Source organism: Wolffia australiana, chromosome 5 (genome assembly GCF_029677425.1).
Source record: "Wolffia australiana isolate 7733 chromosome 5, ASM2967742v1".
In the NCBI taxonomy this organism is placed as follows: Eukaryota; Viridiplantae; Streptophyta; class Magnoliopsida; order Alismatales; family Araceae; genus Wolffia; species Wolffia australiana.
In genome coordinates, this window is record NC_135839.1 from 3,980,595 (window position 1) to 4,124,773 (window position 144,179).

The 144,179-nt window shown below is 41.1% G+C and overlaps 4 protein-coding genes and 1 pseudogene across 7 annotated transcripts in view; 4 read left to right on the forward strand and 1 right to left on the reverse strand.

The window, feature by feature from the left end:
- Positions 1–22,280: 22,280 nt before the first annotated feature.
- Positions 22,281–22,378, forward strand: LOC144703975 (small nucleolar RNA R71; annotated as a pseudogene).
- Positions 22,379–30,203: 7,825 nt separating this feature from the next.
- LOC144703075 (casein kinase 1-like protein HD16) lies at positions 30,204–33,949 on the forward strand. Its single transcript, XM_078575156.1, has 6 exons — positions 30,204–30,838; positions 30,976–31,042; positions 31,148–31,639; positions 31,898–32,072; positions 33,038–33,286; positions 33,453–33,949. Exons 1-6 carry the CDS (start codon positions 30,316–30,318, stop codon positions 33,702–33,704), a joined length of 1,758 nt encoding a protein of 585 aa, XP_078431282.1. The 5' UTR covers positions 30,204–30,315; the 3' UTR covers positions 33,705–33,949.
- Positions 33,950–65,474: 31,525 nt separating this feature from the next.
- Positions 65,475–88,010, forward strand: LOC144703575 (uncharacterized). 3 transcript variants are annotated; one of them, XM_078575770.1, is made up of 11 exons: positions 65,475–65,591; positions 66,324–66,419; positions 66,492–66,566; positions 66,671–66,757; positions 66,904–66,960; positions 68,978–69,070; positions 74,096–74,168; positions 86,714–86,789; positions 86,889–86,973; positions 87,083–87,223; positions 87,767–88,010. In XM_078575770.1, exons 2-10 carry the CDS (start codon positions 66,348–66,350, stop codon positions 87,206–87,208), a joined length of 744 nt encoding a protein of 247 aa, XP_078431896.1. In that variant the 5' UTR covers positions 65,475–65,591; positions 66,324–66,347; the 3' UTR covers positions 87,209–87,223; positions 87,767–88,010. The 3 variants fall into 3 exon arrangements, with proteins under 3 accessions (XP_078431896.1, XP_078431895.1, XP_078431897.1); XM_078575769.1 differs by lacking the exon at positions 87,767–88,010 and having other exon boundaries at positions 87,083–87,314; XM_078575771.1 differs by lacking the exon at positions 87,767–88,010 and having other exon boundaries at positions 65,533–65,595; positions 87,083–87,314.
- Positions 88,011–108,729: 20,719 nt separating this feature from the next.
- Positions 108,730–111,110, forward strand: LOC144703018 (uncharacterized). Its single transcript, XM_078575090.1, has 3 exons — positions 108,730–108,913; positions 108,985–109,060; positions 110,325–111,110. The coding sequence occupies exons 1-3, from the start codon at positions 108,875–108,877 to the stop codon at positions 110,954–110,956; spliced, it is 747 nt and encodes a 248-aa protein (XP_078431216.1). The 5' UTR covers positions 108,730–108,874; the 3' UTR covers positions 110,957–111,110.
- Positions 111,111–113,487: 2,377 nt separating this feature from the next.
- Positions 113,488–144,179, reverse strand: part of LOC144703016 (AAR2 protein family) — a 36,182-nt gene continuing 5,490 nt past the window's right edge. The window contains exons 3-14 of one of the 2 annotated variants that reach the window (XM_078575089.1): positions 139,950–140,007; positions 129,633–129,692; positions 126,716–126,845; positions 117,699–117,922; positions 117,118–117,210; positions 116,973–117,044; positions 116,857–116,889; positions 115,573–115,707; positions 114,767–114,823; positions 114,609–114,686; positions 113,991–114,052; positions 113,488–113,891 (exon numbers count right to left, since the gene is read on the reverse strand). In XM_078575089.1, the coding sequence (XP_078431215.1) occupies positions 114,008–114,052; positions 114,609–114,686; positions 114,767–114,823; positions 115,573–115,707; positions 116,857–116,889; positions 116,973–117,044; positions 117,118–117,210; positions 117,699–117,922; positions 126,716–126,845; positions 129,633–129,692; positions 139,950–140,007 (985 nt within the window). In that variant the 3' untranslated portion in view covers positions 113,488–113,891; positions 113,991–114,007. Of the gene's footprint in view, positions 113,895–113,990; positions 114,053–114,608; positions 114,687–114,766; positions 114,824–115,572; positions 115,708–116,856; positions 116,890–116,972; positions 117,045–117,117; positions 117,211–117,698; positions 117,923–126,715; positions 126,846–129,632; positions 129,693–139,949; positions 140,008–144,179 lie in introns of both variants that reach the window. The other variant, XM_078575088.1, reaches the window with a different exon arrangement.

Sequence of the window (144,179 nt, forward strand, 5' to 3'; positions counted from 1 at the left end):
TCCTTCTCATTTAACCCATTCAACACAACTTGTGCAATATCTATATTCTCCTCTTAATTTAACACAACTGTCTCTTATTTTTATGAACCAGTGCAGTCTTTATAGCTATCTCTCTTTCTTTCATGAGGTTTCCCTTTATCTCTTTCTCTCTCTCTTCGTGTCTCTTGGTCTCTCTTTGTATGTCTATCAGCGCCTGTCTATCTATCTCTCTCTCTCCCCATTGTGTCATCTTCTATTGTGCGACGAGACTGCTGGAATGGATCATGGTGCAGTGAGCGAAGAACTTGTTCATCACCTCTGTTGGGGGAGCCCCCAATGGGAGTAGTGATGTCAAAGGGCACCCCTTACACGCAGCAGTCGTACAAGGTGGACGACTCATTCCCATACAAGTGGGTTACCAAGAACTGGCAGGCCGGTCTCCACATCACCTCCATAACCATCTCCTGCACTCGCTGGCCCATCATCATGTCCTGCAACACTGGCCTCACCAATGAGGTAACACCTACATCCAAAACCCGACCGATGAAAATGATGATGATGAATATGGTGATGATAATCATGGTCATCGTCAAGATCAGCATTATCATGATTATGTCTAGTACTATGAAGCATTTTTTTATGTGGATGGTGGATGGTGAATGGTGGATGGTCGATGACGAAGGTGATTGAATTGAAATTTATGTACCCGAGCAAGAGGATCCACATAGATGAAACAAGGGTTACATAATTACGTCCATGGCGACGACAAGTGACTCAACAGCGCTCATCATGAGCATGCCAAAGAACAAGAAGACGGCGGATGCCACAGAGGGGACCCTTTGAATGAATAGCGTCCCCACGTCTCGTATTAAGGACAGTTGGGCCAACCATCCATACCTGAGGGCAATCTGCTACACATGAACTATCACTTGATTCCACCTGTTGTCCTTGGTTCTCATTCCATTAGCTCCATCACTTTCTCGGGTTGCCTTTGCCTCTTTGTCTGTCTCTATCCCTCCCTCTATATCTATTATCCTCTCCCTCTTCCGATCTATTGTTTAGTGTCTCTCTCCTTCCTGAGGTGTCTCTTTGTCCCTTTCAACTGATCTCCCACACACCTGATCTCTTTCTCTCACGAAATCTCACTCTGTTGAGGATTTGTGAGCCCACCCACCACGTTAGTGCCAAAGAGGGGGGGGGGGTTGACCAAACAAATCCCCCTCGAAAAGAGGGCATGGGAATCGAGGGCGCCTGATGTCAAATGTCATCAAAGGCACCGTCAGATGGGTAATTCACTAAGGTGAATGTAACTATGTGATGATGTGAACCCTAAGTGGATGTATGTGTAGGCCGTGACTCGTGGGGATATGTTGAATTTCTGAGCTTTGTGGTGGGTGACAGGTGATGGTGATGGTAACGGTGACCTTTTGACCCTCGTTGGAGTGACGTCGGACGGAATAATCCTGTTCATGCTCGCACATAACGGGCATGGTCGACGCGTACCTAAGAAATCACTGGACTCTTAGTTTTCTCTATAATTTCTCTCACCTAAACTGACCCGAGCATGGTGCAGTGCAGCAAAAAATCTACTGTTGAAAGTAAAATAATACACAAGCAAGGAGACGTGTACCTCATCCATGAGGTTGGTCATCGTCCTCGTCTTTGTTGGTCCGATACCAGTGCGAGGAGTTAGTAGATGCATGACGATGTGGGCCACTACTTGGCTCGATCGGCGGCAATGTTCTGGTGCGGGACCTTGATATCAGAAGTTGGAGATGGGAACAAGGAGAAATTGAGGGGTCAAGTGGCAGTGACGCGTGGGCGTTGCGGTGGTAGTCGGTGCTATCGCAATTGTCAAGTATAAAACGGGTGCTGGAAGCATTGGAAGTGGCAGACTTTCACGGTTTTGTGTGCTGGTTGACGATCAGTCGATGGGACAGACAGTTATGGACACTGGAGATGTCGATGGGATTCCACGTCAGTAACACGAATTCACGCGGATTGTGTGAATGGCAGATGCAACAACACATCCAGCACACTAGAAGCCTGGTTGGTATGGGTTGACGCAGAGGTAACGGCGATGGTGAGTTGTCCTTGATGCACAGATTGTAGGGTGTTTTCTACGCGTCCCGCGATAGGCCCTATTGATGTCCACGCGAGACATTATGTCCATGGCGCACACGCAGACCGTTGTGGCAGTACGTGGTCTTGTAGAGTTTGGAGGGCATGAAGTTGAGCAAGCGTTGTCTCTATTCGCCGACCGATGCAACACTCAAGTGGAAATGGATGAGTCACGCATGTATAGGGAAGGAAACGTTCAGGTCGCGTCCGGTTCTACCGAAAACCTAAACCTAGACCTAAAGTTCGGTCCGGTCTCAATCTCGGTCTGGGCTCATTTCGGCCCGGTCTTCGGTCAGGCATGTTGACTAGTCCCTGTTAAGTTGACTTGGTCATTTCAGCATCTAATGTCACCTCTAGTGCTGAAGGAGCGTTGCGTAATGAGAGAGTGAGAGGATGATAGTGAAAGCGGGTGAGAATGAAAGCAGGAGAGAGTGACACTGAGATAGTGCAAAGGCAGATAGAATACCATAGAAAGAGGGTGAGAGAGCCAGAGAGAGCGAGAGATAGAGAGGGACCAGGTAAGAAGGAGAGTACAAGAGAGAAAGAGAAAGAAAGTGAGAGATGGAAAGAGGGCGAACGAGAGGGGAGAGCCGGAGAGGGAAGTGAGGGGGAGAGAGGGAGAGGGAGCAGGCGAGAGGGAGGGAGTTCACTTGAGAGAGATTGCATGAGGGAGAGAGTGTGTGAGAGAGAATAAGAGAGGGAGAACAAAAGAGAGGGTGAGCGAGAGAGAGGACTAGAGGGAGAGATGCAGAGAGTAAGAGCAGGAGAGAGGGTGACAGAGAGAGCGAGAGCAAAAGAGAGGGCGAGCGAGAGAGAGGACTAGAGGGAGAGACGCGGAGAGTAAGAGCAGGAGAGAGGGAGAGAAAGGGGGTGAAAGAGAGCGGGAGAGAGAACGAGAGGGTTTGAGAGAAAGGGAGAGAAGAGGAGAAGGAGAGCGGGAGAGAGTGGGCCTTGATAAAGAGGATGAGAGGGAGGGAAGGAGAAAGGGTGAGAGATAGACGGAGAGAGGAAGAGAGGGCGTGAGAGAGATGACCTTGAGAGAGAGGGAGAGAGATGAACAGAGGGCGTGATTGAGAGAGAGAGGAGGAGAGGGAGAGCGGGAGAGAGGGACTTGCGAGAGGGAGACAGGAGAGGGAGAGTGGGAGAGATGAGGAGAGGGAGAGAGGGGTGAGAGATTGAGTGAGAGAGGAGAGAGAGAGCGGGAGAGAGAGAGGGAGAGAACGAGATAGAGAGAGGTGATGAGGGAGATCGGGAGAGAGAGTGAGAGAGAGGGAGAGCGGGAGAGATTGTGAGCGGGAGAGGGAGCGAACGAGATAAAGAAAGGAGGAGAGGGAGATCGGGAGAGAAGGTAAGAGAGAGGAGAGAACGAGATGGAAAAAGGGATAGAGGGAAAGAAAATGAGTCGAAGAGAATGAGAAGGTGAGGACTGGAAAGAGGGAGCGAGGGATGGAGAGCGAACGAGAGAGAAAGACCGGAAGGGAGAGGGAGGGAGGGAGGGAGAGAGAGAGGAAGAGCGGGTGAAAGAGTGCAGAAGAGAGGAAGGAGAGCGGGAGAGGGGGGAGAGAAATAGAGGTAAAGAATGCGATAGGGAGGCGGATAAAGGGAAAGAAAATGCGAGGGAGAGAGTGAGAACGGGACAGAGGGCCAAAGAGGGGGAGGGAGGGAGGGAGAGCGAACAAGAGGTAGAGTGAGACAGGAACAGAGAGAGAGAAAGAGAGGGAGAGGGAACGAACAGGAGAGAGTGAGAGAGAACGAGCGGGAGAGAGGGAGAACCAACGAGAGAACGATAGAGAGAGATAGAGGGAGAGAGAAGGCGCAGACGAGAGGGAAAGAGGACGACAGAGAGCGAGAGAACGAGCGGGAGAGAGGGAGAGAGAAGGCGCAGACGAGAGGGAAAGAGGACGACAGAGAGCGAGAGAACGAGCGGGAGAGAGGGAGAGAGAAGGCGCAGACGAGAGGGAAAGAGGACGACAGAGAGCGAGAGAACGAGCGGGAGAGAGGGAGAGAGGACGAAAGATAGAGAGGGAGAGAGACTGGGATAAAGAACAGAGGGAGAGAGGGGGGAGCAGGTAAGAGAGAGAGAGAGTAACGGTTGGTCTTCGGTCTGGTTCGATGTGGGAACCGGACCCGGACCGGAAGGTTCGGTCAGCCCTAAAAATGCTGACCGGCGGTCACTGCTAATGTCACGAGGGTTGGAGAGGCTTGTGATTGAGACATCTACTCTGCCTTGGTCACAGCTGAAGAATTAGTAGACTCGTAGATTCCGGATTTGGGATGTTCTTAACATTTATGTCTGGGCACTGACTGGTTTCACTTCCCTTACAAGTGCTTCACGAGTCATTTCTATGGGGAACAATGCTCCTTGTAAGGTTGTTGGCATTGGAACGGTGAAGATTCAGATGTTTGATGGAGAAATCAGAGTATTGGGAAACGTGTGGCATGTGTTAGAGCTACGGCAAAATTTGTTTTCCTTGGTTATTTGGAGGCAGATGGATGCACATTCAAGGCCCTAGACAGAGTATTTGAAAGTGTGTAAAGGAGCGCTCGTTGTGATGAAGGTTGCACGTCTACGAGTCAATATTTACAATCTTGAAGGGAGCATGGTTATCGGGGGGATTGTAGTTTTTTACAGCGTAAGCATGCCAGAGAATAAGAAGCCAGCCGATGCAACACACGGAATACTACGAACGAATGGCTTTCTCGCGTCTCGTATCAATGATAATTGGGCCAACCATCTGTATCTGACTTGTATCTGCTAAGTATGGACTATTGCTTGATTTCGCCGAGTGTCTGTGGTTCTCATTTGATTAGCTCCATCACTCACTCGTGTTGGCTTTCTCCTCTATCTCCGTCTCTATATCTCTCTCTCCCTCTTCCGATCCATCCTTTAGTCTCTCACTTCTGGTCACTCTCTTTCTCTGTTGCAACTGATCTCTTATTCGCTCCTCACCACTCTCTCTCCCACCCCTGATTTCTAGTTTGCTCTGTGTTCTGATATATCGCTCTTTCTCTCCCTCCGTCTCTCTCCCTCTTTTGATCTAGTATTCTCTCTCTCCCTTTCGTTCCCTCTTCTGATCTAGCGCTCTCTCTCTTCCTCTCTCCCTGTTCTGATCTAACGATCTCTCTCTTCATCTCTCCCTATTATGATCTAGCGCTCTCTCCCTTTCTTTATCTCCATCTTCTGATAAATTGCGCTTTCGCTCCCTCTCTATCTTTTTTGATCTAATTCACTCTCCTCTCTAGCTCTTTTCTGATCTATCTCTCTCTCCTCCTCTATATCCCTATTCTGATATATCGCTCTCTCTTTCTCTCTCCCTCTCTATCCCTCTTCTGATCTATCACTCTCTCTCTCTCTATCTATCCTTCTTCTGATCTATCTCTCCATCTCTATCCATCTCTAGTCCAGATAGAGTGCTTGATTCTTGATAATCCATTTGTATAGGAAGGAGTCCTCGACCTTGTATGAATGCTGTGTGTAAGGGGTGCCCTTTGACATCACCAAGATCGAGCTCCCATCGGTGGCTCCCGCGACATAGGTGACGAGCAAGTTGTTTGCCCACTGCGATTATCCATTCCTGCAATCCCCTCGCATAGAGGAATATCACACATTGGGAGAGAGATAGAAAGAGAGAGATCAAGAGAGAGTGAGAGCAAGAGAGAGAGAGAGGAAGAGATAGCGAGCGAGAGAGAGAGCGAGTGAGAGAGAGAGAGCAAGACAGAGAGAGAGAGTAAGAGAGAGCGAGCGAGAGAGGGAGGGAGAGAGAGAGATAGAGAGTAAGAGGAAGGGAGACAGAGAGAGAGAGGTCGTTTTGATCGCCGCATAGTTCATCCCTGTCCTTGACTGTATGCATTCGAAAGAGTTTCTGCACGGTGACATCATGCCACATAACTTTCTGTTCAGCCCTTGCATACTGCAAGCCAATCCATTGTTTTTGGTAGATGTTGTTTGAGTAAGTAGGTATGGTTTACAAAAATTTATCATTTAGTATTTTTTGAAACTTTTTATCTTAATCATGAACAGTTTGCGGAGTTCAGATAAAAAATGAAAAACTATCTGTGAATCATTCTCCCAATAAAGCGACGTGATGGAGAGACAACTTTATAGCACATCACGTAGAAGAGAATCAACGCCCCATTTTTTTCAGGTTAGTAATTGGTAGATAGTTTATTTTACATATATTTAGTTAGCCTTTATACTAGTTATATTAATAGTGCTGTGCTAGATTTCAGGTTCAAGCCCACCTCGCGAGAACATCTAGCAGATGGTGTTGGTGGATTGAATTGGTGCGCGTTGGCGCGGTCATACGCAGAAGGTCGCTGAAGAAGAATGGCCAGGTTGTCGGATCCACGGGCGGCAAGCCGTCACCAAATTGCAGTTGCAGTGGCGAAAACAACATAGTCACTGGACATCAATGTTCACCGTGGCAGGCACCAAGGATGTATGATGACTAGGTAAGTCAAAAGTTAGAGCGTCCAAACTCAGGGGCGCCACGACGGGGCGTGGATAATCTCTGAGCAGAAGACAAGGGCAGGGCCCGGTCACGATGGGCAAAATAAAGGGGAGGCCGTTAGGTGCTGAAAGAGACCAGCACATGAAAGTATCGCATAAGGCAAGGCGCAGAGCGAGAACGCTGGGCCTCAGGCTCTTGAACATAGGAAGGATGGCAGCGGTGGGCAAAGGTGTCGGCACCGGCCACACGATGACAGGATGCTTGACCTACTGGACACGCGTGTATCGGTTGTAGACGATAACGATGGCTATTCTTCTGGCAGTGATAATGTCTTTATGGTGATGAATGGACAGGAGGGACAGTTGATCAACAATCAACGTCCTCTGGTTCCCTCTTGCTATTATGAGATAATTCCCTCACAGAGAGGGTGGAACTTCACCTAAATAAACTCCAACTTTCATTCAAAAAAGTCCAAAGATGGTTTAGGGCACACCATCCCTTGTATAGGTAAGGGTGGTTGCCCTTATGGGCCACTTAGGAGAAATAACCAAAGATAGACATTCCCCTAATGGCCCAAGTACAACAAAGAAAACATAGAAAATAAAATGAAGGAGCCCAAAAACATGGAGGCCTCGTAGCAAATCCATAAAGACATAGAGCGAAAGTAAACGACTATTCGGACTGGTCGTCACGCCGTGTAAGTCAAGCTTGGGTCCTTAACATCAGCTTGGGCTCCACGACGCGGCTTCTGGCGAGCTTGAGCTGGAACTTGCCGATGGTGGTCCATCAATTATGCTTTAGCAGTAGTAGAAGATGTTGATATAAAAAATCGGCCAATTAGCTTTTACACTGATGTAAAGTAGTGTGAATTAAACAAGAGGGTCCCTTGTAGAAAGAAGAAATGGAGTCCATAAAGGAAAATTGATAAAGCGTGCCCGCTCCACTAGAGAGGTTTCTCAGACCCACCGCCATCATCATCGTCGACGGCCCACCAGTGTGCATTCAGCCTAGCCGGCATGCCAAGTAAAACACCCCGGTTTAAATACCCCAGGTAAAACACATCCGCCTATCCGATCATTTTTATTTTCGCTAAATTGTGCTTCTTATGTTCGGTGTTTATCGCATTTATGTGTTCATGTTTGTCACATCCGCCTTCATCATGTCATGTCCGTATCCTCATCAGTTGTATCATTTCATGTTGTCACGTTCATGTCGTCGAACACAATTTCATTTTGTATTAATGGGGGTCCTATGTATAAGACCTCCCTGCTAGTAATGGCTCGTGAGCCCTTACTAAGGGCTCATTTGCCCTTAGTAAGGGCTATCTTGCCTGTATAAAGGGGGAAGGATGGTGTTCTAGAACGGCATACAAGACTATGACAATTTGAGGCTCCTTGTTCATAGTTTGGTCTCACCCAAAGAGAGAAGGAGAAGAGGAAGAAGAGAAGGGGACGAGAGAAAGAAGAATAGAGGAAAGAAAGAGAGAAGGGAATAGGAGTGAAACCGGAACAGTGCTGCTGCCCTTGGTTATCGTCTCCTCTGGATACCTGCTGCACCAGCCGGCTGGAAATTTGGCCACGAATGCACTATTACACCGCGCACCTTCCATGTCATCGGTGTTACTTGGGCGGTACCGTATTGTTCTCCTAGAATCTGTCGGTTTTTCACATGTTAAATGTGGGCGTCGATCGTGTTGCGCACTATCCGCAATACTCCTCTAGGTCAATGCCGCCAACGAAAATTGATCCTTGCGCTGTAGGAGCCCTCTGTGCTACTGAATCCAGCTCAGAACCCAGTCGGCTAGTCGCCCTTGCCCACGGTACGCCTGCCCGTTGTGCACTCTGCGCAAATCCACATCGCAGTGATTGATTGGTACACGCCACCTTATTGCAATCCTTGGCATTTAACCATCGTCCGCACGTAATGGATGAGAGGTCAGTGTTGCACCAGGCCCCGCCACTAGTGCAGCGTACGTGTTTGGTCACCGTGATGCCAGAGACGTCATCCGGTTGGGTATTGAGATGATGCTCTGACACCTAGATGGTCTCGGACGTCCTCAATGGCGTCATCCAATGGGTAATTCCCTAAATAGATGAAACTAGATGATGTGCGTGCAGGCTGCTACTAGTGGGGTTCGCCAAGCTCTGGGCTATGAGGCGGGCCGCCGGGGACGGTAATAGTGACATCCTGACCCTTGTTAGAGCCACGATGGTATCTACTGTGCCGAACGGACTGAGTCCGTGGGTGCTCTCATGTAACGGTGCTCTCATGGGGCGGACTGAGTATGTCGTGGTACTTCTCCATATAGGAGTCGGTGGGCGAGTCCGTGGAGCTGTGCCGAAAACGGGTACAATGTCATTCGACTGGCAGCATTGATGTGACTAATGAATCATGATGCAGGAGCGGAGGAGGCGTGGTCAACGCTTGGGGCGCGACGACAATGGCACAAGTGGTAGTAGAGGAGAAGGGGCGACAGCGCAGGCAGCGGCACAATCGGCGCAGACAGCGTGCAACAATACCAGCGGACGATGCAACTGACGTACATGAACACGATGACGCGGTGCGAGCGCAAATGTGGGTGGAAAAGTGCGAGCATGGCCACGGGCAGTTAATGTAGTGTGGTCGCGGGTCGCGTTGTGCGGGCAACAGTTAGCAGGCGCGGGTAATGCGCTGGACATGGTCCGCACAGTGCTTGGACCCTAGGGTGGCGGACGTCGGCAAGGTGGCTCGCACCGTGCGGCCACAGGGCATGCTGCGTGGGCGGCCATGAGCGAACATCCGTGTTGCAATGGCGGTGATCACCGTGGGCCACAATCCCAGGGTGCCTGGTGCGGCGGACATTGACGCGGTTCAAACTCTGTAGCTTGGCTCGGATCGGTTGAGGGGCACCGCTAGAGGTAGCAGCTGTGATGGGCCGTTGTCGAAGCCTGCGGAAGAGGGAAGCACCAACGGGAGGGGGGTGGAGAAGAAAAGAAATGGTAGCAGGCGTCGCTCGCGTGGCAACCTTGTGATAGAAAGAAAAGATGGAAAAGGATAGGGAGAAGGGAGGGAATTGTTGCACGCCATTTCCTCTTCCTTCCTTTTTTCTGTCTTCTTTCTCCTTCTCCCTTCTTTTATGCGAATAGGAGAGCGGCGACAGTGGCAAGGGGCTCGGGGGGATGAGAAGTGGCGGGAGATGGATGGGAGGGGAGAGAGACCTGCGGGTCACTTCCTCTCCTATTTTTTCTTCTTCCTCCTTTCTTCTTCTTCTTCATTTCTCTCCCTTCTTTTCTCTTTTTCTTCCTTTTCCTTCTTCTCCTTCTTCCCTACTCTTCTTCTCATAAGAGGCCATCGAAGTTTTATCGGTTCCAAAAATGAAATGCTTCTTCCCACTCCATTCCCTATATAGGAAATATAATGGGCTCCTAGAACAGGGTCCACGCGAGGGTATCAATTGGAGAGGAATGCCCCCTAAGACAAGAAACATATAAGAATATGAAGATACAGGTTTGAAAAGAAAAGGGGCTGTGCGCGTGGATGATAAGCAAAAAATAGGGTTAAATTATATGCAATTTTCAACCCTTGTCGCTGTCAATTTTAGCATATACAATAAAATTTATAAAACCTCACTTAATATGCACAATAATCAGTAGAGGTATTGTCCCAGGGAGGCTAGTAACGAGTTCAAATCAATGATTTTTTGGTGAGTAGGATTAATTTGATCTTCAATGAGGATCAAATCAACCTAATTAGACAAAGAATTTAGTGAGGGAGGTAGAAGAGATGAGGACAGTAGAAGAAACAAGGAAGCTCTAAGTTGAATTAATTGATTCAAACGAAAGGATCAAGGAATTCAATTAGAGGGAGTTAGAAGAAAATTTTGATTTGATTGGTTGGTTTTTGTAAGTTTGATAAATTAGAACTAACTAGAATTTTAGATAACAAAAAAAAGAGAAATTTTAATACCCTTTATATCAAAGTTTTTTTTAGAGTTTTCTTATGAAATGCACTTGAATTCCCAGTTAAATCTCTCAATTTCTCCACTCAGTCCTAATTAGCGCTTGGACATGCTGCTCAAGCCAAGTGTTTTAGAGGTTTAGAACAGAATGAAGAACAATCAGGAAATTGAACTAATTTCATTCAAAATGCATCAAATATTCAAATACAATGAAGGGAAAGGTACCAAACAGATTGATCCAGGCTGGGCTCCTCTCTGTTTTGCAGCTATGATAGCGAATAATCAAGAATCAGCTCCCCTCTAAAAAATTAGCTTTTCATGCATAGGTTACATGGTAAAAATCCCCCTTTACCCCCATTTAGTAATTAACTTTTATCTATCAATCTAGGCTTGATCTTAATGATCTAACCATACTGATAAAAAGAGTGATTCAAGACGAGCAATTCCATAAAAAAAATCATCTTATTCGGACTTGAGGATCCAAAGGTATTAATAAATGAACTTAAACCAATGTTAGCCATTGGATTTAAATTCATTTATTTAATTATTTAATCTTATAACACACAATGATGTGTCTCTTCGTTATTGGCTGGCGCCCTTTCAATTTCTAAGTGTGTGTGCGTTCTGATTGCACCACGTACCCCTTGGCGAAATTGAAAAAGAAAGAGAAATGGTGAGAAAAATAGATGCCGTAAGTATCCCCAAGCACCAAATTTGCATTTTTTTCACCGCCATACCCACTTGCAGGCCGTCACGTCATCGCCCGTGCATGCGCACTGCATGCTCCACACCGGTAGTAAACTTACCGCCAAGTGGCCTCTATCACTACCCGTCGTCGGATTCTCATCCGACGGCTGTGACGAGGCCACGTCGCCACCAACGAAGGTTGCCTAACAATTTAAACATAATCCTTTGTAAAGTGTAAAATTGGCACCCAACGCCGCCCAAAAATAATGGTGTATATACCCTTTGCGTATTCTCTCTCCTCTGTTTTTTTCGTAAAACATTAAAGCAAAATATGAAATAATTTCAATAAAACCCTAGAACATTTTAAATCATATCTTTACGCCTGCAACCACGACCGAGAGCTATTTTGAGGGTATCATTGCAAAGAAACTTTTTAAAATGGCCCTTTAAACTTCGAACATATTGATAATACTCAATTTTTTCTTATAAATATAATTTTTTTATTAAAAAATGCATTTCTTCTTCAAATAAATCCCAGAAAATCCTAGAAAATCCTAAAAAAATCCCTGATTCATCCCCCCTACAAATAGATCTCAAAATTAAATATTAAACTTGCCATTTTCATTCAAAAACAATTATTTCAAGCTGAAAAATCCCTTAAAATTGATAGAATAAACAGAAAAGTAGGGAAAATGAGAAATCACTTGAAAACAGTATTTTCATGTAAATCAATGATAACAACCCCATTTTAAGCTCTTTATCTGCATCAAATTTGGCTAATAGCATGAAATAAAGACCAAATTTAGGGTGTTATCATATACCCCCCTACATAGACATTGATAGTCCCTTAGCAACATTTAAGTAGTTTGCCAAATTATCATTTTTTCCTATCCTGTAGGTCAATGAAAGAGTGTTGGAAAAGTTAAATATATCAATCACAAGCTAAGACAAAACACTAAATGACAATTTGAGCTTCAACCGTTTCAGGAATGTGGGGTTCCTTTCACCTTGAGCTGGATGCCTAAGTAGATGAAAAGGGAGTGTAATTTTTGCTAGGTATGACACTTTACTCCTAAGATAACTCGCTGCACTCATTTGAAGCTAGCCTCACACCTCTCGCAAGCAAGATCACTCGCTCCCGGGGGTGGCGGCCACCTAGTACTTGTCTCTCCATTAGCTTTCCTCCTACCCAAAAATAGTAGAAGCCAGCTTCCTCCTCATGTTGAACCAGAATATGGAAGATAACAACAAGAATAGATGGCAAAATGTTTGGAATTGTGATAGGAAAAATGGAATTCTTCTGAAGGAAATGGGGTAGGTGTTAACAATGGGGTGAATGTATGGTCAAGGAGATGTGGTGCTACCTAAGATAACCTACTCCCAAGATTTTAGATGAAATGGGGGAGATAAAAAGGATGAACCAATGTGATGATACAAAGATGTAGAACAATATGACCATGAAGGGAAATTTAACATAGGAAACTCATACATGCTTAAACTCCTTCCTCTTCTATTTCTTCTATTTCTTCTATTTCTTCTATTTCTTCTATTTCTTCTATTTCTTCTATTTCTTCTATTTCTTCTATTTCTTCTTCTTTTTCCTAATTTTTTTTTTCAATGTAAAATTTATTCTTCATTTTTTTTTATTTGAAATAGAAGAGTGATTTCTGATCATCTTAACACACTAGCATGAGTGGCATGTCAATCACATTGGCCAAGATAGAGAGGACAGAAGAATAAGATTGAGATAATGCAGAGCGAGGCATGGACAGAAAAAATGGCAAAGGGGCGATATCAACTTGATATCGTGGAAAGGAAGATAGATGTACTTGGGAGATAGGTGTATCCTCTACACTGGGATCAAATTGATGATAGATAAGATGTGAAGAGTGTGAAGCAGTGATGTGGTTGAAGGAGATGTATTCTGTGCGTAGAACTTGGAGAATGACTCACCACTATTTTGAAATGAGAGTAGGCTAATGGTGAGACAAAATACATAAGTGGGATCAGCTATTGTGAGCTGATGGAATGGGGGATCTCAATTCACTCTTCACCGCACCTTTGGAGCATAGAGCTACTACCCTTAGTCTTTCCATCATCTAATCACCTATTAGACACCCTTGCAAAATTGAAATTGAACCCACACTGCTCAAAATTACACAATGTTCCACCTCTAGGATGCTCTTGATCCGCTCTAGGATCTTACTTCTCTACACATATTAACAAACCTATCGGATGAAAATTTTTCTATCATGTAAATTGTTCTAAACTTCAATGAATAAATAGAAATTTTCCATATAAACTATAAGATTCCCTCCCCCCTACTAAAACGTGCATGGTCCGCAATGCATAACTAAAAATAAAAATAACCAAAAGGAAACTTGAGGGGGAGAATAGCAAACAGTGAGGATGGCGACATCGTGATGAATAACACGAGAAGTGAAAGATCCTGAAGACACTACTGCTTCATAGGATATCATAAGGCTTTCAACCTGGTCAACGGTACCAAAGAAGACACAAGCAAAAATAAGTTACCCAAATAGTGCAGAATAACAAATCCTAAGACAAATGGCACAAAATAAACAATTTAATTGAGAACTCTAATCGAGCGATGATGTCGCCGCTGCGAGAGATATATCCTCGTTTGGAGGTTGAGGCTCATGATCGAGGTAAGGTTTCAAACGTTGCCCGTTGACTTTGAATTTCGCTCCACATTTTGGGTCTCGAATAAGGACAGACTCGTTGTCAGAAGGTTGGCATACAATATACGGTCCATCCCATCTTGAGTTAAGCTACCCTGGAAAAATTTTAAGTCAAGAATGTTAAGGGACAAAAACCTTCCGGTAAATGTGTTGATCGTGGAATGCCTTCATTCTGGCTTTGTAGATGCGAGAGTTCTCATACGCTTCATTTCACAACTCCTCCAACTCATGTAGCAGCAATAAATGGTGTTCATCTGAATCATCAAAAGAAATACTAAGCTTTTTAATAGCCCATAAGGCTCGATGTTCGATTTCTAAGGGAACATACCAAGTTTTTCCAAAAACTAACCTGTATGGCAACATTCCTAATGGAGTTTAATATGCAGTCCGATATTCCCATATTGCATCCGGCAACTTGTTCGACTAGTCTTTCCCATTAGGTTTGATAATTGTTTTCAACATATTTTTAATCTCTCTATTTGAGATTTCCACTTGGCCATTAGCTTGAGGATGATAGAGAGTGGTAAGTCGATGATGGACTCCATATGGTTTTAACAAGTCCTTAAAGGATTTGTTATTGAAATAAGTTCTACCACCACTAATAATAGCTCGTGGGCACCCAAATCTGGAAAATATATAATCTTTGACAAACCTTAAAACTACTTTGTGATCACTGTTTCGTGTTGGTATGGCTTCTACCAATTTTGAGACATAATCCACACCTACCAAAATGTATTCACATCCAAAAGATGGGGGAAAAGGTCCCATAAAATCAATTCCCCGAAGATCAAACAATTCGACTTCAAGAATAGGTTGTAGAGGCATTTTATTGTTGCAACCTACATTCACCGCTGCTTGGCAACGAATGCATCTCTTACAAAATTGATGGGGGACCATCCGCAAGTCGAAGCACAAGGTCAACCCCCGCTGACATGTCAGCAACCACGCTGTGACGCCCGAGCTGACAAGAAGGACCCAGAGTTAAAATACACGACGTGACGAGGAGGCTTCCCCAATTTATTTCCCTCGCGTTTTCCTGAACTTTCTCGTTGTGTTTTTGTTTGGGGAGGGCCTCCGTGTTTTGGCCCTTCCGTCGTACTTTGAACTGCATTTTATCGCTCGATTAGGGGTTTTCCCTAATAACGAGCCACCCCTAGGGTTCCCTCTCTCCAACTATAAAAGGAGAAGAGATTCCCTAGAGGAGATTAGAGAATGTTTGAATTGTGTTTTTGCAGCTTGCTACGGGGAGAGACCTCCCCCCCCCCCTTGAAGGAGAAGAAGAGGAAGCAGCCGCCACGCCGCCACCACCGCCCGTCGTTGGTCTGAAGATAGACGTGTTGCGTTGGAACGTGCCGCCACCCCTGTCGCCCCGCGTCCATCTCTCTGAGGAGTGAGACCGCCTGAATCCACTTTCTGCCGCTGCTAAGACGAGCTTCCCCTGTTTGCCGCTCGCGTGGACCCGGTGCTTGCCCTCGGACAATTGCGACGTCTGTCCTGAACGCCGCCAGCTCGAATGGTGCCTGAATACAGCCATTCCGATCAGCCAAACGCGCTCGAGCCCAAGCGCCCCGCCAGCTTAGCGGCCTTCGGTGCCCCAAGCAGGGTGCCCGCCGTTTGCGAGCCACGCCCACTCAAGCGTCCGACCACAGGCCGCTGGGCGCCTGTTTTCCCCTCCTTTCCCCCCCCCCCCCCCTCAATTGCTGCCACTGCCGTTGGACAACCTAGACGCGGGGAAAGGTCGACCGGGTCAGCAGTCAAGTTGACTCAGCGTGACTGGTCGATTCCGGTGCTGAGTCAACTAAGCGCGACTCGGTATTACGTATCGCCAGGTCACTACTGAGTCAACTCAGTGTGACCCCGATTTAAGCAGTGGCATTCACAGGTAAAAGTCATCAACTAGAGTGGCATTTTTGCCAAGACATAAAAAAAGAGACAAGAGGAGAAGCGTTTGGGCTTCCGTGGGCTACCGCCGTCGCCACTGTTGTTGCTCGCCGCTGCTGTCACTGTCGCATCCTTTGGCTGCCGGTACCCCCGCTCATCGTCGCCGCTCGCTGCTGGCCGCCGATTGCCGCTCGCCACTGCCGAGCACCGCAGCTCGCCATAGCAGCAGCCGCTTGTCAATCGCCGTAGCCCACACGTTGCTGGCGCCTATCCCCAGGCCTTGTCCCGCCAGCGGCCAACGCCCAATCCGGCCACCGCCAACCAGCAGGGATGCCTATCCGAGGGCCCTTCCGCCGCCGTCGACCACGGATGCTCCAGCAAGGACGCCCATCCGAGGGCCCCGTCCACCGCCTTCGACCGCGGACACTTCACGTGCGGCAGTCGCCCACCCCGGGGACCCGCTGCCCACCATCTGCCAGCACAAGATCCGCACGCCTCCAACCAGTGGTGACGTCCACTTCCAGGCATCTCTGGCGGCCAGCATCCACAGGCTCCCCACGCATCCGCCGAATGACAGCGGGCGCCGCCTCTGGGCCTCCGCGCCGCCTCCTACCGCCCCTTGTTGTCCGGACATCCTTGGCCGACTGTCTCAGCTCGCCCTCCGTCTTGCCGGACCAGCCCGCCACACCAATTACGACTCGGCTTCAACCATCGCGACTACCGGACTCTAGTCCGCAGGTCACAACGCTAATCCCTTTCTTGCGTGTTATTATCTCTTGCAATATTCTCTCACGTGCTCTACCTTCGGACCTCACCCTTTGCTGACTCTCATACATTGGGGTTTGGGTAGTTATCTCCACTCGTTATCCTGCCCGTCATCTTGTTTCTAGAATAGATAGTTGGATCAAGGACACCCACCTCTACGGCATCCTTTGCTTGATCTAACGGGTCATTGGGAGTCAGATCGTACGTGGGACGTACGGGAACTCTTGCAGGGTGCTCGTCTTATCTCAGCTGTTCTGTTGTACTTCTCGTTGTTTTCCTACAAACATTGCATCATTACATTAATCATCAAATTATACTCGCTGTCCGTTTCCCGCCCTGTGTTGCAATGCGCATCATCGATGGTGGTCGTACGTGTTGCATCAAAAATTCATATGCATCCCGATGAAGATGTAGCCAATAAAAGCCACATTGTAAGACCTTAGAGGAGTAATGTGATGGCGAGGATGCCAACACATCACCATCAGACGCGTCGATATGGTCAACCAAAGTAAGAACTCCCGCTACGGACTCAACGGTGAAGTCAACTAAAGTCAACGCCTCCGCCACGGACACGCTGCAACCGTTGTCACGCACGTCTCCACCCACACACATCCCAACGTGCGTCATGACACGTCACTAGAGGCAGATCAACAACTGTCCTTTGGCATGACATGAAGCACGTCTTTAATTTCTCGGCTCTAATTTCTCGTCATTTTCTCTTTCCTCCAAGGCCTGTATATATAGGCCATTGTTTTCAAGAAACACTTAGGCAGTCATATTTCAAGAATTGAGTTTTGTTTAACTCTTCTTGGAGGACTGCCCGAGGACTCCCTATCCCTCTCCAACCCTAGCCCCGCCACCGCCGTTGCTGCCACCGCTGCCTCGCATCGCCGACCTTGTCCTTCTCCTCCTCTCCATTCCATCCCCTTCCCTCTTCTCTCTCTTTCTCTCCCCTTCTTGTCCTTCGCCCTTGGCAGCCCTAGGCCGTCGCCTAGGCCGCCCTAGGCTACCGCCCAAAGCAACCCAAGGCCGCCGCCCAAGGCTACCCGAGGCTGCCGCCCATGGCAGCCCAAGGCCGCAGCCCCAGGCCACCCCAAGCTGCCGCCCAAGGCAGCCCTAGGCCGCCGCCCAGGCCGCCCCAGGCTGCCGCCCAACGCAGCCCAAGGCCACCGCCCAGGCAGCCCCAGGCTGCCGCCCAAGGCAGCCCTAGGCCTCCGCCCCAGGCTGCCGCCCAAGGCAGCCCAAGGCCGCCGTTCCCGGCCGCCCAAGGCCGCCGCCCCCGGCCGCCCCAGGCTGTTGCTCGAGGCAGCTCAAGGCCGCCGCCCCAGGCTGCCAGTCAGCGCCGTGCACGCTTGTGCCACCGACGTCGGTTGTCGTCGACGCCGTCCGACGCTTCGAGCCACGCGCGCTACGCGTGCTTCGAGTGCACTGCACGCTCTCTGCGCACTCCGCGCACGCACTGCTCTGCGCGCTTTGTGCGCTCCGCACACCCTACGCGCACGCGGGTATTCGCCTACGCCTAACTCTACAACAATGACATCTACTCACTACCAGGGCCGTTCAACGTCCGGAACACCCAGAATCTTCCTCATCTAATGGACCTCTCAACGCCCGGATTCGCCCAGCCTCGTCAGGATCTGAAATCCCCACAACCTCTTCACGCACTACGGTGCTGAGGTACGCTTGAACTCCTTGGTGTAGAAACCCGTCTATCACCCTTTACCCGTCGTCAACCCATCCATCTCGAGAAGTTTACACCGCCGTCAGAAATTAGATTTGGTTTGGATTTTCCATTTCCTCTCTCTCTTTCTCAAATGTTTCCCTGCGATGCGAATTTGGGTATTGATTTCGGTGCTTAGGCATCGTCGCGGTGGGGGAAGACAGTACTCCCCCCCTCGATAAGGGTCGGAGCTGCACCACTAGATTTTTATCAGTTTTAAAGTCCGAATCTGACCGTGTGAATTTCTGTGGACTGTTTTATCCTTCCCTACAAACCCGTCTATCACCCTTTATCCATCGTCAACCCATCCATCTCCTCAATCGCCCTTTTCCTTAGTCGTCCTACGTCATAATGTCCACCACACAAGGATGAGTGATAAGATTTCAAACTCTCCATTGTTCTTCCTCTAGTATACACCTAAAATTTGATGAATTCCCAATCTAAATAATTCACGCTCATCCCAGTAATAATACTTAATGTCCTTAAAAAACATTTTTCGATCATCATAATCCCAACCATCCGGTAATTGACCAGTTACAAAGTAATTAACTATATGAGCATACCAAGGTAATTTCCTTGTAGAAATTCCTAGAATATGCTCATCAGGAAAAGAATCTACGAGGTGATCGGCTGGCCCATTATCCACTCCCCGCCTCTCCCAAATTTTAATGTCAAACTCATGCATTAACAAAATCCATCTCATTAGTCTTGGTTTTGTTTCTTTCTTGCTTAGCAAATGTTTAAGGGCAGCATGATCTGAAAATATTATAATCTTATTGGCTGTAAGGTATGATCAAAATTTATCTAAAGCAAAGACAATTGCAAGTAACTCCTTTTCCGTGGTAGAGTAATTTACCTGAGCGACATCGAGAGTATTATTTGCATAATAAAGAGCCGTAGGTTTCTTGTCTTTGCGTTGACCCAAAACTGCTCCGACTGCATAATCTGAAGCATCACAAAAAATCTCAAAGGGAACACTCCAATTTGGAGCTTGTAAGATAGGAGCCGTAACTAATGCTTCTTTAATCAAATTAAAAGTCAACTTGCATTCGTCATTCAAAATGAGTTCTTTGTCTTTAGAAAGAAGCAAAGTGAGGGGTTTAGCCACTTTGGCCAAATCTTTAATAAAGCGACGATAAAATCCAGCATGGCCCAAAAGCATCTACATTGCTTTAGGGTCGATGCGAGTGGAAGCTCCTTGATGATCTCGATCTTTGCCTTGTCCACTGTCAGCCCCTGCTTGCTGACATGGTGGCCTAGAAAGATCCTCTGTCCACCGAAAAAAGGGATTTCTCCCAACTGAGCACTAACTTGTTTTCCTTTGCAAATCTGTAACACCTTATTCAAGTTAGCAAGCAACACTCTAAAGATTCGCCAAACACAAAAAATTCATCAATGAAAACCTCATCACATGTACCAATAAGATCAAAACATATAGCACTCATGCACCTTTGAAAGGTTGCTAGCGCATTACAAAGTCCAAATGGCATTTTTCTAAAAGCAAATGTTCCTAAAAGGCATGTGAATGTAGTCTTATCTTTATGACTTTCATGAATTCCAGTTTGATTGTATCCTGAATAACCATCTAAGAAACAATAAAAACTTTGGCCAGCTAAATTTTCAAGGATTTGATCAATAAAGGGTAAGGGGTAGTCATCTTTTTTGGTTGCTAAATTTAACTTCCTATAATCTATGCACACCCTCCAACTTGACGCTACCCTAGTTTGGATCTCTTCTCCATCCTGATCTTTTTGAACAGTAATTCCTGTTTTTTTAGGTACTACATGAATTGGATTCAACCATTTACTTTCTGAAATAGCATAAATGAACCCTCCTTTCAGCCACTTGGTAATTTCTTTGGACACTACGTCATATAGATAAGGGTTTAGGTGACGTTGATGTTGTACTGATAGCTCTGACCCCTCTTCGATAAAAGTTCTATGCTGGCAGACATCAGGGCTGATTCCCTTGATGTCTTCTATGCTCCATCCAGTGGAATTTTTATGTTTTAGTAATACTTTTAAAAGATTAGCTTCCTGACCATGGTGAGTGTAGAGGAGATAATCACTGGGTACATTTTTCCTGGACCTAGGAAATCATATGTAAGATGATAAGGAGGAGGTTTCAACTCTAATTCATCAGTAGGCATAGATATATGATTATGCATGCTCTCACACTTCATTTCTTTTCCGTCAGCCTCCTCCCCTTCATAAACACTCCCATTCACATCCATGACGTCGTACGTCATTTTCTCCATAGCATTGCATTCATCATCTTCATCATCTAAGGAGCACGTATAAATATCTTCTTGACTACTATTGGGACATCTCATCATTTGAGAAATTGGTAATTCAATCTCCTCCTTTCCCATTCTCAATTTAATCTTCCCTTTATTCCAATCAGTGTTTACTCTTGCGATAGGAGATTAATGGATGCATGACTAATTTTCCCTGAAATTTTCACATCCACTAGTATAAAATCCACAGGAAATGAACACTTTTCCACTTTCATAACTACATCCACCAGCTGACCACATCGTCTTCTAATTGATCCATCCCCTAACTGCAATTCTAAATTCACTTGTTGGAATTCTCCAAATTAAAAAGTTTCAAATGAAGCCTCAGGCATAATATTCACGCTTGCTCCTGAATCAAGTAAGGCTTTGCTAAATAATTCACCCCTAATTTTACATTTGATTACTGGTGCTCCTGGATCTTTGCGCTTTTGAGGTAATTCATGCAAAAAGATTGAGCTATTATTTTCTGAAAGTTGAATCTTCTTTTGCTTCCTAGGAGGTGTGCAGAGATTTTTCACAAATTTTGAGTAATCAGGGATGTATTGTATTGCATCTAAAACAGGAATTTCAACGGTGATTTCCTTTAAATACTCAAGAAGTGGACTCTCTTTTGATTTTTCTTTCTTTGATTGTAGAGCACTAGGGAAAGGGATAGGTGAACAGTAGGCTTTAGGATCGGGTTCCTTTTCCTGATTTTCATCTCCTACAATTTCCGCATCTTTTTCTTATTTATCTAAAGTTTCCTCGGCCACTTTTTTTTTCTAGAGATGCAAATGGATTAGATAGTTCTCTCCCACTTCTAAGTTTCGACACAGAATTTAACTCTCTTTCTTACTTATTTTCGACTATGGCATGCACATTATGGGTGTGCTCACTAGCTATGCTCTACATATCATCAACATAAAGCAAATTATTAGGATTAATGCAAGCTTTGATAGGGATGTTACCTGATTTTGGGCCCATCTTGTGGGGTCTTCACAAGTACCTTGTGGTGCTCCACCGTGCAAGAATTGTTGACCGATGTGAAGTCCCACCTCCGCCTTGAGCTTATCCATCTCCCGCCGATGCCGCTCCTCCATTTCTTCAAAAAGCTTGATCATCCTCTTCTTGTCCCCTTGAAGCTCTTCAATTACCTTGGTGAGAGTTGCATTAGTGGGATCTGAAAAATTCCGGTAAGGTTGATAATGTTGTTGTTGATGTGGATAGTTTGCCTTCGGTTGGAATAGTTGTTGAGATGGCCGATTAGTACTGTTCCATCCCTGTGCGCCTAAGTTTCCTCTAGGGGCCCACTGACCATCGTTCATCTCCTGTCTGCCTATGGCACTCACATCTAAAATCATTGGGCTCTTCTCCCATGTGGCCATCACTTGAGCACATCTCACATCGACTGATTTGGTTCTGTGCTCCTCCACTACTCTGCCCTTGCCAGAAAGAAATCATTTTTTCATTCCTCTTCTCAATGGCGCTTCCCATCATGACACCGATCTGTTTTTCATTTCAACCCATAGTGATCTGAGGTTCTGCCCCCCTAACATCCAATAATCCACCCTTTAGAGGATTGACCCTCACATGATCGGAGGCATCTTGGTCGTAGGCTAGATTGTCTGACATTTTTTGTAGGAGGGCCATGGCTTCATCCTCATACATGTCTGCTATTGCTCCTCCACTTGGAATATCAACTCTTCCTTATTCAACATCATTCAATCCTTCATAAAATATTTGAACTAACTCCCATTTGAGAATGCCATGGTGGGGGCATTTTCTTATGAGCCCCATCAATCTTTCCCAAGCTTCACTAAAGGTGTCGCTTCCCTACTGAAAGTTCCTAATTTCTCGTCTAAAGGAGTTCATCCTTGTTACTGTACAATATCTCTTTAAAAAACTTTCTCCATCTCATTCCAGGATTCAAAGTTTGTCCTCAACGTTCTAGACCAATCTTTTGCTCTATCCTTAAGGACATGAGGGAACAATTTCATTCTCACTGCTTCCTTCGAAATTCTGGGGTAGGTACAACTATCACAGGCTTCATAAAATTTTTCTAAAAAATCATATGGCTCTTCATTTGCCTTCCCTAAAAAGGCTGGTAGTAACTGAAATTGGTGTGGGTCAATTCTAAACATCACATCATCTCCGATTGGGACAGATATCCTGGTTTAAATGGGAGTTTCAGCTGGTGTTGAATATTCTCTAATCCTCCTTCATCCTTCATTAACTACTTCAGGGTTTCCTACTCCATTCCCTATAGGACACATTGGTGGGATTCTAATTAACGTCTCTTCTATGAATGTAGGGTTAGTGAAGGGTGATTTGGGTGTGGGGGGCTCTACTACTGGGGAAAATGTGTTACTACTCTCTGATTCAAATTCAGACCAAAGCTTCATACAAAACCACTAATTCAAACACAAACACCCGTTAGTCGTTAGCCCCTCAAATCACCTTTCAATTGAAAACTCGTAATGAAGATACTTATCAGCAATTCAAGTAACACTTGCCAAAATTTCTTTTATATTTGAAAGTCAGTAAAATTCCTTAGCCTTGCCTCCCTGCAACATCGCCAATTAATATGCCAAAAATAGGGGTAAATTTTATGCAATTTTGAACCCTTGTCGCTGTCAATTTTAGCTTATACAATAACGTTTATAAAACATCACTTAAGATGCACAATGATGAGTAGAGCTATCGTCCAAGGGAGGTTAGTAAGGAGTTCCATTCAATGATTTTTCGATAAGTAGGATTAATTTGATCTTCAATGAGGATCAAATCAACCTAATAGGCAAAGAATTCTGAGAGGGAGGTAGAAGAGATGAGAAGAGTAGAAGAAAAAAGAAGCTCTCAGTTGAATTAATTGATTCAAATGAAAGGATCAAGGAATTCAATTAGAGGGATTAAGAATAAAATTTTGGTTTGGTTGGTTGGTTTTTTTAAGTTTGATAATTCAGAACTAACTACACTGTTAGATAACAAAAATAAAAAATAAATTTTAATACCCTAGAAATTAAAGTTTTTTTTAGAGTTTTCTTATGAAATGCACTTGAATTCCCAGTTAAATCTCTCGATGTCTCCACTCAATCCTACTCAGGGATTGTACATGCCGCTCAAGCCAAGCGATTTAGAGGTTCAGAACAGAATCAAGAAGAACAATCAAGAAATTGAACTAATTTGATTTTAAATGCCCCAAAAATTCAAATACAATGAAGGGAAAGGTACCCAACAGGTTGATCCAGTCTGGGCTCCTCTCTGTCTTGCAGTTGTGATAGAGAACCATCAAGAATCAGCCCCCCCCCTCTCGAAATGTAGCTTTTATACATAGGTTACATGGTAAAAATCCCCATTTACCGCCACTTAGTAATTAACTTGTATCTATTAATGTAGTCTTGATCTTAATGATCCAACCATACGGATAAAAAGAGTGAATCAAGACGAGCAATTCCACAAAAAAAATCATCTTAATCGAACTTCGGGATCAATAGTTATAAATAAATGAATTTAAACCAATGTAAACCATTGCATTGAAATTCATTTATGTAATCATTTAATCTTATAACACACAATAATGTGTCACTTCGTTATTGGCTAGCACCCTTTCAATTTCTAAGTGCGGGTGTATTCTTATGCGCCACGTACCCCTTGGCGAAAATAGAAAAAGATAGAGAATAGGTGAGAAAAATAGATGCCGTAAGTATCGCCAAGCACCTAACCTGCATTGTTTTCACTACCAGACCCACTTGCAGGCCGCCACATCACCGCCTGTGCGTGCGCACTGCATGCGTCGCAAGGTGATGACTCTCAATAAGTCATCAAATATTTAGACTTTTAAGTATCAAAGCATCAAGAATATTTAGTTAATTCATGTGAGTTGTCATGCATATGCATTATTTTATAAAATTACTAACCCCACTTGATTCTTCGAATCAAGTGGATTATACTTGACATTTTTTTGGTTAGTAGGTTCAGAAACAGGTTAAGACAACCAAAGGAGGACGACAAGAATCAAGAGGAGTTGGCAAAAATTCAAGAAGAAGAAAATTCCGAAAATGCCCCCGGGGCATGTGTTAAGAGAAACCTATAAATACTCTCTTGAGAGTTCATTTTGAGGTTGTCCAGAATTTCTCTCAAGGAAGCTAGGGCTCGGAGAGGAAGGATTTCTGCAGACCCTCCAAGAGCTGCTGAGCATTGGAGCTGGGAGAGAGGCAAACTGAGGCATAACCAGGCCAAGAAGATCATCTCCTTGCCGGAAGGGCGTGACCCAAGGAGGTGTGATTGTTTTGGTTTCAGTGTTCTTCCTCTTCTCCCTTCTAAGACAATCAGAGTTGGGCTGGAGATCACAATCTGTGTCTTCAGCATTTTCCAACCTCTGTTGTTCCTCTGTCCACGTTTGATTTTTTGAGTTTGCAGTCGTTCGAATCGTTTGTCATGTTCGTCCACCTTTCAATTCCCCAATTCCCTCTACAATCTGTTTACAATCAAAATTTCAAACCATCTAAGTTGTACACCTGCACAGAGTTCAGCCACTGCTGCAGTCAAGGTTGCCCACGACCTTGACCACCAGGAAGCTGCCTGTGCACAGGAAGCTGCCTGCGCACAGGAAGCATTCCGGCGTGCAGGCAGCCGCCTGCGCACAAGAGGCAGCCGCACGCAGGCTGCCTCGCGCCGCAAGCGCTGCGCGCAAGTCTTGGCCGCGCACCGCAAGTGCAGTGCGCAGGCAAAGCCTGCGCGCAGCAAGCACTTCAGGCGCGCTCGCGCAACCTACAGGCACACCGGCAATCACCTCTGCAGGCTGCCAAGCTGCGGGCAGAGGTGACCATAGATGCGCCTACCAGGTGTTTGATATCTTGCCAAATCCACAGGAATAGGTCTGTGGATAAAGGCGTTTCTTAAAATAAGTGCTCAATCTTGAGGTTTAACCTTGAGTAGTAATTTGCTATTCCTAAGAGGATTATTCCACACATCTTTTCTGAGTGAAAAAGAACTTTACTGAAGATTATTTCTTTGACTGTTAAAATTGAATGTTCAGAACTGATAATTTAAAGAAAACTGAAAAGAACTAATATTTTTTTCCGTGCTCCCTGCGGATCGACCCTTACTCGCCTTAAGGCTGTGAGGTTATAAATTGTGTTGCATAAGCTCAATCCTCACACAACCAACTAATAAATAACCAGTAAAAACACCCCAAATTTGAGCTTATCACAAGGGTAGTAAACTTACCATCAAGTGGCCTCTATCACTACCCGTTTTCGGATTCTTATCCGACGGTTGTGACGAGGCAACGTCGCCGCCAAAGAAGGTCGCCTGACAAGTTATACATAATCCTGTGTAAAACGTAAAATTTCCTACCGACGCCGCCCGAAAATAATTGTGTATATACCCCTTGCGCATTCTCTCTCCTCTGGTTTTTTTCCTAAAACTTTAAAATAATTGCAATAAAACCCTAGAACATTTTAAATCAAATCTTTACGCCTACATCCACGACCGAGAGCTGTTTTGAGGGTATCATTGCAATGAAACTTTTTAAAATGGGCCTTCAAACTTTGAAAATAATGTTAATACTTAATTTTTTCTTATAAATATATCTTTTTTCTTAAAAAAATGCATTACTTCTTCAAATAAATCTCAGAAAATCATAGATAATCCTAAAAAATCTTAGAAAATTCTAAAAAATTCTCTGATTCGCCCCCCTACAAATAGATCTCAAAATTAAATATTAAAATTGCCATTTTCATTCAAAAATAATTATTTCAAGCTGAAACAAAATCCCATTAAAATTCACAAAATTAATAGAAAATCATGGAAAAATCAGAAATCACTTGAAAACGGTATGTTTATGTAAATTGATGATAACAACCCCATTTTAAGCTCTTTAACTGCATAAAATTTTGCTAATAGCATGAAATAAAGACCAAATTTAGGTTGTTATTAGCGGATATGGCCCAAACGTAAGAGCGTGGGTGTGACTTCGTCTTTGCCTTAGTGTGTTGATCTGGCTGGGAGCAAACCGGTGGCGGTCAGTGGTAGTGGTGCTGAACCTCCTCAAGGTCGTGCCCCCTGATGTAGCCTGATCGCTTGAGTTGCCTCACCACCGCACGCCCCTCCTCCTCATCCCCTAGTGTCTCCTACACCCGGTTCCATTGCCGCTTCATCGCCGCCTATGGAGTGACATCATGCCCATCTCTAGCACCACTCAACTATACCTGCTCGTACCAGTTCGCAGTGACGAAGACGGCAATGATGAGCGATAGTGCCAATGAGGTACGCCTTTCCCGTTGCGCGTGAGTTATATTACCTCTTTCACTATATTTCGGCTGCACTCCGCCGCCCGTGGGTTAGAATTAGGTGAGAATTAATATTCGAAACTATGATTTCAGCGGATTCCCAGGTACGGGTCGAGCTTGTCTGTTATGTGCAAGCACCAATGGTATTATTTTGTCACAAAGTCACCCTCACCATCACCAGTTATCACTGTGGAGCTCTAAGGTCGGCGTTTGCCCACAAGTCGAGGCCCGCCACGTGTTACCGTTTGATTTGTCGATTGGCAACAAATTAGGTTAGTTTAGGATGATTGATGCCAGCCAATCATTAGTTTAGTTAATGATTGGTGGCAGCCTATCATTAATGAGGCAATCATCGCTTTGCGATTGGAAATACAATGATTGCCATCTTTATTAAAATATTTTCTTATTTTTTTAGCGCAGGGGTGACGTGGCCGCACTACACTTAAAAAATCTCATATCATATGAAATATAATTTAAAAGGCCTATCTAAGCATCAAACCAATATATATCAACCGAAAATGATAAATTTCCGTTACGTGCAAGAGCTGCTCACTTCTTCGTTGGCCTAGTGGGCTGAGCTTTCTGTGATAATGGCGTATGCCCTTAACTGCTTGCCCACCAGTGCTTGTTGTGTGTGATTTCTTAACAGGTAACATGGGTATTTGCTTAAGAACCACACCCATATCACAGTTGTGGGTTCTCTCTATCTGCTGGCCACAAGCTGTAGTGGCAGCTAGCAGCTAAAGAACATGTCACCTTTTTAATTATTAATATACAACTATTTTGATTATTTTTTGTTTAAATTTATAGAATGATGAATACAAATCAATGAAAGTTAATGAATAATGATCCTCCTTAGTGTTATCTGGATGCATGAATTTTAGCTGGCCAGCGCCCTATTTTGGCAAGATAATTGAACCAAGTACATTAGTGTCTCATATTCAGGGGATTGATGAGAATATGAGATTGAAAAACAGAATACGGTTTATTTGGAAGAAATGAGGTGGGCCCATCAGACAAACCATCAGCATACCACAATATTTAGTTTAAAATGTTCTCAACTGACAAAAAAAGAGGAAAAAGGTTGTCAAGACATAATTTGTGGATTAAATGATGAAAGTCCCAAAAGAGCATCACACAATGATTGCTATTTTTGAATTTATTTGCTATGTCGTGACACTACACATGCCAGCAAGAGAAATGGGTGATCAAAGAATATTTGGGAGAATGAGTCAATCTTAGATTCTTATTTTGGATCATCTATTACTAGGTCAGATAGGCAGAAAATGTCTGACAATGTCATTACAAAATCAGAGTATCTGATGATACACATCCAATTGAACCCCATAATGATAACAAGGCATAATCCAACCTTCAAATGTAGTATCGATGATCCAAGGGGAGTGTTGAGCTGAAAAGAGTATTACTAGGTCACAAAAGATCTAGATCCTAGCAGAATATAAGGAGCCTAGCAGAATATAAAGATCTACATTTGGCCATTGAGTTAAAGAAGTGGGTGAGTCAATACAAGGGTTCATTGCATTTGCATTGTCTTTCATCATGTCAGCATGCATCTATTCATAATCTTATATATAGCCATACATACATATCAATTCAACATCTATCATCATCCATCATGCCATAAATTCCAAATACAAAAGTCTTAATTACTACATACAGGATACCTACATATCCTATTTATTCCCTTTATAGTTATGCCGTTTATCTTTTATGTATATTATCACTAAAATACAAACATTCATATATATTCAAGTATTTATCGAGTACTCATCTCATCATATGTTTCATATCTATGTATCCCTAGTCATGCCTCATAACCATTCATTTTGGAGACTTCTTGTTTATCTCTATATAATCACATGTTTTGAGTTAATCTCGAAAACCAATTTACATGACAAACTAAATTATGATTGATCAATTATTCCGAGAATTTGTTTTTATAACTTTCGTGCATCAATATATTAGGAATTTTTGAAATGATTTCATACACTTATTTGTGTGAGAGTATGTCAATCAAGAAAGAGAGGGAAAACCTAAGAAAGAGCTATAATATTATCCACTTTTTAGTCACCCTTGGATTTATCTTGATAAGACCCTAGATTAATATATTATTTAAATCATGAAACTATTTATTAATACATCGGAAATTATTTAACAAAAATAGAATTTCTAGAGCCATAAATTCACATTTCTGTATAATAATTAGAGAGGAAATCCGTCTTTTATTATTTATAAAAATCCTATAAGAGTAACAAAAATTCAAGATCCAATCTAATACTCATTCGTTAATGAGTATAAAATTTAAATCAAAAGGAAATAAAATCAGAATGAGATATTAAATTTTAATAATGTTACGATTTACAAAGTAAATGTTAACACATGCAACTGAAATCAGGTGTACCCATAAAGTGAGGACGCAGAAGATGTATGTGTTTCGTATACTTGCCCATTATCATTGGGCCTCGTCAGGGATGGAGCCACCATTCTATTATCCGGTCCAGCACAGTAGAACTAGTGTGTTTCCCTTCCCTCAACATGCTAATACCTAAACATTCTTCATTTCAAATGCTAGAATTACGAGGAATCCCAAACGCAAACATCAAAATCGCAACAATTTCCACGAGTTTTTCAAGTAAGATAAAAACATCATTCCACTTGTTCTGGCCCTGAGGGGTATTGCGTTTTTACATGTTAGAAGATGATATTTGCCCTCCTTAAAAAATTAAAACACAGTTGGATTAATGAAACTATTACATATAAGATGTTGAAGAAGAGGAAAACCCTTGGGGCCCTTCGGATCACATAAAATTTTGCGAGAATGTATTTTACTTGATTCTTAGGATATTGGGGCTATAATAGTCTAGAGAATATGTATAACATGAATGACGACATCACATATTTTGCTAATTCACGTAATACATATATGAAAGGTAATATTCCTGACCCAACTATATCATGGCTTAACACATATTGTAGAAAGTACTAAGCTGGCACATAAAAGATTCCGTTTGTTCCAGCGCTATTTATAAATACATGATATACCTCTAACGATCACAAACGGTCACTGGCCCCTATTTAGGAGGGACAAGGCTCCACCTACGGAACAATTCCATCAAAGGTTGCATGAGCGAAAGAGTGCAAGAACTGCGGAAGCCAAGAACAGTGCGTGGAAGAAGACGCGCTCCAGAGCTGCCGCCGCATCCTATGTCGTCAGAACCTTAGACGAGGAAGAAGATCGCCACCAGCCAAGAAAACGAAGAGAAGAGCTATCTCGCGGCAGGCGAGATCGCCTTCGTCTGCAATTTCTTCATCCAATAAGGAACGGCAAAGAGAAAACAAATACCGTTTCTTGATCCCATTCGAAGATTTATAGAGAAAAGAAAGGAAGAAGGAACACGAAAGACAAAAGAAAGAAGCAAAGAAAACGAAAAAGCAAAGAACAAAGGAAAACAAAAAAAAAAGAACAAAGAAAGAAGCAAAAAGGCCATGGCCGTGGGAGATGGCGGCGGCGATCTGAGCGAAAACAAGCCCGCGGGAGAGGGGGAAGAGAAATTCAGCGGCTCGGTGCCGGACCAAGTTCAAGTGGGAGGATCCCCCCTGTACAAGATTGTGAGGAAATTGGCCGGGGGAGGGTTCGGCCAGGTCGCTTTGAAGTTTGAGCGCAAACGCAGTCGAAGGCGTAACCTGGGCGCTCCGAGCGAATGGCAAGCGTACCGCGCTCTCGGAGAGAGCTACGGCCTGCCCAGAGTGTACTACAGCGGAACATGCCGAGATTACTACGTCACGGCGATGGACTTGCTGGGGCCCTGTCTGTGGGAGGCGTGGGTTTCTTCAGGCCGGCGGATGTCCTCGCAGATGGTCGCTTGCATTGCCGCGGAGTCCATCGCGATCTTCGCCGAGATGCATTCGAAAGGGTTTGTGCACGGCGACGTCAAGCCGGATAACTTTCTGTTCGGCCGGCCTTGCACACCGCAGGCCAATAAGTTGTTTCTAATCGATCTTGGCTTGGGTAAGTAGGTCTCGTCTACCAAAACATATCATTTACTATTGTTTCCAACTGTTTGTCTTAATTATTTAGTAACAGTTGTGGAGTTTATATTAACAAAAAATGAAAAACTAACCGTGAATCGTCCTCTCTCTGTGAAGCGACGCGATGGAGAGACAGCTCCAGCGGGCAGCATGTAGAATACGATCAACGCCCGGATTTTTTCAGGTTAGTTATTTCTGAATTTTTTATTTACACATATACAGATAAAACAAGAAGTCTGGGGTAGGCCAGCGGTTTTCATGTTTTTTCCCTATATTTATTTTCTTGTAGGGGGACTTCGCGGTACGCCAGCGTTCATGCCCACCTCGGGAGAACCTCCAGCAGAAGAGATGACTTGGAATCTCTTGCCTACACGCTCATTTTCCTTCACACCGGGAGCCTACCGTGGAGCTCAATCGACGGCGAAAAGAATGATAAATCCTTTCTCGTCTGTCAGAAGAAGATGGAGACCTCGCCGGAAATGCTTTGCTTGACGTGTCCGTCGCCGTTTAAAGAGTTTCTCGAAGCCGTCGTTAACTTGAAGTTTGACGAGGAGCCCGACTACGCTAAATTGATTTCTCTCTTTGACGGGCTTGTGGGGACGAACCCAGCTCTTCGCCCGGTCCTCACCGACGGGGCTCAGAAGATGGTATCTCAAGTCAGTCGCAAGCGTGGCAGACTCACGATAGAGGACGACGGTCAACCTCCTAAGAGAGTGCGAGTCGGCGTTCCTTCTACTCAGTGGATATCGGTTTACGACAAGAGAAAGCCTATGAAGCAGAGGTTTGGAAACGTTTCCCATCTATCTTCTTCCTAAAAACCGTATTTAGTTTATTTTTTTCTTAAAGACAATCTCAATTGCTCCTTTGAAAGGTCCCCCCCCCCTTATAGTTCGAATAGAGAAAACTGAGAGCGAGAGTGAGAGAGAGAAATAGAGGTTTTACAAAATCTTTAGTTTGTCTCGTTCTCGGTTTTGAGGCGATTCCTCCGGTTGATTAATCGATAAAATTGTATTTTTTCTATTTGGTCACGCGCAAACAGGTACCACTACAGTGTGGACGGAGACCAACTACCGCATCAGGTGTCCAGAGGTCTCAGAGATGGCCTGTTCATCAGCTGCGTCTCTTCATGCGACAATCTTTGGGCTTTGGTCATGGACGCCGGCGCGGGCTTCACTTCTCAAGTCTACGAGCTCTCCCCCTACTTCCTTCACAAGGTTACCTCCCTCATTCCTCTCCCCCTCTCTCTATATATCTCTCTCTGTCTCTCTACTGAATGTTTTATTTCTCACTCTAGCCAAGTTTCTTTAATCTCAATATAGTCCTCCTCGTACAATTTTTTTTCTCCATCTACTTCTCGTTACATCCGCCTCTTTCATTCTCAATATCCTCCGCACGTTATTATAGAAACTCTATAAGTTTCCTTGTCACCCAATGAGCGTTTGAAATCTCGCTACTTCTCACCTGATTCAACTCTTTAATGGCTCGCTCTCTCACTCCACTCATATTTTATCAATTACTATATCAGTCTTGCGAACCTTCAAACATCTCCCTCTCATTCAACTCGATTTTATTTGGCTCTATCCTTCCCATTCAAGCCAAGTTCTGCAACATCTCTTTCCTCGTTTTACTTCTGACCCAGTATTTATACCTCTTTCTCTCTCCCGCTCTCTCTCGCTCTCTCTCTCTCCCCCTCTCCCTCTCACTCTTTCTCTCTCTCTCTCTCTTTCCCTCTCTCTCTCTCTCCCTCTCTCTCTGTGTCTCTCTCTCTCTCTCTGTGTCTCTCTGTGTCTCTCTCTCTCTTTGTCTCTCTCTCTCTCTCTTTCTCTCTCTCTCTCTCTTTGTCTCTATCTCTCTCTCTCTCTCTCTCTCTCTCTCTCTCTCTCTCTCTCTCCCTCTCTCTCTCTCTCTCTCTCTCTCTCTCTCTCTCTCTCTCTCTCTCTCTCTCTCTCTCTCTCTCTCTCTCTCTCTCTCTCTCTCTCTCTCTCTCTCTCTCTCTCTCTCTCTCTCTCTCTCTCTATATATATATATATATATATCTCTCTCTCTCTCTCTCTATATATATATATATCTCTCTCTCTCTCTCTCTCTCTCTCTCTCTATATATATATATATATATATATTTTCTGTCGGATCAATGCGCTTTCTACGTCTAAAATTCTCTTGTGCGAGGGGATTGCAGGAATGGATCATGGCGCAATGGGCGAAGAACTTGTTCATCACCTCTGTCGCGGGAGCCACCAACGGGAGTTCGCTCGTGGTGATGTCAAAGGGCACCCCTTACGCGCAGCAGTCGTACAAGGTCGCCGACTCCTTCCCGTACGAATGGATAATCAAGAACTGGCGGGCCGGCCTCCACGTCACCTCCATGGCTACTTCCGGCACCTGTTGGGCCGTCGTCATGTCCCGCAACGCCGGCTTCACCGATCAGGTAACACCCACGCCCCAAACCCAACCCTTTATAATGATGATGATGAATATGGTGATGATAATCGTGGTCATGGTCAAGATCAACATTATCATCATGATGTCCAGTACTGTGAAGCGTTTTTTATTGATGTGGATTGTGGATGGATGGTGGATGTTGGATGGTGAAGGTGATGGAATTAGACTTTATGTACCCGAGCGAGGGGATCCACATGAGATGGAACAAGAGTTACATAATTACGTCCATGGCGGCGACAAGTGTCCAAACAGCGCTCATCTTGAGCATGCAAAAGAATAAGAAGCCGGCGGATGCCACGCAGGGGACCCTTCGAACGAATGGCTTCCCCACGTCTCGTATCAAGGATAATTGGGCCAACCATCTCTACCTGAGGGCTATCTGCTACGGACGGACTATCATTTGATTCCGCCGTGTGTCCGTGGTTCTCATTCCATTAGCTCCATCACTCACTCGTGTTGGCGTTGTCTCTCAGACTCTGTCTCTGTCTCTCTGTCTCTCTCTGTCTCTCTCTGTCTCTGTCTCTGTCTCTCTGTCTCTCTCTCTCTCTCTGTCTCTCTCTCTCTCTCTCTCTCTCTCTCTCTCTCTCTCTCTCTCTCTCTCTCTCTCTCTCTCTCTCTCTCTCTCTCTCTCTCTCTCTCTCTCTCTCTCTCTCTCTCTCTCTCTCTCTCTCTCTCTCTCTCTCCCCCTGTATGGATATATGGTAGTAGAAGATGAACATCTAATTTGTCTCGAACACATGCATTAACAGCGGAAGAGTTTTACTCGCCATGTCAGCCCAGCTCCGACCAGTAGAACTTAACAGAAGATTAGAGTGGTAATAATCGGAAACGTATTCTATACTTGCTAAAGAGGTGCAGCAGTTGGGATTAAATAAACGAAACTAAGAAGCTAGGATTCAACATGTGTAGGAAACATAGGCAATTAGGCAACATATAGATAGGCCTGGTATACTTAGTAAACGGGAAATATTACATTTGGGAAAGTCAACAAGTCTAGTATCACTACAAAACTATATATACCAACCCATGTAAGGATCTATAGATGTGGAATAACAACGATCATAAGCCTTCTCTGGTCTCATCCCCTCTCTTCCTCCTTGATCTTCTTTGTGCAATCTATAATTCTCAACAGATCCCGATCAAGACAGAAATAATTTATTGGAATAACCAATATCTCTGTCACATAGCAAGTAAACTTCTCGTCTAAGAGGAAAATGACAGAAGCGGAAAGTTAGACGCTAGAAGTATTGTTAAAGTCTCACACAAAATGGCAGAAGTGGGTGAGAAGTTCTCGTCGTCCCAGTTATTTCAAGGAGAAACGCTACTCCGCGGCCAACGCTACCTCTGGCCTGTACATCTTCAGTATGTTCTCGCTCCAAATTGTGTTGTCAAAAGGGAACCCTAAAAAGTATTGCAACGGATGGGCTGGGCTAAATAGTCAAACTCTTAACAAACCTCTACCTTGATAATTCAGCACTCAAAAAGAAAATTAAAACCTGCGTATAAACCAAACTAAGGGATAAAGACAATTCAGACGGAGAGACCACTCAAATTGAATTCTTGAGAGTGTCTTTGTTATCATGTCTGCAGGATTTTCCAGTGTCGAAGTTCACTTGATAGGGTTAACCCCGTATGCAACCACGTTATGTTCAAAATGATAGCGCATATCAACGTTATTTGTACGTTAAAGGAGCATCTGGTGCTTAGATAGAAATCTGGCTATTACAGAATACGTGAAGGAGAAGTTTTCTTGAACACAATCACCAAAAAATTCTTCTCCCAAGTAGACTCTTTGACCGCTTAATTCATCACCATATATTCAGTCTCCATTGTGGATAAAACTGGTGTTGGTTGTACAGTGGCCTTCCAAGACATGGTACACCCACCAATAGTGAAAATAAATTATGTCAGTGATCTCCGGTTATCCAGATCTTAGAAGTCCCACGAAGATAATTTATGATTTCTACACCAGACTTTCCAAACTGGAGAGAGATATCAAAGTTCCACAAAGATACCTGAAAATCCTATGAATGGGCTTCCAGTGTTCTTTTTCCAGGATTTGCATATATCATCTCACCACACTAGCTGAATTTGAAATATATGGCTGTGAGCAAATCATAGCATACATTAATGAGCCAACGACAGAAGAATATGTAACTTTATACATGTGTGTGTTATTATATTAGTATATGTTTACAATAATTGATAAGAATCAAAGGAATGTTAAAATTTTGGAGCTAAGGTATGCTTACTGGACTTGTATTGTTCATGTATGTTTAATACGCGTAAGATCTTTTCAATATATCCCTTTTGAGTGAGAGATATATTGCTTGCCCCCTATCTCTTTCAACTACAATGCCAAAAATTATTAAACTGCACCAAGATCTTTCATCGCAAACTCCAAATTGAATTAATGGTTGACCTTTTGAATATCATATGGATCCACATCTGCAATTAAAATATCTTCAACATAAAGCAATAGATAGATGAATGAGCCTGACACAGTCTTAAACTAAACACAAAAGACATACTTGCTTCTACTGAATCTTGACGATTATGCTTTAAGGGCATTTTAGTAAAATGCTTTAATATGTGTTTTGTTGAATGTTCAAAGTAATGCATGCCGCGGTAGGTATTTAATCAAAGCACTAGGTTCTCATTAAACTAGTTGACTCATTGTAAGTGAAGATAAAATGGCATGCTTAGCTATATAAAGAGGTAACTTAGTTTGAGCATATGGTGAACATGTCAAATCATTTATTTAGGACTTTATGACATGAAGATAAAAATATTCTCTATCACTATTTAAATATTTTTTGAATTGGCCTTTATTTGATTGACTTAATAACTTCTTCAAATTCTTAACTAATACCTACAGGTATTTAAGGTTGAATCATTGATGATGTAATAAAAAGTAATTACATGAAGATACTACTACCCAATGGTAGTATATTGATTAAAATATGGAGTAATTATACCTGAAAGTTTAGATTATTTTAGTGCTAAAATTATAGGCATAATGGTTAGTTTTCACTCGTAATCCTTGATAGGTATTTTGAAGTTACGCAAAAACAGTTAATATAAATATTTGAAATTCAAATGATTATTTTTTGATATCTTCTAATCATAATCAATACATATGACTACCGGACTGTTGAAAATTGTCATTATGCCCTTTCATATTTCTATGTTTATAAATGCAATTTCGAGCCCTTATCGGAAACTCCCCGTTCTCCTTGCCTTTTGAAAATCACAGTCCAAAAGCTAGAAAGATATTTCAATCCTTGAAGCAGTTTTTTAGCATTCTTTTCATAGCATATTTGTTGCTACCATTAATCCAAGTCAATAGAATTTATAATAGTGTTATTCAAGATTCAAAGGAAAGAAGGCTGGCCACATTCTCGACCTTGTGATAAGTTTGACATTTTTACATAATTTTATAATAATTTTGAGCTTTTGTTAAACTTAAGAATAGTTTATAACATCCATAAAATCCATAGAACTTAGAATTGCATCATTTGATTGAGTTTTGAAAGATTTACTAGCGTTTGAACTTAAACGTAGAGGAATCGGGCGGTCAATTAAAAATGTGGAAATATTGACCTTTGGAGATTTATTTAATTTGATTTTGAACATTTTGTGTGAGGTAAAAGTTGTGAAAAATTGTGTTACAAAACATTTCAGGTGGAATTGTCTCATTTTTGCTTTAATGAAAAATATGTTTGAGTTTTAAGCATCAAAGGTCATAAACAAATCAAGGAATTTCATGAAAAGAGAAACGTGGAGGAGAAGATGAGTTGAGAAAAATAGACCACAAACAGGGAGGTATTACTGTAGGGAATTCATAATTACTTTTATGATTTTTATCTCTGAAATGATAAATCCCTGATCTAAATATTTTTCTACTGAAATACATGAAATTACGCCTTGTCTTGAATACTAATTAATGAGTTGTTATACTAAGTGTTGTAGAGGAAAATAAATTATTGAGAAATATATTATTCTTGCTAGATCTTTGTGGCCAGTCAGGTTAAGGCTTCGAGTGTCATCATTCAGTGGAAGACTCTTGGGTTGTGGATGACAGAGCTTCATCGGCTTTTTTCCTTTTTTTGAATACTTGTTCGCCCCTATTTTAAGTAATTTCTTGGGGGGAATTCACACAAACACATATAGGGTACATCATCACCTCAAGACAGACACCCAAGAATAGCATTAATCATTAGCCTAAGCTATCTAAAAAAATAACTGTGCCATTTCCTCTACCTCATTTCCTACGTACAAAAATCCTAGGTTAATTAAAAAAATTAAAAAAACTATATTGATAGAGAACCTAATTCCCCCCCCCCCCCTCTTGGAGTATTCCTTAGCCACCTAAACTAACAAATCTCAACATGGTAATACATGAGGTGGATCATTTATACCACTATCAAGGAGCTTGCTTCAACCCATATATGACCACCTTACTCGACAAACAAGATCTTCTGGTTGTGCTGCATATATATCCTCTCATAGATCTGAGTGAAGAAAAATTATCTTCAGATATATATGTTCAAGTTCATAATCTTGATGGGCAACCAGACCAAGAATAGCTAATATAAAACTATGGTTGACCACTAGAGAACATACGTCAGTATAATTGACCGCATTGATTTCACTAAAGCCCTTTGCTATGAGATGTGCTTTAAACATGTAATATTCAGTTACAGGAATACCTTCTTTGCGATCGAACACCCATTTGCAGCGTATTGGCCTTTTATGCATTGGTGGTGCCACCAAGACTCACTATGATTTTTGATGTCGGACGTTGTCAATGGCGTCATACGATAGATAAATCCCTAAGAGTATCAAACTAGTGGAGTGAGGGTCAGGGATGCGGGGCGAACAGCGGCAGCTACGCAGGGTGAGCCGGATGGCTACCAATGGAGATGCAGCAGGCAATGTCCCTTAGTGCGACTAGAGTATACAAACGATGTCGAAGTAAGCATCCAGATGAGATCGCGACTTTCAATCACCAACCGCAGTCGGTGGGTGCATTTGTGGCCATGTGATAGTTAGCCGAGTTAAGAAGAGTGAGAAACCACGCACAACAGTCGGAGGAGCCCGATGGGCATTGCAGACACAATAGTGACCAGGCACGTACGGTGCACCAACGACGGGGTGCATTGCAATATAGACCTCTCGTCCATTACATTGGGCTATGGTCAATTGCATGCGGATGATGTTGAAATGTCAAGGCTAGCAATGAGGTGGGGGCCTGTACCAATTGCACCGATGCAGATTCGTGTAGAGTGCACCGAGGGCAGGCATGCCGGGGCCAAGGGCGACTAGCTGACTGGTGTTGAGCTGGAGTCGATAGCACGAAGGGCTCCCATGGGGTGAGGACCCATTTTCATGGGTGGTGTTGACCCAGAGGAGTATCGCGAATTGGCAAAACGCGAACAGCTCCCACGTTTGACGTGCGAAGACCCAATGGATTCCAAGAGAATGATATGGTGCCGCTCGAGTTGCACCGATGGCGCAGAAAGTCCGCGGTGTAATGGTGAGTGCATGGTCAATTTGCTCAACAGCTGGTGCAACAGGTATCCAGAGGCAACGCTAGCAAAGGGCAGTGGCGCCATCCCGGTTTCCCTCCTCTTACCTTCTCTCTTTCTTTCCTCTCTTCCCCCTTATCTTCTTCCTCTTCGCCTTCTCTCTTTGGGCGAGACCAAACTCTAAATGAGGAACTTCAAAATTTGATAGTCTGGTCTCCCATTCTAGGGCACCATTGTGCCCCCTTTATAGGAGCATGATGGCGCTTACTAAGGGTAGAGGAGCCCTTAGTAAGGGATCACATACCCATACTAAGGGTGGGGGGATCTTATACATAGGAACCACCTTAATACAAAATTAAAATATGTTCGATAACACGAACATGAAAACACGAAATGACACAACTGGCGATGATATGGGCATGAATGTGATAAAAGACCAAACATAAGAAGCACTTGCCAACGAAAATCAAAGAGGTCAGATACGCGGACGTGCTTTACCCGAGGTATTCGAACACGGGTGTTTCACCTTCACCTTGGCGTGTCGGTTGGGCTGAATGCAAACTGGTGGGTTGTCGATGAAGATGATGACGTTGGGTCTGAAAATGTCTCTGGTGCAGCGGTCTGGCATGCTCCATCAATTTTCCTTTATGGACTCCATTTCTTCTTCCATACATGCAACCAACTTGTTTAATTCACATTAAGTTACATCACCATAAAAGTTATTGGCCCAATATCTTCATCTTCAACATCTTCTGCTACTGCTAAAGCATAATTGATGGAGGACCATCGGGACGTTCCAGCTCAAGCTCGCCAGAAGCCGTGTCGTGAAGCCCCAGCTCATGCGAAGGACCTGAGCTTCAAGTACACACTGTGACAGCCAGTCCCAATAGTCACTTACTTTCGCTTTACGTCTTATGGATTTTCTACTGTGCCTTTGTGTTTTTGGGCTTCGACATTTTATTTTCTATGTTTTGTTTGTTGTACTTGGGCCACTAGGGGAATGTCTATCTTTGGATATTTCCCAAGTGGCCCATTAGGGCAACCACCCTTAACTATATGAGGGATGGTGTGCCCTAAACCATCTTTGGACTTTGTTGAATGAAATTTGGAGTTTTTTCATGTGAAGTTTGACCCTCTCTCTAAAGGAATTATCTCATAGCAGCAAGAGGAAACCAGAGGATGTTGATTGCTAATCAACTGCCGCCGCCGCCAATTCACCACCGTAAAGATGTTGGCGCCACCGGAAGAATGGTCGTCATCGCTGCCGTCGAGAACCTATATGTATGTGTCCAGTAGCAGAACCCCTAGGGTCAAGCGCCCTGGCACCGTGTGGCCGGCGCCGATGCCTTTGGCGGCCGCCGCCATCCTTCCAGCTTAGCGCGGCCACCACATCTTACCCCTCTGTTCAAGAGCCTAACACCCAGCATTCTCGCGCTGTGCCTTACCATCTAGGATACTTTCATCCTTTGCTATCATACCAGCCTGTCATTGTTGGTCTCCTGCAGCTCCCAACCACTGCCTAACCAGCCCTCCTTGGTTTCACCCATCGTGACTGGGCCCTGCCCTTGTCGTTGGCTCAGAGATGATCCGCGATGCCATCATGGCGCCTACGAGTGTGGAAGCTCTGACCATTGACCTCCACTGGTCATCACGCATGTTGGTGACTACCGTGGTGAACGATGATCTCCAGGGATGTTGTCATTTCCGCCCATCGCGACCATGATTTGGTGATGGCTTGTCGCCTGCGGATTCGACACGATGGTCGTTCGTCTTCAGCGACCTCCTGCATTTGACCCAGTCCACACCGACCAATTCAGCCGGGCACCGAGGCTTATTCTAGTGCCCCCCGAACCAGCCCGAGCATCTGCGCTCGCCGAGACCCACACGGTCATCCAACTGACTCCCCATCGGGCTTCTTTTGCTTGGCCAGTCATGTTGACTGCTGATTCCAGCGTACCGTGCGACCATTAGACTTTATGGACGTCCCCACCCCCTTCTCACTTGACCAACACCCTCGTCAATCATTACTGGACTGCCGCTCTTGGTCTCAGCCACGTGTTGGCCTAAGTTCTCACCACAGCAAACACCTGCCCACTCCTAGACCCACGTGTGATGTGCTACCCAGAGACTTCCACCCCGTCGGCCGATCGGGTCCAACGTCAATGATACTACACCTAGCTCACTTTGAGATCTCTGTGTGCCCCACCTTACGTCCAGGCATGTTGCCTGCAGGTCACACCAACTCTCTACCCCTTTTACTTTCCACTTATTTACATGTTTCAATGGCATCCTCATCGCCCCTTTGCCAGAGAGTTATATCTTAGGTCGAGCCCCTTTCCCTTTGAGGTTAGGAATCTTCATTCTTGGATGTCATAGTAGGCTCTTTACCAACGATGGTTGTGGACATGTACGAGCACTGATTGCCCCTCCACTATGTTGGTCTTCAAGCAGATCCGTCAGGTCATTGGGAGCCTGCCCAGCCCTAGATCCCTCGTGTCCATCTATCAGTCCTATTGACCTAGTCGGCAACCTCAGAAAACTCTTTCGCTGATTTTCTAAACGACTGCATCATAATATCATCGCACATCGTAACGCCCGTCCCCCTATGGTGTAACACAAGCCAACAATCCCATCGCGTTATGTTACATAAATAATCAACCAAATCAGCTTGTGCATACTGTGCAGGTAGCATTATCTATTTCCCAGGTCACGAGCTATAGAACTATGTCCTACTTTTGGCTGAACACCTACATTAATTGATGAAGAAAATGATGTTGCATATGGATGAATCTCTGCCTTAGTTGTAAAAATTTGCTAACTAGAGAAGGTCTGAAAGTGCAATCAAATTTATTTCATGAGGTTGTGCAGTGTGGTGCGATTTTTGCGCCCACATTGCACAGAATATTTGCACACCGCACGGCAGACCACACAGACCTGTGTGTAGTGCGAATGTGTGAATATTCTGTAGTGTGTTTTCTACCCCTCATCCTCTCTCTCACTCTCGGTCACTCTCTTTGCTTTCCCTCCCCTCTTCCTCTCTCTCTCTATGTCCTTTTCTTCTGCTTTCCCTTCCCTCTTCCCCTCGCTCTCTGTCGTTTTCTTCAGATCTCCTTCGACCAAGTCCCCAGATTGTCCTTGGTCAGGCTGGTGGAGACCTCGAGCTGACCGCCGGTCTGCGAGAACTCGACGAAAACTTGGATAAAGTCTTCCGCAATCTGTTGTAGGCGAAGATGATCATCGTAGAGAAGCTTGGTGAGCATGCCTCCGGTGAGGTCACTAAAGATCTCCATTCCCCTGGCCTTGCTCCTTCTCGTCACTTGGCTCAACACTGCCATGAGCATCTCCTTGAGCGTGAACTCCGCCATCTCCAAATCTAAATACCTGTTCAAAATCAACTGAAGATGTGTTTGTAATCACAATTCACAACCCACATGAGTTTAGCCAGCAACAAGCAGGCGAACGCGCTTCTCACACGTTGGCGATGGTGTCGAGGTCAACCTCGGTGAGGATTTTTCCAACTAGTGGTGACAGGAGGCGGCGGTGGCGATGTTCTAGCACTGGTCATCAGAAAACGGTGTGCGGGTGAGCACCTCCCAAGAGAAGTCGATGCCTGTAAGCATGTTACTGATCTCACGGAGGAGGTAGGATAGCACTCGTGGCGGGTAGAATAGAATAATTCTGATTTTGTGCGAATCTGTGCGATGTGCGGTGAAAATTTCTGCATGAATTTGCACCGCGCATCGCACAATGTCCTTCGTGCGAGCAAAAATTTGCACAGATGGTGAAAATTTTTGCACCACACTGTACAACCTTCTCTACAGTTGACTAGCTTGTTTTTTCCTATTTATCTCATACGGTATGTTCTTTGACTTCTGCCACATAAATGTACTCGAAACATATGAGATTAATCTAATATCATACCTCCTCACGAATAACCTAATTTTGCTCTAGACATAATAATTTATAGCTCTTTACACCTTGCTTAAAGCCAAGACATATGTTTGGTAGAGCACTGCTGGAGCATACCATTAGCAGTGTGTTCATTAGCAGATCGACAATAAATGTGTAGTGTTGAATAATATGCAAGTGAGCTAGACCATATCTCATGTGGTGTCTTCTTTTCCATATCAGTGGAGGGAGATAGACTAGCTAAGTAGGAAGTCATTTGTGTAGCCTCAGCCCAAATTGATTTTAGTCATGAAGCATTTAAAAATAAGCAGCATGTCTTCTCAATTAATTTTTGATTCATGTACTCTGGAACACCAATTTTGCTATGGTGTATGGAGGAAAATCAAAGGTCAGAGAATACCTTCACCCTTGCAAATATTAACAAATTCATTATAACAAAGTTCCAGCCCATCATCATGTTCCGTTCCTCAAGCATTGAAACCCCTAGTATGTTTCTCCATCATCATGTTCCGTTCCTCAAGCATCAAAACATCTCTGATTTTTTCTCCCAGAAATAGACCCAGACTTCCCTTGAAAAATCATCAATAAAAGTCAGCGTATAGTGCACTCAACCATGAGAGAGAGCACTAGAACGACCCCAAAGATCCTAATGTACATAGTCTACGATTATCCTGGTCTTTGGGATGCCACTAGCAAACTTGACCCTCCTTTGCCTCCCAAACGTGAAGTGGTAACATAATTTTGATGTGTTGGTGCACCGCCCACAAAATAATCCACACTCAACTCGGCCAATCCCTGCTCGCTCATGTCACAAAGTCACGTATGAAAAAATACGAAGAGTTCTTAGGTGGATAATGATATCGCTACAACAATAGTGTCACTCGCAATAGTGCTTCCTTTTAATACATAGAGATTGGTATACTTGTGATTGATAAATATTATGAGGATGTCAAGCCAAATGACACCACCATGTTATATTTGAGTTCATTGAATAAAAAATTAACTTCGTTATTATTACAGTGTGATGTTTATAATGAAGTCCATGAATATGCGCTATGACCTAGCAAATTATGATGAGATCATAGCACAATGATTGCTACTCTTTAAACATGTATTCTAAATATTCCTATTAGATGGATAGACGAGATGGACACCAAATTATCTGAATAGATAACACTAATTGATTCTACTTAAATGATAATTAGAGCTGATCATGTGGCTGTTAGTATGGTGGCAGTTAGGACAGATAGTAGGTACTTTTTAGAAAAAGAGTTCACTGAATTGATCCGAACAATCCCTGAATTATATTATACCTAAACGTCAATTAGGTTAATTCATCTTATAGTTGTATAAGTGATCCATTGACTCGAGACACCAAAGACATATCATGGATGGACGCTTACATTTTGACTATGACTTATGAGCCTCTAATCATCAGATACAAAAAAAAATCATTGCTTGAATGGAGTAAAAATATCATGGAGATAATTGAGTGATCAAGACGGAATCATCCGCCCTCAGTATAAGAGGAGATTGACTCAAGGAAGATAATTCAATAAATCCCTACACAAGGTAGTCGAATCCTTGGTCAGGGTAATGAGGATATTGGAGAAGGCATCCTCCAATTATCCCCATTACACATCAGTACTAATTGAATGATTGATAAGGTTTTACAATCAACCATATCCTAAGTTGTTAAGCTTGTTAAGCAAACTATTGGGCCCAAGGCCTTTGTAATTGTAATAGCTAACTCTAGGGGATTAATGGAATCACTAACCTAGTTAGGTAAATCTGGCCAGCCCACTAAGGGCCCATTAATAGGCTCATTAAGGGCCCATTAATGGTCTACTATGGGCCCATTAAGGGCCCATATTATCAGTCCTAATATAAGGCCCTAAATGGGCCTTTATTAAGGACACTTATCCTGATCTGTTTCAGATCAGGATAAGACTTCCAACGGCTAGAATTCTGGCCGTTGGAATCTGTTAGGGCCTTGACAGACTGTCAGGGCTCCAACGCCTATAAATTTAAATTTATAGTTGTTGAAGACAGAGGGACTTTTTCAGTCCTTTCACTGTGTTTTCTTCATGTATAAAAAGGGGAACTTTTTGCAGTAATAGACGCCTTTTTTGGCCCCCAAAACTTGTCTCTACACTCTCTCTCTCCTGTGCAACTTTCTCTCTACATAAGTCATTCTAGAGTCTCGCGGGGATGATGGATAATACATATACGATAACCGATGACTGTAAAGGTTACATGAGAGAGTTCAAAAAATACTTGGTATATTCTGGAGCACGAGGTGTAGCTTGGCACCCCATAGGCTAGAAAATTAACCTATCGACTGGGTTAAATCAATCCTTAGTTAATTAATAGATATGTCAATATGGTTACTTAATAAGGTTTGCCAATAATTGTGATACAGGGGTCTAGAAGATCACAAGGGCATTGGTGAATATACTTTACGTCATAGGGTTTATTAAATATAAATAGGGATGGGGCATTCATTTCAAGCACCTAGGCTGCCATAATAGAAACCCCGCCCCCTCTCCACTTGACTCTCTTTTCTACTCAACCACGAGAGTGTGTTCATGGTGAGAAGATATTGAAGATTCTCAAGGAGAGTTGAAGCAAAAGAGGTGGAGATCTAAGAGCAACTTGTTCTTGTGGATAATTCTGATGGTCGGGCATGTGAACAGCTTCAAAACAATCTCAGAGTGAGCAAGTTCTCCATAAGTTACATATGATGTATGATTTGAAAGATCGATTTGAATCGATTATCATTTCCGCATGCATAAAAAAAAAAAATTCCATGGTTTAACCCAAGATTGATGCCCTTTAGATATAAAAAAATTCACCTTTAGTGACCTTTAAAACTCTACCCTTACCAACAAAAGTCTCGCTTTGAGTATCAAGAGTGCTTAGGGAGATAAGGTCACGCTTGAGCTCTAGAACATGTTGCACGTTACTCAAAATTCTGACAGTGCCATCAAAGATTCAAATGTGTAAATTTCCAAGGCCTTCATGACCATTCATAACAACACCAATTGTAAGAAATGAATGCATCTCTTTGAGAGCAGAAATGAAATATGCAAGCTGAATCAAGAATCCATTCAGTAGGAGAATTTGACTTACTTTCAGAGGCATCCAAAAGCTTACAGTTCATTGTTACTTAGAGAAGACTATGAGATGGCTCCAAGGTCTCCCTTTGATCATATTGTGAACATGCCATGTCATTGCTTTGCAAATTTACACCGCTCTGATTTTACATGGCTTTTCTTCTTACAATCGTTTCAGGTTTGACCACAATTTCTAGATGAATACCTGATTCTGGGAGCCCTGTGCAGCTTCTTTCCTTTAAGAGTTTTGACCTCGAATAGCCAGACCTTCAGCCTTAGATGATGACTCGCCTGTACATGCCTTTGATGAGAAGGCTTTGAAAATGGTCAAAAAACTATTCTTTTGGCCCGAAAAGCATAACATTGTGAATTGCAATATAAGTGGCCAGAAAAGTCATCATAAGTAAAGAACATTGATCATGTGCAATGAGTGTATTCACATAAATATCCTCAAGCTCTAAAGTAAATCTATTAATATGTAGAAATATGATACCTAAGCAAAATACCTTCAGCCATTTGAAGACCAAATAATAAAGGCTTCGCAAGTATCCTGTCAGAGAAAGTCACAGAGATGAAAATTTCCTTATGCATGTCTTATAAAATATCAGAGGAATGACAAAGATGAATCTCAGTCAAAGCCTTGAGATAGTATTGTAGATTTTCCTCTTGTGACCATGATGATGGCACTGTGTGAAACAAAACATCTTCCAGATACATTGGATTGTCTCTCATTCTTGCCTCCTCTCTCTCCTCTCTCTCCATACATTATTTTAGTGTCTCTCACTCTCATTCAACTCAACATTTGTTGATCTGCCTGCTTATTAGTCTACATAACATTTAAATCTCTCCTTCCCATTCCATCCAACTTGTACACTAGCTCTATCACTCTTTACTCTAATACAACGGCCTCTTCTCTTTCTGACCTTGCCCAGTTTTTAAAGCTCCCTGTCGCTCTCTCGGCCTCTCTCTCTGTATTCTCTCTCTTCCTCTCTCTCTCTATCTCTCTCACATGTTACTTATTTGCATTTACACTGTGTGTGACTTATGTAATCTGTAGGTGTGAGTTTATTCATCTCTATATTTTAATCCAATTCAAATATACTTGTGACTTCTTCTCATTACCTCCCTAAACTGCTTATTTTGTTTCGTTTCCACTCTCCCATGACCTGATTCATCAAATGCCTGATGCACATATTTTCTCCCTTTCAATTTTCTGATAATAGCTATACATTTGAAACTATATGTTTGGCAGTTTTCTGAATTTGGTTTTTTTTCTCTTTTTTTCTTTCTTATAACACATTCTCTCACCTAAGCTCTCCAGGAATCTGGTTATTTTTTTGGAATTTATGGTGTTTATTTTTCTCACTCTAGCTATTTCTTTTCATCTTCTACTTTATGGTCGTTCAATATTAACGAGTGGTCACTATTTTATGGGTATCCCTTTTCTTTTTATTTCATTTGTTCTTTGAAAGTTGTTATGCTTTGATTCTATTCTATATGTTTCATGTGCCTATCATTTTATTCTTTTAGTTTTATTTTATAAGGAACCCTTATGCTTAAGTTATTTATTATATTTATGTCATATGTTTCAGCCTAGATGATGTTAATTAAGAAAATTGCATTTTCTTAAAGAACAGAGCTTAAGCAGATATTTCAAATCAATCAATCCATAAACTGGGAAATACTCATCAATGGAGAATGGTGGTTGATTCAGAAATGAATGCGAACAAAGGAAACATAAACATGGACAATTATTTCTGACTGTTTGTTTGTCAATGAGCATCATTCATTTGGCAGTGAACTGTGAACTCACAATCCATGTAGGAAAGTCAATAAATTTTCTTCTGTCCTACTACTTCAATCAATGATTCATAAAACAAAGTTGGACTGATCTCATACTGATTTTGTTTCAGAAAGCCTGCCTATGTATAATAAAAATTAGGGATGTTGATTTAGCATTTTAATCAATTTCACATTCATAAAATAATATTGTAAAATTTAATCTGACTTGGATTCATTGAATAGTGTTAGGTCATGTCTCATGTCTACATGGACTGGTAATTTAGAGGTTGTGGATATTATGTAACAAATGAGAATATATATAGAGGTTATGACTCATCACTAAGGAAAATAGTCTATATATTGTATAGATAAATTAGTTATTTTTTATATTTATTGATGCACTCTATTAGTTACCGTATGTGATTTTGAGCTTGTGGGGATAATGGAACATGACATTAAGAAACAAATGTAAATATATATAAATAGAATATGACTCATTAATAAAGAAAATAATCTTTATAAATTTTTAAGACCCCAAGTGTGGAGTGTGCGGGTGGCCTTCCATGGACTTGCCCAAGCAGAAATCTTGGGTACCAAGATGAAGTATTTTGTGTAACCACAATATGCAACATGACTAGTGATGCCCACCTGATCTCAAAAGAAAATCCCCACTTGGTGCTCGTGCATGCCAATGGGAGGCTGAGTGTCGGTTTTGTTGCCCACGCTGTGCCCCACAATTCCTATCAACGGGAAGCACTGAGATGGATTTACAGCACCTGTGGTGTGTCCTAGCAGGCAGTGTTGAAGTGCATGAGTGCTGAGGCTTGTGGTGCCAAGCACAGTGATGTCAAAGAGCACCACATTGGAAGAGGTGTTAGTGTGGAGCATCAAGTCTGGGCTCTAAGCACAGGGTGTTGTGGGTGGACCTTGAGGAATGTGGGATTACTGAACAGGAGGTGCACTAAGGGCCATGGCCCACTAGTGAGTGGTGTGCCAAGCCGGCGGGTAGGATTAGAGTAGCAGTGCTTGTAGCGTGGTGGGTAGGATTAGAGTAGAAGTGCTTGTAGTGTGGTGGGTGCCTCTAGGGCACAAGGCGTTGTGGCGCCTCTACTCAACAATTCAGGGTGTACCCCATCTTTACATTCTTCTACGAGCATCATTCCCATGTAATGGCTATGGCAACAGATGAACCTTTACATATGTGGTAATAGAATGCATAAATTTTGTACTACGGGTCTATCCCAACCTCCTTTAAGCCCCAAGCAATCCGCTCCTAGAGAGACTTTCGCTCCTAGAGAGAAGAATGCTCAACGATCTTGCTTAATCGTTGATGCTGGCGTGCATTCAATTCGAGCATTGTTCTCAGCTACAGATTTGACCATCATACATTGTTTAATTACAATGTATTTATATATTTATTGATACATTTATTTTTCAACTAATAGAAAGTACACACGAGTTTTGTGGATGTCAGTAGTGCACAGTTATGGGTCTAGGCAGTTGCATGGTCACTTACTCCATGATTGAGTGGGTGTGTCCACCACTAGACTTTGTAGCCTTATAACTTATGTAATATAGGGCCACGGTCTATGGTTATCTGATTATGAGTTAAACTTGCACAAATATACATGACATAGCTACAACCACCTAGTGTTGTCTACGTGAATACTTTAATGGTGGTCCAGCCTTGGGATTTAGAGATAAAAAAGAAGATCAATTTAAAGAATTTAACTAAATATATTTGTATAAAGAGATAAATATGGAATAAGATAAATAAAATGAACAATTAGATAAAACTAATTCACATTTGTTAGTGTAAGTGGGTTAGGGATAACCAAGGAAGGGGGTGAATTATGTTCTCTAGCTATATTAGTTTTTCCTTATTAAGTAACCTAGAATTTTTCTAACTAGGAAATGACATAGAGGAAATGGGAGAATTCGTTTTGACAGCTTAGGCTAATCCTTAATGATGTTTGGGGGACCCATCCTGAGGTGATGGTGTGCCCTAGCTGTGCTTGTCGGAACTTTGCCCTTAGCATTTTTAATGGAGTGATGGCACTTGACCTAACTCAACGTGGCCCTTTAAGCATTCTCTACTTTGGCTCCCAAAGCATTCTTCATATAGGGTGAGTTTCTCACCCGTGGGGTACCATGAAACATTAGAACATCTAGAAAATAGTATTTCCTCCCTTATGTAACATTTCTGCTATTGGTTACTGTTCTCGTATAGTTCCCCATTTACTTAATAATGCTAGAAAGACTTAAGGCATGTTTAACCAGCAAACCCTAATCACTTGTCTGAGTTAGTGATGTAATACGACAATCGATAGGATTGAACCGTTCATGTTACACCACGGAAAGGGGGGGGCAGTCATGTCATGCAGCAGAGATGAATAATGCAGGCAAAATGCAAATGATAACACGACGATAAAATCGATGAGAAACATAAAACCCAGAGTCAACGAACGCCGACATCTAATAAGTCATGATAATTAGGACCTAGGAATACCACTAGGCTCCCTATGACCCAACCGATGGGTTGAAGGCCGATGGTGCGAGCATGGCCACTAACACTAGTGCATTCACTTTTGACACACCAACCGAGGTCGTACCAATAGAAACCTATCCAATTGTAAGTTACTCCTACCTATCACAACCCTAGCCCCGACAGTGGAAAAACATTCGGAGAAAGAAATAACATAACCTCAAAAGGGTGATTATGAGTGTACCAGTAGTAGGTATAATACAATTTCGGGATACAGTCATATCAATTCAGTGAACTCTTTCTGTCAAGTAGCACCCTCTATTTATTGTTGGTGTATCCACACTAAGGGCTCTAGGATCTTCCATATTCATCTTATGATTGGGACTAGATAGTGATCTTCTATCTGAATATTTTGATGTCCTTCTTTAGTATCCTTAAAATAGGAATGCTTTGAACACATACTTAAAGACTAGCGATCATCAAATTAAGATCACATTATAACTCACTAAGTTGGATAATGTATTCATGAACTTCATCATAAGCATCCTTCATGCATTGTAATAAATATTTATTACATTAATGAATACTGAATGGGATAAAAAATGTGTGATTGGATTACTCACCACATATTTTTCCATCAAAGAGAAGGGATTTTGTCACTGAATGATGTCAGAAGAATCATGACATTTTTTGCCCACCATCAAGGGCAATCCCCCTTCTCCATCGTAGTGGTCCTCTCTATGGCATGAAAGCACTGATAACTAGGTTGGTAGTCAATGGTTTACCACAATCTGGCTATCTTTGTATTCAAAAATCAATATATATTATTGAATCACTATGATGGATCTATTTTCAATTTTCTGCACCACAATCCTCATCATCACATTCATCATCTACCTGACCACCATGGTCACTTATTCAGCACCCAAAATAAATGATAAAAGAATCAAAAAAGTAATTAGTTAATCTTATTTGTCCAGTTTCTTAAAGACGACTGGAAAGTTAGTTTTAAAATGAAGCACTATAATATGATATGGGCATTGTATGATATGGACATTAGATCAGGTTATCTTCAAGACCATACATTGTTTCATTAATGTAATAAATATTTAACTAATATTTTCAGCTGAAACCTCACGGATCAATTTTTGAATCTTCACTCGATCGTGTTGACTGATATATATGTAGTGGCAGAGAGCGAATAAGAGAGAGTTTGAGATAGTGATAGAGAGAGACCTATCGAGAGAAAGAGATAGTGAGAGAGAGATAGAGACAGAGAGACAGAGAGACAGAAAGTGAGAGAGTTCTGCTTTTTTTGAATAGTTAGAAATTCTTGGCGTGCAATTTTGACTATCGGAATCGGATTGATTGAATAGATAGAGTGAACTTGAAAGATCCCATTGTTTGATTAAGAAATCCAATCACTTTGCAGCAATAAAAGACGTAAGCAAAATATCTTGAAAGTCAAAGATTTGAGGCTGAAATCGGCGGATCTGCGCAAATCCAAAGAGATTTCAGCTGCAAAAAAATGGCCGATAGCAAAGTGTGTAGCACTCAAGAAAGAGATAGAGAAAGCAAGAGCCAGCAAGAGAGAACAAGAGAGAGAGATATACAAGAGAGAGAAAAGACAAGCATGACGGGAACAAGAGAGAATGAGAGAGAGATCCAAGAGAGATAGAGAGAGAAGATAGCAATGTGTTTTTTGTCACCAGTGACAGTGACTCCATCCGGGGATGGGACGGTGAAGAGACAACACGGGCGGAGAAGCATGCCGCGAATGTGACGGGAATTTGTAAAATACTAGGACGCGTGATGGGACAGGGGTATGTTTTGAAATCTGATAAGGATGACAACACTCATCCTTCAAGAACATCACTAAAGTAAGCCATCCAATTCTGATCATACAGCATGATAAATATAATTACATGAAAATCTTCCTCTTTCTTGTGTTCAGTGAAGACCCTGAATTGCAAGGACCATGTGACTTATCTGTGATGTGCTAAAGCATGTTCAAGGACTCATTAGAGACTTGAAAACCAGTTTTTTTGAATTCAACATCATGTGGACCTAGGGCTCTTCCACAGAGAAACTAGCAGGAAGTTGAAAGCCAGGACATATCCATTAATTTTCCAAAATACTACTTTTTTAGTTTTATCTCACTTACTATCAAAAGGTTATTACTTAATATCAAAATTACTTTTATTTGTAGATTAATCAGTTATTTTCCTTTTTATTATACTTTCCTCTATTCATGCATTAAGTAAATTGAAAGACTTCAATTGCATGTCTTTCTTTCCAAATTTGATATTCTCCCAAACTCATCCATGATCCTATCGACAAAAAATGCAAAAACTAGCTCAAATTGGCAAAACAAGTATATGGATTTACCTCATGCTATAAATTTTTAATTTTTGTGAGTATTGTCATCAATTTTAAAAATATAATTATTATTAAACTATAATAATTTCAGTAATATTTTAAATCTCACTAAGTATTTTTTTTGATTGATAAGTTTTTTTTAAAAATATGAAAAGATAGAGCGTCTGGGTTCCAACAGTGATATTTTGCTTGATAATTAAACGACAGAAATGAGTATATATACACACTTTGACATTATGTAGATATTTTGTACAGATATTTAGTTAGACTTAGTCGCCAAATGAGGAACAAAGTGGGCTTTAAAATATATTCAAATATTCAACCATCCCATAAAACTTGAATGTCCCACATTTTTCATGTTCTTAAACCCATGGGTCAACCTAGGCAAGTAAGCATCAGCATATCCACCACATCCCTCACAACCTAACTTCACGCAAGGTTCACTTAGAGGATTGCGTAAACACATGGATTCCATGCTTCTTATCCTAGTTTCCCAGCCAGCTGCCAAAACATGCTTCATGCCCACACCCCATTTAATCAGCTCTATTGACCTATTATCGCACCTTCATGATCCAAAATAAGCTATATTGGCCTGGTAATCTCACTAAGCCACCTAATAATTCCAAATTGAAGGGTTTTATGTCACCATTTTAATTTTAAATAAATAAAAAATATTTCTAATGATTATTCCACAAAATAGTCTGTATATAATATAAGATAAGGCATCACTATATTGGGTCGATGAAATTTAATTTCACATTTTTTTCCTAATATTGGAAATGAAAAGTTTGCTTATATATTTTTACGATTTTTTAATTTATTTCACATAAAATTAACTCGAAATAGAAATTAATATTTTGATTTTTAGAATTTTGAATTTAATTTTAAATTATTAAAATATAAATTCATTGAGTGATAATTGGTGATACCTTTTGGCGGCAACGTTTGGTGGCACCGACAACAGACTTAATCAAGGGACATGGTCACCAGGTCAAAGGGATACGAGTATGTTGTGGATTACCCTAAAGGATCCCAAACTTAGCCAAAATTTCCCTAAGTATGTGTAACAGAAAGGGATGACATGCAAAAATGATAGACAAATTCTTAAAAAGAATTTCAACATAGACAAATTGGATGAGAAATTGAAATGGTAAATGGATAAATTATTTATGAAATTTTAGTTTTATAAACTAGAGATAACATGTAAGTTTAAATATATATAATTGTGTTATATAAAGTGGCAGACGTAGACAGAAAAAATATGGAATATGAGGGAATAAGGGATGAAATAGTTGGGGATGATGTGTAAAATAAAGATCTAGGTTACTAAAGTGATGGTGCCTTTGTCTAGAGCCCCAATGCCTCTTCCTAAAACTGGATCTTAATATTTGTCTAGGATTAGGCCATTTTCTCTCAAATAAAAGGAGTAGAAAAAGATGAACATTTCAAAACTTGCATTAACTAGGTTAAACAATCAAGATCCTAGAGAGACTTGTCCTTCTGGCTAGCCACAACCTGAGCACATGTAGATGAGTTAAAGAGACAGAGAGGGAGATAACATTTATGCATAACACATGATTTAATATACTAACATAGGGATCAAAGATGTGTTCCCCACCCCTTTAACTGCTCTGAACACCAAAACCAAATTTCTCTAACTTGACCTAATGGCTCAAATTTCTCATGGATGGCTCCAACCCATTGGTCATTATACTAACTTAATTTTTATAATTTGTTTAACGTGTGGGACTTGAAATAATCATTAGTAATAAAACTGGTAGACTAAGAAGTCAAGTAGGTTCGTTAAAATTTCAAAAATATGTATAAAGTGAAGTTTATATGAACACTATAAATATTCAATTATCTAGTTAATAATATGCTTGAATTCTTATATTAAGTGTAACCACATACTTTCATCATCCATATGAAGTTTCCATTCTTTCACTCTCACTCCCTCCATCTCTCAAACTCTCTCGTTCTCTTTCCCTATCACTATCTACACCTTTCCACCCAAGCACCCATCATCCACAACCATTGTCACTACAGCCGACATACAATCATTACCTTAACTGTATACTTTATCACTTGACAACCTATTGATGGAGGTCCATTGGGAAGACCAAGCCCAAGCTTGCCAGCAGTTGCTCGTGAAGCCTGAGCCAATGCGAAGAACCCACGTTTCAAGTATACGGCTTGGCGCCCGCTCCCCACAGTCATTTTACTTTTGCATTACATCTTTATAGATTCTTATGAGCCCCCATGTTTTGTTTATTCTACCCTGGCCATTAGGGGAATGTCTTCCTTTGGACATTTTGCCTAAGTTGGCCCATTAGGGTATACGATCCCTTACCTTTTGACATTTCCCATAAGTTGGCCCATTAGGGCAACCGCCCTTACCTATATAAGGGATGGTATGTCCTAGTGGCCTTTTTGGACTTCGTGGATGAATACTTGAGATCTCTTTTCCGTTGGAGCTCCTCCTTACTTTATTGGGAATTATATTCATGTTTTCCTAGCATACAAACAAGAACAACAATTTCCGATCGACTTCCGCACAGCCGCCAGTTCACCACCGCAAAGCCGATATTACTGCAAGAAGAACAGCCACCATCGCCACCGCAAATGCCGTATCCGTCTGACTCATTAAGACCTCGCCTGTGCGTAGCACCAACGCGCCACGCCCTCAGCAAGTGCCAATGCAAGCCCCCGTCGTTACCGCGCCTACAACCCCTGCCAATCACAATCAACCACGCCCGCCAACGGTGATAAATTGCAATTTATAATGTGTTTGTATTTTTTGAGTATTGTTTACATGACATCATTAACTTGGTGCATTGAAAGATTAATTATTTTAGGGCATAAATACTTGGCTAGAGTCTGTTAAGGAAATTACTAATTTTCTGGACTTTTTCCTTGTTTTATTATAATTCTCTGACCATTATATAGCCAAGAAATATTTTTTTGAGTTAATCAAACATATTTTATGATTTATGTGGCATTTTATAATACATTTTATTCTTTTTGTGTCATTCACCACATCAAGTATATTCGCCACTGTCAGGCAAATGATTGGCACACACAATCATTCGCATTATCCAATCATTGTCTTCATTATAACTATTATATGTCAAGGGTGGCTTGAGAAGAAAATTGGCAACCACGTGCATTACTCAAATCAACGTCACTTTCATTTTTTATTAAAAAAATGAGGCAGCTTTGACGCGAGGCATTATGGTGTTCTCCCCGCCATGCAAAAGGTATGTTTCTCTCTCTTTTAATGATAACGGATCTTGTCATTTTTAGTGCGCAAAGACATGACACATGATCCGAGGGCAGAGAAAACAAGGAATGTGCATTGGAAAACCAGAAATTGAGATTATTCACCTGTCTGGCACCTTCCTGGAGCAGAGTAAAACGATCAAGGTCTGAGATTTGTCGGTAATGAAAATGGCGATATCTTGAGATCTAACCATCCCATTTGGCCCAAATTTGGATGGTAGGATGTCTTTTTATATTCTATGATCCAGACGGTTGGATTATTAAATGGAGGTCCAGAGATAGGGGAAAATCACCAAGAAGCTCTCCCCCAACTGACACAGGATTTGCTTCTGAAGTCGACAGTTCTTGCTTCAAGGATCAAAATTACAAGTTTTTTCTTCACTATTTGAGCACCTTCTTGAATGATTTCAAAAAGCCAAGGCACGGACGAAATGTACATGTCCTTGGAGGTGAATTTAAATATCAATAAACATTGGATTTTGGTTTTGATTCAAGATCTGATCTCAAAATTTCATTTTGTAAGTGTTTCTCATCTTACACCTTAGATCCATCGATCAAAGTCAAATTTCACCAACAACTAATTTTCCCCAAATTTTCTCCACCTTCTCTCTCTAGGTTATCTCGCCTACTTTCTCTCTAGATTTCAAAATTGATTATTGGAAAATTCAAATCCACATCTACCATACCTAAATCCAAAATTTTACTAAAAAATTCATCCATCTTCAAGTCCCATTTCTAAATCAATTGTTTTGCTTATTAATTCCAATTTAAATACATAAAAATTTTCTTCATAAATGTCATTCCATTACATTTAGTTTTTCAATTTTTTTTGACATAGGTATAAAATAATCATCTCCGCAATGCTCTGAACAATAATATAAATATTAATATAAAGATTCTAATTACCTTTTAGTAATTATAAAACAAAAATTAAACAAAACAAGGGGTTGCTAAGTACATAACTACTTCATTCTTGAAATTAATTCATAAAAAGAGAACAAAAAATTCTTGAGAAGTGCCTCTCTGTGCTTCAACACCTTTCTCATCCTTTATTTCATTATTGTGTTTAAGGGTAAATAGTACAAATTTTATTGCATAAGCCTAATTCTAAACAACATTATTAACTGATTTTTCTTACCAAATTTTAGACTTATCAATTTGCGTTGTTGCCGGGGAGGCACGGTGAACATAAAAACTATATAAAGCATATACATATATCTAGTGAGAATCATTGTTTTTATTACATTTTGCACTTGCATTTCAATTTTTCATCCAAATTCAGAATTTGGTTTTTTTGAAACACATAGTGAAAATTCCCAATTTATCATTGCTCTTTCTTCATTTTGATGATCTGACTTTTAGTCACCATCTGTTGAGACTGACCCTTGCATGAACGGTAGAAACTCTTTCAATCCCCACCTAGTTGACCTAGAGACGATTGGTAGAAGAAGTCCTAGTCTTGATAGTATCTTTGAGAGCTCCGAGGGAGAGAATCAACAATTTGGAGAGAGAATGGAAGACAACCAGAACCATAGAACTGAACAAAGAGTTAGGAGAATGAAACTGAGAGAATGCTCTGACCCTATAGAAAGTGAAACCTACACAAAAATTTCTACTCTTCTACCCAAAAATGTCAACTTTAGAATTGACCCAAATGCCAAACTTTTATGGGGGATTCAATGAGGAACCTTATAAGTTTTTGGAAGAATATACTAAAATTTGTTCAGCCTATAGCTATGCAGATGTCCCTCAAGACTCAAGAATAGGATATTTAAAATTTTCTTGAAAGATAGAGCCAAAGAGTGGTTCAAGGGAATAGATCAAGAACTTCAATTATGGAGTGAAATGCAGTCAATTTTTTTCAAGAAATTTTATTCTTGTGGAAAGACAAATTCCCTAAGAAAGGCTATAAGAGAATTCTGCCAAGGAAATGCCAACCTAGGAGAAGCTTGGGAAATATTCATGGCACTCACTAGAAAGTGCCCACATCATGGTATACCATCTGATGAGTTAGCTCGATTTTTTTATGGGGGATTAAATGATCAGGAATGACACCTAGTAGATTTATCTATTGGAGGAATGTTCCTTGATACTCTTGCAGATGAATCCATGATGCTTATGGAGAAGTGAGTGGAAGATTGAACATATAGACAAAGTTTTTCTAACACTAACCGAAATGCATGTCCAAAGCATGGAGGATTCATTGATGTAAATGCAGTTGAACCAGAGCTCAAAATGGATAAATTGGAGAGAGAAATGAGCACAATTTGTAAAACAATAGAAGATAGGAATAACACTTTAAAATCTTTTTGCAGGAAACTAAGGGAAAGGCCATCGCATTTGATGGCAACACTTCCACTAACATCCCTTTTGTTTTTGCTCTAGTGAAGAACATATTGATGAGTCTGTGTCCCATGATTTAACAGGTTAATGCATTTGAGAGACAAGATGCAGGTATTGGACCATGAAATGCAAGACCTAATTTTACAAACCAGAATTGGGGCAAAGGAGCAAACAACAACGTGGCATCAAATCAATTTGCCCAGCAATAAAATCCTCAAAAATTTCAAAACTACTCTAGACCTTTTACTCTCATCCTAACGACTCTAATGAAAACACTGACTCTACTTTAATGAGTTTTATCAAGGAAATGAAAAAGAAGAGAAAGATCAAGAATGAATAAAGGTAGATGTTGATGCAAACCTTAAAAGAGCACAAAGAGAGATTGAAATGCTTAAGCGAGGACAAGGCGCACAAGCACAACAGCCTAACCTCCGAATGAAAGGTAAATTGGAAGATATCACTCTAAGAGAAAGCAGTCTAGGTCAACTTCCTACTCAACCTAGTATTAATCATAAGAATATCATGTTTGTGTGTAGATAGTAATAGAATCGTCATGTTTTTTATCTTCTGAAAATGCAAATAAAACTTACCTTAGTAAAAATAATAATGTTGCATCATGTACTAGTGTAATAAGTGATTTTTTGTATAAGTCTGAAGGAGATAGGAACAATCAAGGAAACGATGAGCAAGTGCATACAATTTCAAAACTTAGAAATGGGAAAATTTGCATGACCCACATGAAAAAAGTGTAGAAATGCATGAAGCAAGAGAAGAAGGAAATGGAGATATGGATACTAATCCACAAAATGAGGTTTTCCAAGATGAAGAAAGGCACCCAAAAATGGTCAACTCTAATCCAGAAGATTATACACCACCAATTCCATTCCTAACGCCCTAAATTTGACCAAGCAAAAACCAGAAAATCACCACTTTCTTGAAATATTCAAAAATCAAACTATCACTATTCCTCTTATTGAGGGAATACAAAACATTCCTTCATATGCAAAATATGTGCAGTTGTGTACCCCTTCTAGAAAACAAAAGAGTACAACTTAAAAAAAAATCAGTTAAATTCTATTGAATGATATTTGATAACACCCTAATTTCGGTCTTTATTTCATGTTATTAGCATGATTTATGCATTTAAAAGGCTTAAATTTGGGTTGTTATCATATATTTACACAAAAATAATGCTTCCAAGTAATTTCTGATTTTTCCCTAATTTTCTGTTAATTATATGAATTTTTAAGGATTTATTGAAGCTCGAAATAATTATTTTTGGATGAAAATGGCACATTAAAAAGTTTATTTCGACATTCATCAACATGGCAATTAATCAGGGAATTTTCTAGAATTTTCTAGAATTTTTTACGAATTTTTAGGAATTTTCTGGGATTTATTTCAAGAAGAAATGCATTTATTCTATGAAAAAAGGGCATATTTATAAGAGAAAAAAATGTATTTATGCAATTTCTAGACTTTTCGGGGCCTTTTTGCAATGTTTCGTTGCATAAAGACCCTGGAAACAGCTCTCGGTCGCCACGGCAGGCGTAAAGATCCTATTTAAAATCATTCAGGGTTTTATTACAATTTTTAATATATATTTTTAATGTTTTAGGAGAAATCGGAGGAGAGAGAGTGCGCCAGGGGCATATACGTAATTACTTTTGGGCGGCGTCCAAAAGCAATTCCAGGCTTTTTAAGGACTTTTCTGCAAAAAGGAGGATTCAAAATGTGCCAGCCAATGAGAGAGCGACACGTCATTGCGTGTTTAAAAACGAAACTAATAAATAAATCAATTTTAAATCCAATGGATTAAATTGGTTTAAAATTGATTTATTAATAACTTTTGATCCTGAAGTCCGATTGAGATGATTTTTTTATGGATTTGTTCGTCTTGATCCCCTCTTTCTATCTGTATGGTTAGATCATTCAGATATAGCCTACATTGATAGATAAATATTAAGTACTAAACGGTGGTAAAATGGTGATTTTTACCCTATAACCTAAGTATAAAAGCTGAATTTCGAGAGGGGGAGCTCATTCTTGATGGTTCTCTATCACAGCTGCAAGACAGAGAGGAGTCCCACCCTGGATCAAGTTATCTGGTACTTTTTCCTTGATTGTATTTGAACTTTTATGCATTTTGAATGAATTAGGTTAAGTTGTTTGTTTCTTCATCTCTATTCTGATCTGAACTTCTAAATCGCTTGGCTTGAGCGGCATGTACAAGCCCTGATTAGGATTGAGAGGAGAAATTGAGGGATTTACCTTGGCATTCAATTGCATTCCAAAACAAAACTCTAAAAATTTAGTTTTAATTCTTAGGAGATTAAGATTTCCCTTTTTATTTCTGATTTAGCAAATTCTCAAAACCAACCAATCTGACATCAAAACCCTCTTTCAACCTCTCTAAATGACTTCTTGGATCCTTTAATTAGGATCAAAGAAGGAAATTTAGAGCCCTTAATTCTTCTAGTCTTCTCATCTCTTCTATCCCCCTCTCTAAATTCTCACCTAATTAGGGTGACTTGATCCTCATTGAAGATCAAATTCACTCTAATTAGGATCTAAAACACCAAAAATTAAATCAAATTGAAATTCCTACTTGCCTCCCTTGGACGACACTCATACTTATCACTATACATATTAAGTAGAGTTTTATAAATTTTATTGCATAAGCCAAAAATTCACAACGACAAGGGCTAAAAAATTTGCGTAATTTTCACCCCTATTTTCGGCTTATCAATATTCATAAGAAACGAAGAGATCCATATCTCCATTTCCCAAAAGGAGGTATGGCGCTAGTCTTAACATAATCCCAAAAGCTTTGTGAGACAAATTTAAATTTGGTGAACTTGAACCAATTCTTCTTGAGTTACAGTTAGTCGACGGATCAATTAGGCAACCTTATGGAAAATTAGATGATGTTATTGTGAAAGTAGAAAACTTTAAATTCCCTGTTGATTTCATAGTTGCAGATATGAAAATAGAGGAAATCTTAGTCATGCACCAATAATTTTAGGGAAACCTTTTTTAGCTGCGGCAAAAGCCACCACGGATTGGGATAAGGGTACAGTTGAACTAAGAGTAGGGGATGAAAAGAGTGAATTATCCATCTCAAAATTAATGAAATACTATAAAGACACTAGTGAGGATGTTTATTTTCTAGAGTTGGTAGAAGATGACAATTTTCATTTTGATCCACGCTCATATGATTTTTTTTCTTATGATTCTAACAGGTACACAAATGAACAGACATCAATACCAGAAAACATTTATCTACATTCTGAAATTGAGCTTAAACCGCGCCATCCGTTGTCGTGGAGGCGGCTATCTTCTATTTTACCGCAACAAGCACTGCCACAGCCTCGGCGCCTTGACATAGTCCCGCGACCACCAGTCATCCGCCCGTGACCTCCAGCACCCCATCACCCACAACCACTGCCTTCCCCACATGGCTGCCCACTCGACCGCCGAACGGGCCCCTTTCCACCGGGCCACCCTCGTTGACCGTGGGTGCTGGTCTGTCATGCGAACACTGGTCCACCCGAGTGGTTCCTCTCGATCTTCCACCGTCTTGGATGGGGCCGTCCATTCATTGTGACTGTCTGAGGATTTTTTTTCACCCTGTCAACCCGGGAAGCGTTTACATCGCCGGCACCCCATCTTCGAGATCCTCGCTTGCTTCGTCATACGTCCAGACACGTTGCCTTCACATCACGCCTTCTCCCCCTCTTACTTCAGTATTATTACCTTCCTCAGTGTCGACCTCACCGCTCCTCTACCGGAGCCTAGTGTCGTAGGGCTATCCACCAATGCAAGAGCAGGGATTTTTATTCTTAGGTGTTGGACAGGACTCGCTATCAACGACGGTTGTGGACACACACATTCAGTGATTGCCTTCCCACTTCGTCGCCAAATTTAGCAGATCCATTGGGTCATTGGGACCCTGCGTGACCCCTAGCCCCGTCGTGTCATCTTTTGGGTCCTACCGTCCTAGTCGGTGTCAGTCAAGTGTACTCTTTCATTTTTTTCTAACGTTTGCATCATTCACTCGTTGCATCTCATTACACCCATCCCCCTTTGGTGTAACACCAGCTGGTGATCCCGACACGTCGTGGTACATCACCTATCACATTCTCACCCTTTAGCCATGTTCTCATCAGTCATTGTTGTTGCCATTGCTGCCACACCACCACCATCTTAGGTATCAACGACGGCTGTGGACACACACATTCAGTGATTGCCTTCCCACTTCGTCGCCAAATTGAGCAAATCCATTGGGTCATTGGGACCCTGCGTGACCCCTAGCCCCGTCGTGTCATCTTTTGGGTCCTACCGTCCTAGTCGGTGTCAGTCAAGTGTACTCTTTCGTTTTTTTCTAACGTTTGCATCATTCACTCGTTGCATCTCATTACACCCATCCCCTTTTGGTGTGACACCAGCTGGTGATCCCGACACGTCGTGGTACATCACCTATCACATTCTCACCCTCTAGCCATGTTCTCATCAGTGATTGTTGTTGCCATTGCTGCCACACCACCACCATCTTAAGTATCCGGCTGATTAGAGCTGGCCATTTTTTACTGACAAGTCAAACTGGACTGGGACTGTTGGTCTGCCATTCAGGTTCTACCAGTTGGTTGATTTGGATCTAGTATGAGGGTCAAAATGGATAGAGACCAGAGTTTAGTCAAACCCCCCTCTCCCCCTCTTCCCTGTTTGCGGGGCCCCCTCCCCATTTGCGCTTCAACTTCTTCTTTATGTATATTTTGATCTTCCATTGTCATTATTTTCATATTCTTCTTTTCTTATTGGTTGTCATTTTCATGTCTTCTTGTTTTTTCTTATCTTCTTCTTTTGATCTTCATTTTTTCTTATTTTTTATTCTCTTTTTATTATCTTATTCTTTGCATCTGACTTTCTTCTTTTTATTGCTTTCTTTTTGTCTTTCCTTCTTCCTATTTTACTTTTTCCTTTGTTCTTTTTCTTTTTTCTTCTTTTTTCTTCTTTTTTCTTCTTTTTTCTTCTTTTTTCTTCTTTTTTCTTCTTTTCCATGCCCTTTTTTACTTTTCCTCTTTAAGTTTGACTTTGAGTAATCAACATGGTTGGACCAAGACTGGATCAGGATTGGGACCCAATCCAGAATGAACTTTAGATAAAGTTTAGGTCCTTGCTAAAAACAGAGACCACCAAACGCTACACCTGAGCACCTGATCACCTGACCACCTCTCTCTTTCTCTCCATCTCACTGTCTATACCTATCTGCCCATGCATCAATCACCTATTACCACTGTCACCACTTATGCCACAACACCACTACCTTAGGTATCCATCTGATCACCTGACCATCCTCTCTTATTTCCTCTCTCTCTATCCAATTCTCTCTCCTTCCCTCTCATTATCTTACTCTCCGTAAATCTATCTCTCATCCTCTCCTTTTACCTTGCTCGCTATCCCTCTCACTCTCTCTTACTCTTTTCCCTTCTCACCAACACCCCTTCCTCTATTCACCAAACCCCTTTTCCCTCTCTTTGTCCCTCTATCTATCAATTTCATTTTCCCTCTCACACCCCTCCTCTATTCACCAAACCCCCTTTCCCTCTCTCTGTCCCTCTATCTGTCAATCTCATTTTCCCTCTCACACCCCTACACTATTCACCAATCTCCCTCCCTCTCACTTGCCAAATATTCTCTCTCTCTCTCTCTCATTCCCTCTCATTATATAATTCTGCCAATATCAATCAACCAATCTCCTTTTCCCTCTCACACCCCTCTATGCACACAACTCCCTTCCCCTCTCATTCTCTCACTTGACAAATTTTCTCTCTCCCTATCTATTACTCTCTCTTTCTCTCTCTCATTTTCTTAATCTATCTTTCTCTCTCTCATTCTCTCTCATTTTCTTACTCTCTCCCTCTTCCTACATATCTCTCTTTCCCTCTCACTCTGCCAATTCTCTCTTTTTTACTCTAATTCCCATCCTCTATGTTGGATTATTTCTGCCACATTATGGAGCCATTTCTTGACACCACAAATTAGGTTAGTAGTTCCAAGACGATGACTACAACTAGGGTTGGACCTTTAGGACCGAGGACTGGTTTAACTGGACCAAACCAGGACCGTAGGTATTCCATTTGAGGGTGGACCGTTTGTCAATCAGGTCTAGGTCAAAGGATCAAATCCGACCGGGACCGGAAGTATATTATTTGATATTTATTTAATAGTTTTTATAAAATTCTAAAAATATCAAATCCAACTCGACGGAGAGGATTCTATTGAGGTCAGCGTAGATTATATATTTGAACATTTGTGGCCACCTACTTGCTGTAGAGGATATTTAACATTACTATGAACATAAATTTTCTTTTTTGACTTTGATATTGACTAGTCAACTTTACCAGACTGGGACCGGTCCGAACAGAGACCAAACAAGAACGGACTGGAACCAGATCAAAGTTTAGGTAAGTTTGAGGTCTTTGCAAAAAATCCAGACCGGACTGGGCCCGTCAAACCCTACCTATGACTATAGCCTGCACACATCAACATTGCATGTCGTCGTTGTAGCGATAGTCATTGTTCTTGACAACAAATGTCATTGTTATCGGCTTCATTAATTGCAGAATTCATTTTACACACTATAGAGTATACAAATTAAAATTGTGTTTTAAATTTCCAGCACTAATTACTTGTATAGTGCTAGGACGCAGAGGGGACGGTTTCTTCATCCCAGGACGAAAAAATGTCCCATTCGCAAGATTGGACAAAAACCGGGACAAAAATTCATCCCGGGATGAACGGACGAGACAGTTTCCCTATCGTAGAATGAAAAACCGTGCCGTCCGGAGGTCTCGGATGATGGACGGTAGAGGATGGACAAAAATCTTTCGGATTCGCTTCCGACGGTAGAGATCTTACCACATGGCATCGCTTAATCAATTCCTTGATATTTTGCATCAAAGTCCCCCCTTTTTTTTTTGCTCGCACAAACTTACACCGTTCAAAAGCAATTGTACTTGTGTCCCTCCGCTTTCTCTCTCCTCTATATTTCCTTAAAAAAACTTAGAAAAGTATATTAAAAATTTTAAACAGGATTTTTTTTCCGTCCAAGACAAGGGACCTGACGGTTTTTCTCCGTAGGGGACGAAACTGGCAAAGTCGGGCAGCGGACAATTTTTTTCTTCAGTGGACGAATCCCTGGATGGGACGGGTTGGACGAAGTTTAAATTTCCGGACGTCAGACGGGATGATCTTCACTCACCAGACAGAACGGAACGGTAAACAACGGAACGGATGACGGTTCGTCATCCGTCCCAAAACCTTTCTCTACGCTTGAGCGGGGTTTCTTCGAAGCGCAAGTATAAATAAATGAACATTGAATCTTCTCTCAGAAAAATACTTCCGTCGCAGTTCTCCCGCGACGATCTCGGCAACGTCTGCTGCGAGGAGTTCATCATCAAGCTGGTTTGTATGCATGTCTTCCATCTCCTTGCTGCATTTACATTCCGTTTGCGATAGAGTTTGTCACGAATTGGCTGACTGCAATGATAGTTATCTGTAAATTAAGTCTAATCGTTGGTGACTTGTATCATAAAAGTTGTATGATGTTGGCCTGGATGTGTCTCCACGTCAAAAAAACGAGTTTATAACCATCTTCTAAAAATTATTTTTAGGGGAAACCAAATTTGCTGCGCTTGATTGCCTAGTTCATGGATCGTTAAAAGTATGAAACTCGAATTAACAGTACGTTTTTTAACAATATTAACAGTACTTTTTATAATGTTACTGTCTTAAATCTGGTGATGATTTTAGGGGTAGGGAATGATTGTCGGAATTAGTTGTCGTTTAACGTTAATTTCCTCACCCGATTTGGGGAAGACACTTCGCAGAGGATCCGTGAGTCCTAAAAAGGATGAAGAACGGACGGCTCTTTGCGATGGGAGTCTTCTGTAACTTACGTTTTATTGTTGGGGCCTTATATGCCGTTGGGCTGGGTGGGGCTCCATGAAGACTGACGGAGATAATATCAATGTGAAGTTAATGAACCGTTACCATTAGGAAAACCTAGAAACGAAAAGAGCATCAAATTTAGGATAAATTTTCTATGATTATTGTCTTAGCTCTATTGATAATTTTAGGGACAATAACTGTTATCGAAAACAATTTCTGTTTACGTTTTCTCTTCCTCACTCGCAGAGGGTCTGTGAGTCCTGAGAAAGAATGAAGAAAGAAGATATGGAAGAGTTGTCCTCTGATTCTTCATCTGTAAAGGCCCCGATTGACAAAATGGTGGTACGTTATTATTCCATTGTTTTTCTTCACTGAAATTGTTACAAATTCTTACGGGTTTTCCTTGCTTTTAAGGTTCCTGGCGATGTTATTCTAGACCTATCAACAATGAGCAATCGGACAATTAGAGTAGGCTCGGGTTTATCCCAGGTGAAGATCCATTCCTTGATCGAGGTTCCTTGAGTCGTGTTGTGTATCCACTTTGTCCTTTATTGAATTTTTTATCTTTTTTATTGTTTTTTTTTTCTCTGTAGGAAGGTGACACAATAACAGTGACAAAGGCTGGTCAATTGAGATTTTCAAAACCAAATAAATACTGGGTTGAAAACTCACAAAAAAGGGTAAGTGTAAACCAATGAAAATGTCTAAGGCTAAAATTACAAGTGTTACTAATGAGCCTCAATGTATGAAACCATACAAGTAGAGCAGCTTTATGCCATTTTCATTTTTGTGATAATTCAGTATTTCTTTTTACTTTTTGGTATAGTACGTACCATGCGTTGGAGATAAGATTATTGGCATCGTTGCAGACTGCAAACCGGACGTGAGTGTAAATCTTCTCAATATTTTAGTATCCTGTGATTAATGTTTATCTTCAATACTTGTGCATTTTGGGTTTATTCCTATGGAAGTTTGACGCATTTTTGTGCTTCACCTTCAATTAAATATGCATTTTTGCATCTTTTTATTTCCAGATGTTCTGGTTTGCTTCTAGGGCACCATTTCAGTCGTACTTTATAGTTTTGGTTTCGGAGATGATTTTTTCAAAAAAAGGTTTCAGAGAGGAGATTCAAAATTTTGGAATTCTCAAAATTGTGGACATTAACATATAATATTAAACACACAGGAAATGATAACTGGTGTTTGCTGCCAATGTTGATGAGGATGGAGATGGGGATGATGATGACAATGACCGTTTTTTCTTGTCATTGCACCGTGTCATCGTCCCTCTGTTAACCTCGCTCGTATGATGGGAAACAATGATGAGATATAATTGTCATCCGCACCGTGTCATCTCTTCTTTGAATGCTCCTTAGCTCGCACGGTTTGGGCCAGCCAGCCACTTCTAAGGTTGAAGGTGACATCTGAAGTGGCTTTTTGGGACTCGGCACAGAATTGCGCGGGTAGAGGAAACAAGGACGGGAGGCGAGCTATAGCGGTGTTGTGGGCCATTTGGTTACATAGAAATGGGGTGGTGTTCCGAGGAAGACGGGCTTCTACAGATGTAGCAATACATGAAGCAGAAGGAATTATGGCTGCATGGTCATCCCATGCGACGGGAGGTGTAGGGAAATATTGAAGATGACTGAAAGGAGTGTATAGGGCCTCTATGGTCCAAATGGGAAGTTCACCGATTCATCGGTTGTTCATCCCCAGTTACAGTTCAAAAAAATAATAATAATAATTGTCATCCGCACTCTAGTTTTGGATGACGGTAGTAGGTCTTTGGATGACAATGATGATCTTTTTAATGAAAGGCTGATGATAACTCGAGGACCAGGAAATCAACTCTGGATACATCTATCTGAGGTGGGTCAGAAGGTGAGCCTCTTCTTGGAAAATCGAACATAGTCCGGTGAAGGAAAGTGAACTTGTGAGCGATAGTTTTTATAAGTTTACTGCCACTGGAGTGGTCAGGAAGTCAAAGATTTTTGGATATCTTGTGTTTAATTGAAGATGTTGTGCACTTTTTGAGCGAATTTTTCTTTCAGGAACTTTCATTAACCAATCTCCAGACTACAATCTATTAAAAACTTTGAGATTCCATGCTTACCTTGAAATTAGCAAATCGAGAATCCAACAGTGTTCTCTGTGGATTGTTGAAATGGGATTAAAATTCTGACCTGGGTAATAGGGCTGACACTCTAGCTTTGCTCATATTTCCTGACATTACCACTGCATCAGTGGGAAATTATTGTCTCTACCTGTTATATTTAAGTAGAGCATTTATATGGCCAGATATTAGGGGTGATATGGTTAAAGTGTATTCTTAAGTTTGGTTTGTTAACTGACGTTACATAGTTTGTGAAAAAATATGTATCAATTTTTGTCTTCTCTAGCTGTAAATGCTCTGAAGGATTGATAAGATCTTTTTGACACCCTCTGTATCTGAAGAATGAGGGTGACAGATCTGACCATAAAAATCCTGAAGAAATCTGCAATAGAAGGAACAAAAGTATGTAATGTCCTGTGAGAGGTCACGAGAGGAGAGGAGAAATGTATAGGGAAGAATGCGGAGATAGGCCAAAACGACTTCGCTCGTCCAGTGCCTTTGACTCCAATTTGAGATGGAAGCATGCTAAAGATTTCTTGAACTCGAAACCCCTCTTATTTATACTTTTTTGTCCCGTCTTTATTTGAAAGTCCACGCATGCTTCAGTTATAGATACGTGTGGCGTTCTTCTGTCTTCTTCCATCTCTGGTAAATCCTTGGAAGATTCTTATCAAGGATTTGTTAAACGTAGGGTCCTGGAAAGTCTTTCTCTGATCTGAAATATTATATAATGTTTAAACATGAGAATACCTGCAATCTTAACTATGTCTTGTTTTGTGTGTTTTAGAATTTTCTCGTTGATATTAAGGGATCCACTTTGGCGTATCTACCTGTACTTGCATTTGAGGGAGGAACAAGACGGAACATTCCAAAGTTTGAGGTAATCAACTCCTCTAAGCATGTATTCATATTTTAGTGTGACCGTTTTGGGAACTATATAATAAGAATGGCAAAGTGCCTGCATGGAATCTTACATCAAATGTCTATTCTGTGTAAGATTTATTCAATTTTCGCTGGCTACTTCTGCATAAACTCGTGACCAGATTTAAGGATTATAGATAGATACAAAAATGAGAAAACATTAATTTAGGGGAAAATGTCCTCTCAACAAAGGGACTTCAAATTTTGTGCATAATATGAAGAAGGCATACTGGGGCTGGAACAACTTTGGGAATTACCTGTCCTGATGTGTACATATAATTTATATGCAGGATGGTACATGTAAATGCTTCCATGTAAATTTCTCTTTTGCTTGACGGAGTATAGTTTAGATTGGTGAACAGACTGTGGTCCCAGCTCCTACGTCCTAGTAGTGTCTTTTACGATGAAAAGAATTCCATAATCTTGACGATGATTTTGATCGTAAGGGAAAAGAAGACAAAGGCATGTTTAAAGTATTCAGGAAATGAAATGTATTAGTGAAGATATGTAAAAAAGGATTTTGGTGTAAGGCATAAAGAATTTTCACTCCATAATGTTTTATGAGTCCTTATGTTTGAAATATAATGTGCATTCTACGAGGAATTGATGGGTTGCTTTGCATTTTTTTGTATTTTTTAATTTCAGATCCTTGGTCCCTCTTTTCCTGGTTGTTGAGAACACCATTTTTTACACGCAGACTTCTATTTTGCTTTATTTTACTGTTATTATTTTAATTTCCTTAACTCACTAGCAACCTGTTAAATAGACCGCCCAATGTATGGCCCATATCAGTATCCCTATAAATAGACCCCCCAATGTATGTCCCTATATATAGTTGAGTGATATTAGGGATACACAGAACTTGTATGTAGCATTCCACTTGTGGGGTAGGGCTTCATTGGCTCAGATCGGGCATGATTTGACAAACTAGACCATCTCAAGTTACCCTAAAAATTTCTTGTTTAAATATCAGTTTATGTGCTCATATAGGAGATGGACCATACTCAACAAACCAAATACATGGTGGAACAAGGAGGAAGATTCCATGTAACTTTTGAAGCGTAACGAGTAGAGTGCATGGGATGTAACCTTGCTCTAGGTTTGTGACAGTGAAGTGGAAAGGGTAGTTGTTCCCCGAGTTGTAGAGTAGGACGGGAATGAGCAGAGGAGAGATTGAATGGAGGAGACAGGGATCAACCAGGGCCAAGCCACTTGAAGTTGCAATGAAGTAGAGACAATCACAAGGGGGATTGTAGAGGGAGAGATTAGGATTTAGCATGTGGGACCATGTGCCATACAGCTTGATGCACAGGAGCCATTATCTTCCAATTTTTTTAAAAATATAAAAGGAATAAATACCCAATGAATGTGGCATAGTTTTAGTGCACGAACAGTGTAGGAACAGGACTTGAATCCACAAGCCTTGCACTACTTGAAGGAGCCAAGTCCTGAGTCCACAAGAGGTTTGCTTGAATCCACAAGCAGCTAAGCACTCTCTATCAGGGAAAACACTCAAAGGGTAGAAACAACAGTTTCAACAAGACAATAGGTTTCAATAGTACTTATTCAGGGGTACATGGGGGCCTTGTCTAAGCCACAACAAGTGCGGGGTCGTCCATAATGACTGTACCCATGAAATGACAAGTCAAAATATTGAGAAAAACAATTCTGACAAGCTAAAACAGAGGATATGCAGCCTGGCAGGCCTGGGCAGAGATATCCTGCAGATTTTGGGGCCTGTAGAAGCTATCAGGTGATATTTTTGGCTCAAGAAGATCTTGATGGGACAAAACAGAAGATTTGCAGATCTGACAAGTTAGAGCAGAGATCCTGGTCAGAAGAAGAATCTATCAGATGATTTTGTCAGAGGATTCTGTCAGAAGATCATGTCAGAGAAAATCCTGTCAGAGAACATCCTGTCAGAAGATCTTGTCAAAGAAAATCCTGTCAAAGGATTTTGAGGGGCTTTAGGTAATTTTCTGCAGATCCTGTCAGTTCTGAAAATCTCCTTTGGCCAAAAGTTGCTAATGGGCCTCAGAAAATGGGCTTCTGGGCTACATCAGAATCGGTGATCCCCCCCCCACAAATCAGGACCTTACAGTCCCTTCACCTAGGTCATATTTAAACCCTCCCCTCTCTGCTTGTTGCCCTCTGGATCCATATCGCCTTTAAACCCTCCGCTTCGTGTATGGCTCCATCTGTATAAGCCATTCTTCTCCTTAACAGCTCCGCATTTCGATGCAACCCTCCCCTCATTATCTTCCCAGTGTAATTCACAGTTGGTCATGTACTTTAGCCCATTAACCTCTTGTATATATGACATATCATAAATAGAAACAGATCATGATTGTTCTACTCTATTTTCCTTTCTTCTCGTCCTCTTTTATTCTCGTGTCAGATTGGACTTCGACATTGATCAGCTGCGTGGCAATGTACTGCAACTTCATTCTCATTGGCTGCCCTTCTAAAATGAGGGCTGGCCTATTAAAAGGGAAATACAATAAAATAATATGGACGACACAACATTCTTTATTGAGGGATCAGTGGAGGAGATTAAGAACCTGTCCACCCTGCTGGTCCTTTTTGTAGACTGTTTGGGACTTCATATCAACCATGCAAAATCAGTTTTGTTGGTTTTGGATTACCAAAGAGGAGGCCCTGTGCTTTAGAGCCTTGTGGATGCCTATTTAGACATTATAAATGAGGTACACGGGTTTGCCTTTGATGGTGGATCATCTCTAGACCACAGAATGGCAGCCAGTCGTCAAGAAGGTGGAGTGGAAGTTAGAGGGATGACAGACCAGAGTGCTGTCAAGGGGGAGCGCTTGGTGTTGGTGTGGTTGGTGCTCTCAACACTCCTCATGTTTTACCTCTCGGTCTCAAAGCTCCATACGGGTGTTGACAAATGCGTAGAGAACTTGATAAAGAGATTCCTGTGGGAAAGTGATATAGCCCCAAAGATCCAAATATAGTTTTTAGAGAAGAAACTCTTGGTTCTCCGCTTATATCTATGCCCAGACGAATAATCCTCTGATGCTTCCCGATCGCCAAGGAATCTCCCTTCTTGAGTCTCCACGCGCAGAGCTCCCACCAAATGCAGCAGAGCTCCCTTGCGTCCCCACTCTCAGAGTCCGGAAAATCCCCCCATTCTCTTTATTCATCTTCCCCTTTATTTATACTTATCATCCACAAGGGAAGTTAGTTATGACTTCTTTAGTTGTCACATGCTACTGCATGTGACACTCCCCCTTCTATATTTTCTTTCTGTAGCTTCTTCCTTGCATATTGTTTCATGGGGACTGTAACAGAAAGCTCAAGGTCGGAAGAAAGGAGAGGTATTACCTCAGCATCTTGGGGTGTGGACTGCAGACTGCCCAACCAGGTTTAGCTCTGGGTGTTGCAGCTACAGATTTATGGGATTGGGGTTGGCTATGCTTTCAAAGGTTCTGAAGGACAGTTATATACTGTGGATGGACAGGGAGAGGCGCACATCTCTGGTCAGAGGGGTATCTGTGTTCTGGCAAGGCTGGAGGAAGGTGATCCAATTGATATGCTCCTTCCAAGGATTTACAAGCTAAGAAAAGGCGCAGGCAAAACCAAGCACATGCAACCAAGGTGCATGAGGAGCTTCAAATGAATAAAGGCTGGAAAACGCTAGCTATAAATAAGAAGGGGAGAGCTGATGTTTGGGATCAAGAGGTTTGTTGTTGCGTTTGGAGGAGCAGGAGATTCTTCCGACTTTGCCGTGTGGGACAATCCAATCCAGCTCTACCTTGATATTGACTCAGAGAGAAGCCAATCCAGTTCTCGTATTATGAAACATTCATCTCATTAACTTCATCGGAAAAGGACTTACGATCTGCGTACTCTATTCTAGTGTTGTCCTTTTTTTATTTTATTATTCAAGAATTATACCAAAAATTCTATTGGGTCATATTGAGAACTCGATTTTCTATATTGGCCACTGTTCTGGAAAATTTTATCGAGCCTTTCTGATATCGATCCTGGTCAGGCTTGTAACATCCGTGAAGTCCTATAATTTTTGTCTCCAAGCTGAAGGGCAGTTCTGCATTTCTCTATTGGTTGAATGACTAGTTGGCTCGGAACCCTCTATTTGAAGAGCTCCCAATTTAGCTCTGCATGGATTCCTCAAGCCATGGTTTGAGGCTGTTCAGATGGCATGTGGAATCCACTGTTCACTGGAAACTTGTCCGACTATAAAATGGAGGACTATAAGTGAATGCATCTGAGACGCATGAGCGGGTCACAAGATTGTTGGATGTTAACCAGTCATATACTTCTCAGTCTGGGGTGTATATGAGTGGATCAGGCACCAACAAATACAGGAGCCGACCACAATCCATGCATGACGAGCCATATGGAAACAAACTTTCTCCCAAGAAGTGAGATTGTTTGGTCGGTCCCTCCTTAGATGGTTCGAGGGTATCTTGGCAGAGTGTGCAATGTGCACCAGCTCTGAAGAAGACTGCTCCGGTCTCTTCTTTGAATGCCCCTTTGTGGAGGTGGTGTGGGCCAACCAGTCAACCACAAGAGTAGATGTCGAGCGACAGCTCAGAGGAGGCTGTCTGGCGCTCTCTAGTGTCTGGGATATCCAGCTCGGTGGGGGGGACAGTTTTTCTTGTTGCTGTAGGCAGTGAGGCTGCATTGTAATGACGTTATTTTGAAGGGAAGGGAGGTGTTTCTGGATGGCGTCGAACAAGATGGACAAGTCTAGTTCCACTTTGGTATAGAGGGATGTGAACAGGGGGTTGTGGACTCTTCAGGTCATTTGTGTATTTATTTACTTTTTTATTTATCATATCTGGAGGATCTCTGATATAGGGTGACTTCCTTCTCATTATTTAGAAATACAACAATAATTTCCATTTCTAGCGATATTTTACCTTCGCGTATGTTGTGCAGTTTTAACTGTAGCATTTTATGGCATGAATGTATCATTTTGTTTCTTGTGAATTTGTGACAGGTAGGCACACTTCTTTATTTGAGGGTCGTGAAAGCTAACTCTGGCATGAATCCTGAAATATCATGCACTGATGGTAATCGCTATGCCAAACAGATATTTTTTAAATTTTATATGCACTGCTCTGTTGCATTCTAATTTGTTTCGCTAAGATAGCCCTCATGTGATTTGACCTATCACTGAGGATCTCATTATATATTGGGGAAAAGAGAAATTTGTAAAAACACCAATGGACCAAATCATTTCTTATTCTCCTCAAGATCCGATCAAGAAAACTCCAGAAATACAAGGGAGAGAATGGTTCTTTCGTAGGAAAACCAAGTTATAAAATATTGAATCAATGCACAGAAGAATTCCACAAAGTCACAATAAGATACAGGAGCAAGCTGGATTGGGGGAGACTCCTCGCGGTGCTCTGGGCCATATGGCTGCACCGTAATGAAGTGATATTCAAGGGGAAGAAGGCTTCCATGGAGAATGTCCTTCAGGATATTAAGGCGCTAATATTTTTTTGGTTTGGAGAGAGGTAAATGGCAGATCATTTTGGTCAGTTTGTATATGGATTGTACACAGCTTCATATCTTAATAGCATCAGGTTGATCACCGCTCCGGGTGGTCGTCCTTATTTTCTTAAAAAAAAAACAATCGGGGACAGGGGAAATCGGTAGAGGGTAGATAAGAAAAACAAACAATCCCTGCTGAATCGGCAAAGTCCTCTTGAAGAGTTTCTCAGATTGGCTGGTCGCTGGTTCTTGGAGTTCCTTTGCGGCTCCAGCTGCTCCCCATTTGGGTAAAGAAAATACACAATGCTTCTTGAGTGATACTCATATCTTATTTTTACAGTTGTGGGCATCGCATGGGCTTTGTTTGCGATACATAACCTCGAGTTTTTCTCGGAAAGGTTTGCTTTTTTTTGAACGAAAATGTGGAGGACCTCTTGGGACCGTTGGTCTACCTGATACCATTAAAATGAAAGTCATTTACATACCATATACAATCAAGACCCAAAGAGGGTTTGCCTTTCAGCTCTCTCTAACCCACCATGACACTAGCGCCTGAATGTCGTGGATGACATTCTCCACCGAAGCAGTCCTCCCCTTAAACACCGCCTCGTTCCGGTGCAGCCACAGCGCCCATAATGTCGCTAGCAGCCTCCCCCACTCCAGTCCGCTCCTGGGTCTCCCGAGCGTGGCTGAGGCCCAAAATGCCTCGTCAGAGGAGATAACCACCCCTGGGACCTGCTGTGATGCCCATACACTCTGAGCAAACTGACACGTGAAAAACAAATGGGAGCAGTCTTCGGCTTCGTCACTTGTGCACATAGGACAGTTGGTGGGGTCTGTTGGGGCCCACCTCCTACAGAAAACCCGTGTGGACCAGCTTTCTACGCCTCAACAACCAGCTGAAGATTCACACCTTGAGGGGAGTCGCCCCCCGCTTCGCCCCGAATCTTCAAATATGCATCTTTCACCGAGAAGGATTGTCCCCGCCATACCCAACCATCTCGGGATTGAGACGAGGGTTAGGGGTAGAAGTATCTCTTGCATCCCCAATAGCTCCTCGAATCATAGATCCGATAATGCCCCAGTCAGGTTAGGGACCCAAGCCCCTTCCCAACTGTCAACAACCTTGGCATTTAGATTCATTGCTAGGGCAAAGAGTCTTGGAAACTTCAGCTTCATGGTCCCTTGATTGGACCGGTTATCCGTCCAGAAATAAAAATCAGCCCTGTCCCCCAGTGTGGGTAAAAAAACTCATGAATACGGGGTATAACTTGATAAAGGCCGCTCCAGAAAGGGGATTCCCCCCTAAATCTAGCCCAGTGCCTCTCCCAATCTGTCGTGGAGCCATACCTGGCCCTCAGGACATTAAAGACTAGTCCCTCTGCTGATGACACAATTCTTTCCATCCATTTTGACAACATGGCCAAGTTCATGGATTCCAAATGAGGAATCCCAAGTCCTCCTTGCTTTACTGATCTACTTATTATTTCCCACTCTTCTAATGGCACTCCCCTACGCGCGCCTCTTCACTGTTGCCTCCCCAAAAAGAACCTTCTCTTCAAACCCTGCATCCGATTTACCACGACTGCTGGAATTTTGAATACCGATAAGTAGAATATGGGAATTGCTGAAAGCACTGAACGCAAGAGCACTAGACAACCCCCTTTTGATAGAATTTTGCTCTGCCACCCCTTCAGCCTCTTCTCCACTTTTTCAACGACTGGTTGCCATTCTGCAGCTAAAATATGCTTCCCTGTTTGTGGGAGACCCAAGTAGGTCATCGGGAGCAAACCTCGTGGTGTGCCTAGGGCATTGGCACACTGCTCCTCCTCCGAAGAAAGCCAGAAACGCACAAAAGCCGACTTGGATAGATTGAGTTGCAACCTCAAGAAGTCATCAAAGTCTAATAGAGCCGACAGGGTACGTGCATCTTTCACTGTACCTTCCATGAAAAATGATGTGTCATTTGCATATTGAAGTAATGGGATACCCTCCGGCTAGCTTGCCGTCTGAAAGCCCCTCAAAAGGCCTTGCTCACAAGCTTTAGTGGTGCAGGTGGCCAAAGTGTCAACAGCAAGGACAAAAAGCAGTGGTGCTAGTGGACAACCCTGCCGAACTCCCCTTTGTGGTTGGATCCACCTCCCCTTGGCTCGGCCGTTGAGCAGGACCGAGCATGAGTGGGATTTAATACACCGCCTCACCCAAGCCACCCATTCTTCGGGGAAACCATGCTTTCGCATAACAAACCATAGAAGTCTCCAATCATGCGAGTCATATGCTTTCACGAAGTCAACCTTCCAAATGAAGCCCTTTGTCTTGTTTGTCTTCCATGTTGATACAATCTCTCCTGCCACCACCGCACTATCCACCAGCTGCCAACCCGGAATGGATGCCGACTGAATGGGACTGATTAAGTCCCCAATTACTGCCCTTAACCTGTTCGCCAGTACCTTGGCAATGATGAGGTGTATAGAATTCGACAGTGCAATGGGCCTAAAGTTCCCAACGTTGATGGCACCCGGACGCTTTGGCAGTAGAAAGAGATGTGATCTGTTGAGTCCTTCCACTCCAAAGTTATTCCGCCAAAACTCGTCTAATGTGCCCATCACCTCAGACTCGACCACCTCCCAGAATCCGCTAAAGAAGAAAACAGGGAAACCATCGGGTCCTGACGCTCCTTCACCATTTAATCCTTGTGTAGCCTCCTGAACCTCTTTCACGTGGAATGGCTTTACCAGCTCGTCTTGTTGTTCTTGCGTTACTTTGGAAGCGCTCCTTCCGCTTCATCTCCATTGGTTCCGAGCCCCTCTTTTAGTTACCAATCTGAAGTGATCTGTCAATGCTCCTCCGACAGCTTTTGACCCAACGAATTCCCGATCCCCCACTTGCACACAAAGTTTTTGGTTCGAGTGCCGCCTTCCATTCGCCACCAAGTGAAAGAACCGAGTATTGGCATCCCCCTCTTTCAGCCAAAGTTGCCGTGAGCGTTGCCTCCAGTCATCTCTAGCTTCCTATCCTCTTCTTCCACTACCTTTCTGTAGGTTTTGCACTCGTTGCGTTCAGCGTCTGTCAAACTCCGAGTATCTTCTGTGGCATCTAGCTGTTGGACTTTTGATGAGGCTTCATCTCTTCGGTGGTGTCTTTCTTCTCGGATCTTTTTCTTAAACTTTATCAGATGAAGGCGAAGCCCTGCCAATTTGCTGGCTAGTTGCATCGTGACAGTGCCTTGGACGGGTTCAGACGTCCACTATGATTTCACTTCTTCCTTGAATCCTTTATCTCGTAACCATGATTTATCCAGCTTAAAATACATGGGTCTATTGTGGCCTGCGTTATCCTGCCAGATAATTGGGACGTGGTCTGATATCGGTCTAGGAAGGGTGCGCACATTGGCGGTCCACCGAACAGAGAAATCTGTCCAGACGGGATAAAGTAGTAGGCCCCCTCGTACTTTGCCATGTGTAGGTACAGTTTGTCGGCCCCATTTCTTGCATACTTGTGCCTGAGATAAAAGACCCAAACTCCACCGAACCTGGAAAGGTTTGTATCTACTCTAAAGCTAATCATTTTACTATACTTAAATGACCATAATACGTTCTTTTCAAAGATGTATTGTTGGCACTCCAAGAGAAGAAGTGTTAGATCAATCCACACTCAGGAACTAACACGTGGGGCACTGTCTCACAAACTACCCTCTGGATAAACGGAAAAGAGGAGAGGGGAATCATTATTGTTTTCAAGAATCCGTTACTGGATGAGGCAGCTGCCGCTGAAGGCTGGGAGCAGGAGTCACCTGCGAGCAGAGGGGGAGAGGATTGTTCATTCTTCTCTCAGATCAATTCATTTCATCCTTCAATTATTTGTTTGTTCTCCCTATTCCTGTCCCCAGACTTCTCTGGCTCAGATCTGCGGTTGTCTGGAGAACTATTGGATTCTTTGATACATGTGATTTGGTGCATCGCTGATTTGGTAGCATTGTTCGGAGGAGACTTGTGGAGATACCTGTTGGTATCAAACCCATAGTAAATGAGCTTCATACGTTATAAAGGGAATGGTAGAACTTATGGTATTCTTGTAATCTATTTCTCATAGGATTCCTATCCCTATAAGAGGGTATGGAATCCCCAAGTTAATTTTTTTAATTGAACCTTTCTCTCCCTGAATCTTCTATATTTCTTTCAGCAATCTCAAATTCAACAGGTATCAAAAAATTGAGTGAGGAATGTGCCTAAGTGTTTCTGGAGATTTGAATAAACAGAAATCCAAGATAGATAATCATTTTATTCCAACTCTAGTCAGTTATTGTGAAGGTGCACCTCCCTATTCCGGTAAAGTGAGATGTACATGTGGGGCTGTCCCTCTCAAAACCTGCTAAACTGCCATTTACTGTGTCCCTTATGTCCCTGATATTGGGCTGTTCTCTATTGGGCGTATTCTTCCTGTGACTTGCCTCATAGCTGGTCTTACTGTTCCTCTGGCTTACCTCATGCCTGGCCATGTAGTTACTCTCGCATGACTTGGCTTGAGTCCCCACAATATTGCAAATGCCTTTCTTTATCAAGTCATGTAAGGGTCTTGTGGTTCCATCGTATTCTTCATGCAGCTTCACAACCTTACGCTTTAAAATTGGCAATCCCAGCAGCCGGGGCTGGAAGTAACCTTGGGCCACTCTTTGTCTACTTTGGACGATTCCTTCTGGATAGCAGAATGTTGGCGGAGAAGAACACAACTGACATCAGAGACATATTGTCTTACTGTTGGCTGAAGAGGAAGACCTATGGCTGGCAGGGAAAAATCGTCTCAATTTGTGAATTCGATCTGCAGTGTAGATTGGGCAGCTACATGGAAAGATACTGCCTTAATCTTTTTGCACTGGTGGGTGATAGAGAGCTTGGTATAGGGTTATTGCAGGGAAGGATAGAGAGAATTGAGAATTCTTGAGATTTTGGACGAGAGAACAACAAGAAGAAGAATAGAACTTTTCACTCAAAACAAAAAACCAAGTACAATGTCCAAGTTAGCGAGTTTATAAATAGGCCGTCTAACGGCTAGCTCCCAACGGCTAGTTAACGGCTGGCAAAAGTGGGCCCGATAGAGCCCGATAAGGGGTCTAATGGAGCCCGATATGCTTGGAGAAACAGCCCGATAAGCCTGTACTGTGTAGCTTGTATCTTCGACACTCCCCCTCAAGAGCAGGAATGTATATTCACCATTCCAAGCTTGGATCGCAGATATTGAGTTCGTTTTATTGGTAGACCTTTGGTAAAGATATCTGCACACTGTTCTTCAGAGCTCACATACTCTGTCTTAAAGTTTCCTTGTTCCAAATGATCTTGTATATAGAATCTGTCAATGTTAACATGCTTCATCCTATCATGATCAACTGGGTCGTGTGCTATGCTAATGGCTGATTTATTGTCGCAGCGGATGATAATCGGTCTTAGATATGTGATCTTCAAATCTTCTAATAAGTTCTTGATCCATATTGCTTCGTCAATTCCTTTTGCCATGGCTCGAAATTCAGCTTCTGTACTGGATTTGGATGCCACACTTTGCTTTTTACTTCTCCATGTAACCAAATTCCCTCCTAGCATTGTGCAATATCCAGTAGTAGACCTGTAATCAAGGCGAGAACCAGCAAAGTCAGAATCAGTGTATAAGATAAGATCAAGTTTACCTGTTCTTCTGTGTGCAATGCCGAGTCCCGGTGTTCCCTTCAGATACCTGAGAATTCTGTTAGCAGCTTGAAAATGTGAGCTTCTAGGTGAGTGCATGAATTGACTTAACACATTCACAGCATAACATATATCTGGCCTTGTGTGGGACAAATAAAGTAATTTTCCAATTAGCCTTTGGTATGAGTCAATCTCTTTCTTAGGATCACTTTCATTTAGAGTTAACCTGTGATTTACTTCCATTGGTGTCTCGTTCACATGACAGTTAGTGTGTTTGGTTTCACTTAGGAGATCCAAAATATACTTTTGTTGCGTCATTAAAATACCCTCACTAGACCTTGCAGACTCTATACCTAGGAAGTAGTTTGAGGGTCCCAAATGTTTAACCTGAAAATTCCTACTCAAATGTTCTTCAAGATTCTTTGTCTCTTCTAGATTGTTCCCAGTAATTATTATATCATCTACATAGACTATTAAAACAGTTAGTAACTCCTTGGACTGATGTTTAAAAAACATAGTGTGTTCCCCATTACTTAGTTTGTATCCTAATACTTTCATGGTTTGGGTAAAACGTCCAAACCATGCTCGCGGTGATTGCTTTAACCCATAAAGGGCCTTTCCCAGTCTGCACACTTTCCCTACATTGTATTGATTTTCATATCCTGGAGGAATATTCATGTAAATTTCCTCCTTCAAGTCACCATGTAAAAAGGCATTTTTGATATCATATTGATTTAGTGGCCAGTCTAGGTTAACTGCTAATGAAATTAGGATTCTAATAGTATTAATCTTTGCAACTGGAGCAAACGTCTCTTGATAATCAATCCCATAAGTCTGAGTGTATCCTCTAGCTACCAATCTTGCTTTATATCTGTCTAAGCTTCCATCCGGTTTACTCTTTATAATGTACACCCATCTACAACCCACAGATTTCTTATCCTTAGGTCTATCCACTATTTCCCAAGTATTATTCTGTATGAGAGCCCTCATTTCTTCATCCATCGCTTCTTTCCAACTGATATTCTTCAATGCTTCCTGAGGATTCTTGGGAATAACTACTTCTTGAATTTTTGTTAGGAATGATTGATATTTGGGTGAAACCTTTGCGTAATTAAGGTAATTGGTCATTGGGTATGGTGGGAGCTTTACGCATTTCCGAGTACCCTTTCTTAGGGCAAGTGGCCAATGATTTTCTTCAGCTATAGGGGAAGTATTAGTTTCTTCGCCAGGCACCACTTCCCCTTCAGTGGGTACCACTACTCCCCCTTCAGTGGATACTCCTCCCCCTCCATCAGGTTGTTCTCCCCCTTTACCCAAATCCATGACTTCTGACGTTTTACCCTTGTTCTTCATTTGGTAATATTTCGGATATGGTGTAAGTTGAGATGATTCTCCAGTTCTTTCAACTGCTTGTTCTGTTCCCGAATTATGTTCTTGCAAATCCTCCTGAGAGAATGTATCCACCCTATTTTCAAATAACTGATACCTAGGTTTCTCAGGTTCCTGTTCAGGTTGAGACTCAAGTAGTGCCTTTTCACTATCGAGTATAGAATGAGTATCTAAGTGCGATTCGATGCCTCTTGGCTTGTAATAAAATGATTTCTCATCAAATATTACATCCTTAGTAACAATGTATTTGCGGGTAACAGGATGATAAAACTTATAGCCCTTTTGTGTAACAGAATATCCCACAAATACACATTTTAATCCTTTGGTGGACCATTTATTCTGTTTATGCGTATGATTGTACACATAACCAACACAACCGAAGATTTTAGGGGGCAATCCAGTTTTTAATCTTACAGTCGGATAGTATGACTCAAGTAGGTCAAGTGGACTTTTAAAGGATAGATTTATAAGATGTGCGGAAGTCATGACAGCGAAACCCCATAAGTTTGTAGGGACATTCCCTTGGATTAAGAGCGTTCTTCCTTTGTCCACAATATCCCCTATTTTCCTTTCAGCAACTCCATTCTGTTGTGGAGTGTACGGACATGATGTTTCATGTGTTATTCCTTCAGTTGTGATAAACTCAGTAAGTTCATTATTAAGGAAATCCTTTGCATTGTCTGTTCTTAGTCCTTGGACTTGATCCCCAAACTGTCTTTTGATGAGATTACATAACCTTTTTAGGTTCTTTGTAACCTCATACTTATGTTTTTGTAGAAAAACCCAACTATATCTACTATAGTCATCTGTACATACTAGGAAATATCTATTTCCTAATATGTCTGTTTTGGGGGATGGCCCCCAGACATCACAATGAATGATTTGAAAAGGTTTTTTCATTCGAGTCTGACTTGGAGGATACTTTCCTCATTTGAACTTGCCCAATTGACACGCTTCACAAACTAATTTTTCAACACGAATATTTTCAAATAAGTTTGGGTACAAATGTTTGAGCAGGTGATAGGACGGATGACCCATTCGTTGATGAGTTTCTATAATTGTTTCCTCAGGAGATATCTTCACTGCTGCCACCTTGGATTTATCTCCTGGACATTCCATGGGTAGGTAGTAAAGTCCTTGATGGACTCTAGCTAGTCCAGTCCTCCACCCGAGCTCCTTATGACATAAATAAGCATCCGAATTATCAAAGAGAATATTATACTCCCTACATTTTTCTAGTAGTTGTACTGATATTAAGTTTATAGATAATTTGGGAACATGTAACACATTTTGTAATTCACCGATTGGTTTAACGTTCAATTTTCCAATGCCCATTACTGAAAGTAATGTACCATCAGCTGTTTGAACGTATTTATCATAATGAACTTCCTCATATGTTATAAAGAGTTCTTTTCTAAATGACATATGATCGGTTGCACCAGAGTCAAGGATCCATGCCGTAGATGGATCCTTGGCAAGTAAAGTTATATTATGAAATATTTCTTTCATACCAGAGTTGACTAGAGAGGCTGATCCAATGACTGCTCCAGAATTGATGAATGTCTTAATACTGTGTAGCTTTTGCATCATCTTCTGGAAGTCTTGGAGTGATGGTGTAGTTTTCTGAGGGGCTGGATTTGCTCCTTCATCTCCTGCTTGTAGCATATGAGCTCTGGCAATATGCGGTGGTTTGCCATGAAGCTTCCAACATTTGTCCTTCATGTGGCCCTTCTTCTTACAATAGTTGCACACTATGTCTTCCTTGTTTAGTCTGTCTGAATCGGGTTTTTGTTGGTGCTGTGACTTGGCTACATAGGAGGTGTTTTCAATAGCACCTCTGGTAGAGTGAAGCCTACTTTCTTCCTGCATAACTCTGGAAACAGCTTCATCAAACGTAGGCTCTTCTTCTCGGTTGTAGAGTTGACTTCTGACCATTTCAAATTCTGGTCGAAGTCCTTGAAGGAATTGGCACAGTCGATTTGTTGCCTCATGAGCTCTTGCCACTGGATCGTTGGAAGGTGGCCTACAATGATCCAATTCATTGTGAATATCTCTCAACTTATTTGAGTAAGTCAGCACATCCATATCTCCTTGCTTGAGAGTGTAACATTGTACAATAAGATCGATAATCTTAGCTCTGTCATTCTTTTTGGAATGGTTCCGATGAATAGCTTCCCATAAAGTTCTGGCCGTTCCATAAGAAGAATACTGAACTAGTTGTTCTGCAGAGATGGAATCGAGCATCCACCCAAATACATACTCTTCCTCTACTACCCATCTTGGATAGTTGGGATGAGTCTCTAGTGGGCAATTTTCTTTAAGATGATATGCAAGCTTTCTTGGCTTTAAAGCAGCTTGAATCGTTCTTTCCCATAGCAACATATTCTTGCCATTGAAAATGTTGCATTTAGCAATGACCGGAAGTGTAGTAATCCATCTATCGGTAATGACTAGTTGATTTTCCGATGATGATACTACTGCTTCAGCTGAGATCTTGGCCATGTCTTCTGCCATGACTTATAATGGATAATGGTAAGATACTGACCTTCAACGGATTTGAACAAGTCCTCCCAGAGGATGACCTTGATGCCAACAAGCTTTGCAGATGATTATGCCGTAGGCTCTGATACCATGAGAATTCTTGAGATTTTGGACGAGAGAACAACAAGAAGAAGAATAGAACTTTTCACTCAAAACAAAAAACCAAGTACAATGTCCAAGTTAGCGAGTTTATAAATAGGCCGTCTAACGGCTAGCTCCCAACGGCTAGTTAACGGCTAGTTTAACTAGCCGTTAGCTGGCAAAAGTGGGCCCGATAGAGCCCGATAAGGGGTCTAATGGAGCCCGATATGCTTGGAGAAACAGCCCGATAAGCCTATACTGTGTAGCTTGTATCTTCGACAATGGTTAAAGCCACAGATCAGCACCTTAACCTCTCTTGGGGGATCTTGAGCCAAATTCACCTCTTTATAGCATGTCCTCCCTTTATATTTAGGGTAACAATCCTAATATGAAATGAGAAAAAGAACCCTGACATGTCGTTCACTGACGAGAAAGGCATTAATGGTAATTATGTCGATCCCTGACATGTCGTAATAGTGGGCTCCTTCTGCTTGGGAATGACACGTCAGGAACAGGACGTCTGGGACGTGACTGGACGATTGACGATGGTGACAGACAAAACAGTGACGTATGTTTCATCATGTCTTCTGTCCCGTCACACTTCCCTTATTTTTGAAAAAATCCTTAACAACAGTGTCACACATCACGGGCCCTCGCGTCCTGTCCTCGTCCCATCACCGGAAGGTGTACCATCACATGGGACTTAAGTTCTCTCTTTCTCTCCTCTCTCTCTCAGTCTCTCTCTCCCTCTCTCTCAGTCTCTCTTTTTCTTCTCTCTCTCTCAGTCTCTCTTGGTCTCGCTCTCCCTCAGATCTCTCCCAATCTCTTTCTCTCCTTTCGTTGGGTCTCTCTTTCTCACTCTGATCTCTCTCAGTCTCTCTTTCTTTCTCTCCCTCTTCTCTATCTCAGTATCTCTTTCTCCCTCTGTTCTCTCTCGGTGTCTCTTTCTTTCTCTCCCTCTGATCTCTCTCGGTCTCTCCTTCTTCCTCTCCCACTGATCTCTCTCGGTCTCTCTTTCCCATCTTCTCTCTCTCAGTATCTCTTTCTCTCTTCTCTCTTGGTCTCTTTCTCGCCGTCTCTCTCTTGGTCTCTCTATCGCTATCTCCTCTCTCTATCTTTAATCTCTTTATCTGTCTCTCTTTCTCTTCTCTCGCTTGGTCTCTCTCTCTCTCGATCTCCTCTCTCTTGGTCTCTTTCTCTCCCTTTATCTTTCTCTGTCTCTCTTTCTCTCCCTCTTTATCTTTCTTTGTTCCTCTTTCTCTCCCGTTATCTTTCTCTGTCTCTCTTTCTCCCCTCTCTCTTGGTCTCTCTTTCTCTCCCCCCGTTTTGCTCTCTCGGTCTCTCTTTCTCTCACCCCTTTTCTCTCTCGGTTTCTCTCTCTCCCTCCTTTTTCTCTCTCGGTCTCTCTTTCTCTTCCTCCTCTTTCTCTCTTTTGGTCCCTCTTTCTCTCTCCTTTTTCTCTCTCACAGTCTCATTTTCTCTTCCCCTCTTCACACTCTCCGTCTCTTTTTCTCCTCTCTTTATGTCTGTCTCTCTTTCTTATTTTCTCTCTCAATCTCTCCTTTCTCTCGGTCTCTAAAACATCATCTGTCACGCCTCCGTCACCGTGACGGATGGCCTTTGCCTTTCCCTACCTTGAACATTGACTCAGGTAAGATACCTCATTAGCCAATGCTAAGATGTCCTGCAAAGTATTTCCTTGGTCATAACAGCCGTGGACCTTAATTATGAGGCCTGTGAGTAGTCTTTTGATCTCCTTTGCTGACTTTCCATTGGAAGAGAGGATCCCAAATTCTAGCAGGGGTGAAGACAGGAGGATTGTAGGCCTGGAGGATCCCAACTATGGGATAAGATTGATATGTTCATAGTCAAGACTGGCTTCGTTTCATCAAATTTCCTATGCTTCTTCCAATTTTATTTGCATGGTTTACCAAGCGCTGCAGGTGTAGCACTTCTCCCGGCCAACTCCAGCCACAGTTAGGGTTTTGAAAGAAAACCTCATTTTATTGCTAGAGAATCCTGGTTTAATTATCAGTTAAATGAGAAAGCCAATTACGCTGGCTTAGTAATTTAATCTGCTTGAATTCCTTGGTTTAATCTCTTCCATGATGCCAATTTTAATCCTGATGGTCGTAACTCCTGGAGTAGGCAAACATAACCCTCACAAAATTGTACAAAAATTGCATATCATGAGTTCAAATGACAACTCTCCTTGAATTCCAAAAATCTATCTGCTTGATACGTTTTTCACTTCTAATTTCCCAGGTCTCATCTTCGTACCCATAATGTTAATGCTGATCGTCGAATTTACACAGCCCCTATCATTAGTTTGTTTTAATGACAAACTGCCCCTGGATTCCAACAAGTTATCTGCTTGATACTTCATTTTCTTTACGGCTTCTTGTGTGTAATCTCTGCCCCCAATTTTTTAGCTAGTGGGAAGGCGGCGGAATTCGGTCAACTGAAGGACGGGTTCTCATTTGACTCGTCAACAGGGTTATGCAGCATGTGAGAATGATGGCAAATAACAGATAACCTTTTCTCGCCTTTTTTCTTCTCTTTTTTTTTTTCCTTTTTTTCAACTGAATTTAAGGTAAACTCTGTCAGGTTGCTATCAACCTGCCCTGTTCTTGAGACCCTAGGCAAGAAGCTCTCCTTTGAGATCGCCGTGGGCGTGAACGGCCGAGTTTGGGTAATTGACTAAACCTAGTGGGCTTGCCTAGATAATCAACATTATTTAACTGCCCAATTGGGTAATGGGCTTGTCGTATGAGGATTGACTGATGCGGGAATCTGTGCAGGTTAACGCCGGGTCACCAAAGTCCGTGGTTGCCATCTCCAGTGCGCTGATGAGTTCAGAGTTTCTTAGTGGACCGCAGCAGAGAATCTATGTAGAGAAGCTCCTGCAGAGTCCTGCTCTCAGTTGAGCCAGCACACCGAAGGTTTTCTATCTATCTCTCTCTCTTATCTTTTACCCGCAATATTTTTAACCCTGATAATATAATGGTGATTTACTCGGGTCTCTTTCTCTCACCCCTACATCCCTCTCAATGGAGTTCAGTGTCCATCTACGCATCCACCTCTTTACAATTCAAATCATAATTATGGGAAGTTTAATTGTGTCCATTATGTCATTCCCTTCAATGAAAAATGTTTGTGATTATATAGAAGGGAGACCTGATTTTCATGATTACATGTTGTTGGAGATATAGTTTCCATGTAGTTAGCACCAAGGGTTGGGAAGCCCTTCATTGTAACTTGAGTTTGGTTATTGACTTCTATTAGATTGTAGCTCACCAACTTCTAGGATGGCAGGGTTCCTCCCACTGCTCTTGTTCTCTCATTACATATTCCTCTTGATTCTCATGTTATCAATCAATATGTGGCTTTCTACACATTAATATGATTTAGTGCATTCATTAACCTGAAATGAATCGTAAAATCTTATCGATGATGGATATTCTAAAATCAAAGACATCTTTCAGGGAGTCATGGCCTAGAATGACAAGATAAGGCAATAGTGTTTGCCCAAGGCCTTGGCTGACTAACTATCATGAGAGGCTTATGGAAGGCCCAATCCTCTCCAATCTAGATCACCCTTGTAGAAGCAAGTTATCTACTGTTATGGCCGCAATAATGTTATCTACTGCAGATGAAGATATTCATATTGTTCAAGATTGCATCGCTGCTCACAATGCATGAATCATGCTAATTGGGTTTTGTGGCTTTGAGTGACAATCTGAAATTGACTGTGTAGCAGAATACTTTATCAAAAATAATTCTCGAAAACTGAAATCATATATGATTACCTGTAAATCTAAGCAAATTGCTTCCATTTATATAGGATATACGGGATTATAAAAAAAGTGTTTTTTGTCAGACATGGAAAGTGGTTAAAGATTTAAAAAGGTCCGTAGAGCACCCAATCGAAATGTCATAATAGATCTGAACACTTGCCCCAAATTGTTAATAATGCTAAGCAAAATAGATTCGTGGGACACAACTTTTATTATCAAGTGCTATCAGCGGGTTTTTATATCGTTGTAGAAATTCCCTTTTCACTGCACCTAACGGATCAATTAATATTTTTCAGAAATTTTAGGAACAGAAGCCCTTATTTGGCCGCCCTGATCAATCCTTTATTAATCATTGATTATTTAATCAATGATTGATTTAACCAACACGTCATGCCCTAGAAGATAAAAAGGATTATGATAACTCTCTTATGGAACCATTTCTTTTTTTAGGTACCATGTATCCTTCTCTACTTGACACTCATGGGACAACTTAGGGTATGTACAATGATCAAACTCCTATCGGTCATCTCATTTAGTACTAATGCATTGAAAGATTATCAGAAACTTGTTCTCACATATTCCATTACTTTGGTCAATGATCTCATCGCATTGTCTTCCTTGATATGTTACCTCTTATACAGAGGAAAACAATAAAAGCTTAACCCCACAGTCACCTTCGTAGACTTTTCAGTACTCCTAACTAAGAAGGTTAAAAATCCCATGATAAGGAACTCATAGTTCATAGTTAAAAACAACCGTCCATTTCATAAGATGTCCTCGGTGATTTGAGTCTATGGACCCCTTGCAACACCATGACATGAATGAACCTGACTGAAAATTATGTATAATACGACTCAATGATTTAAACAAATCAATTCAAGGAACTATTTCCCTGATTAACCCTTACTCTCTATCCCTACTATTTCTACATTAATGAATATGGGATTCTCCATGTGTCATATGAGTAACATTGGACAATGTTATTCTATTTAATATTTTGATGTCTATCTTGGGTGTCCTTCAAATAGGAATTTTTGGAACACATGTTTATGATCTTACTGTAATTCCTGCAGCCATTGCATGGACCTCATTATAAAAATCACATGAGAATAATGTTTAATTTAATGAACATAAACATGATATGTAAGTGTGAATGGCTTACTTGCCACATGATATCATCCGCACTTATGATGAGGAACTCTCTTGTAGCTGCGAATTGAGAATTATGGAGCTTAACAACATTCTTTAAAATTAGCAAAAAGGTATGTAGGGCATCAATGTTGCAACTATCTAGGTGTTATCTTGCTATGGTGGATGAGTGCACTCTTAAATTTGTGCTCTTTCAAGGTTGGGCCTTCAAATATCAAATTTTTTACATGCATCAACACAGAATCAAACTATGCTATGCACATTCAACACAATATATGCTATGTTATGCACCAAAGAGAATCTCATTGCATAGAACATGATAATGAAGAATCTTCACCAATGATAAACTCGCCATCAACCCACAGTAGAGTCATGGGAGCAGTAATAGAAATATAAAAAGAGGAGGTTGATGTCACGGTAGAATGGGTCCACCACTAGAATAAATTCCAAGACAAGTGCCACCTGCTAAATATGCTTGAAAACTACAGAAGGGTCAATCTTAGGTTTCCCTCCAATTTTATTTCATTTGTATCCTGACCATAAAGCTGCCCATTTTGTGGTTATCAATCATCAACTCTTCTATTCTGCTAATCCCTATCAAGATCTAGATAAGCTTTACACCAGCAATGGATAAATCAAGATATTTTACTATCTCAATCTCCTTACCTACTAACCATCAAGCCAATCACACTTGCCTGTTACTTTATGTTCATTGAAATATATTTTTTTATTTATTCTTATTATTGAGTGATGTTTATAATAAAAGTCCTTGAATAGGTGCACTGACTTACTGAATTATGATGTGGGATCATAACACAATAATCAATAGTTTCTAAACATGTATTCTAGATGTTCACCTTTGATGGATATTCAAGACATATTTAACTACCCATAAAAAATAACCCTATATGATCCTTATACAATTAGTATTGAGCCATAAAGGACAAAATAGTGGGTGCTCTTTAGGGAAAGAGTTCACTGAGTTGATATGTATCAATCCCTCACTAATATTATACCTAAATGTTAATAAGGATGATTCATGTCACAAATGTATGAAACCTCCATTAACTTAAGGCACCAAGGACATCTGGTTCATGGATGTATATGTTTTAACTAAAGCGCACGAGCCTCTAATTACAGTATTCAAATATGGCTTCGCTCAGATATTGTGAGAAGTGCATGAAGGTGTTTGATTAGTCAAGAAGAGATTTTCTGCCCTTTGGTATAGGACAAATCTTGGTCCCCCAATCACTTTCTTGGCATTGACCTACGACTTACTAGTTCTAGTCTAATATCTTGGTCCCAACTTCCATATGATGTTAATTTATTCGTGCATCCAAAATGGACGAATGAAAACTAATGAATACTCAATGTCATATTTTTTGTCTAAAATTAGATTACATTTTTCAAAATCACGTATGTAGTGTAACTCAATATCAACTTATTTTCAGCAGTATACAATATCGCTGACGATTACACATCCTAATATTACTTATGTTATTACTTAAGCATAGAAATATATGTATAATTCCATAACAACTCATTGGGAAGCTCTCAAACACTTTATATGCTATATCAATGGAACATTGATAAGATGCAAATTACCATATAAATTTAATGCATATTTCAGAAATATTTGCATCAAATGTCTATATTTGCATCCTATCCTGGTTTAAATTGATTACAACAGCCTTTGTGTCATTTCATGAATTTACTAGATGTTTTGGAATTTTTACAGAAATGTTGATGCTAGATTGATTAAGAAATTCAAATTTCAAGTCATGTAGAAATTATTTTGAATTACTAAATGTATTTATTATATTTTTATTTATTTCCCATAATTTTCTAATGACTCGTTCAGCAGTAATTTTAGAAGTCATAAAATATGTTTTTATTCAATAAATGCATATGACATATTTTATGGAAGTGCAACATGAGTTGCCCTCTGTTTGCCAAATTTTGTTACCAATGATTGGTTCAGCCAATCATTGGTAGGTGAATCATTATGGCATTGTGAATCACGGTGCGATATTGATTCAATCATTTGCTTTTTAAATTGTATGAGACATGCGGCAATAAATTTAAATCATCTTTTTAATTTAATACTATGACGGACACGCATGCATTTGTGGATAGATGGAAAAATTGAAATTTTTTTGAAATAAATTCAGCACGTCCTTCAGGATATTTCAGACTTCCAAAGTCGACGTGGCATGATTTAGTAAAAGTAATTTTTTAAAAAATAACTGCTTCGATGGCCCTGAAATCAACCCCATAAAAGCAAGATTTAATATTGGTCTATCCACATGGTATATTTTGAATGGCAGGAAGATAAGAAGTCTAATGTGGTGTCTTGTGATTCGTGCGACACCATAATAGTTAAAAAATTGTAACTTCTCTCTTATCATGATACATGGTGGAAAATCATTGTTTGGCAGAGAAAACAAGGAAAAAAATTTCATATCAAAGTACAGATTCTAACCCAGCTGATGACGCATGGAGGGGAGATAAAAATATCTAAAATATTGATATTTAGTTTCAAATTATGATATCTTGAGATCCAGCAATCAGATCGAATGCAAATTTTGAGGGCACTCTCATCTTTTAACCCTCTAGCCATAGATGTGCTTATATTGACTTCTAAAACCCGAAAGACAGATAAAAACAAGCTCACCCCAACCCTAGTTGGCCAAGAAGGATGCAACACCTGCCTCAATCAAAATTTTCTTGGATATTTGATTCAAACTATAAGTTTCTTCTTATTCTCTTGATTTCCTTCTTAAATGCCTCCAAAACATCAAGGCATGGGCGACATGTACATGCATTGAAGGGTTTTATAGGATTAAGAGGAATTCATTGCATTTAGAAGGAAACTTAAACAACATAATATTGGTCTGTTATGTTCTTCATCTTCATCATTATCTTCTATCTCAAGATCTGTTTGAAATTGGGAATAAATTGTAGTTTTCTTATTATTTTCTTAATTTTCTCTCTCTAGAATAATTTCAGTATCATTTTCTTAATTTTCAGTATTCTTTCTCTCTAGATTTGGAAATTTATTCTTCAACAATTCAATTCCCTATGCAGTTTATCTCTCCTCAAAGTTTCACAAAAAAATCATTCATGTTCCCCTTCAATTTCACCTTCTAATTTTGCTTTAAATTTTTCATGGATATCGTTCAAATTCCAAATTTTAATCTATATGATGTTCAATTCTGAAACTTATTTTTTTTTCAACTAAATTCGGGGAATAAATTGAAGTTAAGAAATTTTATTAAAATCTGCAGAAATCCTTAAAAATTAATTCCTTAAATAACTTAACTGAAAATATAATTCAGCTTTTTGTGGAGTATTGCCTTCTTCTGGATCGATCCCTTTCTCATTCTATACTTTCACTATTTTGGAAAAAATAAAAAATATATATTGAAGTACATCTTTAAACTCTAATAACACAATTGATCATTAATCACACCCAATTTTAGGCATATCATATGGTTTATATTTCCAAAACTTCTGGTGTTGCAATTCCATGTTTTTAATTGTAATGATTGAGCTGTGACTCAATTGCTTTTCATTCCACTGGTTGGTAACTTATCTTCCTTGGATCCAATCCTTATCATTTGTGCTTAAAAAAATTATATCTATATTTGATGAAAGCAAATTATGTCGTTATTTTAATGTCGTTGTAACTATAATTTGCCTAAATCAAATATAGTTTATAATTATGTAAAATCTCTCAAATATGTGTATAGTTGGAGTGAAGTCATCTCCACATGGACTGGCCTTTAGAGGTGAATTGGATACTTAAGTCAGGTAAATGGAGAATTTAGGATGAGAATAAGGGTAATTAAAGAGGTTAGTTATAAGTTGAGTACAATAAGTAATAATAATAATAGAGATAGTGAAAGTTGGAGGTAAGTGAGTAAAAAGAGATAGATAGGAAAGTCATGAAATTAGGACTAAATATGATATTAAGTAATAATAAGTAATGACAGAGAGTATAATTGAAAGGAAGTTTATTTATTTAATTAATAATAGGTTATGTATAAGATAAGCGATAGAAATAGTAAAGATGTTGGCTTGTTTAGTTAATGTAGATTAATGAGATAGATAGATTTTTATATATTAAAATATTAAGGAAGATAGATGAGAAAATAGATGTTTTATACTTTTGGAAGAGTCAAGTATTTAGATAGAAAGGATATATTTAAATAGATTAATCAACTAGATAGATAGGGAAAGAGATATATATATATATATAGAAGGGTTAGGAGAATATAAGAGTTTACGAAGATAAATTTAGAAATGTAAGTATGTATTTTTATTATTTTATATTTATTTTTATCTTAGAATGATATAAATATGATTGATATATGTAGATATATTTAATTGGTATTATTAATATTTTGTATAAGATAAAGTCAAATGGAAAATGTTATAAATTGGGAACCTTCGAATGCCCACTAGGTGGACAGTAGAATGGCCCAATGAGGCTAGTCAATGAAATCCACTCAATAAGTGATTTAATCAAAATTAATGTAAACTAATTTTTTCAATTATGCATTATCGTCCAGATTGTGTCATGGGGAGGTACCAGATCTCCCATGATTCCGACGAGCAGGGTAGGGGCACCAGTCACCACCCGCTAGCATCGATATGTGCCCTTGCTCATCTTCCTCCTTGCTGGTATGGATCTGAGTCTTCCTCTTAATCTTCCTGAAGTTACTATCCTAAGCCTTTAAAGCCGTTACAGAAGTTTCACGCTTCTCGTCTCACCGTCGGAAGGGCCTCCAATTGTTGTTATTGCTATAGTCAGACGATCCTTGATCGGGTCTCCCGCGATTGTGTTGGATCTAGGTTAGAAGATGTCAATTAGGGGACCATTCAGCCCCTTTATAGAGATAAATATAATCCTCATTGGATGTGGATAGGGTAGTGTAGCCGTGGGGATTCTCCAGGGGTTGTCGAATGGCTTTTGGCGGTCTCCCATGGCCAAAAACTGCTTTATGGCTGACAAAGTTGATGGCTAGGGATGGAGATGGACAGATCTACCCCTGGCCATCTGATCTCCTTCATAGGGAGTTTATGAAGGAAAATTGCATACTTATTTTTATTTTGATAAATAGAAACTCACTCAAATGTATAATGGGAGCAAAGTCATCTCTATAGGGACTGGCCTTTAGAGGTGCATTTAATAGTTGAGTAGTTAAGGGATAATAATAATAATGAAGATAGTGATTATAGTAGAAGATAAGTAATTAGTAGGTGTGAGGTAGTATATAATTGATAAGCAATCAAGATAATATTTAGTAGTAATGAATACTGAATGATGCGAGAGAGAACTAGAGAGAGAATACAAGATATTGTTTATATCTTTTTATAGATACTACAGATAATAAAGAAGTAAGATGATTGAAAATAAGTAAGTGCATTATAATTATGGGTGATGTTAATGTAGACAGTGGAAGAACTTGTGAAGATTAATAAGATTAATAAAATAGTAAGATACCATTGATAGAAGATAAGATATTATTTATTTAATTAATACTAAGTTATATCTTGGATAGGAGATAGGTATAATAATAATGAATATTAAGACTTAATTAGATAGTGACGAGTAATGTTATTCTTAGTAAGATGTAAGGAGTTAACTAATAGAAATAATTATGAAGGATGGGATTAGAATTTTGATAGACAAGGAGATATTATTTAATTTGGTATGGATTAGTGAGCTAGAATATTTATATATGTTAAGAGTTGATGATTAAGAGAAATAGGTGGGAGAATATGTATATCTAATTTATAGGAGTTTATTTAACTAGATATGGAGAGAAATGATAAAAAAGGTTAGTTAGGGTTATTTTGACTAATTAAGAGTAAATATTTATACTATTATACTATTTACAGTGCATTTTATATTAGTGTAATACTTATAAATATTTTTATGTATTTTATATTTTAAATATATTTTTATAAGGTGAAATCATCAGAGAAATGTGAGAAATCGAGGAAAATTCCTTGATGTAGGGAAGGTGTTCTATAAAATGCCTCAAAGAGACCGATAACGGAAATAAGAGAGAAACCAAATTCCAACTTTGATTTGAATCAAATACATATACATAGAAATTGAAAACACATAAGATGGCCTCTGGTCCCCCCATTGGGTTCTATGCCTTGGTTCAATCATAGAAACAGGTTTTTCCATGAATGCAGAAGCGTTTAATGATTCTAAATTGATCTATGAAATCATACATCAACGTACCGTATGGGAACTTGTTCCACCCTTGACCTGATCACTTTGAGATCACTCTGGAGCCATTCATGTGCATGGACTCTAAAAGTATCCGTGTGATCAAATTGCTCTTGGATCTCTAGTCCTTCAAATCTCCATGAAAATCGTGAAGATCTTCTCACAATGAAGGCACTCTCCTTGGTTGAGTGGAGAAGAGATCAGACTGGAGAAAGGGGGGCTCTCAATTTTGGCTTTCTTGGGTGCTTGAAATGAATCCCTCTTCCCCTATTTATATTTTACTTAAATTTTTCTCAAAAACTCCATAAAGTAAAATATTCACCAATGCCCCTATGATTTTATGTGTATCACCCTCTAGGCGCATGTATCACTCTAGTTAATAAATTTAGTGGTCCAATAACAATTATTGACCAACATTATTAATGAACTATGTCAACATATAAAGTATTTAACTGACGATCAATTTAACCCAATCGATAGGTTAAGTTTCTTGCCCATGGGGTGTGAAGCGACACCTCGTGCTATAGAATATACCAAGTATTATTGAACTCTCTCATGGAACCTTTACCATCTTCGATTACCATACATGTATAAGCCATCAATGGCGCAAAACTCTCAAATGACTTAGGTTATGGTTTATTATCAAACCTTAATCCATCATTCAATTAGTACTAATGCGTAATGGGAATCATTCGAGAACGTCTTCTCCAATATCTTCACTACCCTGGCCAAGGATTTGATGCATTGTCTTCTTTCAGTCATTCTCCTCTTATACCAAGGGTAGATGATCCCTTCTTGACCACTCCATCATCGTCGAGAGCTTATTACTACATCCGAGCTATGACTTGCTTAAATCCCGTGGTTAGAGGCTCATTAGCCATAGTCAAAATGAAGTCGTCCATCCATGAGATTGTCCTTGGTGTCTCAGGTCAATGGATAACTTATACAACTGTGACATGAATGAACCTGATTGATTTATAGGTATAATACTTTTCACGGATTCTTCATACTCAATTCAGTGAACTCTTTTTCCAAAGAGCACCCACTATTTGTCTTCAATGTCGCCACACTAATAGCCACATGATCATCTATACTTATTGTACAAGTAGGATCACTTACTGTTATTCTATATGGATAATTTGATGTCCATCTCAACTATCCACCGAATCTGAGTATTTATAATACATGTTTAAAGACTAGTGATACTTATACTATCATCTTATCATGATTCACTTGGTCATTGGACGTATTCATGGACTTCATTATAAACATCACATTAGAATAATAATGAACGTAATATTTTATTCAATGAACTTAAATAAAACATGATGGTGTGATTTGACTTCATGACCATATAATATCCATCACCTACTTCTCATTAGAATCCATCGTCTGACCACAAAGGTCGATAGTCAGGCATGGAGATGGACAGCTCTGCCCCCAACGTCCAATCTCCTTGATGACTCGTCTAGCGGTTGCAATTAAATCACAGCTGTGGACCCTGATTAATATGATGCACCCATTTTTCCGAGTTAGAATCCTCGTCAGCTTGCCCATCTCCGTTCGCATGTGTGATTCACATGTAGAGGGGTTTCTTTGTCTTCTTCAGCCACCACAGCCAATCAGAACCATCCAATCCCGTCCAATATTCTGAGAAAAAGATTAAATATTACAAGAAAGTTATCACCGTCCAATCTTACATAAAGAGATTGGATGGCTGAGATCATGTCCATTTACTTAAAACGGCCTGACATGACACAAGCTTCGGACCGGGTTGGCTCAAATCCAGGATATGTTTTCTTTCTAGATTTTATTCATATTGCGGCCCGTTAGGGCCGATCCATCTTTAAAATTCTAGATCTGTCCCGTACCATTCTGAAATTTAAAAAGCAATCATGAATCCAATATAGATTATACTCAAATATTTAGCATGACATGAACTCCGTCTGATGTTATGGTATGAAATAAATAAAAACTCCCCTCTTGCGTGCGTGCACGAGCCTCTCTATGGGCTCCTCTTTAGGTTCTTTGGTGGGCTCCTCTATGGGCTCCATGTCGAACTGTTGGGCTTGTGTCGGACGCGTGCTTGCTGATGGCGAGTGGGCTTGAGTCCCTTGTGTTTGCCCTCCTGTGGTTGGCTTGGTTGTTGCACCTTAGCTCAGCCCTTTCTGCTTACTTAAAACCAAAATTTATATTATTTTATATGTGTATATATATATATATTTCTTTCTCTATCTTTCTTTCTTTTATTTCTTTCTTCAACTTTGATTTCCTCCCTGAAAAAGCATAGATTGACATACTAAAGGGGAATTAATCTCATTGATATTACCAATGTTTGAAACACATTTTTACTAAGAAATACTTGGACTTGTAAAACACGTAAAATTTATATTAAAGTGCATTGTTTTTTCACTTGCTCCATTTAGTGCATGGGATTGAAATTCTTGTAAAGTTGAAGGGAATACACATAAAATGATCCTAAAATAACTTCACAATGTTTATCAGGAGTCCAACGACTGTGATTTAAATTACTGATGTGGACCCCCCTTAAGTTTGGTGCAGGTCTTGTCACATCAGTTGTCCTCATGTGCATGCCTTGTCAGCTATTGTTCATTGTGATTCCACCGTCAAAGGGTCCCATCATCCTGGTCAGCAACCGCGACCAATCAGAAGCATGGGGCTTCCTGGCCTGACCCTATGTGTTTGCTCTTTGTGTTCTTGTCGATTGACTACTACAAGGCCAGCACTTTGCCGACTGCAGGCAGGCTTGAGCGCCTTGTGCTCATCCACATGCAAATGCCTTGAGCATTGCTGCTCATGGCTTCATCACTTGGTGCTTCATAAAAAAAATTTTAATCCCTCCTTTTATTCATTTCTTAAATATTTACTTCATCCCTCCAACATATAAGCTAACATACTAGATAAAAAATTAAACTCATTAACTCTAGTAATGTTTTAAGCATATTTTCAATAAACTATTTAATGAGCTTGTAAAGTATGTAGAAAGTACATTACAAAATTGTTGTTTTAAAAAAATGGCCTATTTAATAGTGAAATGAAGATCCATATAAATTGAAGATAATTTCAATAAAAATGATGCCAAAATGGCCTAAGATGTGTTTGTTTTCATGACTCATCTTGTGTTCATCAATTGGTAACTTATCTTACTTGGATCCAACCCTAATCATTTGTGCTTTGAATAAACAATATATAATCACAACCTCCATCAATGCAGCAGAGCACAAAGCAAAAGCAAAAACAACCATAAGCTCTTGCACATACAATCTCTTCTTCAAAACCTACATCGCTCATCCAACTCTACTCTTGTCAAATTTTGTCAACTTTTGTCAAATTCTAAAAAATTTGTCAAATTTTTAATCTAAATTGGTCTTTCTCTCTTTTCATCTATTTCTCTCTATTTTTTCTCTCTCTATCTCTGTTCGCTTCTTTCTCTCTCTCTCTCTCTCCAGTTTAATCCATGATTATTTCAAAAAACAATCAGTTTAGTCCATGATAACATGCAAATATAGTCATTTTGATGCATATATTTAAGATATATGCATTATATGTGTATGGTAAGCATCATATGAATGTTACATTGATATATCATAGAAGGTCCTTGAGCATTTATTAATGAGTTGGTTGGGAATCCTGCACATATTGCCATACTTTATAAATGTGGTAGATTTCCAAAAAGATGTTGATATTGAGTTTCACCACACATGATTTGCAGAGGTTTAGCATCAAGAATGTCACAAATTTTTTCAAATTTTAAGAAATAAATTTGACAAAATTTTTCAAAATTTGACAAATAATTTAACATCTACTAATTCATTTCTTAAGAAAAAGTTATTGTCAAATTTTGAAAAAAATTTTCAAATTCATTTCTTAAACTTATTAAAAAATTATTTGGTCTCGTTTTATGATATTTCTTGATGTTTTGATATTTGACAAAATTTTTACTCTAAATTGATTAAGAAATAAAATTTTCAAGTCAACTAATAACTTTTTTGAATTACTAAATGTATTCATTATATTTTATATTTTTTTCTTAAGAAATTAATTTCCAAAAATATTGACGATTAATTCATTAAAAAAATTAGAAATCATAAAATGTGTTTTTCTATTCAACAGAAATGAATTTGATCATATTTTTAAAGTTTTAATGGCCGCACAACTTGTATCACCCTATGTTTGCCTAATTTTTGGTCAATTATTGTCACAACCAATCATTGATACACAAATCAATATGGCATCAATATTCACGAATCAATAATGATTCAATTATTAGCTTTTCTGAATTGCATGAGACATGTGGCACAAGACACACATGCACATGTGGATGACTGAAAAAAGTGTTGTCATTTTTTCCAATAAATGCAGCATATCTGTTAGGATATTTCAGACTTCTAAAGACTACATGGCATGATTTAATAAGCTTAATAAGACATGGAATGACTTGCAAAGACGACATGGAAATAAAAAAATATGTTAACGCTTTATCCACATGACATGTTTTGAATGGCAGGAAGGTCAAAAATCTCATGGTGTCTCACAATTTGTGAGACGCCATGGTAGTAAATTATTGATCACTTTTCTTTTTTAATATTGTATTCCGTTCTCATGATGAGTGGTGGCGAGCCATTTATTTCCAGATAAAATAAGAAAAGATCATGTACAAATCAAAGTGAAGATTCAATTTAGCTGGAGCTGCATGGAGGAGAGATGAAAAATCCAACAATTGAGATTAAGTCAGTTAAAATGATGGTATCTCGAGTTCCAACCATTGGATCGTACCCAAAATTTGAGGGCAATCTCAGATTTTTCCCCTCTATACCCAAAAGATACAAAAATGCCAAAGAAGCTCACCCCAACCCTAGTTGGCCAGGACGGGCACAACACTTGCTTTGGTTTAAATTTTTCAAATTGTATGTTGATTTTGATTCTCTTGATTTCTCAAATATCTCCTAAACCCCAAGACCTTGGAGGATTTTTAGGGCTATTAGAAATTCATTGCATTTAAGAGCAACATTAAGAATGATAAAAATTGGTCTCTTATGTTCTTCATCTTCATCATTATCACAGATTTCTAGATCCATATCAAATTGCCTAAAAATTTCAATTTTCCCCAAATATTCTCTAATTTCTCAATATAGAATAATTTTCTTATTTGCTCTTTGTGGATTTAGAATTATTTTCAGCTGAATTTTAGGCATAAGTGCAGTTCTGAAAGTTTTTAATGAAATTAAAAATCTATAAAATTCCTATTATATTTAAATTTTTGATATGAGTAATTATTGTTTCTCTATTTCTTTCAACAACTTTACTCAATATATAATTCAGCTTTTTGGTCGATAATTGCCTCCCTGTTGATCTATTCTTAGTGAATACATTTTTTTTCCTTTGAAAAAGATAAATTTAAAATATGATTGATCATTAATAATAACTAAAATTAGACACATTAAATGTTTCTACTATGGTTTATATTCCCAAAACAGTTCATCTTGCAAATCCATGTTTTTATTGGTGCTCATTGTGCTGATGACTCGGTTGTTTGTCATTCCACCAATGGGTAACTTATCTTCCTTGGATTCAACCTAATCAGTTGTGATTTAAATAAACAATACATAATTTCTCTCATGACTAATAAAGAGAGCATAAATCAAAGGCAAAAATCAACCTTACTCGTGAACAAGAAATTAGGGTTAAATATGCAACTCATTCAAGGTTCTGGTTTATGCAACAAAACTTATAATTTTCCTTACAACCATAGGGTGACCAAGGTTTGAGTTCACAGGGAGAAGGTATTGAATGGGTGAATTTTATTTTTAATTTCTATTTTTTGGAAGATTACATTTATTATAGGAATTAAATCTAATGTAATTAAATCAAACTACTGAAAATTATTTCAAAGTAATTTTAATAAACTCATAAATTAGTAATACTAATTAACTTAATTTTATTGAAAACAGTGACTAATTATAATTAAAATACCTTAGTTGGGACTTTTGGAGTGTCTAGTGATGGACTTGAGTGGAATGGAACAGATGAATGAGATGCCGCAGTGGTTGCAATGAAGATGATGGCGGCTATGTGCCAGCGAACAACACAACGAAGGTGAGCGATGTTAATTTTACCGCCGCCGGTGTGACAGGGATGGAGGCAGATACACGCTGAGAAGTGGCAGAATTGGAGGTGGTGTGAGTGATAGTGGAAACATAAACTATTGGTGATGATAACCTAGAATAAGGATGAAGACATAAGTTAGAACAAGAAAAATTTCACACTAACCTCGTTGTCACATGCCCAACTGACCACGCAGTGCTTTTTTCATGTGCCTTGATCTGATCAAGGTTCTTGATGAACACCTTCTTGAAAAAATTAATGCCATAGACTAAGGAAACCTTTTCCTCAATACTGTTCTCACAATGGATCAACGAGCCACCATCCAAACTTAATGTAAAGCCATGAGAGAAAAGCTTTCCAAGTACAAGGCTCATGCTTGGGGAAATATTCATTTTCAGACGCTCCAGTTTAAGATTCACAAATTAAATTAAAGTCGATCACACCTGAGGGTCGTGAATCCTTGGTGGCATAGGCTCTAGGACTTTTGAATGATGTCAATGAGGAGGAGGTCTCACATTCAAAGGATGATGACGGTGTAGGAGGCAAAGAAGAGCAGAAACACTATTGCACATGTGATAATGAAGATGGACGGAAGAATGAGAGTTTCACATCCTCCATCAAGTGAAGGCTTGTACTGATCCTGTCAACACATTAGTTGGAGATGAGTTTCAGAGCTACCTACAAATGCCTCATGTCTCGAATGACGCTCCCTTATGGTTATAAGGTGAAGGATGTAAGTTAGTCCCTAAGCTTTTTGTTATGGCCCAGTACTTTCTTCATGTTTGTGCGTCTAGCACACCAGTTGAAAGATTCCTCTTTACTTGTACAAACGCTCAATGCTTTCATCTCAGAACATATTGATATTGATGACATTAAAATATTTTTTGGAGCAGTCTCAGGACAACAACATGGATGAGTCTTCGCTTGAGATTCAGGACGTCGAATTAGTGGAAGGAGACTCTGATGATAAAACTCCACAAGAAGGATGGTATACTAGAATTGTCTTGATTTTTTATAGCTTAATATTTCACATATTGATTTTTTTTCCCTATCACTATGTTACCTGTTACCACAAGGGTTAGTTCTCAAAGACAATAGGAAAATCAACGAGAGAAACAATTCAGTTTTTTTTCTGAACTCTGGATAACATTTTTTATAAAAGAACATTGGGATGTTCTATTTTTTAAATATGAAATTTATTTTGACACATGTAGACCATTTTTCTGAACCATTTTTTTCTTTCAATCATGGAAATGAATTATGGAAAAACAAGAAGCATGGATTATGCTGGAATCAGTCTTGAGGGCTTTGAGGGCTTTGGAGCTCAACCTCGACGAATACCACACTGGAGTATGTGACTTCTCTAATAGACACTTTCAAACAACTCGAAGAATCTAGTGTTATCATTTTAAACTGAAAATTTGAATCTGACAGCGACAATGACAATGACATAAAAACAATGAACGATGCCACCATAGGCAATGGATGTCATTTTCCTTAGAGCACATTGCACTAATTGGGTGAAGTACCAAGCGCATCATTACATATCTCCTTTATCTAGTTTCAGTGGACTTCACTATTAAGCCCCACATCTCTGTTAGGCATGAAAGTCTGCTTATCCGTAGAAGTGAAATAGACTCCATCCGGTGGAATGATAGCATATTTTGGAGCTGTTACAAGTTTCCCTGCTAAACAGGGGACATAGAGGCAACGGTTGTCCCTGTTAAAATATTACACCTGAAATGGTTGCCTCAGTCCAACATCAAGTTTTGTGCACCGCCTCTCCACAGGTTTCCCCATTAAACAAGGGACATAGAGGCGGCATCAGATGGCTCGTCGAATGAATCATTATGTTGCCTTAGTCACATTCAAACTTTCCAACCATCTTCCATGGTTTCTAGCTTTATTTATATTTCAGAAACTCCATTTAGCCTTTAAAGAAACTTATATTTACAGTTTGGGGCTGAACGCATGATGAGGACCATCTAGCACCAAAGACCTGTCTCAACCAGTTCGAGGAGCATGGGCTGAAGTGAAAGTCCCATCCTTGAAGTATTCGGCCAAGTCAACAGGCCCCGGGAGGTTGACATTATCTTCGTCGTATTTTTGTGACTTCTATTTTTTCTATGGGCCTTCTATATTGGCCAAGATGTGTGTGTGCGCGCGTTTGGGCTAAATTATGGTCCTATGTATGAGCCTTTTTGCCTTTTAGAGAGCCCATATGACTTTCTATGTGGGCCTATTTCCCTTTTTCCTGGGGGGAGCATACTACCCCCTATGTAGAAGAGGGGGGGGGGTGTGCTCTCTCATTTGAAAAAAGAGAAGGAAGAAAGTAAAACAGAAGTGTTTTTTATATGTTTTTTGCCATATATTTTTTATGTTTCAAAATTTTCCCTCCCATTGAAAAAGAAAAGAAAAACCCTAAGGTCGCCTCATGCTGCTGCTGCAGCAGCTGCTGCACACTACTGCCCATGCAACGCGAGCCATCAACGACTCTGTGCCACATGCCGTCGCTAATGCTGCGCTGTCTGCCGTCATTGACACCGCGCTGCCTGAAATTGCCGATCCCCCGTCGCCTGCGCTGCCGCTGCTGCCAACCATGCTGTTGACACCACCAAATGTCGTTGCCGTCACCGGCCACCACTGCTACCCACGCAATGCACGTCATCCTCGATGCCGCACCACTCGCCATCGCCGACGCCGTGCTGCCCGCGCTGCCACTGCTGCCAACTACGTCGTTGCTATGTCAATCGCACTGTTGATAGGATTTCTATCGATACGATCATGGCTGGACACATCAAGGGTACGTGCCCTAGAAGTCGTAGCCATGATCGTACAGTCAATTTTGAACCCGACGTTTGGGTCATTGGGAGCCTAGTGGCATTCCTAGGCCCCTCTTATTATGATTTAGTGGTCGTTGGTGTCCGTCAACATCCTAAAATTCCATTTCTAATTTAATATTAATCTTCATAAAATTATTGAAATTAGTGATTTATATCATGCGTTTTTAGTAATACTTTCAATGTTAAACAGTATCTCAATAGTATCTCACCATTTATGATATCTAGAAAAAAAATTCCCACTAAATTATGTCTTTGAAAATGGCGTGCGTTTGTGAACAAATATGAATGAACCGAGCGTGTAACGCAAACATAGATTGTCACATGTTCGTTTGTGCATGAACACTGTTTGTTATGTGTTGAACAACAAACTTCCCATACCTATTTATAGATTTAAAAGTGCTGAATGGATAGAAGAGGGAAAAATAGAACTAATCTCAAAATTTCAGCCTGAACTATTCTAACGAAAAAATTACCCTCAAAATAGAACTTCTAATTTCGAGCAATCTAAGCCATCTGATTTTCTCTCCTTTGATTTGTATGGAAGATTGCCAGCGTGGCACACACATCTAGGAGCGGAAAAAGTGAAATAGTTCATTAAAAATATTTTAAAAAATATGTAATTTAATTTTCTCGTGTATGAAATTATTTTATTTATAAATTTAAACTCTCAAAGTTCTTTCAAAATACTAGAAAATCCATAAATATTGGAATATCATTTTAAAATGTTATGAACAGCTTCAAATATTTAAATAGTTTGAAATAAATATTTTCTGATTTTTAAAATTATTTCATTCTTGAAATTAACGTCAAAAAAGTATGTTAAAATACCATAAAATCAAGAAAATTAGGAAAAAGTGCAATAATCCATTGTAAAAGTGCAATAACTCATTTTAAGCATTACCAAGATGCATTTATAAGCATTTCAATGAATATAAGTACATGATATTTATGATTATCACTTACAGTTCTCACAAGTACAACCTCCTCTTCAAGAAGTTCATATCTCATCCAATTGTACTCATGGTATATGGTGTGACATGCTTGGTGTTACATACCTTTTCAAGGACCCAATCATTCACATTCACACTAAAGACTATCACTTTTTTTTAAGGGTGAATTGCAAAATGTGCTTTGCAGGTGTCATTCATCTCGCATCATAACTCACTTGCAGACGCAGTCACAAAACACTTGGTAAAGGCACATTTAGGTTAGATTAGGTCCAAGATCAACATCACAATAAGCTTGAACTTGCCAGAGGATGTTAAACCATATATGCAAATATCACAGAATCTTGTTTTTATCAGATATCACAGCCGAGCCTTCCTTTGTCATGTCCTCTGCCTCCGTCATTTAGAAGGTTTATGAATGACTAATATCACCATAACAATGAAATGTACACCCAATGTTTACAACCTTCTTTTAGCCTAAAAATTTGCATGTACACAACCTTAAAGAATCACCAAATCTCATTCATTTTCTATGTATCTTCTCTTATTGGTTCTTTTTCTCCATCTTTTCCTCTCATTTGCTCCATATTCACTACTCTCAAACGTTTATCACTACCTCTCTCTTTCCCTCACTTGTCTTTTTCATTCCATGGTAACAGCAGTATGGACTATATATATATATATATCTCTTAGTTGGCCAATACTCCTATTTCTCTCTCTCTACCTCTCTGCGAGAAGTGTAGTCTTTCTCTTTGTCTCTCTAGCCTAACTTTTTTTATTCCTCTCAGCCGAGCTTTTTAATGGTTATGGTCCACTTTCTCTCTCTTGCCCTCTCTCTCTACCCCAACTTCTCACTTCATCTTTCCCAAGCCCTTTTTACCTTACTAATTCACTGGGGATAAACCAGATCTCTCTCTCTCTCTCTCTCTCTCTCTCTCCCTATCTACTATTTTTCTTTCTCCCTATTTGGCTATCTTTCTCACATTCTTTTCATGATTTACTGTCTATTCTATGCAGAACTCTCTCTCTATCTCCTCTTGAATCAACATTACCCATTCTCTAAATTATAGAGCGAGAAAGGGGGAAAATATCCAGAGAGAGAAAGTACCCATTCTCTCCGTATCTTCTCTCTAGAATCTGTATTACCCATTCTCTAAATTGTAGAGTAAGAAAGGGGGAAGATCTAGAGAGAGAAGAACCCATCTCTGTATCTCCTCTCTCTAGTTACTGTATTACCCATTCTTCAAATTGTAGTGTGAGAAGGGGAAAAAGATCTAGAGAGAGAAAGTGCCCATTCCCTCTATCTCCTCTCTCTAGTTACTGTATTACCCATTCTAGAGAGAGAAAGTGCCCCTTCCCTCTTTCTCCTCTCTCTAGTTACTGTATCACCCATTCTCTAAATTATAGAGTGAGCAAGGGGTAAAGAGATCTAGAGAGAGAAATCACTCCGTCACCATGTGAACCTCCGACATGCCAGATTTGGCCTCCCAAGGCCCAATCCTGACAACGCCCCCCTTCCTTTCTATCTCTCTCTAGACTCTCTCTGCTCATTTACTTAGAGAGAGAAAATCTTCTTCATCGCACGTGTAAGTACTATCAATGCAACCAACGGTCCCCATCTCACTTCTCAAGTGACTTCCCACGTGCGAATGTGTTAATGCAAAATTAATGTAATCTCCTACTTCGACCACGTGGCCAAAGGACATTTTAGTCTTTTGGACAGACGTCGAAAGGGAATTTCAAGATATTGACTAGTCAACGCAAAGATGGACGATCAAATGAATGCCACGTCATCTATATTACGGCTTATTCCGAGGAACAAACTCGAGTCAAACTTGACTTGACTTCTTTGACTTGTGGCTGCCGAAAACTGTTCTAGAGAAAGAAAGTAGAGATAGAGAGAGAAAATTTAGAGAGAGAAAGAGAGAGTTAATATGCGCATTTAAGAGAGGGAGAGTAACGGCGCCACCGGCTACTCTGAACGACAGGGAGTGTCGAGCCAAAGTGGGAAGAGAGAGAGAGGAAGATATGGGATGAGAGAGATATAGAGAGAGAATTTACCTATCTCTCTCTCTATCTTTAAATGTAGGCTGCAGTTTTCAGAGTTTATGGGTGGGATGTTCAGTGGAGAGAGAAAGAGGAAGTACAGAGTGTCGGCCGAACCCAGTTTTTAGAGAGAGAGATGGAGAAATGGGTTTGTACTTTACATCTCTTTATCTGTTTCTATCTCTCTCTCTTACTTATTGTCATGAGAGATAGAGAGATATGCTTATTGTCTGCTGATCCATGCTTATTGTCATGAGAGAGAGATATATGGAATATGGAGATAGAGAGAAAGAGATATATGGAATATGGAGATAGAGAGAGAGAGATGCAGCAGCTGGTGGTGGATGCCACTGTGAATAGAGAGAGGGATTGAGAGAAGGTAGAGAGAGCAGCAGAGGTAAATGGTCGGTGTAATGAGAGATAGATAGAGAATAGACAGAGAGATGAGCATATACTGTAATGAGAGAGAGATAGATAAATAAAGAAGCATCAATGAATGGTTGATGGCTTATAATGAGAGAGAGATAGACAGATAAAATAGAGAGAGGAGCGGCTAGTGGTTGATGGCTTAATGCCACTGTTATGAGAGATAGATAGATAATGGCTTGATGCCCCTATATGGAGATAGATAGATAGATAGATAGATAAATAGAGCGAGGAACAGCTAGTGGTTGATGGGTTGATGCCATTGTAATCTGTATATGGATAATGTTCTGATGTTCTGATGCCCTTGTAGTGAGTGATAGATAGATAGATACGTAGATAGATATATTGATACGTAGAGAGATGACTCTTTCCATACCAAACGATGTAGAAACAGTGGAGAGAGATATGACTCTTTCCATGCCAAACGATGTAGAAACAGTGGAGAGAGATATGACTCTTTCCATGCCAAACGATGTAGAAACAGTAGAGAGAGAGATGCCTCTTTCCATGCCAAACGATGTAGAAACAGTAGAGAGAGAGATTACTCTGTCCATGCCAAACGATGTGATATAGTAGAGAGAGAGATTCTTCTTTCCATTCTAAACGATGTAGAAACAATAGAGAGAGAGATGCTTCTTTCCATATCAAACGATGTAGAAACAGTAGAGAGAGAGATGCTTCTTTCCATATCTAACAATGTAGAAATAGTAGAGAGAGAGATGGCTGTTTCGAGGACACCAAGGACAATTAAACGAGGAGTGTCAAATCTCGACTTCCCTTTCTCTCTCTAGGCTCATCTCTCTCTCTAGGTAAGAACTCCAGAAAGGTAGCAGACATCTCCCCCTATTTAAACGTTTCACTTCTCCCAAGTGCAACAAACGAGAGATAGAGCTAGAGAGAGAGAGAGAGAGAAAGCGAAGCTTACCGTGGAAGACGAAGAAGATAGATCGATTGATCAACCGATCTCGAAGAAGAGAACGCGTTTCTACCCTCATTTCGATTTGCTGCGATGACGAAGGACGAAGAGTTCAAGCTCCTGAAGATTCAGGTAATTGTTTATATTTGGTTTGTCGCATTGTTGATTGTATTTGCTGATCTTTGTGTTATGATCTTCGCTAGACTGTCGTTCTTCGAGTGCACATTCACTGCGACGGTTGCAGGCAGGAGGTTAAGAAGCTGCTTCAGAAGATCGAAGGTGATTTAGATCTCTTGTTTCTCTGTTCTTTGTCTCGATCGGACGGTTATCTATCTATGCCGATCGAAATGCTTTCCGAATGTGATTTTCCGGAAATCTGTTGCTCGCCGGAGTTGATCAATTATGTAGGATCGGATCGCCCCTGGGGTTTTGTCCTCTTGCATTTCGAACTCTAGTTTGATCCGCTAGGGTTTTTCCGCGACTTTAAGGCATTGATCGTCATTTTCCATGGTTTAAATCCTTGAAAGTGTGGCGTCGGTTTTTCCATCACCTGTTCGTAGTGATTATATCCTCATCTTAGCGAGATTCGCTACGATTTCTCATGAAAATCCTGAAACAATAGCTCCGGAGATTCTTTCTCTTTCCATTCGAATCCCTGTCGATACGGCAAGATCTTTTCGACTTCTCATCGATCTCAAATCTCGATTTCAAGATAATCACCCGATCTCGACTGAAAAATCTAGTTTTGCTTACTACTTTCTCTTGAAATGTTCTTGATTCCACATTAGAACTTCCGAAAATTCCGACGCTAGATTTCCATTACAAAATAGTCATTCGTTCGCGACCGAAGAATCTAGTTCTGCTTACTTCTTGCTCTTCTAATGTTCATGATTCCGCGCAAAATCTTTCAAAATTTCCGAAGCAAGATCTCGATTTCAAAATAACACCTGATCTCGACCAAAGAAATCTAGTTCTGCTTACTTTTTGCGCTCGAAATGTTCATGATTTCCTGTTAAATCTTTCAAAATTTCCGAAGCAAGGTTTCGATTTCAAAATAATCATCGACTGAAAAAATCTAGTTCTGCTTAATTCATGCTTTCGCAATGTTCTTGATACCGCGCAAAATCTTTCGAAACTTCCGATGCAAGTCTCGATTTCAAAATAATCACCCGATCTCGACCGAAAAATCTAGTTCTACTTCCTTCTTGCTCTCGCAATGTTCATGATTCTGCGAAAAATCTTTCAAAATTCCATTGCAAGATCTCGATTTCAAAATAATCACCCGATCTCGACCGAAAAATCTAGTTCTACTTCCTTCTTGCTCTCGCAATGTTCATGATTCAGCGAAAAATCTTTCAAAATTCCGTTGCAAGATCTCGATTTCAAAATAATCACCCGATCTCGACCAAAAAATTATAGTTATGCTTCCTTCTTGCTCTTGAAATGTTCATGATTTCCAGGAAAATCTTTCAAAACTTCCGAAGCAAGATCTCGATCTCCGCCTATCGATTATAATAATCGCGATAATCTCGATCTTCCGCAGGGGTTTACACGGTAGCGATCGACGCGGAGAATCAAAAGGTCACGATCTCAGGCAACGTCGATTCTTCAACATTGATCAAGAAGCTCGCGAAATCCGGTAAACACGCCCAACTCTGGTCTCTTAAATCAACCCGCCAAAACAACAACAAAATCTCGCCGGCGGCGGCGGCGCCGCCGCCGAAAAAGCCCAGCAAGAAGAAACCGGCGGCGGCGGCGCCGCCTCCGCCGCCGGCGAGGGCGGCGCCGCCTTTTAATAGGGCGGCGCCGCTGTTGACGCAGTTCACCTCGGACGATGACGAGGATGACGAAGACGGAGACGATGACGAAGACATCGGGTTTTTTGGCGGGAAGAGAGGCCCCGCCGTGGGGCCAGGTAGGATGAGAGGATTCCACGTGGCGGCGCCGCCGCTGACGGGGATGCCAGCTCAGCAGATACACGTGGCCAGGCCGCCAGCTCAGATGTCGTACCATAAGTCGGCGACGGCGGCGCCGTCGTACACCGGGTACTTCCCGGCGGCGACGACCGTTTATCGTCCGTACGAGTATCCGTACGAGTACACGTGGCATCAGGGGAGCGATTACGGCGCGCATCTCTTCAGCGATGAGAATGGGAGTATCTGCGCCGTCATGTGACCGTTGGTGGAGCATGTCTCTTTCTAGAAATCTCTTTTAGTGGATGGCGTGGGCTTCTCTAGAACTGTATAGGTGGGTAGCATGTCTCTCTCTAACTGTCGCTTGTTCTGTCTGTTATAGTGGAATTCACTTATCATTATGACGTTTCCATTTCTGTTCCTGGTCATATGATACGGCATCTCTTTCTCTCGCCATCTCTCTATTTATATTGCAAAAGAAGTATGTCTCTCTCTAACTGTGTATATAAAAAAGATGCTACATTTATTCGACATGGAATCATCTCCATCTCTCGCTATCCACTTTTCCCTTCCTACATTCTTCATATAATAAAAGAAATGTCTCTCAGTAACTGTCATTTGTTCAGTCTGTTTACATGGAATTCACTTTATACTATGACGCCTTCCATTTCTGTTCATGGTCATATGATACAGTTTCTATCTCTCTCTCTTTCTATATATATATATAACAAAAGAAGTATGTCTCTCTCTAACTATCCCTTGTTCCGTCCGCAACAGCTGAATGATTATTGCAACTACCTTTTCTGTTCCTTATCATATGATATGGATCTCTCTCTCTTCTCTCTATCCATATGAAAAAGAAAGTATGTCTCTCTCTAACTATCACTTGTTCCATTTCTGTTCTTGATCATATGGTATGGTCTCTCTCTGCCTATCTCTTCTCTATCTATATGAAAAAGAAAGTATGTCTCTCTCTTACTATCACTTGTTCCATTTCTGTTCTTGATCATATGATATGGTCTCGCTCTGTCTCTCTCTTCTCTATCTATATGAAAAATAAGATGCTCTCAAGTCTCTGTTTTTTATCTCTATCCATATCATAAAGAAAGTATGTCTCTCTCTAACTATCACTTGTTCCGTTACTGTTCTTGATCTTATGATATGGTCTCTCTCTGTCTATCTCTTCTCTATCTATATGAAAAATAAGATGCTCGCAAGTCTCTTCTACTCTTGGCATCTCTCTCTCATATGTGCACTGGATCTCTATCTGACTGCTCGGTACAAAGTATGCATCTCTCTACCTGTATTCGGTATGGTGTCGTCTCCACCTCTCTCTATCTTTTCCTCTCCTACATTCATCATATACATACTTCTATAGTAAGGTAATGAAAGTTAGAGAGAGACATGGTTCTCTGTCCTAAATGTCTCTCTCTCTCTCTTTCCATAGTATATGTAAAAGAATGTCTATCTCCTCGTACTGGAGTAATTTGTCGTCTCTCTAACTGCATAATGTAAAGAAATGTCGCACTGTCGCTTACTGTGTAGAGAGAGAGAGAGGTAGAGGGTGGTTGAGCATTTACTATACCATTACTACAGTCCGCTGTGGAGAGGAGAGAGAAAGAAAGGATGACAGAGAAAGGGAAAGTAAGAGAGTGAGATGGGTGATATAAAAGAGAGAGAAATGTAGAGAGAGAAAGGAGCAAAACTGAGGATTTCTTGAAAGGGTACAAGACGTACTTAATGGTGGAGGAAAGGAGGTTGGTGTGAGAACAGTTTTTAGTAAGAGATGACGCCAGGGCTTTTCGACGTGGAGAGAGAGAGAAAGAGAGAGATGGTTAACAATACTTGGTGTATAGAGAGAGAGAACAGAATGGATGACCGCTGGTTCCCATCAATGGTTTCTCTCTCCTTAGTCCTAGAGAGAGAGAGGCCCAGTTTATTCCACTTACCTGCACGAGGCTTCCCTTCCTAGAGAGAGAGATACCCATTTACTAATTCTAGAGGGAGCTCAAATACCGCTTAACTGCAAGAGAGAGAGATATCCAGTTAACCTACTTCTTGAGAGAGAAATGGACAACGTGAGAGAGGGAGGTCCAACACCAATTACTTGCTAGAGAGATGCCCAGTTTATCTTCTCCTAGAGAGAGAAACGGACAAAGTGAGTGAGAGAGATACGAAGGTCTAATTCCACTTATCTGCAGGAGGCTTCCCTTCCTAGAGAGAGAGAAATACCCAGTTTACCTACTCCTAGAGAGAGACAGGTACAACGTGAGAGAGAAACAATCAGAGGACTCCTTGTTCCCACCAATGTTTCTCTCTCAGAGAGAGAGAGAGAGGGAGAGGGAGATACCCAGTTTTTATACTCTTAAAGACAGAAATGAACACTTACACGCAGGAGGCTTCCCGTTCCATAAATACCCACTTTACCTACTTCTAGAGAGAGAATGGGACAACGTGAGAGAGAAACAACCACAGGACCCCTTGTTCTCATCAATGTTTCTCTCTCCTCAGTTCGAGAGAGACCCAGTTTAACAACTCCTAGAGAGAGAAAGGGAAAAGTGAGAGAGGAAGTTCAAATTCCACCTATGTGCAGGAGGCTTCTCTTCCTAGAGAGAGATCAGAGATAGCCAGTTTACCATCTCTTAGAGAGAGAATGGGACAAAGTGAGAGAGAGAAAGGTTCACTTATCTGGAGGAGGCTTCCCTTCCTAGAGAGAGATCAGAGATAGCCAGTTTACCATCTCTTAGAGAGAGAAAGGGACAAAGTGAGAGAGAAAGGTTCACTTATCTGGAGGAGGCTTCCCTTCCTAGAGAGAGTTCAGAGAAACCGAGTTTACCATCTCTTAGAGAGAGAATGGGACAAAGTGAGAGAGGAAGGTCAATTTCCACTAATCTGCAGGAGGCTTCTCTTCCTAGAGAGAGTTCAGAGAAACCGAGTTTACCATCTCTTAGAGAGAGAATGGGACAAAGTGAGAGAGGAAGGTCAATTTCCACTAATCTGCAGGAGGCTTCTCTTCCTAGAGAGAGTTCAGAGAAACCGAGTTTACCATCTCTTAGAGAGAGAATGGGACAAAGTGAGAGAGAAAGGTCAAATTCCTTGTCTTAGAGAGTTTACGTACTCCTGGGTGAGAATGGTCAAATTCCACTTACCTGCGCGAGGCTTCCCGTCATGTAGAAACAGAGATATACCCAGTTTACCTACTAGAGAGAGAAAGGGACAACGTGAGAGGGAGACCCATTCTACCTACTTCTACAGAGAGAAACAACAAAGAGAGAGAAAGGCCAGATTCCACTCACCCGTACTAGGCTTGTCCTCAAGGCCTGGGAGATTCCTCGGGCAGCACGATGACGGGAGAGTACTGCCAACAAGACAGTACAAGGCGATCACGATAATTAGCCACCCGGAAACCCCATCTCTCTCTCTCTATCTCTCTTTTCTCTCTCTTTCTTTTTCTCTCTCTCTCTCTCTCTCTTTTCTCTTTCTTTCTCTTTCTCTATCTCTCTCTCTCTCTCCCTCTCTTCTCTTTCTTTCTCTCTCTCTCTCTCTCTCTCTCTCTCTCTTTCTTTCTCTTTCTCTCCCTCCTGTCTTTCTTTCTCTCCCTCCTCTCTTTCTTTCTCTCTCACCTTCTCTCTTTCTTTTTCTCTCTCTCTCTCCTTCTCTCTCTCTCTCTCTTTGTCTTTCTTTCTCTTTCTCTCTCTCTTTCTGTCTTTCTCTCTCTCTCCTTCTCTCTCTCTCTCTCTTTGTCTTTCTTTCTCTTTCTCTCTCTCTTTCTGTCTCTTTCGTTCTCTTTCTCTGCATCTCTCTCTATTTCTTTCTGTCACTCTTTCTCTCCCTCTCTCTCAATCTTTCTCTCTCTCTCTCTGTCTCTCCATCTTTCTCTCTCCCTTGTCTCTCTCTTTCTCTCTCTAACTTACCTCGTCTTCTTCGGCTGTCTCGTCGCCATTGAAGCTCCATCCAAGCTCCCTCTGCAGCAGCTCCTTCAGCCTCCTCGTCTGAGAGAGAGAGACACCAACCCATAACAGATAGGAAGAAGATGCAACAAATAATCAGATTTGCTTCCATGACGGCCTACCCAAGAGAGAAGATTGCCGTCCACTTCCCCGGCCTGCTCGATCAGCAAGAAGAAATTCTGCATTGATCATCAAATATTTAGTTAATAGTGATTCATTGTTGAATCAAGTCTTGGATCGATTGGAATCATGGAGAACGATTTGTTTTCCCAGTTAATCAAATCTTCTAACAGAATAAAAAAGAGTCAATTGGTAAAGTTTATTGCTAAATTCTAATCGCAACTTTGAACCTCAGTTTCGATTTGAAGTTTTAAGTCGAGAGGCTTAATTTTTTTAGTAATATAATTAAGTTAAAGGATGCATGGGTGAGTATTATGAATTTGAAGTTTACATATCAAAGTTTGATTGTGATTTGATCTTCGGTTTTTACATAAAGTTCCTTTGTTTTTTCGTGCTAATCACCAATTATTTTTCGGTAACTCTTCTAATAAAAAAAATGTGGGTTGGGGTGTCCATCGATGAACAAATTAAGTTTTTATCATTATTATTCTAATTATAACTTGATCCTCAATCTTGGGAGTTTGCTTTGCCCATTCGGTTTAAACACTCGTAAACTTGAGCCTTAGAACCTATTTCTCGTCGAATAGGCGGCAGGGACCGGAAAGATAAAAGGGATTGGACGTTATTGGGAGGGTAGAGTCCAGGGCATAGGCCTGAAGGGTCTCCTAAAAGTGTTTTATTTTTCTATTTTATTTCCATTGAAGGGAGTTTAGGAGTGCATGGATGAATAAATAACGCATATGGCTAAAATTCTAGGGATAACTTGATCTACAAAATTTGTTATGAAATGGGAGCAATGAGATGGTACCTGGCAATGATGGTGCAAGAAACCTTCTTTGGAGACCCATGCATCGTCGAGAGACAGAGAAACGCCACGGCCCGCATCCTCGCGGTTATTATTTCGAAAACCATGGTTCAATTGATAATATAATGCCTTCACGAACTGAAAATTTGGCCCACAGCATAAGGCAATGTGATAACATGAGCTGAGTGTATTGGACATAGAGTGAGAAATAGTTTTAGAATCAAAATGAGCTTAGCTCACCACCCACGACGTGGGTTGGAGATAGAGTGAGAAGTAGTTTTAGAATTGAACACAATTGAATCACCTAAACAGAAATAGGGCATCATCTCTCTCTTGGGTAGTTATGGTTCAGCATCTGTTGGAAAAACAAGTCAAGTGCTCACTCTGTCATTTTTCTCCATATATTCACTCTTACCTCTCTACTTTCTATGTCCATCATCTCTCTCTATACATTCACTCTTACCTCTCTACTTTCTATGTCCATCATCTCTCTCTATACATTCACTCTTACCTCTCTACTTTCTATGTCCATCATATCTCTCTATACATTCACTCTTACCTCTCTACTTTCTAAGTCCATCATTTCTCTCCATATATTCACTCTTACCTCTCTACTTTCTATGTCCATCATCTCTCTCTATACATTCACTCTTACCTCTCTACTTTCTAAGTCCATCATTTCTCTCCATATATTCACTCTTACCTCTCTACTTTCTATGTCCATCATTTCTCTTCCATACATTCACTCTTGCCTCTCTACTTTCTATGTCCACCATTTCCCTCCATACATTCACCCTCACTTCTCTCCTTTCTGTCCGTTGTTTCTCTCTACTCTCTACATTTCTCTCTTCTGGGCTTCATCTTTAGCTGGGATTCCTGGGGCACTGAGTAGGGTTTTCGGGGTGAGGGGTCGTCTCACTCAAAGTCTATGGACCAGAGGGAGGGTTCAAGTCTTTCACCAAGTAAAACCACAGAGCAGAGTTTCTTTTGGTATTTAATCGGAACGCGACAAATGTAGAAATATCACAGTAAACATGCATTTTGGCTTATCAGGCCTCTGATTCATCACATTTATTGACTTGGGTAGAAGATCAACCTCTGGTTTTTGTTCCTTATCTTTTACTATTTATCTTAATGGTTTTATCTACTATTGGAAGCCATAATAGGGAATGAACTAAAACGAAGGAGAGATTGGAGCATGCAGGAATTTCTCGAGAAAGATCAATTATTGACAGATGAAATCCAGATAGATGAAATATTTAGTGAAGTAATATTCCTGAATTTTACCTTAGAGAACAGGCGAGTCCTAACATGGAAAGGCTGAAATAGAGTGAGAAGCACCAAGGTTATTAAGAATCCAAATAATTTAGATACGTAATACAAGAGTTGAAATAACATTATACCGCCTCTGTGCAATTAAACATTAGAATCACCAGTGATTTCCATTGATAAAATGCTTGAAGAGATTGGCCCATCTGTTCAATTTAAGAGACAGTTGGTCCGTTAGAATGAGTGTAAAAATGGTAGAAGTGAAAGAGAAGATAATACCATGAATGCAATGAAAGCAAATTGAAACTCCCCCAACAGTAGATCTTCTTGACCTCCAAATTTTTTCGTCAGTATATTTTCCAAAACCTGTGTCTGAAAAAGGCCAAAAATAATGTAACACCTCAGGGAACTGTCCAAAAAAGAACTGAAATATAGTAACAGTACCATTTCATCTAAACATGGAATGATGACTGATGCAGCGAAGACAAGGATTAATTCTCTAATAAAAAAACATAAGAATTCCTACGCTGTATTTCATTTATTGTTTCCATAATTATTATCACGTTTCAAAACTTTGGTCCATTTCATAAGCAGAAAGAAAACAGTTGGTATTTGTTCCGAGTTCATCTTTTAATACTACGATTACCACCTGCTGGTTACGTTCTGGGTCTAGTTCATCATTTCCTTCAACAGTTATGAACTTGATAATCAAGATGACTTTCATATTTCGTCGAATCAGGTCTTTCATGAAATGACCGAACATATTATCAAAATTAAAATGGGGACAAACAATCAAACTTTAAAATTTTAAGGAAATGCTGACCCTGGGCCAAGAAAAATAAAACGCATTTGTCAAATACCTTGTCAAGGTTGAGCATAGTAAGCTCTTCCCTAGTTGCACCCTTATGTTTTACAAGAGCTGGAATATGGGTATAGAAACATCCTCGGGTTGGAGAGGAACCCGATGCCTTTGAAAACCTAATAGCTTCTAATTGCTCAGCCAATTTTCTCTCACCGGATGTTATATGCACGGTATCAACCAAATTTTGCTCGTACATGATGCTAATCTCGCCACCAATGGGCTCTGCAAAGAAGTAAATACCAGTTGAAGTTAATTTGACCTTAGACAAAAAACATTAAAAAATGCCTGGTGGAAATACTATCTGAAAGATTTAAACAGAACTGAAAAAAGCACTTTCGCCAGGAATATTTTCGAGGATTCCATGACTAGAGAGAAACTTCACCATACTGAAGATGTGTGCTATTAAAAGAGTGATATTATTGGTTATGAGCCTAACTAATGTGCCAAAAGTAGTTCTGTGAAAATTCCCGTACATGTTGAAATTAGATATCTGACATTTGTCAAGAATCCAGTAGATAATTGCCATATGAACCAGGAACGTAGGTAATTGCTCGATTGTGGGGAAAGATTCAAGAACATAGTTGTTATCATTTGAAGGAAGGGATCTCTTTCTCAGCAATGGCATGTTGAATATATATATGTAAAACACGGTGTTTATACAAGTCCAGTCATGTATCGGGCTACTTAGCCCATTACCCCATTGGGTCGCCTATCTGTATCGGGTAAGCCCAATAACGGATAAGTAACGGCTAGTTTAAACTAGCCGTTATAAAACTGGCTATTTAAACGTACTCTTGATGACGATGAATAGTGAATGTTTTTCTTGATTTCTCTATACTCTCGCTTCATTCTCTGCATCCTTGAGAAGAATCTGTATAATCGTCATGGTATCAGAGCTAGGTTACGTGACTATCTCAAGAATCCAGAAGTTTCATTTGGCGGCGAGGTCATCCTCCGGGAGGACTGTTTCAAGCCATCTGCAGCAAGGTCATCTTTTCGTTCGGCGGGAGGATATTTTCAGGCCATCTTTCGTTCGGTGGGAGGATCCTTCTGAACATTCTTGGGGGGATTCCAAGCTTGAAATATTCAGGCTAACGATCAGTCGCCAGATTTGAAGCTACAGACCATCCTTCGGGAAGGTTGGCGATCATTCTAAAATCTCCATCGAGCTCGGAAGAGGGGGTACTGCTTGTGCATCAACCAACCTATGGCGGTTTGAGAGGACATGACAAAAATTTTCACAGAGCTAACTGCCGATCCATGGATTACCCAACTTCCAATTCTTGCTAAATGCAACGTCTTCAATGGAAAGAACCTTTTACAAGGGGAACGCACTATTCAAGCAGCCCTGAAGCCTCGTAAACTCCTTAGGTATCTTACAGAAGAAGCTCCAAATGAAGATCATCCTCAATATCCAAAATGGATAATAGAGGAAGAATTTGTGTTTGCATGGATGTTAGACTCTATAGCATCCGAACAACAAGCCAGGTACTCAACGTATGAAATGTCCAAGGCATTATGGGAGGCAATACATCGAAGCCATTCTAAAAAATAACACAAAAATTATTGATCTGATTATACAGTCTTACACCCTTAAACAGGGTGATATGGATGTCCTAACTTATTCTAATAAGTTAAGAGACATTCATAATTAACTGGATCACTGTCGTCCTCCGTCCACTGATCCAGTAGCCCGAGCGCATGAAGCTACCAATCGCCTATGTCAATTCCTACAAGGACTCCAACCTGAGTTTGAGATGATTAGAAGCTAGTTATACAACAGGGAGGAGGAGCCAACTTTTGATGAGGCAGTATCTAAAGTCATGCAAGAAGAAGGTCGTCCGAATGCTGCTCGAGGACATACTGAAAATATGGCCTATGCTATGAAAAACCAGCATCAACAGAAGGCTGACTCCGAAAAAGGAAATAAAGAAAACACCAAGGACATTATCTGTCACTACTGTAAGAAGAAGGGGCACGTGAAAGACAAATGTTGGAAGCTTCATGGGAAGCCACCACATATAGCACGAGCGCATATGTCCCAATAGGGAGCACCCAATTCTGGGGATTCTCATCCCACAGCCCAAGATTTTCGGAAGATGATGCAAGAGCTTCAGAATCTGATGTCTATAATCAACTCAGGTTCAATTATTGGGTCAACATCTATGGCTAATTCTGGTAAAAAGAAAATTATTACTAATGTTGTTTTGCTTATTAAGGATCCAAGGAATGCCTGGATCCTTGATTCAGGAGCAACAGATCATATGTCATAAAGAAGAGATCTCTTCACGACAAATGAAAACATTACTCCTGGTAGGTATGTTCAAACTGATGACGGCACACTACTTAATGTAGTTGGTGTTGGCAGTATGAATATACAACCAATAGGAGCATTAAAAAATGTGTTATATGTGCCCAAATTATTTGTCAATTTAATTTCAGTACAAAAGCTTGCGAAATTAGATATATATAATGTCATGTTTGATAATTTCGATGCATATTTATGTCATAAGGAGCTCGGGTAGAAGATTGGACTAGCTAAGGTTCAACAGGGCCTTTACTACCTACCTTGGCAGAACACAAGGCACCTATCAGAAGATATACCCAAGGTGGCAGCTGTGAAGACATCACCCCTAGAAACCCTTATGAGTATCCATCAGCGGATGGGGCATCCATCTTATCATCTCCTAAAACACATGTATCCTCATTTGTTTAAGGATATTATAGTAGAAAATTTGATCTGTGAATCTTGTCAGTTAGGAAAATTTAAGCGTGCCACTTATCTACCTAGTCAAACCAGAATAACTAAGCCATCCAACTAAATCATTGTGATGTCTGGGGACCTCCCCCCCCCCAAATCGACATACTAGGACATAGATACTTCCTAGTATATACTGATGATTACAGTAGGTATAGTTGGGTATTTTTACAGAAGAACAAATATGAGGTAACAAGGAATATTCAAGGCCTATGTACTTTAATTAAAAGCCAATTTGGAGATCAAGTTCAAGGATTAAGGACGGACAATGCTAAAGATTTCCTGAACAATGAGTTAAGAGACTTCTTTACATCGGAGGGCATAAAGCATGAAACTTCACGTCCCTATACCCCACAACAGAATGGAGTGGCAGAAAGAAAAATACGAAATATAGTGGACAAAGGGAGAACACTGTTGATACATGGAAATGTACATGCAAACTTATGGGGTTTTGCAGTCCTGACAGCTACCCATTTGATTAACCGGCTTCCATCAAAGATGTTAGACTTCAAAAGTCTCTTGGAAATACTTGAAACTTATTATCCCACAGCGAGACTGAAAACTGGCCTACCAGTCAAAACCTTTGGATGTGTCGGATATATATACAATCACGCTTATAGACAGAACAAATGGTCATCAAAGGGACTCAAATGTGTCTTTGTTGGATACTCGGTTACTCAAAAAGGATATAAGTTATATCACCCCATTACACGTAAATACATAGTTAGTAAGGATGTAGTGTTTGATGCAAATTTGTTTTATTACAAACCCGATGGGAGTGAGACTCATAGAGACACATCTCATCTCCTCAATAGTGAAAGTATCAGTGCAACGTCCCCTGAAAATTCTGCTGAACAGGACCTAGTATCAGGACCTACTATTCCCAGTTGCCAAGATGACTCCAACATATCTGAATTGCAAAAAGCGCATGAAATGGTAGAGAACACCTTGTCACATGAGACACAAGAAACTATGGGAAATCAACAGCCTACTCCATACCCAAAGTATTATCAGCGAAGGAGAAAGGAGAAGGCTACAGAAATCCCATTTTTGGACAAAGGAGGAGGAATATCCCAAGAAGGGGGAGAGATAACTGATGTTAAAGAAAATGAATGGCCAATTGCCTTGAGAAAAGGAACTAGAGCAAGTGTGAAACCTGTACCTTATGACTTGGTAAATTACCTGAATTATCAGAATATTCCACCTGAACACAAAGTATTTCTTACGAACATCCAAGATGTCCCTATTCCAAAGAATCCCCAAGAAGCAATGAAGAACATTAGGTGGAAGGAAGCAATGGATGAAGAGATGAGAGCCTTGTTAGAAAACAATACTTGGGAAGTAGTTGAATGTCCGAAAGACAAAAGACCCATAGGTTGTAGATGGATATATACAACTAAATGTAAATCAGATGGCAGTCTAGACAGTTATAAGGCATGACTTGTAGCTCGAGGGTATACTCAGACCTATGGAATTGATTATCAAGAAAGCTTTGCTCCAGTAGCAAAGATTAACATTATTAGAATATTAATCTCCCTAGCAGTAAATCTAGACTGGCCATTAAACCAATATGATATTAAAAATGCTTTTCTCCATGGAGACTTAAAGGAAGAGATCTACATGGAGGTTCCTCCAGGATACAAAGATGAAGAGAAACAGGGTAAGGTATGTAGACTTAAGAAAGCGCTGTATGGTTTAAAGCAATCTCCTAGGGCGTGGTTTGGAAGATTCACTCAAGCTATGAAAATGTTGGGATATAAACAGTGTAATGGGGAACACACATTATTCTTCAAGAATCAGAATTTAAATCTGATTACTATTTTGATAGTATATGTAGATGATATTATAATTACTGGAAATGATCTAGAAGAAAGAGGATTACTAGAAAGGCATCTGGATAAGAATTTTCGAGTCAAACAGTTAGGACCCCTTAATTATTTCTTAGGAATTGAATTTGTGCAATCAAATGAAGGTATTTTAATGACTCAGCAGAAATATATGCTTGATCTCCTTGATGAAACTAAACATAAAAACTGCCATGTAAATGAGACACCAATTGAGGTTAATCATAAGTTAACTATTAATGAGGAAGAACCTAGACTAGAAATTAGTTCATATCAGAGTATTGTAGGAAAATTGTTATATTTGTTACATACGAGACCAGAAATTAGTCAATTTGTGCACTCACCTAGAAACTCTCATTTCCAATATGTCAACAGGATTCTCAGCCTTGAAAGGAACCACAGAATTGGGCATTGAATACAAGATAACAGGTAAACTTGATCTGATTCTTTACACATATTCTGATTATTCTGGGTCTCGACTTGATTACAGGTCAACTACGGGATACTGTACAATTCTTGGAGGGAATTTAGTAATGTGGAGAAGTAATAAGCAGAGTGTGGTCTCAAAATCCAGTACCGAAGCTGAATTTAGAGCTAGGTCAAAGGGAATTGATGAAGCCATGTGGATAAAACACTTACAGGACGAGTTAAAGATTCAATATGAGAAACCAATCGTTATCCGCTGCGACAACAAATCGGCTATAAGCGTAGCCCATGACCCAGTGGAATATGACAGAATGAAGCATGTGAATATCGATAGATTCTATATACAAGACCATCTGGAGCGAGGAATTTTGAAGACAGAGTATGTCAACTCCGAGGATCAATGTGCTGACATCTTCACTAAGGGTCTCCCAAGAAGGAACCTACAGCATCTGGTGTCCAAGCTTGGAATGTCTAATATACATTCCTGCACTTGAGGGGGAGTGTTGAATATATATATATGTAAAACACGGTGTTTATACAAGTCCAGTCATGTATCGGGCTACTTAGCCCATTACCCCATTGGGTCACCTATCTGAATCGGGTAAGCCCAATAACGGATAAGTAATGGCTAGTTTAAACTAGCCATTAATAACCGTGAACTAGCAGTTGTAAAACTGGCTATTTAAATGTACTCTTGATGACGATGAAAAGTGAATGTTTTTCTTGATTTCTCTATACTCTTGCTTCATTCTCTGCATCCTTGAGAAGAACCTGCATAATCGTCACTGCACAAGAGGTATACTCTGATCATGAGATCGGGAACTCACGGTGGATTGGAAAGTGATCTGATAAGTTCTATTCTAAGAAGTATAGTCGGAGGCACAAGTACAAGCAGAGTCGCAGGAGTAACTACCCGAGCATTGACTAAGTCAAAACTTCATGATGGTCGGGCTCTATAAATGAAGTGTCGTGAATACTTCTAACCACTGCTGTCATTTTCTTGAGAAGGGGGAGCGGGAGACTCGCATTCCTTCGGGGTCCATTGCAGTGGGAGAGCGCCGCTGTCTTCGGACGGATCATTCAACTCAGGGAGTAGAGGGAGGATCAGATCTACGGAAGGAGCTCTTCATCCAGAGGAGCCGTCTCGACCTGATCTACGGAAGGAGCTCATCCGTCGCCAGGAGGGCCGTCCAATCCCGTCTAGTCTTCTTGATTTCTATATTTTCTACAAGTACAATTGGTGGATTTTTTTCACATTGGGTTTCAAATTCAGTTTCTACAATTGATATCACGAGAGTATCATGATCACAGGATATTGGCAGTCAGAAAGGGGTTGATTGGATGCCCGCTGGTTTCTTGCAGTGACTTCGCGGCTTTGCATGTGACAGTTCTTGCTGTGGCCTTGCCACAGTCTTCTGATATGTCTCTTCCATGCACTTATGTGCCTCCAGTAAGATGTCCAGATCAATTTCGGCTTGAATTGATAAATCCATCATCTTTGAGATCAAAAGATAGATTTTGGCATACCTTTGTCCTGATATCTTCTTTTAATCCTCTCATATAGGCATTCTCTTTGATTAAGGTGCTAATTTAGGCAGATGTGCCAGGATATGTATAAATTCTGGGCTGAAATCATGGACAGAACCTGTTTGTTCCACTCAAACAGTTCTTGGCACAAACTATTTGAGGAAATGCCATAACGAGCTTAAAATTTGTGGTTGAAATCTTCTCAGTCTCGGAAACCAACTTCTTTCTCTGCATTTATGATATGTTCTTTTCAAGAAAATACAAAATAAGACGATTTAACCAAAGAGCCAATTCCACGTCAGCTCAAGAGGACTAAGAGCGTCAACGACCCTATAAATGAAGACAGGGACAGACCTACAGGTACAAATTTCCGAGAAGTGTCTGGTCCTGTCAAGGAGCACAGGGAAGGGCTGGAGAGCAGGAGAAGCCTGCGTCCAGAAGAGGGATCTCTCGATCCTGGTTTGGGTACCTTTTATCCATTTCCGTTGTAAGCTACATTGTATTGGTTTGTGAAAATCTCTAGATCTATCTGGCATTGAATCAAACTGATAGAATTTTACCTGTCGCAAATACAAGAAGAGCACCTTTTCAATTTTGTTTTCTGGATCATATCAATATATAAATCAATTTTGAGCAGAATTCTCAAGATGCAATGACACGAGATGTAATTTTTCTTGATCTAGCATCAGATGAAAGCAAAAAAACCTTTCCACGAAGGTGATCAAGCCGTCCCCATATTCTCCCTGGAAAAGAGGTAAGTTTCCTCTCTTGAATTGCAAAAGTAATCTCTAACCTCGCATCTGACAGTTGTGGAGTAGGTTGTCTGTGGTGGTCGAGGAAATTCTTCCAATGCGCTAAGCATGCTGGGGGTTTTGCGCTGAAATTCCAGGTTAGTCAAATCGCATCTTGAATCCGGTCCGATCGTACTCCGGTCGGCCGAGGAACATAAGGTACTGATACCAGTTGATACGCTCCTGAATGCCTTAGAGGGAGAGAGAGTGAATCTAGAACAATGACTTCAAGAAGTTAACCCAAAACGACAACAAACTTTGATCAATGCATTCATGACTGGAGTTCTTAAGAAAGAATACGATGCAGTAGAGAAAACAATATGCAGACCTGATCAGTCAGTTGTCCTCTGGAAGGGAGGATCTCCCTAAGCCAGCCAAGCAGGAGCATACGAATATTTGAGAACTCCTCTCCAAGAAAAGTTTGTTGCCAATTAGAGCATGTCCAGCTCGATCCACCTCATTTCTAATGTCAACCTCTGCTTTGTTAGACATCTCCCATGCCCAACTTTGCACTGAGTGGTCAGGCTCATTTCTTTTGTCGCAAGTAAGTGCGTGAAAGAGTTGTGTCATCTTTGCAGAAGTTCTTGCAGTGGCAGCTGCCTTACTTGGGCCATTCCTTTCGTCTGATCTCGTGTCCATTGGTCGGAGTTGCGCACTTCAACGCAGCACCATGGAGCAGCCAGCATTGTTCCAGAATACTACAGAGAGATACCTCTGAGATGTCAGAAGGGGAGCTGGACAATATCCCTGAGGGAATGAACATCGCTGGAAAGTTTAAGACGGAGCGGACATCGTCGCGCAAGGTTATGGTGATCACCAAGTTCCTTCCTATCCTCCAACAAGAAGGGCTACATCATTTAAAGGACATACGAAAAGAAAATGATAACCCGCATGGGTTTGTATTAGGTTCTCACTAACAATGTATGAGAAAAGCACTGATGAAAAACTGAAAAATCAATCAGCATTGAAACAAAAAAGGAGAGGTCGACATCTTGAGAAAGTGACCAATAGCTTCCATGAAGAAATTCAATAAAGAACCAACAAGGGAGGTATGTTGAACAAATGGGGATAACATGATAGGATCCTATACCCCCAAAGGGTATCTTAGGAAGTTTAGCCCACTAGGGGTATTTTAGTCATTTCATGTTTAGGGTAGTTGCTTCCATTTCTTATTAGTATGTGTAGCCCTCCCTGGAGGAGGGCAGTCAAGACTTATGGTAAGATCGGCCTCTTGGCTCACTATCTCGATCCTCCTTGTCTCGGTCCCGTCCCTTTGACAGTCCAGCGATCCCCTATCCCCGTGATCGTCTCACCGGATCTTCAGCCGGCTCCCCTCCAATCCGATCCCTACCCTTGCCGTCCGGTTCTCTTCTAGTCTCCAACGATCACCATCCCCGCGATCGTCAACCCTTCACCGCGTCATCAGGCGGCTCGTCCCTGGTCGATCCCTGCCCCTTCTGTTCGACCCTCCTATCATTCCCATTTCGACTCTCCTACCCCGGGAACGTCTACCTTACCTCGTCCTCCAACCTCCTCCCGGTACGAACCTAGATCAAGGTTCGTATCATAACATCATGTCAGTAAGAGATTTGAGAATAACCTTGAATCATAAGAATGACACCAATGAATTGGGTCTAATTAAAATACTATTATTTTATTATGACATTACCTAATCTTTTTATTGTATCCTTTGAAACGTAATCTGATATTTGTTTCCATTGTCCAAAATGCTCCAATGCATACGGCCCAAGGTTGCGATCAAATGCTAGATTTTTCACTGCTTGAGAATATCTTCCTTCCTGGGTGGAGAAGTTTTTTCTCAGATAATGTTCATATGTTATCCACTCAAAAAAAAATGATCCCATTTTATTTGGGTGGAAACAAAATAACTTTCAATGAGATTATCCAAATAAAGAGATTTAATTTCCAATGAAACGTGAATGATACAGTCACAATGCAGGGACAGGGCAAAAATATATTGGACACAATTAGCGCACGAGCAGAGCAAATCCTTAATGGAGTTGACCCATAATTTTTCTATGTGTGATGTACCTAAACACAATTTTTATTTCTCTAAATTTCCATCAGGTCTTGTTTCTGTTTGTCAACTGTTTCCATTTTCTTTCTTCCGCCATACATGAGTTGAACAGAGGGGGAATTAACAGCAAAGAATGTGAGCAGAGGATTTACTACCTGGTCAACCAATTCTTACCTCTTGAACTTCTGCATGGTGTTTCCACTGATGTAATTGCCCAAGTCATGCATCGCAACAAAAACTTCATCTTCTTGCACCATATTTATCTTCTCCCCAGTCATTAGAATGACTGTCCCAGCCAAAATGTGACCTATTTTTGGTTCTTGTTTTGTTTGATCTACTGGCCTTTTGGACTGTGTTTTAGATATGTGAGGTCCCAGTCATAAACAGTCCAAACTAAGCTTCTGAAAAAAATTTCCTTTGGATACAACAGCATAAATGGGGTACATCTTATGATGTGCACTCCAAATTGCTTAGTTTTTTTATCTTTAGTCGGAAACTCAAACATAATTTGAAACAAACATGTAAACACTTTATTCTGACAATGACAGGAGCATTTCAGCTCCTCCATACCCATTTACCTTCATCAATGAGGTGTCATTCATCAGTCCTCTTGCTTTTATGTACTGCATCATAATGGTTCTGCCAATAAAACTCTCACCTCATCCACCCAAACCATTCTTTTGCATTTGCATGTTCCCTAAGAGTTTTGGGGGATGGGGTCTTGATACGGTCCTGTACATTGAATACAAGAGGAGACGAAAAAAGGGAAGTCAGCACGAGACGCAGACTGAGGAGAGGATCAACATGGGCCCAGATGAGGAACATAAGATCATCACATGAGTAGCACGTGATAGCTTACAAATAAATGGGCTACGACCAGCCCACAGATAAAGTTGGGGAGATAAGCCCACTAAGGAATAAGTACTCCGCGGGAGAGTATATAAGAACCAGCAAAGGGGGGAGAAGGGGATCCAGATGGAGATTCAAGAGGCTGGTGGTTGGGCATTCTCTTGGGATGGAGCTGCATTCAGCCGGTTCACGAGGAGGACGACGATGCACAAGGGTGGGGATCCCCACTGGAAGACTGAATTCGGGAGGCCATCTGATCTTCCACGTCAAGTGAGCACGCGGTGATTTCCACTGTGGGGTGCAGGTGCATGCAGTATTTCTTGATTAATACCTTTCTTTTGAGATACAATCGTATCAGGTCCTTGATTCGAACCTACTCGGAAGGTATCGTGTAACTCAATGTAATTCAACAATTCCAATTGAGATAGTTCAAACTGATCCGATCGATAGCAGGTAGGAGAGGGAGGGGGGAGGGGAAGAGGAGAGTTCCCGGGGTAGGGAATAGGAGAAACGGGAATGGTTGAGCAGGGCTGTCGGCTCCGCGTCGAGGAGGGCACATCGACCTACGAACCACAAGAGGAGAGGTGAGGAAAACCCGGAGAGGGAGGTAGGAGAGGGAAGTGAGAGCTTACTTCTGATTGCCTGCCTCTTCTCGTGTGGGTGCCCCTCCTTAAGTAGGGGAAAAGGCATCGCGGGCCAGTGCTAGCTTGCCAGGCCCGTTACCAGCCCGCTTACGGACATAAACCTTCTGATGGATCATATCAGTCCTCACAGATAAATATATCATGTGCATGTATATGGAGATCAGTTGTTCATACAAGGGAATTTTTCAATCAGTAAAATTATGCGTTGGATCTTCTTCAAGAACCAGGAATGTTGGGTTATAAACCTCTCCACTCCAATGGACGCTCAAACCAAACTGTGTCCTGATGATGAAGAACCATTGGAAGAGACAAGTATTCGTCTATGGATAACTTTGACTATCTTGTTATGAATCACATTGACATCTCATTTGATACTGGTGTAGTGGGCCGGTAATTAGTGAACCATGCACAGTACATCTTAGTGCTGTTGTGCAAATTTGTTATCCAGCCATCTAAAGGTACATGGGTGATTTGGTGCAGATGGGTGGCTGCCATATTTGGTCATTTATCTATTATTACATTTTATATCTGTTGAGTTTGAGGTTTCCGTTCGCCTACATCTGGTTGTTCTGAGCTTGTGATGGCAGGATTAGGTTAACTGCAAAAAAAAGTTAACTATTATAACAGTCGAGAAACCTTAATCAAACAAAGACAATGGGCTCTATTGAGCCCATTTGTCATATCAGGAAGCAAATGCCCTTGTGGGCCTTATAACACTGGGACTTTATAACATAGTTGGAGGTAATACGAAAGTAATATGCTGACAGCATTCTTCCCAGCAGTAATCTAATTCTATTGAAGAGAGAGAGAAACAATATATGGTCTCTTATCCTATTACAAGATACTACATCCATGGACCACAGACTTCTTTTCTGCATCCTAGAGAAAATAAAAGAATTAACCTGTCTCACAACATACAAAGAATGCAATGTCAAAGAGTTAAACTCTTCATGACACATAGACAATATGGGTCGTAGACCGCGTTAAACTATTAAGATAGTAACATCAGGCCATGTATTTTTAGCAACAAAAGTGAAAAGCCAATATCAATATACCTCTTCCTCTGAAAGTTTAACCAGGTTTTCCTCTTGTTGCTGCCATTTCAAAATAACTACCTGCAGTAATTTGAAAGCAGCGAGAACCGAATTATAATTTTGGAAAGAACATGATAAAAATTTCATAAAAAGCTCTGAAAATTAATCAAATTCAAATGCAGGCTACTATTCGCTGCCAGCTTAATTCAGAGGAAGGAACTCAAAAAGTGGGTGTACTTGAATCTTTGATGATCACACCAATGGAGGACATGAAGCATAACATCTCACAAGTAACACTTAACACCACGGTGGTCAAATTTTTGGATGAAGGCATCGATTATGAATACTGTAAAAGGAGAGGGAGAGGGAGACAAAGAGAGAAGGGGAGGACTAAGGTAAGGGGAAAGCACATCAGATGAAGATTGTCATTTCAAAAAGTAACCCAAAATTTTTTAATGCTAACACCAGTCATAAAAGTCATGAGTAGTGATACAGATCTGCTTGGAAATTCAACCAAATATAAAGTTCTTATGATTAAAAACTTCAATGTAGATCAATAGATCAATATGGTCCACGCAAATTCAAGACATGCAGTGAGCCCAAGTAGCAAGAGGAAGAAAAGAAATAAGTATGAGGACGTAATAAGATCAGCTTCCTCCCTGCTGAAATGGATTCTTCTCCGCTGCTCCAACCCTGCTCCCGTCCCTTTCTGGATTAATTTGCTACATGCCTATTCTTAAGGGATACCACTCTTATTATTAGAATTCTGGTTCGGCCTGATTCCATAAGCAACACCCATGCCTTTTTTCGTTTGTGTGCCCTCCTCCTTTAAACTTTAAGCAGGTTTGTATCCTCCCTCGCCTTCAAAGAACCATATTGTCCTCGATTTGGAGGGATGGCCCCCCTCAGGCTGGTTTATCTATACAGAAGAAAACTTTGAATTGGATCATTGGTTGGTTTATCTCCACATATGGATCGCCGATACAAGCTGTCTTCAAACAGGTTTGGTTTCAGATTCAGTAACTTATAATTGTGCTTGTTCCACAAAATTTTGAGATTCAGTTAGTTATAGTTTCTGTAGAGCCACATTAATAACCAGAATTTGATTGGATCTCTTTGAAATGTTGGGGGTCTAATAGTGGAAGACGTACTTGCACGAGGAATATATTTCTGAGTGAGTACCTTCCCCACGTTGTCATATTGAGGTACATTTGTATGACAGCATTCTATTAGGCTGCCCACGAAACAGATAGATCGATAAAAGAAAAATAGAAGAAAAGTTCATGCTTTCTTTTAGTCTGTAAGGCTTTAATTTCAACACTTCTCTGCGGATGTTGGCATTCAGAACTTGTAAATATGTATTTTCCTTCACCTCCCGAGCCACATTTGGAAACTGTGCGATTACTCATTCAAGTTCTTTTTTTTTTTGAAACCATATGAGGCGGTCACCCAAACAAATCGGTAACCACCTGACAAGTACAGGGTTTGAGCCCTAGGACTCTCTATTACATGTATACATTTTCCTCTTCCCTCTTCATCCCCGTCACGAGGAAAACCATGATGCTATGAGACCTTCTATCTCAACGGCGAGCCCGTCTGTAGAGGCCTTCATGTCTATTCGTCTCCCTCGTCCAGCTCCGCACGTGGGAGATGGTTGCGCTTCCTCCTTCGCACGTACGTGCGTGGGAGGTTCGTATCAATGCTTCCCTCCCCGAGAACCAAATTTTCCTCAACTTGGAAATTTGGAAACTGGCGTTGCAACACCAGAACATCTTCCCAAGTTGCTTCATAATTGGGTAGATTCTTCCATTTAACTAGAACTTGCATGCCATCCCTGTTAGATCTGGAGGACAGAACAGCTTTGGGATATACCTGCCATTCTCAATCATAAGAGAGATGAGAGGTTAGAGGCGTAATATGTTGGAGATCGCCAACAGCTGGTCTTAGTTGGGAAACATAAAAAACGGGGTGAATAGAAGAGGATTCAGGTAGATCTAGTTTGTAGGCCACTGATCCAATTCGTTGAGATATTGTAAAAGGACCGAAAATTTAGTTGACAATTTCTCAGAACTTCTTCTGGCCAAGGTCTTCATGCGGTAGGGACGAATCTTTAGGTATACTTTGTCTCCTACTTGATACTGAACATCTCTGCCGTGTTTATCAGCTTGCTTCTTCATAGATGCTTGTGAATTAGCCAGATGTGTTTTAAGTTTGTCCAATGAAGTATCTCGCTCCTGAAGCATTTGGTTTAGCGAATCAATTGGGGATGGTTGAGACCCGTAGCGGATTAAGGTAGGTGGATCACGTCCATAAACCACTTTAAAAGGTGACATCTTGATAGCAGAATGATACGACGTGTTATGACTGTATTCCGCCCAAGGGAGCCATGTGACCCAAAGCTTTGGACACTCGGAAGTAAAAAATCGGAGTTCGCTCCGTGACGTCTGTCGAACAGTCATCTGTCGCGGTGTCGTTTGTCACCGAGTCCGAGGGGTCGCCGAAGTCACTGGACTCGTGAGGTCACTGGGGTCGCCGGTCGCCAAGGTTGCAAGAACGCCTAGGTCGCGAGGTCGCCGGTCACGGGGTCGCCGGCTGTAGGGTCACAGATGGTCGCCGATGATAGCCATTGTTCTCCGATGGTTGCTGAGGTCGCCCACCGCCTCTTACGATTTATATTTGGTCGGTCTCCCTGTCATCCGCCGGTCTCCCGCTCAGGATCCCCACTATTGCCGATCGAGAAGTCCCGAGAATCGCCGATCTCCGATCTCGTACTCCCAAGAAATGCTGATCAAGAAGCCCCAAGATCCACCAACAATTTCCAATCTCCCGTTCAGGATTGTCTGCCGATTTCCCACTCAGGATTTCACAATCGCCGCTCAAGATACCCCAAGAATTGCCAACCACCGATCTCCCGCTCCCAAGAACTTGCCGATCGAGAAGCCTCAAGAATTGCCAATCTCCCATTCAGGATCATCAACCAATCTCCCGCTCAGGATTCTCACAATCGCCGATCAAGAAGCCCCAATAAACACCGATCGTCAATCTCTTGCTCCCAAGAATTGCCGACCGTGAAGTCCCAGGAATCACCGATTGCCGATCTCCCACTCCCAAGAATTGCAGATGGAGAAGCCCCAAAAATTGCCGCTCGCCAATCTCCCACTCCTAATAAATGCTGATCAAGAAACCCCAAGATCCCCAAGAATTGTTGATCTCCGTTTAGGATCTTCCGCCAATCTCCCTCTCAGGATCGTCATGATTACTCTTTCAAGTTTTGCCTCATATTCAGCCACAAATCCCATTTGTTGTATCTGTTAGAGTGTATCACGTGATGTACAGCACGTGATACGCCCAACTAGCCGTTACAAGGCTTCCTGTATATATTGACCTAAACTTAATGGAAAATATGACTTTTTTTGGCTCTTCTGTCGTCCTATGGGCTTATCTTTTCTTGACCTTTCTCTATTCTCCGTCGAGAGTCTTCTACTGCCTTCTCGCGACACGATCTTGGCATGGTATCAAAGCATAGCTGAGCAGAGGCAGACGACCGACAACTTACCGTCGGAAGACGACGGAGCTGAACCCTCGGACGACAACAAGCTCTCCCAGATGATATCTCTGAGCTTATCTGTCTGGCAACTTACAGCTGAACGAGACGATCCTGATCTCCAGGCTCGAAAGAAACTGACGAAGCTCGCTCGGAGACGAAGCGGCTTGACCTAAGTTTGGGGCAGGACGACGACGAAAAAAAAAATGTTGACGTTACGAGTTAACGACAACACCACATGTTGACGACGACGAAGGGGATGTTGACGATGCATTGACCAACGATGACGGCCACACCCTGACCTGTGTTGTTCTACTGGGCTTATTTGGACGACGACCTCTTTGACTTCCTGCTCGTCATCAAGAAAAAATCATGTGTGACATTCCAATTGCTCCAGCTTAATCTGTTGTTACTATTTCTGTCATAGCACTTGGACTATATGGCCAAAGGCGAAGTCAAATACGAAATGAATGATGGTCCTAGAGGTGGACAGCTTCATCTAGGAGAGAGATGGTACACCCATCTCCCAGTCACGGCATCCCGTAACTTATTTACGGGACACAATTTATATCAATGGATTAAGTACATTCAAATTATATTCAGACCTCGTGGGCAACTCTATCATCTCACAGAGCTCCCACCTGCAGAATCTGATTCATCTTATCAGAAATGGAGTTGCGAGGAAGATGTTTCGCTTACCTGGATGTTAGACTCTATGTCCCTGGATCTGTGTCAACATTACATGGACTTTGACACCGTCAAAGATGTATGGGATCATGTTCAGAAACACTACTCAATGCGGGAAGATGAATCTCGTATTGCAGATTTAGTTGATCGCTCCATGTGACTTGTGCAAGAAAATCAGACTGCTTTAGCCAATGCTAATGAACTTCAGACATTATGGAAAGAAATAGATTTTTTTATCAGCCGCTACTAGCAACTCAGTGGATCGTGGTTATATCCTACGAGATTGTATTTATCATCATCTTAAGGGTCTAAGACCAGAGTTTGAATCTATCTGTGCAAAATTATTCAACCACGAAAATAAGCTGAATTTTGAATATATGGTGATTCAAGTGTGCAAAGAAGAAAGTCTACTCGGGGATAACCATGGGTCGGCTGAGAGTATTGCATGTGCTGTCCAACCATCTTACACAGGATCTAAGACACATCAGAGAAAACAATCACAGTCTGGACCGGGCAATCAAGGTGGATGTCAGCCAAAACACCCTCGAGGAGATGACAAAGATCATCTCTGGTGCAATCATTGTGGTCGTTTACACCACACAAAGGAGACATGTTGGAAAATACATGGTCGCCTGCCTGGGCAACAAACCAAGTGAGCAAAAGTCATAACGTCAGCTCGAGAAGTGAAGGACTCAAAGTGACTGAGCCGAAGGAGACTGGATCTCTGGAACAAAGCTTTAATCTTAGTAGAGAGGAACTCCTTCAACTCAAGAATCTATTGAAGTCTACAACTGACATTATTGGATCGACATCCCTTGCTCACTCAGGACAACCCTTTATGCTACTCTTTAATTAGTGCATGGTCTAATGTGTGGATTTTTGACTGGGGAGCCATGGACCACATGACTCCCTCTCGAGATTTTTTTAAAACTGATGCAGGATGATAGGTGATGCGGGATGATGGGACTGACCGGGTAGGGCAGGCTAGCTTGACTAGGGTAGGATAAATCAGACCACTATTCACACGATAGAATTCGAAGATTTAAATCCGGTGTAAATACTGATGGTGCAGCCCCTTTCCTCGATCGAGGGCGGGAGTACTGTCTTTCAACCACCATGGTTAAGCAAGCGAAAATTTCAATAAATCGAACCGTCGATCACGAAAAGATTCAAAAATGCCTAATCAACTAATCACGGGAAGATTCAAAAGCCTGATCAACTAATCTGACGGCAGTGGAAAAACAATCGAGGAACACTGGAGGAAGAACACCGACTCCAAAGAGGGTAGAATTACCTCGACACTAGTGCAATGCACCATGGCGATGGGGTAATTCTTGACGCGTCGTTGGCCGGGGCAAGTGACGTGCACTTCGACAGAGTGTCGCGGATCCAACTGTGTGGTCACTTTAGGGGGGGTCAAGGGGGGAGTCGTGCCCTTGCGGGGTTCAGGGAAGCGCCCCGGAACCTAAACGGTATACGGGGCGTGCACTTGCAGAACGAGGATCTGAAGCCCCTGGATACTGAATGCGGCAGCCGCGTGGCCGGGCGTCCGCGTGGGTAGGTGGCTGCGTGAGGGGGAGGCCGCGTGGGCGGGCGACCGCGTGGGCGACGGCCGCGTGGGCGGGCGTCCGCATGGGCGGGCATCTGCGTGGGGGGCAGTCATGTGGGCGGGCGTCCACGTGGGCGGGCATCCACGTGGGCGGACGGCCGCGTTGGCGGACGGCTGCTTGGGCGGGCGGCCATGCGTGCGGCCAGCGCGGCTGGCGGCTGTGCGTGTGGCCGGTGCGGGTGGGCGGTTGTGCGTGCGGCCGGCGCAGGTGGACATGCGTGCGGTAGGCGCAGGCAGTAGGCAGTGCACGCGGGCGCAGGAGGACAGGTGGCCTCCTCTCGACGGCGGCGGTGGGGGCAAGAGGCAGCGGCGGTGGCTCGGACAGGAGACGGCTAGGGCAAACTTCTTTTTAGGAGAAGAAACTTAAATTCCAAAAGAAATTCACCAAGTCTTTCTTTCAACATTGGCCTATGTATAGACCTTGGAGGAAAGAGAAAATAAGATAACCATAAATTTAAAAACCTAATATTAATCGATGTTGGCGATGTGTCAACGTGTCAGATCAAAGGATGGTTCTGAAGTTGGCATTGGTGACATGCCATGACGCGGGAGGTCTCATGAGAAGGTGGAGGCACGTCCAATACTGGTGTATTGTCGTGGTCGCCATCAAAGACTTATGGACCTTGCACTAGTGGTCGGAGGGTTCAAACAGCTAATGGTACCCTAATTCCTGCAGTTGGCATTGGTAGCATAGAGGTTGCTCCGATAGGAACTCTTACCTCTATTCTCTATGTTCCAAAGTTATGTGTCAGTTTACTATCTGTTCAGCGTCTAGCTCAATTGTCATCATATGAATTAATTTTTGATGACCTTGATGCATTTCTTCGTGACAAGGTGGCGGCCCAGAAGCATAGGCTAGGTAGAATCTTAGTCCACTACTTATGCCCGCCACAAGGGATCCCGGCGGCTTCTCTTCAAGCTTCGACTGCAACGTCTACTGGAGACGAAAAACTCTGGCTTCTTCATCGTCAATTAGGACATCCATCGATTTCTATTATGAAAGACATGTTTCCTCACTTCTGCTCTCATTTGAACATGACAACTTTAGTGTGCAATGTCTGTCAATTGGCTAAACATAAGCGCACCACTTATCCTCCTTTCCATAACGCCACAAGCGTTTTTGAACTAATACACTGCGACATATGGGTTTTTGATGGTTTTTGTTTCTTATAGATGATGTGAGTCGTTTTTGGTGGATTCACCTTATGCGACATAAATCTGAAGTACCTAATATTATCCGCGGCTTCTTAAGTATGGTTTATCGTAAATTTGAGGTTAAAATTAAAAGGTTGCGCACTGATAATGGACGTGAATTATCAACTCTGATATGATACATATTCTTCATGATCAAGGTATACTTCATGAATCTTCATGTCCCTATACACCTCAACAAAATGGTGTAGCTGCGCGGAAGTTAGGACATATTTTGGAAAAAACTAGAGCCCTTACAATCCAGAGCACTACTCCAAAAACATTATGGGGTGAAGCTGGTATGCACTCTGTTCACCTTATCAATCGCTTACCTCTCCTACTCTCAACGGGAAAACACCCCTAGAGATAGTGCAAATAACATATCCAAATACACGATTCCAATCCCACCTTGAGCTACGTCTCTTTGGATGTGAATCTTATGTTCATCCACATCCACATCAGACGAAAAAGTTGTCTCCCCGTGCCTTAATCTGTGTGTTTGTTGGATACTCAAATACGCAAAAGGGATATAAATACTATCATCCCCCTGCGAGGTGTATCCTCGTATCAAAAGATGTTACATCCAATGAACTTAAATTTTATTATTCTAAATCAAATGATGATGAAGATAATAATCCAAGAATTGTATCCTCCTCACCCACTTATTTACCACCTCTTAACTCATTAAGTAATGGAATCCCACACGCGGAGCTAGTCAAGGATTCCCCTAGGGATTCCCCTCCCTTGGATCATCCGGAACCCCCACTGGTAGAATGTGTTCCTTCACTTACTCGGGTACAACCGTATCCGTTCCATTATACTCGCCAGCAGAATAGACCTAAGCCTGGAGATCAACAACAATGTCTCCACGGCTCTAGTAATATGTCGAATGAATCAGTCATTGTCTCTGACACACCTCAGTCAATTCAGGATGGTACCCAACTCTGTTGTACCACACCCTTTCCGTTAAGTGACTTTCTTACCTACCAGAATGTTACACCAACTCATAAGACGTTTCTAATGGACCTCCAACAAGTGACTATTCCCAATTCTCATTCTGAGGCCTTGTCTCATCCTCAATGGCATTTTGCTATGGATGCCGAGATGGAGGCTCTCCATGCAAATAACACTTGGGAACTCACTTCCTTACCAGCAGGGAAACGGGCTATAGGCTGTCGATGGGTGTAAATAGTAAAGTAAAAGGCCGATGGTACACTTGAACGGTACAAAGCAACACTGGTTGCTCAAGGATATACACAACAGTATGGAATTGATTACAAGGAAACTTTTGCTCCTGTAGCAAAAATGAACACTATATGTATTCTCATCTCATTAGCGGCATGTTACAACTGGCAATTGACTCAATATGATGTAAAAAATGCATTTCTGCATGGTGACCTTCAAGAGGAAGTTTACATGAAACCACCTCCAGGATATGATCAACCCTTTGGACAAGTTTGTCGCCTTCGCAAGACACTCTATGGTCTGAAACAATCTCCCAGTGCCTGGTTTGCCAAATTACCAAGGCTATCACTGATCTTAACTATATAGTCAATATGATGGTGATCATACCCTATTCTACCGCCATAGTCTCTCTGGCAAGATTGTTCTCCTTATTGTATATGTAGAAGACATTATTACAACTGGCAATGATTCCAGTGGTATTGATACTTTAGTCAACATTTTAAAGCAAACTTTGACATAAAAAATTGAGGACCTCTTACTTACTTCTTAGGCATTGAGGTAGCCTATACTCCGTATGGCATCATTTTGTCCCAACAAAAATATATTTATGATTTACTCAATGAGACCGGCCACCTACAATGTCGCCCTTTATCAACCCCTATGGAGGTCAATCTAAAGCTTACTAATGAAGCTACCGAACCTAACATTGATATTCTCTCTTACCAAAGACTTGTGGGCAAACTTATATATCTAGCTCATACTAGACCGGATATCTCCTACACTGTTCATGTACTTAGTCAATTTATGGCATGCCCTAAAATCTGTCATTTGCAGGATGCACAATGTGTACTCCGTTATGTCAAGGGCACCATTGGGCTTGGACTGACTTTCCAGCGACGTAAGCCACCACTTCATTAAGTATCCACTGATGCTGATTTAAGGGCTCGCAGGTTGATCAGAAATCGACTACGGGATATTGTACTTTTCTATGTGGCAACCTTTTTACTTGGCAAAGCAACAAGCAAAAAGCCGTCTCTCTTTCTAGTGCGGAAGCAGAATTTCGTGCTCTTGTTAAGGGCATCTGTGAGACACTTTGGATTCAGAATCTCTTTCAAGAATTGAAGTTGTCTCTTGACCAACCAGCTACAATATTCTGTGACAACAAGTCTGCAATTAGTCTGGCCCATGATCCTGTCCAACATGAACGAACCAAACATATGGGGCTGCGTTGACACTTCATCAAACATCATCTAGATCAGAAGACACATACGATCAATTATGTACCTACAATGCAACAACGAGCAGATTTATTGACTAAAGGTTTGACTAAGTTGCAGCATGACTATCTTGTATCCAAGCTAGGCATGAAAAATATTCATTCTCCAGCTTGCGGGAAGGTGTTAGAGTGTATCACGTGACGTACAACACGTGATACGCCCAACTAGCCATTACAAGGCTTCCTGTATATATTGACCTAAGCTTAATGGAAAATATGGCCGTTTTTTGGCTCTTCTTCTGTCGTCCTAAGGGCTTCTCTCTTCTTGCCCTTCCTCTATTCTCCGTCGAGAGTCTTCTACTGCCTTCTCGCGACACAATCTTGGCAGTATCTTTAACAATGCTTGATAAAGGCTTTTTGAAAAGATTCTGTATCGACTAGCAAATTGCTCCTTAAAATCATCCCAATTTTATAATCCAAATTTTTAACTTGAGAATTTTAAGTCTTATACCATCTTCCCAAGGTTGTTGCATGAATGCGCATACGGGAAACCAGTTTGAGTTATTGAAAAAGATACAGACTATTTGCTCATTGAAACTCATCATTAATGAACCAATTGAAGTAAGCAGAAACTGATTTACTCTTAAGCTAATATCTGATGCTCTTTCTTTCACAAGAAGATACTAAAAAACACAATTTGGCGACACTTTCACTACCATTAAGATATTATACAATTCAAGAAGTGTGCATCAACTTTTTAACTTTTGGGAGGTCAAAGCTCAATTCAATTTATCACAAAAAAATCCAAACATGACAAGTAAAGCATAAGGCAGATAGCCAGGTCAGACAAGACTCAACACAAACTCCAACACACATGAATTTAGTATAAACCATCCAATTATTTACCTCTGAAATTGATGTGTAGATAAAGAAGCTGATAACTGGTGAAAAGTCGGTTCCATCTCTGAGAGAAGAAAGATAAATATTGAGATGCCAAACATGTTGGTTAATATACATCTTTCTCCCCTATCCAGAATGGGGCAGTACCAACTAAGAACTATCCAACATGAGATATCCCACACAGAGAAAAGTTTAAGACTCATCATGAAAACCACATGAAACAGAAATCAAACCAATGAACCCATAAAAGATTTTAGAAGGACCAGAAGCTAAAGCAAAATCAGCAACTGGATGCCAAACTAAAATAACAGTGAAGAAGTGGAGTCCTGTTGTAATGAGACTCCTGCAAAGAAAACCACTGTGCTAAAAGGAGTCCTAATTATTCAGCGTCTCAGAATACACAAATTGAGTTACAATATTTACTAGTAATTATATGCATGATTTGTGGATCTGGTTACATGTGAAATTTAACCATGCCGATATAAAGATAAAAGAGACAAAGCGGAGGGCTACATCACACAAGGGTAAAGTGGAAAATTTTACCTCTGTAGATAGGTGAGCCGTGCATGGAAATCCTTTTGTATCCTTCTTGAATTTTCTTCCTGGTCCCTCTTCTTTTTTACTTTTCAAGTTTCATTCATACTGTTAGGATTCAGAATCCTCACAATGGATTTAATAGTTTCCGGTGGGAAGTAAAACTTCTTGACTGTTAGGATTCAGAATCCTCTTCTTTTGATCACTTCCTTCACGATATTTGTAACGCTTGCAGTATTGCAATCCGCCATTGTTTAGCAGCTCTCCCTCCAGTGCCTCCTCGTGTATCCTCGTGGACCAAGGGTTTACTAAAGGAAAACGGCCTATCGTATTTCTCATAGTATCTGGTTTAAATACCAGCTGGTATGGTTAAGTGGGCTGGACCCATCAATCTTAAGTTACTTATTCTCTCACATGAGAGAATCACTTAACCCTTTGTCTTTCATATGGGTCCACTTGTAGCATGTGACCCACATACAGAAAGGGCAGAAAGAAAATAAAAAAAGAAACATGGACTAAATGGAATAAAACGGCTGGCTAACATGCTGCTATAAAAACGCTGCAACCATAGCATCCTCAATGGAAACTTCAGTCTTCTCCACAGAAACCATGCTATCACAGCAAGAGCTGCAGCCCTCTCAACTGGCTCTGTTGCCACCCTAGCAGCATTATTGATGCCTCATCACTGCAGATTTTGGTGTCTGCTCACCAAGCAAATCTAAAAAATGGAGTGGTTCTCTGATGTCTCGGAGGAGTGTATCAGTAGAAAAGAACCCATTATTGCAATAAGCTCTAAGAAAGAAGTATAAATATATATGGGAGTCGATGTTCACTATGAGAATAGGACTAAGGGGGTCTGGCAGGATGTTTGCAAGAACCGGAAGGATAGAAAGATTATCTCCTCCAACCAGCTTAACATGGGGAATGGCAAATGTCATTCATCACGTCATTCGTCGCAGTGACGGAGGCGTGAGTGTGACGGATGATATTTTAGAAGACCCAGATGGTGACGGATGACCTGACAGTGACGGAGGGTCTCGAACGGATGATGTGACGGGACAGCCATCAAGGATGATGGTGGTGACAAGCATTTTAATGATGAGAGAGAGAAAAGAGGGAAAGAGAGAGAGACCAAGAGAAAGGGAGAGCCTAGGAGAGGGAGAAGAGGGAGAGAGAGACACCGAGAGCGAGAGAGAAGAGGAAGAAGAGGGAGAAGAATGAGTGATGTAGCCCAGAACATTTTTTGAAGCAGATTCTTCCCTAACAGAATCCTCTGACAGATTTTCTCCGACAGAATCCTCTAACAGATTCTTCTCTGACAGAATCCTCTAACAGATTCTTCTCTGACAGAATCCTCTGACAGATTTTCTCTGACTAAATCCACTAACAGATTCTTCTCTGATAGAGTCCTCTGACAGATTCTTCTTCTGCCACAATCTGCAGAATATGTCTGCTCCAGCTTGTCAGAGCTGCAGAGCTTCTATTTTGTCCTATCAGGATCTTCTTGAGCCACAGAAATATCTTCGACAGATTCTACAGGCCCTTGAATCTCCAGAATATCTATGCTCAAGCCTGTCTGGCTGCTAATCCTCTGTTTTAGCTTCTTAGAGTTTCTTTTCTCAATGATTTGAGTTTTCCTTTCATGGGTATTGTCATTATGGACGACCCTGCACTTGTTGTGGCCTATACAAGACCCCAGAAAGGAAAACTCAGTACTTGTGTACTCTCTAATTGTTCTCTTTGCTAGAGAGTGTTTCAGTACTTGTGGACTCAAGGGTTGGAGAAGCTAGTTTTGTGGATTCAGAACTTGGCTACTTCAATTAGAGCAAGGCTTGTGGATTTAAGTCTTGTTCCTACACTGTTCGTGTACTAAGGCTGTGTCAGGGAGAGAGCGACACCAAGAGTGTCAGAGAAGAGGATGAGAGAAACACCAAGAGCGAGAGAGAAGAGGGAGAGAGAAACACTTAGAGCGAGACAGAAGAGGGGGAGAGAGATTGAGTGAGAGACGAGGAGAGAGATATAGAAGATGAAAAAATCTGTATATATAACTTCTGGGTTGGATATGAAAAGAGAGAAGAATCCCGAGATTGGCATATTGAAGGTAAGAAGGTACAATAAAATGAAAGGACAGAATGACAAGGGGTGGCATTGCCACTATATTAAGCAATCATGAGATCTTTTGAAGAATACGTTTGTCATCCCAACGTTGGTTGAGTCTTCTGATGAGATGTCTGTTGGCCGCAGGTAAGGCAACCCCTATGTTGTTTTTAACAATAGAAAGAGAAAGAATAGGGAGAGAGAGAGAGAGACCGATAAAGAGCGAGAGAGAGAGACCAAGAGAAAGAGAGACATGGATATAGAGAGAAGAAAAGAGACCGAGAGAGAAAAAAAGACCGATAGAGAGAAAAAGAGAGACAGAGAGAGAGACACCAAGAAAGAAAGACTGAGAGAAGGACACCAAGAAAGAGAGAGATAGAGAGAGATAGAGAGGGAGAGAGAGAGTTCAAAACCCAGAGTCAGATAGAGAAAGAGAGACCAAGAAGGAGAGAAGAGGGAGAGGGAGAGACCAAAAAAGAGAGGAGAGAAAGAGAGACCGAGAAAGAGATAGAGAGAGAGAGAGAGACCAAGAGTGAGAGAGACCCAGAGACAGAAGAGGGAGTGACAGAGAAAAACCAGGAGAGAGAGGAGAAAAAGAGAGAGAATAAGAGAAAAGGAGAGAGAAGAGGGAGTGAGGGAGACCGAGAGACAGGAAGAAAGAAAGACCAAGAGAGAGAGAAAGAGAGACTCAGAGAGAAAGGGGAGAAAGACTCAGAGAAAAAGGGGAGAAAGAGAGAGGAGAGAACAAGAGACCAAGAGAGAGAACGAGAGAGAGACAGTGATACCAGAGAGAGAAAGAGAGACCAAGAGAAAGACAAAGAGAGGAAGAGAGAAAAAGAGAAAGGAGATAGAGAGAAAAAGAGAGATATTGAGAGCGGAAGGGAAGCAGCCAAAGAGAGAGACACCAAGTGAGAGAGAGAGAGATACCTAGAGAGGAAGAGAAACACTGAAAGAGAGAGACAGCAAGAGTGAAAGAGAGAGAGACCAAGAGAGAGACAGAAACTAGAGAAAGAGAAAAGAGGGAGAGAGAAACCAAGAGAACCAAAGGGAGAGACCGAGAGACTGACACCAAAAGAGACAGAAACTAGAGAAAGAGAGGAGGGAGAGAGAGACACCGAGAGTGAAAGAGAGAGAGACCAAGAGAGAGACAGAAACTAGAGAAAGAGAAAAGAGGGAGAGAGAAACCAAGAGAACCAAAGGGAGAGACCGAGAGACTGACACCAAAAGAGACAGAAACTAGAGAAAGAGAGAGGAGGGAGAGAGAGACAGCAAGAGTGAAAGAGAGAGAGACCAAGAGAGAGACAGAAACTAGAGAAAGAGAAAAGAGGGAGAGAGACACTGAGATAACAAGAGAGAGAGACCGAGATACTGACACCAAGAGAGAGACAGAAACTAGAGAAAGAGAGAGGAGGGATAGAGACACAAAGATAGAGAGAGAGACCAGTAGAGAGAAACCAAGAAAGATAGAGAGAAAGAGACACCAAGAGAGAGATACTCAAAGAGAGAGAGAGAGAGAGAGAGACCAGAGAAAGAGAGACACCGAGAGGGAAAGAGTGAGAAGAATAGAGAGAGAGACGGAGAGAGAAAAGAGGAGAGAGAGAGTGA

Excerpts from the sequence above, each read along its gene's own strand:
- LOC144703075 (XM_078575156.1), top strand. The coding sequence starts at position 30,316 with ATGGCCGTGGGAGATGGCGGCGGCGATCTGAGCGAAAACAAGCCCGCG. Across the intron at positions 31,043-31,147 it reads CAACGCCCGGATTTTTTCAG|GGGGACTTCGCGGTACGCCA; the intron begins GTTAGTTATTTC and ends ATTTTCTTGTAG. Across the intron at positions 33,287-33,452 it reads ACGCCGGCTTCACCGATCAG|GTGATGGAATTAGACTTTAT; the intron begins GTAACACCCACG and ends TGGATGGTGAAG.
- LOC144703018 (XM_078575090.1), top strand. The coding sequence starts at position 108,875 with ATGACGAAGGACGAAGAGTTCAAGCTCCTGAAGATTCAG. Across the intron at positions 108,914-108,984 it reads TCAAGCTCCTGAAGATTCAG|ACTGTCGTTCTTCGAGTGCA; the intron begins GTAATTGTTTAT and ends GATCTTCGCTAG. Across the intron at positions 109,061-110,324 it reads GCTGCTTCAGAAGATCGAAG|GGGTTTACACGGTAGCGATC; the intron begins GTGATTTAGATC and ends GATCTTCCGCAG.
- LOC144703575 (XM_078575770.1), top strand. The coding sequence starts at position 66,348 with ATGAAGAAAGAAGATATGGAAGAGTTGTCCTCTGATTCTTCATCTGTA. Across the intron at positions 66,420-66,491 it reads CCCCGATTGACAAAATGGTG|GTTCCTGGCGATGTTATTCT; the intron begins GTACGTTATTAT and ends CTTGCTTTTAAG. Across the intron at positions 69,071-74,095 it reads GGAACATTCCAAAGTTTGAG|GTAGGCACACTTCTTTATTT; the intron begins GTAATCAACTCC and ends AATTTGTGACAG.